We start from the raw sequence: 115,328 nt of genomic DNA on the forward strand, positions 1-115,328 counted from the left end.
AGTAAAATTCTCAGCTATAATTTTCTTCTGTTGCAAGGCTCCCTGGCGCACCAAGATCCATCATGCTTCCATTTCAAAAGCAGCCAGGTCTTGCCTAACCTGTAAGGCGTTTTCAGAAAATACAGCTCTAATGAAGCTCCCAGTTTCCAGAGCAAATGTATCTGTGCCCAGTTGACTCCCTTTTGCTCCTGGGTCTTTGCGCCTTTTTCACATTCTGGCCCAATTTAAGGGAATCTTCGATAGGAAGAGGAGGGGCTTGCTCATGTCATGAGCTTTCATCATGCAGCTTTAATGACTCTCCTACTCACCAACTCTTAGCCACACATTGGTCAGAAGAGAGGTGGAGGCAGGGAAGGTGATCTACTCTAATGGGAAAAGGCTAAGAAAATTGTCTTGTCCACGGTAAGCAAATGAAGGCTCAGAAGAAAACGAACTGTCAATACAGCAACGCTAGAGAGAGAGAAGCTGAAGATCAAAATTGACTTTTAAATGAGAAAGCAATGATTTCAGGATGAAGTGAGAGGACTGGATTCTGAAATGGGAGCAATTTCCACTGGAAACGGATGACAAAATAGCTCCACTGGAACAGACTGGAACAAGCTATCAAAGGCCAAAGGGTTGGGACTGCTCAGTGCCAAGGAGCACATCAGCCACCTTCAAAAGGAGACCAGTACTAAACTGAACTCATCTAGTGCATACAGTCACTACACAGTTCAACAGAGGCATTAACATTGATATTAAAAAATTCAGAGGGATTCCAGGGTAAATATATTAGAGACAGGTTATCAGGACTGAGGAAACTGCATTTATCATGCTCTGGCTGCAGCTCTATGATGAATCCCTGCATCGCTCAGTTTTACAAGGCACAGATTAGCTTTGGATACCTACTTATGAGCAAAGACATAGCTGGGCATTTTCATAATGATGGAAGAAGAAGAGTTTCTACAAGAAAACTTGTACTGACTCATGAAGATCTCTGTGGCGTCCAGACAGCCCTGACAGAAACGTAAAGTGACACCCTGGAATAGCTTGTGCTATAGGATTTACATACAGGGGGTAGTACAGACAGGTGAAACATGGGCTGGAAAATAAATCGGTTTATCACTTTAAATCACAGAAAAATCGAAGCGGGAAAGGAGCCTTGGAGGACTGCACTCCAACCAGTTACTCAGAACAGGGTTAACTCCAAAACCAGGTTAGCTGGGTCAGTTTGGAGAATCTCCAAGGATGGAGATCCCATTAGCTCTCTGGTCCCTGTGTCCACATTGCATCACTACCGTGGAGAATAGTGTTCTTTGTCTAATGGGAATTTCCCTTGTTGTAACCTTTGTCTATTACCTCTTATCCTTTTACCGTGTGACTTTGAGAAGCATCTGGCTTCACAGCTACTCATTAGGAGGTTGAAGACTGAAAAGAAATCACCTCCCTCTGCCTTTCTCTTCCTCAGACTGAGCAAATCCAGCTTGGTCAGCCTTTCATTGTACATCATGTGCTCCAGCCTACTGACCACCTCGGTAGACCTCCACTCCAGCGAGGTGTAGTCATCACTGGGAGAAGGTCCTGAGCAAGGCAGACTCAGGATGGACATCCACTCCCAGAGCTGAAAGAGCTGGGGAGGCTGCAGGTGGGAAAGAAAGTGAGCGAGAGGCCCCGACAGAGCTGGGAGGGAGAGCGGCGTTTCTGAAATCAGCAGCAGAGGCTGAACAGGGCAAACGATCCCATCCCAGCTCCTGCAGGACGCATTCACCATCTCGGTGGCTCCTTGGCCAGGGAAGGCGTGCTCGGGGCAGCCCTATTGCAACAGCCCCCGTCCTTCCATAAATGCATTTCATGGGTTTGATTAGGCAATCAAGCTGATAAACTAGATTACATTTTCCATATTTCAGCCTTTTCAGGTAAAATTGGAAAAATAGGTTCTCTGTGCTTAGTGCACACAGAAAGATTTGAGCCAGTCATTTCCTCCCCCTTAAGTTAATCGCTGAAGTCAAAAGATAATGAATGAGACCTCTTCTGCCCCCAGGGGCTGAACAGATTGCTGGAGGTGCAGATATTAGACAACTAATGCTAGAAAACTAAAGTTAGAGAGACTGAGACACGCATCCCCCATGTAGTCGGGCATCTCACACCCATCAAATCTGTTGACTAAGCCCTTGTATCTCTCAACACGAGGAACTCGCCCAAGAAACAGTGGGCTTCAACCCACTCCTAGGGCAATCTTGCACGCTTTCTGCCTTCAAAACGTGTCCAGGCTTATGTTTATCAGGTACACACCTGGGGCATCAACGCAGCCCCAACATCGCCCCTCCACCCTGGCCAAGTGCTGGCAGAAGTCAGTATCTACGCCTGTTCTTTTGCTCCAAGGATCTCATGTGGACTCTTACCATTTTGAGGGTGATAAAGAGGAAATTATTGTCAAATATTTGTTGGAAATAAATCCTGCGCCAGCCCCTTTCTCTGAAGAATATTTCATAGAGCCACACGACACAGGAGTATGAGTCAGAGATTCCAGCAAGAAATACCTTCTTTCATTAAAAATACACAGGTTCTTGAACCTGCTGTGTCCAATATGCCCATGCAAAACCTACCACCATCCTCCGCTCACCTGTGGTTACTGCGCCTTTTACAAAGCGCAAGGAACATTTTGGCCTCAGCTCCAAATTGCAATTTATTGATGGATAGGAGTAACACAGCCAACTACAGAGGAAGGAGAAGGCGCTTTTGATCCCTTTCGAGAAAAGATATTGAGGGGACAAAGTTGGCATAAGACTAGATTCACTTTAAATTTCTTGTGCTTTAAGATTGTTTTTATCTTTGCAGGACACATCCCACCACCTCCACAGCCCAGGGGCAGGTAAGTCACTCTGGCTCACGCCAGGCTGCAGGAATAACTTGTCACAGGTTTCCATCGCACTAGATGATGCCTTAGGCATTCCAGACTAGGGGCAAAAAAAAAGATGAGAGAGCATCCTGCTTCCATGTGAAGAATTTCTTCATTCCATATTCAAGCAAATCCTGAAATAGGGCATTTTAGACAAGTTTATTTGAGGTACATGACAGCTATTGCTGCTTCACTCACAGGCACTATGAAATTAGTAGATTTTCTCTGGAAAGAGAAGTATGTACTTCTTTTAAAAAAAAATATAAACCAAAACATGAATAAGCAGTCATTCCAATGCCCCCATATCTTTCTATGTAGGATGGAAACTTTGAAAGGAGGGTCCAAAACATGTTTTTGACAGTAAACCTTACTGAAACCCAGTGTAAGTGAAATTGCCTAAGCCAGCAGTCGGTTTGATTGGGAATCAGTCTCTGGATAACTCATTTTGCTTTGCTTTGTGATATTGAGTGATTTCCATAGATCTGTGACATCTTTTTCATGAAGCTCTTTTACCGCTGGACTCCATCTCACTGAAAAGGCTTCATGCAAATTAAATTCAGCAAATGACAGCAATTCACGAATCATGCCCAAACATTTCAGGCAATAAAAGCATACACATGGTAAAAAAAAAAAAATATATTAAAAAATCCATCTCGGTAGCTTCCCAAGTCCAGACTTCTGGGGACTTCTCGGTGTTCAGCATTAGAAGTCACCAGAGGCTTCTTCTACAGGACATAAAAAGCAATGTGTTAACAAAAGAGAAAAGGATATGCCATAGTTCCCTGTTATCTGGGGAACTATAACTCCGGCATTAGTCCTGATTGCTCTAAACACCTCCAGGGATCCCTCCTTGACTACAACATCCTACAGGTCTCACTTGTTCTGGCACCATGAAGGTGGCACCTAAAGATTGTACCCAGGCTCACTCTCAAACTGATAATCCCATAGCCCTCTGGAGAATATAATGAACCATCCTCACGGAAACTGGGAGCCGACAGCAGATGGAGTTGTTTGAGCTCCTAATGATTGCTGTTAGCTGCGGAGATTTGTTCCCTGTTCCTTCCCAAAGCCTGGACATGGTTTAAGAGCGTGGCAGGGCCTGACCGTCAGAGCAAAGGAAAATTGGTATTTTTTTCAGGAAAAGGCATGGCCCTGTGGCACTAAAGCAGCCCACCTTTCCCAAGGGAGAGCCACTCTTGCCTACAACTGCTTCCCAGGGGTTTCAGAGAGCTTTTTGGAAGAAAAGCATTAAACCTCAAGAACTTTACAAATCCTGAAGGCAGCTGAGGGAAATACTGTAAATATAGGCGAAAAAACTTTCCTAGCAGAAGTCAAATTCTCTTCCATAAAGTGGGAATCTGTATTCAAGTGCAGAGCTGCTTTTGGCCTGACGAGGATGTGCCGGTCTGCCTGCTCAGAGCTGTGCCAAGGACAGACCAGCCACCTGGACAGAAAGACTAGCCTGCCTGACCTAGGCATCACCTCCCGTGCAGAAAAGCATGGGCACAAACAGTGAAGAGCCAAACTGAAAAAAAGTCTGTTCATCGGAAAACTCCCAGAGCAATGCCCTTAGCTCGGTCTTGCAATGCCGACGCTGGAAAACCTGGGTGCTGGAAGAGCTGCTCACAGCGGACTTGATGAAATCGAGTACCTAAACACGTGTTAGACATGTCCCTGGCACCTATGTTCAGACCTGATTAGGCAGCCCTGGTTTAGAGCTTTGATCCACATAAATGGATATCCCACATGTCTGCTGTTCAAACCTTACACCTTGCTCTGTAACTTCCTCAGTCCTCTCCGACTTCCAGGCTATGAGGTCTCACTTTGGGACCTGGTTGCAGCTCACAAAGCCAAAAGGGTATTAGTTGGCCTTGCAGATGCATCTTGGTGCTTCGGAGACATGAGTGTTGTCACACATTATCTGTGACAAGGAGGTCTTGGCCAGTGAAGAGCGCTGCTGAGAAGAAGAAAACCCTGCTGTTCTCCCACCAAAACCTGCAGGAGAAAGAAGATGACACAACAGATTTTCCCTTCTGGCTTCTTCACGTTCAAGGCTCCTGCAACATTATTTCCCATTAACACCAATAACACATTTCTTTTGCCAAGAACAAATTTAAATTTCTGTTATTTAAATTGAGAGTCCTGAAGCACCAGCTGGATAATGTAAATTGCTTTTCTGCCGTGGGTATATAATGAAGTTGCAATTGAATTAAAGCCTTTCCCTGTGTTCCCTCAAACAAAGCACAAGCACCCTCTTTCAAATAGAAAAGTCAGCACATACTGAACGCCAACCGTGCTTACATCCCCAGGATTGCCGTGCTGGAACCAGCCCTATAATTATTGTCTTTAAAAAAAAAAAAGCGTTCTTGTCTCCTGCCATAAGGAGAGGATTTCTAGATGTGCTTCTAGATTTCTGTTTGCCTTTAAGCGCCCCATACTGGGTTTTGAGCTCATAGTAAGTCTTTCTAGGCAGAAAATCTTCCCAGAAATGCTGGCCTTGATCCCATTTTCAGGTGATGTTTATAGCCAGTACAGGGGCCTTGCTCCAGAAATGCAGCTTAAAATGGGGTATATAACTCACTTCTGCACCTGATGCCCCTGAGCAAGTTCAAGGAGGAGGAGGACTTCAGGTATGTTGAAAGCACAACGCTGCTCAAATGATTTTGCTTGGCAAGCAAACCCCCTACCCCCCCACCGCCCCCGTCTCCTGGTGCAGGCGAAGCCCAAACACGTCAGACCACAGGGTTCCAACTCACAACTGGGATGGAAAGGAGAAACAGGGACAAATCATCTCTAAGACCCCTGAGAAGTGCATAAGCCACTGCGATGGCGCAAAGCTGTGTATTGCAAACTCAGGAGATGGGAGGATGGACAGATGTTCGACTTTAGCAGGGCACGGCAGCCCAGAAGGAGAGGTCCCACAGAGAGGGGCCAGGGACACTGCCAGTGCCAGGGAAACAGCTTGGGCTGAGCTGGGACTGAGCCAAGGAAGAACAATTAATTTGTTTTACTCCCTGCAAAGCCCGAAAGTGCGCTGGTCTTTCAGAAACATCCCTTGGTCTGTAGGCAAATTATCAAAACTACCCCAACCATGAGCCACCGCATGAACGGATGCTGAGCATCTACTGCCAGTGCAAGCCATTTAGCCTGATTAAACCTGACCACTTTTTTTTGTAATTGGTGAAGTCACACCACCCTGGCTTTCCCACCTTTAGAGCCGTACCTGTTTTTCTTGTTAACATATTTATATGTTTCCCTTTGCTGGAGTGAGCTGCTATTTGAACACGCAGTAACACCGGCCTCCTTGAAACTACTTATCTGAAGAAGGGCAATCCAGTTTGGACAAGTAGGGAATGGGAAAGAACATTTGAAAGAGTAATATAAAAAAACAAAACAAAACAAAACAAAAAAAACACCCAAACTGGAACAATTTCCAAATCTGCGTAAAGAAATCTGCATAAACTCCAGTCTCCTTCCCTCCTTTGGGGTTTGTATACCCAGCTCCTCTCTTACTTGATGAACATTCCTGAACTGAGTGCCAATGAGACGAGCCATGAGAGGACCAACTCCGCCTCCATGCACAAAGAGCCCCAATCCAGATATCAATATTCTTTGGTGTCCCTTACAGCTGCATGAACTTCTCTGCCAGACCACGTTTCCTCAACGCTTGAGGGAGTATCTCCAATCCAGAGGGTTGTGCGAGCCCACAGAACTGTCTCCAGGAGTTATAACCTGCAAGGAATTGGGTATCAGAGCAGACAGATGTCAGTAATGTGTTTTCCCTTCCTGGAAAGATTTTTTCCTCTCTTTTCCCAAAGCTGGGGCACAGGTAGGTTCCCAATATGTTTAAAATAATTTTCTCAACTTTCCTGTTTCTGTTCATGCCATCGACTTTCCACTCCTCCAGAGCCAGTTCATCCTGCCTGGCATTTCAATGCTGTTTGTGGAAGAACCATGTTTTTGCAAGCGATCTCTGCTCGTGGGAGTTGCTCTATCACCCTCCAGTGCCGTTTTGCCGTTCCACTCAGCAGCAAAGCAGGTGCCTGTGCACAGGCTCCCGAGACACGGTGTGTCTGAAACATCCTCCTGGTGAAGTGACCAAGGAGCTACGGGAGACCCATGTCCTGCTGAAGCTGCAGAGGGGTGACCTCAGGGCATTTCAAATAGCAAAGGAGACCTACGTTCAGGCGCTTGCTCCTCCGTGTGCTGTGCCTAGCCCAGGCGAAGGGTCTGGGAACGCCTAATGGCTGCCTCATCGTCACTGTGACCCAGGAACCCTATGGGAGCTCAGGGAGCACACAGCCTCAGATACCTTCAGACAGAACCACTGGAGAGACGCCCTCACAAAACTTGTTGATCTAGCCTTCATTGATAGTGAATCAGGACAAGATGTGGATGTTAACTCTTTCCGTACAACAGGATAGCAACCAAGTACTTCCCCACAGCTGGTCTCACTTGTGTCCCTGTCCCACAGGGACAAGGCATCCCACATTGCAAAGAAAGCTCGACATAGCTTGAGTTACCTCACATGGGAGAGGACCGCCGGACTTTGCCAGCCAGACTCATTTTTCTGTACTGCAAACAGCTGAAAATCCACAGGACCACAACCGGTGCATAATTCTGCATCTCGGTGGACAGGGCACGTCCCCCGCTAAGGGCAATTTGCAACTCAGTGTCTTATCAAGTGACCGCTTCAGTAGAGGAAGAGTCTATGGAGCATTAATGCGTCCTCCTACCTGCCAACTCGGTGAACTGTTAGGGGCAGAGATGAGATGATGATGCAGCATTCATCTCTGCTGTGTGCGGGATGTCTGAAAACTGCGTAGAATTCCGCAGATTGAGAGATCTCCTTGGATTGTTTGATAGTGGCGTCATCCAGACACTATATGCTCTATCTTTTTCTCGTTTGATTATCAGAAAAAGAACCAGGAAGCTTTTTTGATCTTGCTATACCATCGTCACATTCATAGGCTGTTTAACATCCAGGAGTACGGTAGCGCTCGGGGGTGGGCTGAGGCCCAAAGGCTAGGGCATAAACACAAATTCACACTGGAAAGACACGTCAGTTCCACTGCAGCAGATCAGCAGGAAAACTATGAATTTAGGATTTGTGATTCAGATCAGGTCCTGCACAATAGTGTTCCTAAATAAAGCACGGAAAAATCACAGCCTTCTGATGCAGCAAAGGCAGAGCAGTCCTGTGACCTGACCGTGCCCCTGGGTGTATTGCGAAGCCCCTGTCTGGGCTTAAAGCCTGTGAATCCAGCACGCTTTTCATCACAGTTTCAAAGCGAGCCCTATTGCATCTCCCAGGACGTTACTGACACAGCAGCTCCAGGCACTTTCATCAGCCTAATGACACTTTGAGGCAACGACACACCCACGAGCCAGTTGTAAAGTCCTATCAACAATCTATTTCCCAAGACCATCTTGCAATGCCATTACACTGGTTTTGCATCTGGCAGGGCCCTGAGAGTGGTTCTGACTTGCTTTTGTCCTGGGACACAGTCTTTATAGAGAAATTATGACAAGATTTTCCTCACATATTGTGATCTGCTCTTCCAGTCACGCGTGGCTGGGCTGGACCACTACAGATGCTTGGAGAGAAGCCACGGGGCACTTCTGGCCCTAATTCTACCCCTGCAACCTTGTTGCGGAACTACTTTCCCAATTTTGCCTTTTGAACAGCAATACAAATGAGTCACCTACTGAACACTTGACTCCGGTCTGTGCCATGTCCCATGTTCTTCTGGCCGTGTGCCTCCAAGCGTCTCCTCCAGCTCCACCCAGGCTCTACTTCATCGCTCAACCTCCTATCCACTTACCTATGGCTGTACAGAAATGGTGAAAAGGCTTGGGAAAGAGTAATTTCAGCCAAGCACGGGCTGGAGATGTTTCTCAATGTTCTGTCACAAGAGTGCCTGATTCCTGCTTGTTTTTCTTTGGAATTTCTGCTCCCACAGCCAGCTTACCTGGGAGGCTGGGATCTCTGCCACACTGCATGTTAGGCACAGGAAAATCAAACCCAATCCCTTCAACCTGCTCAAACATCTGATCCCAGAGCTCATCCACGACCATTTGCTGCTGTGTCATCAGCTCGGCACAATTAGCCATCAGGCTCTGGAGAAAGGGGTCAATAACCACCTGCAACGGTTACGCGGGGACTCGTGAGCAGCGCGGGGTGGCAAGTGGGTGTGTAAGAGGCTCTGGAGAGCTGAGCGCAGCTCATGTTTAATTATAAGCTTCTACTATGAAAGAATCAATTTTCCTGCACTTAAAGACTTAAAAAGAAAATACCCTGAATAACGTTCTTAGAGTCAGCAATTAAGCAATCAGACTTCATAATAAGATGGGCTGCGCTTGACTGCAGAGAACAGCTATACTGGGAAAAAATCTGGCTGGTAGTAAAGGTCTTTTAATACATTTAATGCAAACTGCTTTTAAGTTTGACTGAAGCAGAAGCTCATCCCACAGAGGGCACAAAAGGCTGAATGAAATAAACTTACACTGCAAAGGTGCAAGAAAGGCCTTGTCTTCTTTAACCATCCTCTAGACAGCAAAGAAAGTGTTTCTGAGTAGAGGGAAGCCAAAGATTCAGGGAGACCCCTCTGTACTTGTTATTTCAGGTATTTCCAGGTGATTTTGTTTTGTCTTAAAGGGGCTGCTGAAAAGAATTTGGCCATTTGCATCCCAAAATATTGCACCCTTTGGACACCCTACTCTAATAAATTAATCAACCCGTTAATTCTGCAAGACTGCAAGACAAGGCAGCAGAGCCGGGACATACGACATGGTGGCTGGTACCTGGATCATGGCTCCCAGGATCTTTCGTGCCTCCTGGTAGAGCTTCTCTCCATTCCAGTGGGGATTTAGTGTCTTCGGCTCTCTAGCCAGGCGGTTGTGCTCCTGCACGAAGAGCGTGTGCGTGCACACCAGCTCCAGCATCTCATTTGCTGGAGAATCACCTGGGAGTATCACAGGTGAGCAGACTTGGTGCTTCCCATGGAAGGAGGTGAACGTCACATTGGGAACCACGCACAGAGAAATATTTAGGTGTCTCAATATCCGCCTCGTGAAGAAGACAGGTAAGAAACACGCAGGAGGAGAAGGAAACCAGGGTCTGGGCCCCAAGGTCTGGAGAGCACCAGTGAAAAGCCAAATTTCTCCCGAGGCGGCAAAAGCCAAGATGCCACCATGGTTGTGCTCAGCATCCCAGAGAGCCAGGGAAGGTTTTTTCTCAAATACGGGCTAGGAGCATTAACTTAAGAAGCTAAATACAAGAAGGTGTTCTCCATGTTTCCGTATCAGAGAGACAGTCTCACAGCCCAAGAGGAAAATGCAAATGTGCAGAGGGAAGTCAGGATGGCCAAGAGAGCTCTGTAAGTTCCAAGGCATCCTTCAAACCAGCTGAAACTACAGCCAAAGCAAGGTGAGAGTCACAATCAAGCTCTCTGGTGGGTAACAGTAAGAGCAAAATGAGTCACAACTTCAAGGAACAAATTACAAATGGCATCATTATGAAATATTCAATCCTTCTTCAAACATTTAGGGCAGGAAACCAAAGAGCAAGCAGGTGATGAGAGCATAAAGAGGCACTCATAGAAAAGTAAATATGTCGTATTTAGTCCCCTAGTCCCATAGTAAATAGAGAGATTTTCTCCTGCATTCAGCACAGAGCCCTTTTCATTTGCCGTCAAAGGCTGCCTGTAAGAGACTGCGGAAGAAGAAACAAAAGAAGCACTGTGAGGTTTCCTCGAGCAGAATGCATCTACCCAGGGCTTCCAACAGAGCTCCAGTAGGAAATCGCTGAACCCTGTTGGGCAACTGCACACATAAAATTCCCCCAGTTCTCAGGGACCGGAAAAGTGACAAATAAGACACTGGATTTTCAAAGGAGCTTCCGAGCCAGCCTGAACCGTTCACTATAAATTCATTGATGGCTGTGTACCCAGCATGGAACAGCAACTGCTCCAGCAGCCCTTAGTCCTGGGGGCTGGGAGGCCACCTCGGGAAGCATCCGATACGCCTGCCCATTCTGCTTCTCACTGGGCGCCAGCCTTTGGCCACAAGTCCCATGTGGTCCTCACCAAGGAGAGACCTGGGGAAGCAGCTGAAGACATAGAGCAATGGATGAGACAGATGGACAGATATGAGAGGCCAAGCTAAACATAAAACACCAAGAGATCTTTTAAGGTGCTGGAGGATGATACCGAGCAGAGGTCTCCCGCTGGTCCCACCACCAGGTCCTCGTCGTGTCCAATGACCATGGGGACGTTGTTCATAGGATTTCAGGCCAGATATGTAGGGGTCCAAGGGACCAGAACTCATCTCCACAGTAGATGAGATCTGTTGTGCCCTCAAGCTTTCTCTGGCAGTGCCATGAGCAGCCCAGTGTGACCAGAGCCAGCAGGAATTAGCCAGGAGGTCCTCCTAGCCAAAAAACCCAAACAACCAGGGAGTGAGAGACTAATTATAAGGTGTATCAGAAATATCCCTCTCTGGACTCCCGTGGGCTTGTGGCAACCTCCTGGTCCTCACTGGCAGAGGCCGGGGAGAAAGGAGCAACGCTCAAGGTTCCAGGAGGTCAGTTATTTTGTCTCTGTGTGCTGGGGACAGGAGAAGACAGGCAAACGGCAGCAGATGGGAAGGCTGTGGTGGCTGTGCAGTGTTTTGGCTGGAGGTGAGCATGGCCTTGGGAGGCTGTGTCCAGGACAAAAAGAGTTATTTTGGGTTGAAGAAGTGGTCAAGAAGATACCAAAAGGCCTGTGCTGATGCCCTGGCTGGTGTTCTGCCAGTGCACCCCCGGCCTTCTCAGTGGTGGGGACACATTTTAAAAGGTCACATTGGCCTTTAGCTGTCCTCGTTCTCAGACCAGCTGGGATCTAAGCTCCTCTCACAGTGCAGCAGCACAGGCAAACGTTTCATGGAGGTGACCCAGCCCAGCACTAACAGACCTGTGCCCATCCTGACGGAAGAGAGACAGCCACCAAATGACAAGTATGGACAAGCCATTGCCTTCAGGGCAGTCTGCTATTGCTGTGTTTGCTCGGCTCCATCATGGCACTGGTTCCCAGGTCATCTCCAGCAGCCCCGTGTGCCCTCTGGGCTCTACACCAGCACTGCCGAGCACAGATGGGATTGCTTCACTCCAGGCACATAGTCACAAAGAAGACTTGGAGGTGGTGAAGACCATTCTCCTACCTAGCACAGCCCATCTCAGTCTCTCATTGTGTTTTGCTATGCTCTATTTTCTACTTAAATAAGAAAAACAAACAATTAAAGAAATGAACCAGGGCTGGTGGAATTGTTCACTCTGGATTTCGGGGTTAGGGGTGCCAGCACCCAACTTACCTGCAAGAAAGCACGGGATTTTAGCTTTAAGGCGGGGGTCCTTCTGCATGCTGTAAAAGGGCATATATGCCTTCCCACTGTCAGTGAAATTCCAGTTAACAGCCAGCAAGCCCAGCTGGCTGGTCTGATCCCTCGGTTTGTTGGCCAAAGGCACTTCGCTGCCGTACACAACGCTGCCGTCAAGGAAGGAGAAGAGCATGTTGATCTGACCTCGAATTGCTCTGCCACTGGTACAAGGAGGAGCTGAGCGGAAGAAAGGAAGGCAATCTCTTGTGTTTTTCATTCATGGGTCATCAGGTGGGATCTGCAGAAAGATAAAAGAATAATTCATCACCAGTTCAGGGACAAGGAAACTGCACTGTGATACTACAGCCGTAAGAAAAGCCAGGCGGGAGCCATTTCAAATGCAGTCCCCATGCTAGACACTGTGGAGATCAGTCATAAACCCCAGATACGAAGGGTCCGATTGACAGCCCCCTATTTTAGGACTCCAAGTCCCAGATACGCATGAAAGCCTGGAGACGCCTAAATTTCCATAAAGTCCTATGGATACCTAAACTTTTCCCCCTGAATATATACATATCAGACTGAATCTTTAAAGCTCAGGTGTTCCTATCTCATGTTGGAGTCCATAACGACGTCGTGGACAGTTGTCATCCAGAACTTGTGACCCTGCCTGCATTCTCAAATACGCGCTGGGCAAATATTCAGTGATGCTCCATCCCTTCACGGTTTTCCCTGAAAGGAAATGTGGGTAGATGGGAGAGTCAGAGCTGCAGTACATCTTCAAAGGCAGAAGAGCAGGGCTGCGGGGTGGACATGTATGTCAGTAAGCATTTATTGGAGCAGAGACTGCAATGTGACTACCGTACTGATGCCTTAGCCACTATTGAGAGATGCTCATCACTTCTTTACCCCATGCACGACTAAACGGGCATGGATTTGCTGGGGTTGTGACACCCATACGCTCCTGCCTCTGCCACATTTACTATGATCCAGGCAACATTGTGCCTCCAGGCTCTGAGCACAACGTGGGTCCTGGAGATGGCGAGATCATTCCCCCGTATGGGTCTGGGTCAGGAAGCACTTTGAGGCCCTGCAAAGGGGCAGAGAGAGACAAAGTCCAGGGGAAAGCGGAAAGATGCAGCCTGATAACAGAGACCCTGGGCTCTCTGGGGGGGTGACTGGGGGGTTGCCCCCCCCCGCCCCCGGGGGCTCAGTCCCCAGCACAGAGCTATTCACGTTTTGGGCAAAGCGCTAGTTCAGGTACAACACCAAGAACCCTCGAAGCAAGACTGTAATTAAAATCCCCACACATCTAGGAAACAACAGTGTGGGATGTAAAACCCCAAAGAAGGCATCCTACATGGACCATCCCTGGGGATGTGGGTCTAGTTCTACTGATGGAGGACCCATCCATCCACCCCCCGGTTGACACAGCCCCCTCACCTGTTGTTGCACTCACCAGTGATCGTTCCGTGGAAGAGAGAAACGTCACAATCTATTTTCTTATCCTGCTGGTCACATCCGTTTGCCTTGAAAATCACCCCCAGCTGAGCTGGTGTCAGCAAGTCTGCCAGGTAACAACAGAGAACAAACACGCAGGAACACACCGGCCCTGCCGGGTCTGCGGTGCCTCCCAGGCTCGGGGAAAAGTTTTCCTTCTTGTACCCTTGAAATGGTTTCTTATCACAGTGTCATCTGGAAGGGCACAAGAGGCTGCCATTTAAGGTCTTCCTGCTCAAAGATGTGCTGAGGATGCTCTCTAGAGCTGCAGATTACTTTTTCTGGTTTGGAAAGCATTAAACCCAACAAAGTTGGAGTCAAATCTTATTTATAATTACATGTTGGGCCTCTGCAGGATGATTTTCTAGCTTAAGCGATCCTTTTTCTTTCCTCTCCCTTCCCTTTTTATCTCCACCATAAATTTCAAAAAGCTACAGTCATCCTGGTGGTGTGTTAACGGGTTTTTTTCCCCCTCTGAAGCAGCCAGCAGCGCGTACCACCACTGTTCCGAGCTGCCTGGAGAAGAAACCATCAGGTGGCTGGGCTGCACAAGGGGACGCTGGCTTTGCATTTCCACCGAGCACATGTCCCCAGGCACGGGAGATCAGTGGCTGAGTTCAACCAGAAAAACCTTCCCGGCTATTGCTGCTAGCGCAGCACTTCCTGAGTCCCTTGGAGGTTTCCTAGTCACTGCTGCCACCAACAGTTTGGGTCACAGCATGGTTCAAGAAGCCACTGTGGCCTCCTGGGCAAGCGGATGAGAGGTGGTAGCCGAGTGGTCTGGAAAATCTCTGGAGCATCGGTGTTGGAGTATCGCTCTTGGATGGAGAGGCTGGAGGCACGCACAGTCAGGCCTGTCTCCCTCTTCTTGCTCACTGCGTGCTGCAGTGATGCTGGACTGCCCCATGACGAGTGTCTTGGCCTGCCAGTGCTTTGCTGTAATGCTGGGGATCCCCATGAGTCCACCTTTACGCGGCAGGAGCCCTCCCTGTGCCGTTTCTCTTACTGCCTCTAATTTGCCTTCTGCTCTCAGCAAACTGGTCTAGGCGGGAGGCCAGGACTGCCACCTCATGGAGGACGTTGCTCCTTCAAGAGATGCTGGAATGTCCTTTCACATTGCTCTGTTCTCGTACCACCCTGTTCCCAGCGGGGGGCAATCTGACTTTGGCTATTGCTAGCTGAAGTCTGGCAGAAAAACTGCTTACCTTGGGGTTGGGCTATTGTGGGTCACATCCTCTGTGTTTGCTCATTCCCTACTCAAGCAAAAGAATATTATCTAGCAAAGCCTTACAAGCTTTGACCCATTAGCACATTAACCTCTGTATTGCAGAAAGGACCAGGCAAGTGAGCAAAGCACCCTCATTAACTGATAACCCCCCAAATTATTTTTTAAGATGGAAAGAGAACACAGGAAAATAACTCATCTCTGCCTCACTGCAGTCGCATGGGAGGGATTTGAGTCGTGGCCCATCATAACCCCTTTGGTTCCCTCCTCCCAAGCCCCAGTGACCAAGCCCTGCATCTTCCTCCTCTGCCTTCCTCCCAGCAAAGTGAGATCCCTACCCGTGACACTGATGTCCCCCCTCACAGCCCATCGCGGCTTCTCCTTGAGGAGGGCCAGGGTGGTTTCCATGTAATCTGCAGCTCGGACGGCAGCCCAGGTCCCTGCCACTGGCCGTTTGAAATATCCCAGAAGCTCTACTGGGGTCAAGGCATCATTCCGTAGGTGGTCCTTTATGCTGCAAGGGAGAATAAAACAAAATCTGTGGGACTGAAAAGGGGCAAAGCCAAGAGTCCCACAGGTCACACACCCGTGCGTCGGGCACCCCAGCTCTCCTGGCGTGTCATGAGTCTGAACTGCAGACAGAGGCAGAGTCATCCACCTCCCTGCACGGCAGCCGTAAGAGACCAGGGCTGCCCCGGCCACCTTCGGCAGAGGAGCAGAGTGAGCTGCAGGAAGGGAATCTCTTAAATTGCCCAGCTCCACCTGCCAGAGGACAAATCTTAGGTCTTTGCAACCTCAAGGCAACCAAACCTCACTCAACTGTTACCCAGCTCATCGGTGTCTGCAGATGCCAGTCTCCATCCAGAGGTCTCAGATGTCTCCAGCTCACCCCGCCTTAATGCTGCTGGAACCTCTTCTCAGGTGGAGGGGTGCCTAAGCCAGTAAGGGGTTTCAGAGGATGGCTACTGAAGGAGGATATGGATGGGCTGGTAGGAAGCCATGTGCTCCCGAACCACGGTGGCAAAAGCCGGGCTCTCCTGTCAGATCCCACAAAATGTCCTCACTGCAGCCTCCAGCGGTTTGCTCCCTCCGTAGGAGGGAACCACTAGAACTCAGCAGGAGCCTGCACTGGCTCCAGCCCTGTTTGGAGTATCCTTAAGGGGTGGAACAGAGCCAAGCCATACTAAGCCGCGGGCGTACATGTTCCCATACACACCTACGCCTGCGGCCGAGCCCGGCCCCGACTCTCACGGTCACGCGTGCCCCTGTAGGCTGTGTCCACCAGCCACTTGGTCTCCTCCACGCTGCTCAGGAGGGACACGTCTGACAGCTCCGCTGGCAGATCCTGGCAAGGGAAAGGGAAGAGCAGTGGTGAGAGCGCTGTCTCCCAGCTGGGAGCATCCCAGTGCTGCAGTGGGACTCTCTTCGTGCCTCCAGCACCCAGGGATATCGGCACAGCAGCACTGGAAGTAATTGCTGCTGCTCGCTCTCCAGAGAGGGAGACAGCTGTACATACAAATATTCCTCAGGGGAGTCCGAGAGAGTCACTCCTGGGCACGAGAAGGGTGGGTATCTCCATCAGTGGAGGCTTCAAATAGCCAGCATGAGAGATGTAGGCATCATCCCTCCTGCCATTTCACAGGCGAGCAGTTGCTATTTCTTCAAGATATTTTGCAACCCCAATTACTGTGATTCATCTTATTCTACGCCTCCAGCCATAGTTGCCTCCGGAGAGCCTGCGCAGCCACCGCTGGCTGCCATAAGAAGCCTTAAGAGCCCAGCACTAAGAGCTCTCATCCGCTGTTTTCTCATCCCTGTCTTTACTTCCCCCCACTTTTTACCCTAGGTTGGTTATAGCCACGTTGTCAACATGCCTACAGTGGGTTTGGGTCCTTCCCCATGGCACCAGCTGGCCAAGGACCATATATATCCCCCTGCCCCCCAAGGCAGAAGAACACACAGCCCCGTTTCCCCACTGCTTTCCCCAGTCTGTCCTGCAGCCTCCTGCCACCCTCACCGCTCCCCCTCTTGCTCAGAGGAGCTCCCAAAAATGAATTATGTCCCCTTCATCTGCTGGCCGAGGGTCACAGAACAGGAGGGGACAGCCCCTGGTGGGGCTTCCCTGAATGACAGCATTTTCCTACAGCCTCTAGCGGAGAAGAAAAGTTCAGAAATCAGCGCTAAGGGGATAAATATCTCCAAATTCTCCCAGATTCTTTAAAATATCTTCCCCGATCAACCCAGAGTTCATCTCTTCGACAATCTTGGTGAGAAAAATTGTTGCCTGGGCCACCATTTGAGACAAAGGAAAGGTCAGGCATCTGCTTTCCATAAGAATTTTACATTGTAAATTAACAGGCAGAGGTCTCTATATGTTTTGGAGCAGTGATTCAGGGCTGGAAGAGCGCGGAGCAGCTGCCCCATCCCCAAATTCCACAGGCCCTGGTAGCTCCGACTCACCAAACACGGCAGCAGCTGAAGCAAGTTCACTCAAGGGACAATAATTCATTTCTCACTTCGAGAGAAGAAACCAGCCCCCCCAGCCAAGAGGAGAGTTTGGTTTTCGGCCTCCGTCAAACACAGCATGAAGCGGGTCAAGGAGCTGCCAGCCGCCGGCACCGCAGTGCCGCGCTTGCCCCTTTGCCCAGTGTACCGGGAGGGAGGTCGGACCATGGGGATGGAACGGTTCTGAGAACGGATCTCTTCTTTAACACGATTTTAAGAAAACAGACAGGACGTTAACTGATAAAAATGTGAAACAGCCAGGACTGCTGCCGCAGTAGACACTCTCTATGCTCCTTCTGACACCTCTTCAAGACTTTGCTGCTTATGACAGAATAATTCAGGCTCTTCTAGACTTAACTTTAGCTTTCCTACTCAGAAAAGCCCCTGATCTGCAAAACCTGAGGAAAGGACAACACCGTAACAAGAAGATACAGATGCCTGGAACAGCCTGAGGATGATCAGCAACTCCAGGGAGATTTCTGCCTTCATCCCTGCAAAGAAGTGCAAGAAGTGAAGAAAACCAAGGCTCCGTGGATCTCGCCACCTGTTGGGAAGGCCAGTGCCCACGCTGCTGATGGCAGGTGTTGGGGGAGCTCATGAGGTGTCCCTTTCCCAATGCAACGCTCCCCAGGAGCAAGTGTCCTTGCGGTGGCACATGGAGAGGGAGCTGCCTCCTGCCCCAGGCACCTCAGGCACTGGTGGGAACACACTGATTTGGGACTGTGGGGGCAAAACGAAAGGGAGCAGGACGCGCTGCCAGCGCCGCGGGCAGGCAGCTTGGCAAGGGAACCCAGGCAGCAACACTGACTGTGCTCCTTCTGACACCTCTTCAGGGAGGGCGGGTATGTGGGGTTAGAAGAACTGGAGGAGAAAAGGGATCAGCCAGAGCAGCACGGGAGGTCCTCTACACATAGGCATTTGGGATGTTTTTGCCCAAAGCTGGCCCACTCACCTCCCAAGGCGGCTCCAAAGCAATCAGCTCTATAAGAATGAGCCAGATCTGTGGGCTGTGCCTACTGCACCTCACTTAGCGCCCACCATGGAGCTGCCAGCAAAGGTTGCCCAGAGTCCACCCTAAAACCCCGAGCAAAACCCATTCCCTGTGGAGGAGCCCCCGGTGACAGCAGCGATGTGGTCCAGCCACATCATCCTCGCTGTGCTCCAGCTGTTCTTGGTGCCCGGCAGACGGTGGCTCTGCCAGCCCTGGACCAAGGTGGGGGAAGCCGTCACGCAAGCGGAGGGAAGCTCAGACCTCAGCTGGGTGATCCAAACACGGCCCCAGTCCCTCACCTACGGTACAGAAACACGTGCTCCATGAAAGCAAAAGCAGGTGTGCAATGGGCCGGGCTCTCACCTGCGATCTTCTGCTGTCCTCACCACGCCGGCGGTTTTATCTGCAGCAGTGCACGTGTGGGGGGCTGACCCACAGGGCTTGGAAACTCCCCCACGGGGGCCAAGGCAGCCCATCAGCCAGCGCCCACCCCAGCTCCTGCACACCCACCTGGGAACACGGCCTGATGCTCAAGCAGAGCTCCCCCACTTGCGGGTTTGGGTTTTGTTTGTGGGGGAATATGTAAGGCAGCGCTTTGCCATGCTTTGAGAGTCTTGACTCCTTCTGGGGACGTCTTACAGGGACAGGGTTCCTTCCCCCATGGCGTTCCTTGTCCTTTGCTGCTCTTAAAGGTCGAAAAAGATGTCTTCGTATCCCCCTATGGAGGCACCAGCTCCAAAGGGTGTCTGCTCTGCTCAGCGCTCCCCATCTCTCCTCCCTAACCTGCCCTACCCCGTGGTCCATGTTGTGCTCTGGAAGGGTCCATGAATGCTGCTCCTTGTGCACTTCCCTGCGTAGACAGGAGCAGCAGGAGGAGGCACCTGGATGATGGTTTGGACAGGCTTCACCAACCTCCAGCTGCTGATCTAGAGCACGGGGCAGCTCACAGGGTCTCGCCCTGGCCCAAACCGCAGTTGTGCTGGGGGGCTCATCGGCAAAGCGCCGCCTCTGCCCCTGGCCAAAGCCCCTCTCCCTGTCTGAGCGCAAATCCAGCCAACAGACGAATCCTCGCCGTGTCACAGCTGTGCCGATGAGGCAGGGCAGCGGGACGCTGCTGGGTCAGGCAAAGGATGCGCTTGAACAGGCTGGCGGACAGAGTCCTCAGCTTGCTCCTAACTAATTGTGCTTTGCAATCGTGTTTTTCCTCCTGTAACAGAAACTCCTTGGTCTAGCAGTACAGACCGAGAGCACCCAAGTCTCTGCCGGGGTTCCCCCGGGGTGGGTTAAATGAATGTCTTGAGCTGAACTCTTCCCTGCGCGGGGCACTCAGAACCGCAGAGGTTGCCCAGTGCCTCCAGCAGCGGCTCTGAGGGCGTCCCCGTCCCCGAAGCTGGGCTACTCGCAGGTGGAGCCATACCTTTTGTCGCAGTCTTGGTCCTTCCGTGCTTTAAAGAAAATCCACAAAGCAAATTGCAAGCCTCGCAGTGACTCACAGGCGAGGCTGCACCTGGAGCACAGCTCCTCTTTGCAGAGCCCTGGTCCAAAACAGGTTTTGACAAACGGGAGGGAATCCACCTAGAGCTGGGTTTGGTCAGCCTGGAGGGGAGAAGGCTCAGGGAAACCTCACTCTTGGCTTCAAGGGTCTCCTGGGAGGTCTACAGAGCAGATAGAGCCAGAGTCTTTTCCAAAGCGCACAGGGAAAGGACAAGGACGTGGTGCTGCAAATAAAATCCCCGTTAGACCTAAGAAAAACACCCATGAGAGTGGTGAAGTGCTGGGATGGGGCCCAGAAAAGGGCTGGGATCTACTTCCTTGGAGATAGCCCTCACTCAGGGCAGTGACCATCCCCCTGTACTGGGCACTGGTGCGGCCCCACCTCGAGGGCTGTGTCCAGTTTTGGGCCCCTCACCACAAGAAGGACATTGAGGTGCTGGAGCATGTCCAGAGAAGAGCAACAGAGCTGGTGAGGGGTCTGGAGCACAAGTCTTGTGAGGAGCGGCTGAGGGAGCTGGGGGTGTTCAGCCTGGAGAAGAGGAGGCTGAGGGGAGACCTTCTCGTTCTCTGCAGCTCCCTGAAAGGAGCGGGTAGCCAGGGGGGGTCGGGCTCTTCTCCCAAGGAACAGGCGATGGGACGAGAGGAAACAGCCTCCAAGTTGCGCCAGGGGAGGTTTAGGATGGATCCTAGGAATAAATTATTCACCAAAGGGGTTATGAAGCATTGGAAGAGGCTTCCCAGGGAAGTGGTGGAAGCGCCATCCTTGGAGGGATTTAAAAGATGGGCAGACGTGGTGCTGAGGGACGTGGTTTAGTGGTGGTTTTAGCAGTGTGAGATTCATGGATGGACTCAATGATCTTAAAGGTCCCTTCCAACCTAGACCATTCTATGATTCTATGAACAAGACCCTGCGCAACATCCCCTGGCCTTTGAGGTAGCCCTGCTATGGGCAGTGGGGGAACAAAGATGCAGGAGATGCCCCCACCCTACACCTTTCCATGATCCTGGGAGCTCAGTGTGTCCCAGACAGCAGCAGTGTATCTGCCCGAGCTGCCACCACCACCAGCGTGGCCCTGCTCTTGAGCAAAGGGGCAGCGTCGGCAGATTTTCGAAGCCATTCCTGGCATGCTTCCTCTGCTGTATCACACAGCTCACGGTTAGAAGAGGGTAAGGATTTTTCAAAGGTTAGCGAGACAGTTAGTGCTTATCTGTGCTGATAACTGCATTTCACAATTAGGAACTTACTCAACTGCTCTCAAAACTGCTTCAGAAACCATGAAAGTGGGAGGTTTTGAGAGACGCTTTGTGTCTTGAATGTTCACTTTCCCCAGAGACCGTGCCCTGCTCCCAGATAACTCTGTATGGGCAAGGCCATGTCTCTGGTGAGCCTTCTGCCTTCAATGCAAGTGCCGAGCCCTCGTGCTCCCCACCTTCCACAGCAAAGGAGAGACGATATGCCACTCCTCCAGAGCAAGGGAACAAGAATATGTTGATGCAAGCAACAGTGCCTCAGAGCAGAGACAAACAGTGCCATCAACACCTGGGATGCAGCACAGCAATTAAAGTAGAGGGTGCAAGGCAGAACATAGAATCATAGAACGATTTGGGTTGGAAGGGACCCTAAAGCCCATCCAGTGCCACCCCCTGCCCTGGGCAGGGACACCTCCCACCAGCCCAGGTTGCTCCAAGCCCCGTCCAACCTGGCCTTGAACCCCTCCAGGGATGGGGCAGCCACAGCTTCTCTGGGCAACCTGGGCCAGGGGCTCACCACCCTCACAGCAAAGAAATTCTTCCTCACATCTCATCTAATCTCCTCTTTCAGTGTAAAACCTTTCCCCCATGTCCCATGGCTCCCCTCCCTGATCCAGAGTCCCTTCCCAGCTTTCCTGGAGTGCCTTTAGGGACTGGAAGGGGCTGGAAGGTCTCCCCGGAGCCTTCTCTTCTCCAGGCTGAACAACCCCAACTAGATGATTTTCTAGATTATATTTGCAATTTACCTCCTTTTTTTTTTTTGTTTCTTGTAGCCTTTTGTGTTTAGCTACCAAAGCCTGAAGGTGTTAAACCTTTTTCAAGAAGACTCCTCTCAGCTTTTCTGTAAAGCCTGCCTGCTGTTGGGGCACCAACTGAATCGGGGTGACTTCGCTAAACGATGAGTCCGTGTCTATCACAGCAAAACGTGCCGGGAGCAGCCAGGCACACGCCTGGGGAGCAGAGAGACAACAGGCACCTTCTGGTGGCAGGGGCTCAGCCGAGGAGGGAGGACGGGAGCACCAGGAGCCATGGAGCCGTCCTGCAGGGAAGGGCTGTAGACATGGCCTCCGGCTCTGGGCAGACCCCAAACATTGAAGTAGGGTTTGATATATTAAAGCTATAAACTAATTGAAGTAGGTGCTTAATATATTAGAACTGTAAATTAGAGTAGGAGCTTAATTTAAGAGACTGGGTGCCTTAAGGCTATACAAATTGCAGATGCAACAGTTGTAGTACTAAATGTCAGAACTTATCTCCTATTTTTTAAAGAAAGAATGCTTTAGGACAATATAACCTTGTAGTAGAAGCTTATCTCTCAAAACAAGGGGGCCGGGGTTACTGAGGAATGCAGAGACTAGTGAAAGCTAACACTTTTGATGTGCCAGCAAGAATAAAGAGGTAGAGCAGAGGCCTGCAGTTCCCCCAGAAGCGATGAAGAGGAGCGGAGGAAGCAAACGACCACCATATGCCTCTGAAGACCACCGAGAGACTCTAGTGCAGATGCGGGAGTGGGCAGTAACCTGGAACAATGAGTTAATGAATAGGTAATCATTTCTCGGAAAACTAGTGAATATGCATACAGAGCATGTATTTAAAGTGTACACCTGAATCAGTCGGCGCGCACATTAGGGGGAGCAATCCCCTGTGCGCCTGGCGCTGCAATAAAGAATACCTGCTGAAAAGTCACCAAGGCTATTGAGTCTTGACTTCGGCATTTCATGGCATTGACATTACAGCCAATGCTTTTCTTCCTAAGGGTTCTGTTCTTCCGTTCATCCCCTGATGAACTGATAAGAGCAACAACAGATGGTTTCTTTCAAACGACCTTAAACAACTTGCTTAGGAAACTCCAGCTGGTAAATTCGGTTAGAACGGCAACCAACTTCCTCCAGGGCAGGGCAAGCTGAAGATAAATTATTGGGTCACTGATGACTTTTGTCGCTTAAGTCTGCTTCAGAAGTCATGGAAATTCCTTCCAGCATTCATACCTGCCACGACTTTATAACTTCAAGACTTTCAGTCCATCCTTGCTCTGACTCCTGGAGGAGACAGTGGTCCACTGCGATAGCAAGATCCTCCTGGAACATTTCTCTCTAAGGCGCAGCAGCTTCCCAACCGAGCCCCTCCTGTCAGGGGAATCCTGCAAAATCCCTAAAAAAAGACCAGTGACTTTTGCCACCTTGGCTGAATTCCCAGAGGACCAAGGTGAAGGTCTGCCACTCCACACAACCGACCCAGCATTTAGGTGCAGAGGCGCACGTAACGCCGCAGATCCCGGTTTCAAGTGCCCACGTTTCCACGGGTGGGACTATGAGGCATCAAGTACTCAATGAGTCTAAGAGCAAGGTACCGAGCCAAGACCTGTGGTCTGACTTCAGAGCTTTTGTGGTTTCCTTATTTTTCCCTTCTTTTAGCATTAGTATATTGTGGCATGTAAAGAATATCACCCAGCTGAACCGTTCCACATGGATGAAGGGAGAAAACCACCTTTTTTCTTCTCCTTTCTTGGGGTCACATGCCACAGACAGCAGCTTTGCCCAGTTCCACATGTCTTCTAGGCAAACAGGCAGAAAAACTGCAACTCCTAGCAAGACTGGAGCAAAGCTCAGTCTGTCTCCAGCATCTCCACCCCTCCCCTGCCGGATCAGAGGGAGCACACAGGGTTGAGGCCCTGCAGAATGGAGCAGGCTAGAGCAGGTCCTCACAGGAGGACTGGACATCGAGTAGCCCAAGACTCGTGTGTCTGCTGTGGTGGCACTACAACAATCGACACCAGTAATAATGGCATTTTTGATAATACACATTTAGATGCTTGCACAGGGCAGCGCTCCCCAAAACAACCCCGAACTGGGAGACGCAGAGGCAGCAAAGCCTCTTCTCTAGGCGTAGCACTGACTGAGAGCTCCTAGCGGGAGGCTGTTAACCTCTTGGGTAAGAAACACGGGAGAAGACCCTTGCAACAACCTCTAAGCAGCTGCTGGTGGTGCTTGGACAGATCCTGCTGGCTGGACAGGACCAGTCACCACCGGCACAAGATGTGCCTGGACTCTCTGGAAGTTGCATTAGATGTTTAGGAAGCCTGTAAGCGGACTGTGGATTCCAACTACAAGATCGTCGTAGTGGGGCAGGTCTCTACTGGGGCCATTTGTTCTCACAGGTTATTGTCTCAGTCTGTCACTCGAGCACAGCAGTGGCTGTGTCAGAAGACACGGTAACTGCGGAGAGTTGGTCCATCCCAGCCAACCTGCCCTGCCAGCACAGCACGAAAAGCCAACTTCTGCAAGGGCTACACAGATCTTCTCCACAGGTATGTGCTCCCAGCCTGGCTCGAAGGTGGGTCGCTGTGCTGGAGCAAAAAATGGAACACACCAAAGCATCTGAAACTTAAAAAGTAAAAGCTGTATTTGTAACAAAACTCACCATTGACGCCTTATTTTTTGTTCTTTTCTAAAAATGAAATCATCAGAGAATGAAACACTGGTCTGGACATCATACCTGATGCTGCTTTCACTGCTCGGCCCCAGGGACACAAGAGGACAGTGTGAGTGCACCCATGTGGGCCAGGTGCTCCTGGCAGCCTCGGGCCCTGCAACGCCTCTGCAGAAGGCGTCAGCATCAGGACACCTGCTTCAACCCCCTGCCCTTCGCTTCATATCCAGGAGCAACCACACATGGGTAACACCAAAGAGCACAGAACAGGACTGCAGGAAGAAATCCGGCTGTGCGGGTCCCCCTGGGACTTGGTGGCACCTGCAGGGAAGGGGTCCAGCACCCAGATCCAGGGGCTCACGCTGCATGAAGCCACCCAGGCAGTGCCACAGGGCTACCTGTGTGTCCAGCTCAGGTCTGGATAGGGTATGACTGTGCTCAGGCACAGTATAACACCGCGTAATGACACCATGGTGCTTTCTCCTCCAGGATTAGGTCTCCGAAACAGGAAAGGCAAAGACTTGTCACGCCCAGAGAAGGCAGCTCGCCCCATGGTCACAGGAAAGGCGGGCTCCTATACGAAGTGCCGCACAGCATCCTCACGGTGCAAGTGATTGCTATCATGTTCCCGTTTGCCCCCCGAAGAAGCAGCACTGCATCTTTTGCTTTTTTAAGGAAAAATGTATTTTTGTGAAAATAGACTTTATTATAATAAAATTTGATATTAAATAAAAACATACCGTATCACCAACACTCGTGGACGCTGTGCTGGCATCATTCACATACCTCACGTAACTGTCCTTCTCAAAACAAGTACCCCACTGAAACATGCAAAGAAACAAACACTGAAAAGGATAGAAACCATGTAGTACAAAACTCTCCGTGGCTTAGAAAGGGATGTGTCTTAACTCAAGGAACACATCATCTCATATGAAAATAGCTGCAAACTCTCCATCCCCAGCTCTGCTCTCCAAACGCTCCCACTCAGGAGCGGCCCACTGAAACAGACAAATAAAACCGCAAAAGAGGCAGACGAAAAATAAATACATAAATAAATAGGTAGGTAAATAAATAAACAAACAAACAAACAAATAAATAAATAAATAAGGCGGAGTCCCCAGCCAGTGTGTGGTCAAGGTGAACCAGCCAAGAGCAGCTTACAGCAGCTCACCCCACAGGCAGAAGCATCGACCCCCTTCAGGGTATCGCTCCTTCCTCCCTGGGAATCCTCGTGCCGAAACATGACTGAGGCAGTGTGGGATGCTCCTAGGCACAGCTGCGTATTTACAGGTTTACAGTACAAATAACTCACTCGTCAGCCCAGAGACAGCAAAGGGGATTCATGGGAACAGAAAAGTGCAAATTTTCTTTGCAGGAAGTGAAGGAGTTGACACAACCTCCTGTGGACCAGAGAAATACCAGGGTGTGTAGTACAAGGGATATCTTCCTAAGGGGCCGGGGCTTTGCTGGGAAAAGCCATTTAGCTAACGTACAGCCAGAATATAATTTTTAAATTAAAATATTTACAGGGAACCGGTGCATTGAGGGCTGCATGGAGCAGGACACACTACTGTGGAGGTAGCTGTATCCTAGAGCTGAGGCCTCACACACCCCAGTACCGTGACACTGCGTTCAGAGCCACTGCCCACGCGGCGTGGGCACCCACAGCTGGGCTCTCAGCAGAGACCACCAGCGCACAGACCCACTGAAGAGTTTTCTCTATTCAACATACACTTTTTCCCTATGAAAATACTCTAATCGGCTTATTGCAGAGGGCTTCTGAATTTTCAGTCCCTGTGTGGACTACACAGGCAGTCCTCACAGAACAATAAATCCCTTGTTAATTTTTCTTACTGGACCCAAGTTTTTTGAAGAGCTTTTTTCCTTTGAAGAAGAAGCCTCTCTTCTTTTTACTCTGACCAGGTACATCGCTGCATTTGAGAAGGGCCAGCGATGCCTGCTCTGGACACTGCTCGCCCATGACAAGGCAGGAAGGTGGTAGAGTAGGAGGAGTTGGTGAGGAGTCGCTCTGATCAACGGACCCATCTGGAGTTAACTGAGGGGGAAAAAGAGAAAAGAAAAAAGCAGAAGTTAGAGCTGATGAAGGACATTACACCCACATAAACCTCAGAGAACCCTGCCTTCTCCCCGCTGGTCCATCCCTCACCCTGCAAGGCTCAGCTCCTCCACACAGTTGCAAATCCAGTTAGGAAATTTCCAGTGGACTTATAAACCTTTCTGTACCCACTACTCAGACCCTGCCTGAGCTCAGACATTCTGAAATTCCTTAACTTTGGGGTAAGAACAGGACAGCAGAAAAGCCCCACTGAGGACTTCGTGAAAGATGCTGCTTCCCAGCTGAAGACGCTGTAAGTGAAGCACCTCCTGAGGGCAGGGATGGACACATCCTGATCCATCCGCGTATGTCTGCTGGCTGCCTGGGCAGCCTGGTGGGCCCCCAGCACGCTCTGGGACAGAGGCGGGACATTCAGAAAAACCTGACATAATAAGAAGAAGGGCTGCGCAAGACCTTCAGAAGTTCAGGGACGCTGGCTAAGCTGGAAGGCTTCTGCAACCGTGGCCACGGTCTGTCACTGTAATAAGAGAAATATGGAGTCTTGCAAGGCTGCTCAGCACCCATCAGATCTAGTCGCAGGAGGGGCAGAAAGCAAAGTCTGATGCTCTGCAGTGGCACCAATAAGGGAGAAAAAAGTTCACAATGGAGCAGGACTTGGAGAAGAAGTCTTGTATCAAGTGGCACACAGCAACTGACACGTGTTCCTAAGTCACCTGAGCATTTGAGGGCGTTAACTGGGATCCTCAGTCCCAAATGATGCACTCTGTGCTGCTCCTTCTGGAAAGGACTATCGGAAATCAGAAAGTGCCCTGGTCCTGGGCTCAGTTTCCTCTTTGCAAATTACTAATGGCAGGTCAGTTCCCAGCAGCAGCCGTCTTGCCATGATCTCCTCTCGTTGGGTTTCGGTTTCCAGACAGTGACCATTTCTGATCTGGCAGGGCAAGCTTTCCCAAGAAGCTGCAAAGTTCACTAGGGAAGAGGCTCTGGATTTCTGGGGTACCAGAGAGCATTTGTCCCACTGCCTTCTCTTCCACACAGCTTTCAAAAACCAGCATCTTCCAAGCTCCCAGGCTGTACATCCGACCTTGGCATTCCCCAAAATACAACCTGACGGAGGCTGGAGCTGTGCCAAGGAAGAGCGCTCTTCCTTGGCACATCGAAACATCATGCCCTCATCACCTCCCTGCTTGCGTCCCCCTAAGAGAGTCGAGTGCATGTCCCCTAAGGGTCTGTAAGCAGCCACAGCTCCAACAGGGAAGATGAGTTACTGACACCAGCAGCAGGATGCTCTGCCTGGGGAGGAAGCATTACGGAAGAGCGAAGACATTAGCCTGGCACAGCAAACACGGGAGAATCCCAGCAGCTGCAGTTCGCTGTCAGGAGCGGACGTGCTCTGGTCCTGCTCCCACACTCCGCCTGGGGAAAGCTGCTGAGTCAAGCAGACGCACAGACGTAACGTTACTGCCATAGCTGGAGCACAATCATACTTTATGTGCTCTGGCTTAGTTTATTTAAACTTTCCTGGGGTCAGAAGCAAAAGCAGCACTGCTCTGTCACCCCACTGCTGTTTCAGGACCCCACCTCCTGTGTGACGAAACGCACAAAAAGTGGCTGTGACCTCTTCTCCCCTCACAGGTTGAAGATCTGCTGCCGTACTCCAGTTGCTTCACTCTGCTGCGGGAAGGAAGAAAGCACTTCTGGTACAAGATGAGCAGAAACCTCTTCTCGAGAGTCACGCTCAGTACGTGCAATACCTATAAAGTCAGCCCTGAGCAGACAGGAGCACAGGACTTTAGGGAGCTCTGTCTTGGTGTGAACATACGACCCTTCCCAACTCCAGAAAGCTGAGAGTCAACTACTGTCTTGCAGCAATCACTTCAAACTGTCTCAAGTGTCAGTGCCATCAGACTCCCTCTTACCTGAACTCAAGCTCTCTGGCTACCAGGGACAGAGATTTAACTCCTCGCCATCCCTCTTCGTTACAGTAAACAATAGTGGCTAATTTTTCCTGAAATCCCACTCTGTTTTCACCTGGAAATCTTGTTCCATACACTTTCGGAGGCACTTCTACGGCTCTCCAGATATGCAGCGTTGTGTTGAAAGGCCAGCTACTGCCGAGGCCATGCTTCAGAGGGCTTGAGGGCACAGCCTGGCCCTTGTGAAAGCTGCGCTCCGCCTGCAAGCTCCGCTCCTCCAACTAATGCTGCAGCATCAACCGCAATCTTCCTATCTCCTGGCAGCACGCATGTGCAAGGTGCACGCTTGGTGTTGATGGCCCAAGTGCCAGTCAGGTCTGAGCAGGCTGGAAATAAATCCGAACGAATCTAGGTGAACCATTTCCAGCCAGTAACACAAGATTTACAGAGGCAAAGAGAAAAAGGGAGCCAGATGAGGGTTCACTTGGCAGCGTACTGGATGGGCTGTGTGCAAAGTAAGAATCCCTTGGTTCTGCCCCAGAAACACGTACAACAAAAAAAATCCTTGGATAAAATGCACAAAAGCATTTGGCTACATCAGGAGGGGGTCTCACCAACGCGCAGTGAGTGATCTCCCCTATGAAGCTCAGGCCTTGTGCTGTCTGTCTCAGCAGCCCCAAAGGATGCAGAGCGATGTGAAAGGCCCCTGTGCAGCCACGGCGGCGGAGGCTCCCTGCCCGGGCACCACTGTGAACTGCTTTTCTGGCTAAGGTGGGACAGTTTTAGGGAGGTTCTGAAGTGGCCCAACAAACCTTATAGAATTTCTCCCATGGAGCTATGCATGAAAGACTGCATGCAAAGTGAGGGGCAGGTACCTAGGCCAACTCGCAAAGGTCACAAATTATTTACTGCAATAAGGATACCACAGCATCAACATCATTATCAACTATCCGACAGTTAAAAGGAAGTGACCAGCTGCTTCCTGTCTTTGTGGCCGAGAGTCCTGCCGATTCCCAGCTGTGGTATACGATGCCCAGGCAGATTTCCACACACAGAGGCACTCTCACACACAAGCATGTGGAGGTATTCTCAGAGGTCTCTATATGGCAGAAAAGCAACAGAACCAGTTCACAGATTCATCTGCTAATAGACAAAGGATACTAAAATTAGGGTTTCTTCCCCAAGAGAAACATGAAGGAAAAATGGCTCTGTCGAGATCCCGATAAAAGCTATTAGGGTTGATAAACAGAAGAGTCATGTTAGTTTTCAGGAGGTGGTTTTCAATGCGGTCTCGGGTATTACCGATTTGCACAATTTCAGGAAAACAATGCTTGAAATTAAGGAAAACACAGATCTCCTCCCGCTGCCCCCCAAAACAGGGGTCTCACCCCCCCAGCCCCAGAATTGTTTCTTTAAGTGCTATCAAACAGAACAATTATCCACATAAGGTTGGTTTTAGGGACTAAACGTTACCACTTTCTTAAGTTGATGGTGTGCAGGGGTTTTTCAGGACTATACTCAGGAAAGAGTAAAATCAAGAAGAAGAAAAACCCCACGGGCTGAATATGGGGTGTGCTCAGCCTGAGCAAGGTCCTGCTAAAACAAAGCTAAACAAAGCTTTGGTTGTTGACGTGCTGGAGCAGTGGCACAACAGCCAGGCCGAATTACCAAGCAGGTCTTTCCTAAACCTGAATATCCAGCACAGTCCCATCAGGTTCCCAAAACCACCAGATAATTGTTCCAAACGATTGCATTTTGTGTGCTGACCGGATCACGGCTTGTCTTTAATACCGAACCAAGCCGGCAGGTAAAGGTCTGCCACCAGAGGATTTGAAGCCGGACTTGCTAGCAGAGCCCCAAACCAGCCTGTCAAACTACAAGCAAGGAAAGGAGAAAACTGCAGGTGCAGGACCCTTTAATATGCTAGGCTGGGCGGGAGATTGAGGAGATCTTCTCATACAAACTTACATGGTTGCTCTCTCTCTCTATGTATCATTCATATCTATCACTGGACTCTTCTCTTCCTCATTCTCTGAAGAAAAGAACCATCAGGGGTGCATAATACAGGCAGAAATAAATACATGAAATTAGAATCAAACACTTTCTGTAGGCGCTTTACAATCAGTCTTTGACAGAAACTGCACGTTACTGATGCAAAAATATTCGACAGCCGCAGCATTAAAAACTGCTCTAAGTGGTGAGCGTGAGTGTTTCAGGGCCCTAGCTTGTGATCATAACTTCTTGGATACTCTTCTTTGTGCTGTAATTTTTTATTGCTTAGTTTAATCCCCAAATGTGGTCAGTTCGAAAGTTAAGCTGCTTCACCCTTTTCACTTGCCAGCATTTTAAGATTTACTCGGAAATAATTCGAAACGATCCACCTTCCCCAGTTCAATTTGGAAAGTAAATTGTCCTTATTCTCAGGCCTTTGGCATAGCAGCAGAGAAGGGAAGTGTGAAGAACAGATGGGTGAAAACATCAAATCCAAGAAGTTACAAATGATTTAAAAAAAAAAAATCACTCACGATCATGCTGAAGAAGCTTCTGTTAAGGTTGGAACTACCTTTAATACAAGTCCAAAGCTATGCCGTGATGCCGCGGTGCAGACGTGTGCCCCCTGATGTGTTAGGTCTCAGGCCGGGACGGGTAAATTTGATGGGAGTTTGTTTTGCATGTTTCAAACAACCCTTTAGAGGCTGCTGTGCATCTTTTGCCTTTGGTGATTTTTTTGCATACCCCCCTCTCCCCGCATCCCAAACAGCAGCTGCGAAGGTGTTCCTGTTTGTGTTGTATACGCCAACAACACGCTTCAACAAGCAAGTTCCTGAACTCTATGGAGTGAGTATGTCGCTGGAGTTTGGACAGCCCCAGGCACAGCTCTATCACTGGGAGAGTTCATTCCAGCTCAGGGACGGCCCTTAGAATATGGACTTTGTACAGGAGGAGGTCATCCTCCTGCCTTATCCGTCAGGTGTTCTGCCTGTAGGGTAGGGATGCTGTGATTGCTGTGACAGAGCCAAAAACTCAGTGGGTCAGGCTCTGTCTCTCCTTGCTAATCACTACACGTACACATAGGTATGGTATGTATGTATATAAATGTACGTATGCAACACAAGCCTGGTTACGAGCAGGATAAACGTACCGCTTGTAAAAGAGGGCAAACATGCCCTTCGTATTTGGAAGCCGTTTTAGATAGATCTGGATTTGCAAAGCACAAGCAGGAGGCAGGACTGCAGACAGTTAGAGTGCTAAGCCAGAACCACTCAGGGCAGGTATCGCGGTGAAGCGGGGAGGCAGCAGGACAGGAGGCCGCCTGTCACTGCACAGAAGCAGCCAACAAAAAGTCAGGCCTAGATAGTTAATGTGGATTCCCACCGAAATAAAATTGGCTTCATCATCATCAACTGAATTTTCCAAGTCACATCAATCCTGACCCTAAGGCAACAGCTTCTTGCTCTGCAGAGCCAAGGCAAGGGGAAGCTCTGCTGGATCTCTGACAGAGATCAAAACTGAAACTGAACTGCAGGGCAGCAAGCGGGAGCAGCTCGTGGCTCCTCAGCAGCAGGACAGACAGGACCTTGCTACCCTGTGAGGTCCATGACAAAGCCTGGGACATGGCAGGTCAAACTGGCGTCAGTTCCCTCGCCAGTAAAACAGAACAGTGGGATGCAAACAGGAATACTTGAAATAAGGGCAGACTTGTTGTATATATTACCCTGTTTACCAGCTGAGTTCCTCTCTCTTGCTCGCCCTTAATAAAACACCATTAGCTAAGCCAAACCTTTCACATCTGCAAGGGGCAGATCAGCTCTCCGAGCCCTGAAGGTTGCCTGAACTTCCCCACGGTTTTTGGAAGGACCCAAGCTGGGGCTGGAACAATAACCCCTGGCATCTGAAACAGGCCCTTGTTGCTGCTGGTTGATGCTGGAGAGAAGGATTAGATCCGTAATAAGCTATGCTATGAATTCAACCTGTATTAATTTTACTGGTTCAGGTCTCCTTTGGCACCCTCTGTTCCAATAGATGAGTAACTTGGGAAGAATAAGTCATTTTGAGGGAAACTGAAGAATGAAACCCACTCTGGATGCTTGTTTCCCCCTCCTCTTCCCCGGGAAAGTCAGACCTGTGTAACCTCAGGATAGGAACAGCTAATTAACCTGTGATTCCCCAGCATGGACCAGCACTTCTGGGAAGGGAGGAAAGGGACTGAGTATCCTAAACGGGTAAGCACAAGGGACCCAGGCAACTTCTGCGTTTAGAAGATGATCCAGCAAGCTACCCACAAACCTGACTTCCAACTCAGGCCTGCCACCCGCTCTGCGTAAGAAGGCACCAAGGCTCTGGTGCAGACCCTCTACCCACAAAGCCTGGAATGCCTGGAACCAAGAGAAGGGGCTGCAGGTGAAGCCTAAGGGAGATCAGGCAGCATTTGAAAACAGAAATGGGAGCTGGGTACAGAGAAAAGGGAAGAGCTGAGCATGAAAGATAGGACAAGGAACACTGCAGAGAGCAGGAAAGCTAGGGTGGCACCGGTGGAGAGTTCAGCAGAGGGGGATTCAGGGCCACATACTTCCTTAAGGGCTGGCCCAGAGCCAATCTGGGCCTGCTCTTACACACTTTTATGGGTCTGCCACCACTTGATGGTGCCAATACCTTCCCAAGAACCAAAGGTTGAGTACATGTGAGCTGGGACAAAGCTATGTTCCTCCCTGCCTCCCACTCTCTAGAATGACACAGCATATGAGGTCCAGGAGTGACCAGGGAGGTGCTACACTTTTGGCCTCACCCACGGAGGACTGACTGAATGTGGCAGATGACCCAAATCTTCCACTTAAGCATTTGTTTCAAGAGTATCAGCAACATAATGCTCAACCTTTGAATTCCCTGCATCGGTGGGATGCTTTCAAAGCCTTAGGATCCATCCCACAGATCTTTTGTGAAACTCCCCAACGTGTTTTGAATTCATCTGGAAGCACCTCGGACAGGACTAAGATACATCTAACTGAGGATGGGTGGAAGAGCATTGGTGTTTGGGTGTCGATAACTCCAGAACTCTTTAGTTCTGAGGTATGAGCACATCTGAGGGATTCCATGTGTCCAGGGAGCGGGCTGAACTGCTTTGCTTGCAGCAGGATTCCACCACTGACCCTTTTGTGGATCTAAAGAATTTGCTGGTGGGACCTGGGATGCTCTTTGCTCACCTGACCATAGTGAGACTGAGGCCCCAGTGGATGTTGTTGCTTTGTGCCTCTTTTTTGCATTATAGAAAGTCTTCAAGAAGAGCGGCTAGCACCCCCGTCTAAACTTTTGAGCATCTCCCGTGGGATGAACTGAAGCTGCATGCAATAATTTAATTTATTCCATCAGACGCTGCATGCTGTGCAAAGCCCAGTCTCCGGCCGCATCACAGTCCAGATGTCTGTACTATGCAGAGTCACACAATCTTACCTGGCTCTCAGCGCTCAGCGGAAAAGCTTCTTTATCTTTTGCATGAATTTCCTCAACCATGCCTCCATCCGAAGTCACAGCTTCCAAGAAGTTAGATGGGACAAGCCCTCTCTGCTGGTTCAGCTCTCCCTGCAAGATCAATATTCATTGCTCACGTCATGTTTCCTGGCTGATGGAGAAATAATAAACAGAGGAGCAGTCCCATGCAGAAGCGGCTAGGCTATGGTGTGAGAGAAGCCCAGGAACGCACTCAGGTTGGAAAGATCCTCAGCAAATTTCATGACTCACATTCTTGCTTAGTTGTGGAACAATTCGGAGTGCAAAAACACAGAGGAGAGTAAAGGAAGAAAAGGTGGCAGCGAGCCATGACAAATGTCTTCCAGCAACATGCTCACTTCTACAAACTCAAAAATTTCCATGCTGTCCCAGACGCAACTGGACAGTAGTGGCTGTGTCACGGGCTTTCTAAAGGCATTTGATTTGCTCTGGTATTTCTTTATTCTTTTAAAGAATGAGGTCCTACTGGTACAATGCCTGTAGGTATCGTCTCTGTGCTCACTAAGGCCCAGAGCTGCAAACCAAGCTTGGCTGTATTCCTAAAAAATTGCCTCCAGTTCAACAGCAAGTGTTTAGGCGAGAGAAAAACAACCCCAGCAATGTTGTTTGGCTGACACTTTAAGGAAGTCAAACAAAGCATTCACAATGATCCCCTCCAGACTTTACCTGGAGCTGAACCTCAACTTTAATGTGTGAAGATACACTGCTTTCTGTGCAGGAAAAGGTGGATGATCCAAGGGCCAAGGATCGTGTCTCGCACACAGCTCGTTGGCAGGCACAGTCCCCAGGTACACACCGTAAATTAAACGGATACCAGTGCTTATTGAAGTGTGGCCGGATGGCGGTCATCATACGTTTTTATTCTTATGGTATCAGTTTAGTCTCCTGCCCTGGATGAGATCATGTGTCTGAGCACTTGGTGACAGATCAGCTTATAGCTGACGTTGATTCAGCTTACATACGTACAGAAAAACGCATCCTAGCCTTCGGGAAATCTGCCGTCAAGTTATGCCAAGACAAACTGAGAACCATTTGGATATTGGGTTTACAGGAGGAGCACAGACTGCCAGAAACCACCGGCCCTGCACTAAGCAGATACGGGTGGGTGTTTATTTCCAAAAGCAGAATATTTTGTTCCCTGATTTATGCTTTCCTGCCACTAGATGGACTCCCACGATTTCAGATGTAGCCACAGGACCTTCCCAATGCCTGTACTTACATAATAGAATCCATCATCGTCCATGGACCCAAACACAGTGATAATGTCCCCGGCACTGAAAGTCAGTTCAGCCTGCAAAGAGCAAGAGAACAACGGTCACAGGAGAAGCACTGCTGGAATTTCTCACCAGAAACTCAAGGTCACCCAGCGCTTCTAGCACAATCTCACCATGAGGGAGGGAGGCCTCTGTGTTAAGACTTGCAGAACCAGGATGTGGGAGAGCAACCGAACTGGGTAAATGTGGAATCCAGGGCTAAGGAAGCATTTCATAAATTAAGACAAGAGCAAAACCTGTTTCTTAAACCAATTTGAAAAGGCTTCAAAATAGTATCTACCCCCTGTTCTGGAAAGGTGTGTTGAGAACAAGCTGAACAAGCACCAGAAATACCTTTCATTTCCTTAAATGTAATTACTAAATCCCGTTCCCGTGGATGAGCCTGTTCTGTATGCAGCGCTCGGGGATTAATCACCAGCAGGAATGCATACAAATGGGAAGATCTGACCTGGAAACAGAACATTACCGCACACCACACGTGACCCTTCACCATCAGATCCGTCTGTCCCGTCACCCGCCCCAGCATGCGCTCCATGGAGCACAAGACCGAAGACAAAGGCATAAGTAGTCTCCATTTTTCTAATGGAAAAAAAAGCTGCTCCACAATAGAAAACGTGGGACACAGGCTGTGTGAAGACACACTGATTTATATGCACTGCACAGAGCATTAGCTGGAAGGGACCTACCTCTAATATATTTACCTTATTATACCCTCAGTACTCAATCTAGCTCTGGAGGCTGCAGGTTCCTCCTGTTGGCTGTGAATTACTTTGTTCTAGCAGAAAGACACTTGTAGGGAACTTCACTCCCAGACACACAGAACGGCACAGCTGATGCTGCTGTGTCTTGGTGCGAGGTCACAAACAGCAGCTGCAGCCTTCTAGCCAAACAGATGACCAAATTTTCTGGGAGTGTGAATGGGGAGCACCTCCAACAATGCAACAGAACCGCACCAGCTTGTTTCAATAATTTGACCTCTGTTCATGGGGAAGGCTCTAGGAATACCAAAGCACTGCAAAAATACAGTTACCTTCTTGACAAGGGCTCAAAAGTGTTCTTTGGCCAGATGTATGAATACCTATACGGATGCTGGTTGATACCTGCTCTCACTGTATCTTTCCCAAGATAATCCACCATCCCTAAAACATTCTGTCCTCAGAGGCAGGCTGTCTTGCTCATGAGATACGCGGTTTGGGAGGCAAGCACTACCTGAACCGTGCCACCTGAACTGTGCCACCTCTTGGCCATACAATCCTTTCTGGATGCATGGAAAGAACCTGAATCCAAAGCTCATGTTTATGTTTGCTCAGAGTAGACTAATGCTGCTATGGAGGGGCAGAGAACAGAGATATTTAGAAGGGTTTTTTTGCAGAAAGGATTCTGCATTGCAATCTTTCCATCTGAAACAGACTTCTCCACTAAAATACTGCTTGGATTTTATGGAGGTAGTGCCTGAAAAGAGGACCGCTCCGTTAAATTAGAACTAAATCTTCTTGCACCAAGACCTATGCAGGCAGTTAACACAAAAGACGTGCTCCAAGACATGCTCACCTGAAGTACCAGAAGTTCATTCATGCTCTTAAGCAGGTGGGTGCTCTGGATCGGTTGCTAACAGCAGGGGCTGCTTCCTCCTGCCCCAGAACTGCTAAATCCTCTCTAAGCACTAGAGGATGCTACGAGGCCATGAGATGCTCACATAGTTTCACTGAGACACATACCGAAAATCATTAGGGGTATGTTGCTTCAGATTCTTCACAGATAACTGAACACTGTGAGAACGCAGGAGAGAATATATCGACAAACTCTACATTTACTCGACTCTGTACTTGGCACTGGTGAGGCCTCACCTCAAGTACTGTGTTCAGTTCTGGGCCCCTCTGTACAAGAGGGACACTGAAGTGCTGGAGCGTGTCCAGAGGAGAGCTACCGGGCTGGTGAGGGGTCTGGAGACCAGGTCATATGAGGAGAGGCTGAGGGAGCTGGGCATGTTTAGCCTGGGGAAGAGGAGGCTGAGGGGAGACCTCATTGCCCTCTACAACTACCTGAAAGGAGGTTGGAGAGAGGTGGGTGTTGGCCTCTTCTCCCAGGTGAATGACAGGACCAGAGGAAATGGTCCGAGGTTGCGGCAGGGGAGGTTTAGATTAGATATTAGGAAGAATGACTTTACTGAAAGAGTGGTCAGGCACTGGAACAGCCTGCCCAGGGAGGTGGTTGAGTCACCAACCCCAGAGGGATTCAAGAAACATCTAGATGTGGCACTTCAGGGCATGCTCTAGTGGCAGAGATTGTAGGGGGGGTTTTGTGTGTATGGTTGGACTCGATGATCTCAAAGGTCCCTTCCAACCGTGAAGATTCTATGATTTTATGACTTCAGCCGACCCCTTTTAGCAGTTCTATTGCCAAGCTATAATCATCTTGGTTTTGATCAAAGTGCTAAATATACAGGGATAGAAGCAAAAAGAGAGAGGAAAAAGAAGCCTGCGAAAGGAGTGAGCAGGGGGTTGTTACCTCTACATCTGCATTGGGAGAGCTCTCCTTAGGGTTATAGTCAAAAACAGCCACCATTCTTCGAGGAGTCAGCAGTTCAGCTTCAAAGTCCTGATGCTTCTGGCCTGCAGGACCAAAATAAAGCAAAATATCCTGAGCTAGAAGTTCTAAGACAACACCCCAAAGCACAGAAACCCCTTTCCTGTTCTTGGAATGGACTGAGCAAAAAGAATACTAAGGGGAAATTGACTGGGGAGAGATCTTAGAGGCCCCAGTAAAGCAGTTTTCTGATCTCCTGTACCACCTTCACAAGCACAGAACTGGCGACATCTCCCCATTCCAGCATCCTGGTGCCCTGTCTATAGATACAGGAATGTTTTGTTTTATTTTATGTTTCCTATTTATACACACACACACAGAGGACAGCAGTCTCTTTACAGTGTCTCAAATGGACATTTCAAATCATTCCACACAATGCTCTGCTAACGAGCTACAAAATTGATCCTCCGAGTGCCAGGGGAACAGCTAGAGACCTGGAGAGCATCAACAGCCCAGCCACAGCAGCCCAGAGCTCAGCACAAAGGCAAGGGCAGGCCTCGTCATCTGGGGAACACGCTGCATTTTCACAACCACCCGCCTGCTCAGCCCCATTACTTACGGACCTGCTCTGAGACTACAAACGCAAAGTCTGGTGTTACAGAAAACACACACTGTCCAGTCCTTCATCTTAGGAATTTAATCGCTGCCTCGGATCAGCACTAGATGGCCTGGCAAGGGGGTTTGCAGGCTCGGCCTCTCCAGACATCAACAGATGACTGTGCACCTAAGCAGCGTGAGCTTAGGTCCTTGGATTTTAGGGACCTTGGATTTCAAGGACTGCAGCACCAGACAAGTAAGAGATTTCCCTGCTTCTCCAAAGCACAACGAGGCATGCCCTCCACCTTCAAACACTCCCTGTTTAGTCAAAAACCACTGCACGCACTACTAAATAAAAGAACAAAAACTCGTCTTTCCTGAGAATGACCATGAAGGAGCACTACAGGGTCTTGCATTGGCTCTTGACCACAAAATGCAACTGTATTACGACCATGCAAATGTACCAAGCCTCTTCTCACAATAAAAAAAGAGCAATTCTCACCTGGATGAGACTTGTACTTCTCCTGTTTATCCAGCCCTGCTGAGGGAAGAAAACATCTCATCAGTGAGAGTTCATCTTTCAACAGCGACCACATGACACAACTGACAAACAACAATAAAAAGAACAAAGACCAAGGCAGCAAACAACAGAAGCAAACTGTTCATGCAACTCAAAGTCTATGCCAGTAACCATGACTCAGGGACGTAACAGGAAGCAGAGCTCAAGCTCCAAAACTATAGAAGACACCACTGTTGTTAAAAACTTAACACCAGCACAGGGATGGTCTCTCTTTCCACTTCCTAGCAGTCGCACAGAGACAAACATCTGAGGGTCCTGTAAGCAAGTAGTAAAAATTCAATGCAGTCTGTAATCCTATCGCAAAAATCAAAGAGGAAGCAGTGGGTGACACAGACCTTTCTTGGAGCGTCTGGGTTTTGGAGGAGGGACGGTTTGGCGGCGTGGAGGTGGAGAAAATGTGCCATTTCCTTAATAAAAAAATCCAAAAAAGCAAATAAATAGACAAGAGAAACAGACAGTGAACGGAAAGTGAAAAGCATCTTGAAGAGTGACCAAGCAACAGAGCAGCATGACATGCTTCCCCTGGGAAGCAGACATCATGACTTCTGTGGGCAAAGCCCAAACCTCCGTTTCTTGTATGTGGACTCAGATGAGGCATGATCCACATCCCAAATACACACAGAAATCCACATTGTATTTACGCCCGTTAGCCATACCACAGTGCACATCAGACAAACTTTGCGGCACTTCACGTTTCAAAAGCAGCATCGTAAGGATAAAACGAAACCTTGTACCATTAACACCTGAAAAATGCCGGGTGAGGAGCACCCCAGCAACTTCCTCAGGTGGGGAGGTCTCTAGCTAAAGCTTCTGCACTTTGCAGGGTCAGTACTGGACGAGTCCCCAGATGAGCCTGCGGAAGGAGTTCCCAGACTAAGGCATTTTCTTAGTTACGAGGCTGTAATATGGGCTCATGGCAGCAGGGAACAACAGAGGTACCTACAGCCCGGCTGCCTAAGGAAACAAGGTTCGCTCTCTGCACGCACACATAAGGTACATCTTTTTCACTACCACCACCCTCCTGAAAACTTTCAAATCCACTACCTTTCCTGAAGTCTTCAGAGCTATTAAGTTCCTTTATTCTTCCAACAGTAAGCAACGGGGCACGAAGGCCACCATGGGCATCTAGCAGTCTCTGGGCACCAGAGGATACATGCAGGAGAAACACTGTGAATGTTCCAAGTGAGGAAAAAAGCCTTACTCAAACCTCTCCTCTCCCTACACATGGGAGAAGCCAAAGGACACAAACCTACCAAAAAAAAATCACATAGCCACAAAGTGAAAGCAACAGCCTCCTTCAACTTGGGGAGGAATAACCCCCCGCACCAGCACAGGTTGGGGCTGACCTGCTGGAGAGCAGCTCAGCTGAAAGAGACCTGGGAGTCCTGGTGGACAACGGGATGACCATGAGCCAGTGATGTGCCTTTGTGGCCAAGAAGGCCAATGGCATCCTGGGAGGATGCATCAAGAAGAGTGTGGCCAGCAGGTGGAGGGAGGTCATCCTCCCCCTCTGCTCTGCCCGGGGGAGGCCGCACCTGGAGCACTGGGTCCAGTTCTGGGCTCCCTGGTTCAAGAGGGACAGGGAACTGCTGGAGAGGGGACAGCAAAGGGCTACCAAGGTGATGAGGGGACTGGAACACCTCTCTTATGGAGAAAGGCTGAGGGATTTGGGTCTCTTCAGTCTGGAAAAAAGATGGCTGAGGGGCGAATCTTATCAACACATAAATACTTAAAGGGTGGGTGTCAGGAGGATGAGGCCAGGCTCTTTTCAGTGGTGCCCAGTGACAGGACAAGGGGCAACGGGCACAAACTTGAACATAGGAAGTTCCACCTAAACATGAGGAGGAACTTCTTTACTTTGAGGGTGGCAGAGCACTGGCACAGACTGCCCAGAGAGGTGGTGGAGTCTCCCAACTCTGGAGACATTCCAAACCCACCTGGACACGTTCCTGTGCCACCTGCTCTGGGTGACCCTGCTCTGGCAGGGGGTTGGATGGGATGATCTCCAGAGGTCCCTTCCAACCCTATAATTCTGTGATTCTGTGACCCCTGCGCTCCTCAGGATCAACCTTCCGGAGAACCTACATTTAGGTGCTGGGCACTGGCAGCCCCTCAGCCTCTACGGCTGGATACTGGGTCTCACTGCAGAGAAATGGAAAGAAGTTTGATCCTTCTCTCTCTTCTTTTTCTTTTCTTTTTTTCTTTTATTGTTTTTCCTCCACTGCCTGTGAGAGGCAATGGAACAGCTTGGTCAGGGCTTACCTTCGCCTCTCTGAGCACCCATCAGACCCACGCCATGCTATTTTACCATGCTGAACTGGTGGGGAAAGAGCGGCCAGCCAAAACAAGAATTTCTTCTTGTTTCATCAAGTGGAGCAGATCAAACAATTGCCACTGGTAGCAGAGAGTACGCAGTGAGGCGCGAGATGAGAGATGGGAGGGATAAGGGTAGGCACTGGGACACCACTATGTTGACAGCCGTCTCGGGGCAGCTCACAGCCACTGAACTGCAGCCTAACTCAGCCCGAGCTGCGACGGCTGCACATCCCCGGGAAGGTTCCTCTCCTTTGAGTCCACAAGTGGGAAGAAACAGGAAAGTCTCTGCAGTGCATAAAGCACAAACCACGTACTTTAGGGAGTGAGTAAGGAGCAGCCCAAGGACCAGGTCTGCTCCCTGTACACTCCTGACTGCCTGCCTTGCTGCCTCACACCCTTCCTTCCCCTTCCTCATGAGTCTTCCCCTGTCATTCTCCATTCCCAAATCCCAGATTCTCTCACCCAAGAGCAGGATCACCCCTGTGGGTTCCAATTACAGAGTTGCAAAACAAAGGAGAGAACACAGAAGTGAAAACTCTTGTTCACATCCTTCAGCTGCTCCTCAAACTAGCGAGGACCAGCCTCACTGACACTCTGTGCTGAGTTCACAGACACGACACCTCAAGCACAGGAGCAGCTCCAGCAACCACAGCCTGGGGCAGCGCAGTGCTGCAGTAGAGTCAGGTATGAATCAAAACCTCAGAGCACCTGCCTCCATCATCCATCGGGACCTCCCTGCTTGCTACTGCAACGGCCTCTAAACAAGCCTTCAGAGCCCGGGGACGACCCCTAGGTGGGCTGCACTGGCCACACAGCTTGATAGCACGACTGAGCTTTCCACGTTTCAGCAAAGAAACACGCTGGCAATAGCCCAGCACACATGTAAAGGCGATACAGTACCTATGCTCTCCATCGGTGTGTCGGCAGGCAGGAACCCTTGCTTTAGCAGCTGCTTCTTGATTTCATTATTCTCCACCTGGACTTCTGACACCATGTTGCAGGGAATGTACCCCTCCCTTCCTCCACATTCACCCCTGTAAAAGCCATCAGCGTCCTTGTCTCCACATACCTGGCAAGGGAAAAAACAGGCCAGAGACTGTTTATGCTGCAGGGACTGAGATGCACAGAGAAAGCAGAAAGGGAAGCTCTGTCTCCCAAGGTTTATGCTGTCCCTAGAACACCAGATGGGTCCATACAGAGTAGGAGACATTCACTAAGGTGTGCTCTTACTTTCAGGATCTGTCCCTCCTTAAACGGGAGCTCCTCTTCTGCCGCATCAGGGTTAGGAGACATAGAAACGGGATCGTAGTCAAAGAGAGCCACAAATATTCTAATGCCATCATCTTTAGCAGAGGTTTCTGAAGCGGTGCTCCTTGGAGGACCTGTGCGCAGACAGGGGACACACCAGAGAGAACGTCAGCATCATTCCCCTGCCATAGCCCTGCACGGCTCAAATACTGCCTCCTGGCCTCTCCCCTGCCACTTCCAATAGCCTCCCTCTCCCCTGCTGCCCAGCTCTCCCCCCCTTGCCCACTCACCTGGGCTAGAGAGCAAAGGTTTCTGCATTTGGCTTCTTCTTACGCTCTTGTTCCCTCTTCTGCTGGGAGCCTGCCAGGCGGCAGTGCCAGGCAGCTCCTGGCCCCTAGGATCTTTATTACCGGCCGCCTGCAACAGGAACCACCAGAGAGTTAGTAGCAGCCTCTGCCTTCAGACTCGTGTGAACAGCGCTCAGCCCAAACAAAGAGCAGTGCATCCAAATGCAACATTCCTCTTCAGGGACACTAGAGCTGAAAATACCAAGGGAGTTGGAAAACAGAACTAAGTACAGGCAGGCACCCTGCCGGGCACCAGTGACAATCCCCTTGGTGAGCGTGAGGATGCAAGAAAGGGCATTTCGGGGGGAGGCAATGACATTACAGTCGTCATCTACACAAAGCTTTCACAAATCAGCTTATTTCACCAGGGATTTTCATTTGGGTCCCACAGCCTCCTGCCGTGGGGAGGAAGACCCAGTGTGAAAAGGAATACTGCATCGGTGACACTCGGTCAGTTAGCAGGAAAAGCAGAAGCAGCTAATACAAGAAAAGCCATGGAGCAGCACAGAACTACAGAATCTCTCAGATATTCTTCCAGACAATCCTAGAGAAGGGTCCTTTCTCCGGACAACACTGAACAAAGCAAGATACAGGCAGGCCAGGGAAGCAGAGGGAAGCTAACGCCACTGCAAGCTGCTTCAAAGCCAGAATAGGAAAAGTCACCCAACCCTTTTGTGCAAGGAGGTGCTACGTATCCCCTTCGAAGGATGTTCGAGCCTCCTTCTCCAGCCAGGTGACTTACAGTCCAGCTCCCAGCCCTGCTCCTCAGAACTGCTCTCACATCTCAGTGCTTCCTTCTCCTGGCAGAAGAATTGCAGGCGCCGGCTCGGAGACCCAGCCCACTCCATACTCTGTTCTTCCATCATCTCCAGTCTGGTCAGGTCCCTTCTGCCATCCACGTGGGCAACCTCAGATTGACTGGAGCAATCACTCCAGTCCCCCTGGCAGCTCTGGGACCTTTCTGGCCACAGCCTGCTCTCAGGAGGCGATGCACAGATCGAATCCTGATCATCTTCAGAGTCATATTCAATGTCTATTTCCAGGCTCCTGGGGCTGGAGCAGCGTGTAGTCATCACAGAAGGTTCTGCAAGCCCTGAAACAACTGCTTTCCTGTGGCTTTTTCGTAAGGTGCCTTGTCTGGCGCGACTGTACATATCAAACCCCTCCTTACCACCAGCACTGCTCACAACGTTCAGCTCCTCCCTGAGGCTAGGAGCTCTGTATAACCCACCTCCCATGGGGCTGCAGTTGCCCAGCAGTCGACTGCAGTGCTCTGTTAAATCATTCTGTCTCTTCCTACCCATCTCAGACCGACTCCGGATCTTCTCTCGACAATTATTTCCCTTCTTCTTGCTCCAAGCAGGACTTGCCCCAGTTCCAGACTTCGGGTCATTCTCCCAGTTCCAGTTTGCCTTCTTCTGACTCCAGGCCAGCTGGACAAAGGCGGGATTCGCATGGTCAGCATCCCCTCTGCTCTCCTTAACAACACGCTCCTCCTGCGGAGTCTGAGCGGACAGATCCGTGGAGGTATTACTCCCATCTGCCTTTAGAAATGGCTCCTTGATGTTAAGTGGCTTCTCTGACCTTCCTGAATGGTAGGTGAGTGTTTCCAAGGAGTCTTGAGGGTCTGCCTTTTCCACCGTAACACACTTCTCATCCTCATCTTCATCCTCATCCTCAGTCACTTCAGGGATGCTAAACAATTTCTTGCTGTGGTTTTTCTGAAGCGGGAGCTCTAGTATCCTCTCCAGAATCTCCTCATCGCTGTCAGTATCACAAAGATCCATCTGTACCCAGCCCCCGAGAAAAGCCACAGCCAGGACAAGCAAAGGGGAAAAAAAGAGGAAATAAACATTAAAAAGAGAGGCAAAGTTACAGCTGATTCCCTCCCAGCACAGCAGTATGGAGCGGCGACGGTGGTCTGCAGCAAAGCAAGGGTAGGAAGCAAAAGATAGCAATGGGTCTTCTGGCAAAAGACAATCAGATGAACTAGCAATGCAGCGGAAAGCGAGAAAGGCCAATGCATGGAAGAGCTCCCTCCCAGCCTCTGCCTCTACACACACAACTATCTGCAGCACCTTTCACCCTGTCCACTCGATTCCCCACAGCTTCAACATCCCCAGCCTGGGATGACAGGGCAGGAGAGACACAGCTCCTCCACGGCTGTTCACTGCAGTGTAGAGCCGATTGGGTTCCCCTCTCCGCAGGGACGAGTCTCACAGCCTTATGCTCACACAAGGACCCACAGTCCTCCCTTACCTCTCTGTCCTCGCACTGGAACAGAAGAAAGTGACTCCGTGCAGCAAGACACCCTTGGAGATGTTGCTGCTATGGGAGGACCTTCCCTAGGCCCTTCCCATCACCTGTCAAGGTCCAGCAGTTTCCTGTCTGCAAATCCAGGTGAACAGACTTGCCATAAACACACATGAAAACCCTCTACATCAAAGGGGTCGCACAGACTTGTATTTCACTTGCAGCTGGGTAAGAGCCTACCAGGTTACATAAAACTTTGGGGAAAATACTGCTGAATTTTAAAATTTGTCTTGGACCAACTGTAGAATTTACGTTTTGTCTCTTACTACATTTATACTAAAATAAAAAGGTAGAATCCCAGATGCACGGTGTAATTTACCGGAGGCCTCTTGTTCAACTTCTCTGACAATTTATATCATGACATGTTCTAAAAACATTTACAATAGTTTACAAAGCATACGTAGCTACTGATGTTTTAAGCTACAGGCATGAGCAGGCCTGTTCAGAGATAATTAAAAACCGAACCACAGTCGGGGGAAAATAAATAAATGCAGTTATAAGCTGCTTATTGATTATTCCAACATCCATAACTTTTTCCAAGTTGGTCTTGAATTATATTTAGAATTGGCTGAAGGGGCCTCCAGAGGTCCGCAGTTCAATCTCCTAACTGCAGCAGGACTGTTGCCAACAGTAAATCGGTGTCTTTGCTTAGCTGAGGCTTGAAAACACAACAAACTGGAGATCCTCACCTCTCTGGGGACCTGTCCCAAGGCTGCACCACCCTCCTGGGAAAGAAGTTTGTGCTCATCTCCAACATGAACCTCCTAAGCAGCAACTCACGACTGCTGCCTCTTTTTACGTCATCTGCCAAGAACAAGACGACTTCGGCGCTCTCGTCCTTTTAACCATCCTTCAGATGGTTGTAGGCAGCTGCAAGATCTCCCGCTAGCCTCCTCTTTGCCAGGCCAAATAAGCTCAGCTTCCTCAAACTCTCTTTAGAGGACACGCGCTCTAGGCTCCCACCTTGTTAGCACCAATTAGGGATACGCAGAGCTTACAAATGCAACCATAAAATAAGTCCAGTAAGACTTATTTCAGCTCTTTACAAAGTTGTGGGGCTTTCACTTTCGAGTTTTAATATAATAAATGGTTTCAGAAATTAAACAACTACTTTGAGGGTAAACATTTTAAAAGCAACACCCCTCCGTTCTTTCATCCCCCAAATCCTGACAGAGTTGGCTGAGGAGTTTTGAGGTAACGCAAAATGTTACCAAATATGCAGAATCCTAGAGAAGAGCCCTGCTGAGACCTGGCCTGCTTCGCTCACCGTCTTCCTTCACTCTGTAAGGCAGCGTTGGGAGCTCTGTGCCCTAAAGCTGCCTGCCCCGATGCCCTCTCCCCATTCAGCATCTTGTCACGCTCACGCTCTCAACTTGTCACTGCCAGAACGGAAAACAATCACTTTACCAGATCAAGAAGCCCCACTTTGCTCAATTCAACAGGATGTGCATGGGGTTTTGGCGTTTCTTTTTCAGAAAAAAAACAACAAACCAAACCCCCCAAAATGTCCAGGCCAATAAAACATACAGGAAAGAGAGACAAAGAACGGTGTTCTTTACTGTTCTTATTTCCGCTTTTCTCCTTCCAGGGAAACTGTTTTTCTTCCATTTTGTTCCGGTGCAATCCCAACAACTGGAAGCCCTTTCGACAACTCCTTCCCAGGCAGCGCCAGCATCTCCAGCCACCAGGCTCTCCTGGGGCTCCTGACACGCTGCACTTGCAGGTCCGACCTCCCCACCCAGGAAGCAGAACTCCCTTCAGAAGGAGAAAAGGAGCAGCGGCAAATGTCCTCCAGAAAAAGTTACGCTGCCTACTACCGAGCATTTAATGCTCACCAGACTCAACCCATCTTTGCTGCAGCCACACGGGTCAGCATCAACAAACCACAGATGTTCTTTGGTCACATGAAAAAAAAAAAACAAACAAAGGGGGTGCTATACAGGCATATTTCCTGCAAATCTTTCTAATTTCTCACTCAACCTCAGTACTTTCCCTCACGCACATGCATCTCAGCTGCTGTAATTTCTATGATTACATACTGCTTTCCAGACGTGCAGCTTTAAGCACACACACTAGCTAGCTTTAACTGCTTGAACGCGTAACACGAATTAACACGATCACTCACAGTTCAACTCAGCCAGTATTTTCTCACTTGTAACACCTGAGCTGCGAAGCCACAGCTCTGTGCCTACAAGCCATCCGTTCCTACACAGAGCACCAAGGTCTAAGGAAAATGATCCGCGCCAAGTTATTCACATCCAGGAGTGTTTGCAGGGCCGAGGCCAAAATATTCTGTGTCTGTTTTGCCTTAGGAGAGAAGGTGGGTTGACACAGGATCTACAGATGGGCGGACTTTACAGATTCCTGTGTGCTCACTGTTTATATCTGTATTAAGAACTTGATCAATAGGATTGATTTTTAACCCTGGGTTCTAAAGTTCGCATTACACTGTGTGTTTTTCCAACTAATTAAACCCTGGGTACATTCATTACATATAAACACCCTTCCCTCTCACAAAGAGCTTGCATTTTCACTAGCTTAAGACAGCACTGGGAGTAAAAGCGGAGCAGGCGGACACTTAGCCAAGCACTGGTGAGAGCGCTGGGCTCAGACCGGCACCTCCTCCTGTGAGCTGATGACATGGGATGGCTGCACTGGCGCTCCCCGCAAGCATTACTCCGCTACCAGTTACCTTTTCCCCATTCTCCCGGTAACATAGCTCTCTCTGGTCCCACTTCTTCTCTTCCAGAGCTTCTGAAGACAGTTCATCTTCTTCCTCCTCTTCCAAAATATCTGAAAGGTCGGAACTACGGTTGTGCTCAGCAAAAAGGGCCAGCTGTCGTCTTCCCATTTCAGACATTTTTTCTTCTTGCTATTGAAAAGCAAAACAGATTTCCTCAGTCCTCCCAGGCACTCTATTTCAGCAATAAAGTAACATTTTACCTTTCTCTCGTACTCAGCTAAGGTGTGGCAGAAAATAAACTGGGCAGCACCCAACGCGGCAATTGGCACGTGTGTACACAAACACACACGACACACAAAACCAGCAGACATGTTTTATAGCCTGCAGAAGAACAGTACTGCGTAAGACTAAAACCGAGGGGTGTCATATCCAAACCACGTCCCTCCATGGGCAGAGACATTCAACCACAGTTAAACAAACCTCTCTCTTCACTCTGGACATTTCTTTCATCACCTCCTTGCCATGGGACAACCTCAGGAACTCCTGGCAGCTGCTCCCACCCGCACTTGTGTCTTGGGAAGCGTCCTCTGTCCCCTCAGCCTGGCTGGGGGAGGGCAGAGGCTCTGGGCTCAAGTGCTTCTCCTTTTCCTCTTTCTCTCTTTCAGCATTGGGACCTTTCGGTAACTCTTCCTCAGAGCACGCATGGCAGGTCTCCATACATATCTTCAGACTACCGTTAGATGGGCTTTCCAGCTCTGGCGCTTTGGTTACAGATTGCTCCATCTGGGAAACAAACCAAAAACCGTCATCACAACGCTGAAATCTGAGAGAGATGTCATCCAATACTTGAGAACCAAAATGGGGACCTTCCCCCCAAAACTCTCCGAGAGAAACATGATGCATCCTCCGTCGTTGGCACACGAAGATGCTAGCAGGCATCTGGGAAGGTTGGCCAGCTCTGGAACAAACCCCTCCCTGCGGTTAGCTGCAAGTAGACACACGGTCTTTCTACTGCTGCGGCTCCGGCCACTGCACGTGGCTCACGCTAGTGACAGGAGCATATCAACAATAACTAGTTTTAGAACCACAAGAAGAGCCCAATCTATACAATGAGGCCAGTTCCCACGCTCATGTGCCTGAGGAATGTCCTACACACCAGCATGCAGATTAGCTTGAGCTGAGAACGCTAGCCCAGTACTTCTTCGAGCTGGTAAGGGCTGTGAAGAAAAGGGGAATTAATGAAGAGTGTACGCAGAGAGTACAACTGCACGGACTCACGGTTAGGTCACCTAGTTGGATTACAGAAATTTTAAATGTTTAGCCTGTTTTTCAGTCAGTTCAGTCTGGTGATTAAGAAAACCTCTGGGAGATGGAGGAGTGGAACCCCAGGAATGAGGAGGGTTAAGGCAGGTGGGCCTTCGACAACCACCCCTTTCCCTAAGCCTCGCTCTAATATAAGGCAGCCTCCGCTGTATTTGCAGTGGAGCACAACCTTGTCCTTACATACTAGGCACACTTTGAAAATATTTACAGGATCAGACCCCTGGGGAGATTTAGACACTGCGGTGCCTAGTTTCTAAATGTCCCCTGGCTCACGCAAAAGCCAGACTGGTCTAGATCTCCTGGTGATCCTGACAGCTAGGATCCTTCTGCCCTGTGTCTCTTCGTTGACAGCCAAGTGAAGACACACATCTCGAGCGAGAAGGATGATCTGCACCCTGGAAGCACCCATTTCACTCCACTGACTACAAAGGAGACAAAGAGACCCACCCCCTTGTAGCCATCTACACTAGACATCCAAACGTAGGCAAATGAACCACAACAATTGACCTGAGGTACTGTGAGTAACAAGTGACCAGAGGTTGAAGAATGACAACTGCTATTTTGGACTCAACATGTCGATTCTTCTGTGTATTTACCTGGCCTTTGGTCTTGGGCCCACGCAGCTGCCGATGCTCCAGCAATTACCAGAAGTCTTCCCTGCTTTTGTCTACCCCTGAGCCTTTGCAAGCTCATGCTGCCATGATTAATAAGAACATGCTGAATTTGACAGTTTGAAGCACTCCCTCAAATCTCCAATGTCAAAGGTCAGAATGGGAAAAAGATCCTTTTTCCTGATATAAGACATCACACACAAACAAGATCCACTTCCCACCTGTCACAGAGCGAGCACCTTCTAGATTATTTACCTTTTTCTTCTTGGGCTCTCTGGCATCATAGAATTACAGAACAGTTTGGGTTGGAAGGGACCTCCAAAGATCATCTAGTCCAATATCCTCACCACTGTCCTAAAAGAGCCCTGAAAGCACTCACCCACCTACAGGATTCCAAATACCCAACGTCAGGACAGCTTGCCAGTTCTTCTTCAGACATGTCTACCTTGCTGTGCTGTCCACTAAGGTGCCCCGTCATGCCAGAGTGCCTACTCTGCTTTGTGCTAGCCCACTAGACTGGAGAAGACCCTGTCACCTCACAGAGCACAGCAAAGGCAGACTAACACTGACATCATTGTCAGCAGGAACATCCTTTTCACCTTCAATCTCTGATGAATTCTTGCTTTCCTGACTCTACTCCTGCTCTGCTTCCACACAGGCAATCAAGCAATGAGGTTCACCTGCTCTTCCTGGTACACAAGAGCAGCCAACGCTCCCCACTGGTTTGCCAACTACATGGCCCAAAGGCAACAGTGTGTCACAGAAAGATGTTCCGTAGCATTTTGTTCCATTCACCAAAATGATCCATCCTCCTTCCCAGCACACGTGGAACTGGGCAGGAGATGTAAGGGCTTACCTGCACCTCCGTCCCTTCACCCAGACCTTGCAATTCTGCTTCTCTCAAAGGGACAGGCTCCATACCCTCACTGGGGAGCACGGTGCTGCCAGCTTGCTGAGGAGGCACAGTCAGGCATTTCTTGTCTCGTGCAGCGTCCGATCCCTGTGGGGAAGTGCCCGGAACCTGCACCAAGGAAGCACTGGGAGAGGAGAGGTGAGGCGGCAAAGAGGCTTTCTCTGGCAGCGATCGCGCTGAGCCATCGTGGCTGGAGGAGAGATCAGTCAATTTGGCATCTGAGCTATCAGCGGGAGCTTTCTGTCGAAGCAGGAGTGCAGCCGTCTGGTGCGTGAGTGGGCTGCGTGCAGGCAGGGAGCCTCTGGGCTCTCCACGGGACAGTCTAGAGGTAAAAGTGGTAGAAACAGCAGAATCGGAAGGTGAAGAGCGGTGAGAGGCTCGCAGCAAGACTGAGGAAATCTGGGCTGGAACGGAATCCACCGACTCTCCATACAGAGACATCGTTCTCACAGAAACTTCCCGGCACACCTGGAACATCTGAAGTTGGGACAAGTCCACCAGAACACTCCCAGCTGTTGGAGAAGTAACTTCTATCGCCTGCAAGCAAAGAAAGAGGGAACAATTATTGATTGCACAGCTCAGCCCTTCTAAGAACAATAATTCCTGAATCCAAAGTCAACGACTGTCCACAAAGCTCTTGATAGTGGGCAGGATTCCCACCCTTCTGCACAATATCAGGGAAGAGGGAATAGTAAAAAGAAATTTTTACTATAACCATTTGAGAAACTGGACATTCCATAAAATAAGGCTATATTCCCTCCTACTCCAGGTTTTAAAACTCTCCTTGCTCCCTACGCTTTAAAAGGCCATCCCTTTTTTTAGCCTCCCTTTCGCCTACCTTCCCAGACTCCTCCTTTTTTGACCTGTGTAGAGGAAAAAGCATTTCCGTGATAAAAGAGCAATTATCCAAGGAAGCACGCACCTGCTCTGTTTTGCATTGTGCTCCTTCAAACAGCTGTGCTTTGCCTCTCCCATGGCCAACGGCCCAACATCATGCACGCAGAAAACCGCAGGTCACTTTTAATACAGAATATCCTTGGAGGTTCTTTACCAGCATTTGTCCTGGCCCCTGGGGTGTTTGTACACCTCTCCCTTTGCCTGTTCCTAATTTGAGAAAGGGACGGAGAACTACACCTCAACTCCTCACAGTCCAGAGACAAGCCACAAGAGGTGGCAAGGTTGTGTACTTCTCTCTGTCCGTGTCCTGAGGACTCTTTGCTCACTGAGATCATGGCTTCCCCAAGGATCAAGCCAGTGCCCAGGGTGAGACAGAGGAGGCTGACGCTAATTGTCCTGTTTTCCTAGTGAAGGCTCCTGCCACAGAAACTCTCCCAGCTTAGTTATATCAAGAACACATCAAAAATCTGGACAGATGTCTTTTTTGGTGTGCGTGAGTCAAAACAAACGGCCCAAACATTGTCCCTTCTCTGATATTATTCCTTTCCAGGCCAAGGACTGTCGTTACCTCCTCATGGCATGCTTACTTTTTGAAGCCTTTTCCATATTTCTCCATATTTTCACATATTTTTGACTTTTCCATATTTTCTACCTTCTCCATTTTTTGTCACTATCCATGTCCTACATGGAGAGCACAGGAAGATTGTTTTTAAAAAGTGACTTTTTTTTATTGCTCTTCATTTTAACCAAACCACCACTTTTGGGTATAACACCACTGACAAGAGATTAACTTATTGGGTAGCTTTCTGATTGACCCCACTGCGGTGAGGTAGTGTCACCAGGCCTCTTCCCACCCATGTTTCAGGTGGACACGCAAAAAACACGGCAGATGGAAGACACTCTAATATCAGCTTTAAAAACATACAGGAAAGATAAGTCAACGGCCAGGGAGAGCTTAGGAGCAAATTACAAACTAAGCACTCTAACGAGGAACATAGAATCTCCCTACTGAAAGAGCGTGAAACACTGTTCAACCATCGTGGTTGCGTTCTGCTGTCACTGTGTCTCCTACTCAGGATCCCACGAGTCTGGATCAGCCATGCATTACCAAGTTACTGCAGCCGAGTTGGTCCCCATGCACCACGCTAATGACATATTAATTAGAAAAGTCCTCTCCCGGTTAAAAAAAAAAAAAGTTTCCTTGCTTTTGAGAGTATGGCCTTGTCTTCCTTTTTCTTTACCTCTCACAAATACACAAAGTACGCCCAGTCCTGGCTAGGTGACAGGAGCACCTCAGTGACATTAATATTCATCACGTCGGCGCTGACCAGTACCGTCACCAGCTGCTTTCCAGGTCTTGAGGCTCTGCGACTGCCCGCTACCCCTGCACCAGCCACCCCTGCACAACCACCAGCCTCGCCCAGCGTGCACAATACCTTCTGCCCATCTGCATACACAGCGTAACCGGTGACTCGAACTCCATTGGAAGATCCTTCAGCGTCAATGGTGACAGGTAACCAGCTGATAACGAGGATACCTGGTGAGGGACCAGCTTCTACCTGGACATCTAAAGGAGCATCAGGTGTCCCTGTGAGAGACCAAACAGATTTTGCTCAGGCTTTCCTCATTAGAGCCTAAAGCTAAACTAAACCCTGGCTTGAATCAAAGAGAAAACTCACACTGGACCTGCCACTGCAGAACCACACAGACTAGCCAGGTTACTCTTGGGAAATGATAGACAGGACCAGAGAAGATAAGGCACTCTTGTTCTGTGAAAGCTTTAATGAACAGAAAACAGAACTTTGCAAAAGTAGCTGAGGCCAAGATGCAGCAAACCCTTAGAGCAAGGTCATGGCAAACCACATCTTCCATGCCCCGAGAGGCATGCTGTTCAAATCAGCAAAGGGGATGTCTCCCCAGAGCAAATGAAAAAAAAAACAGATAATTTTTTAAAATAAAAGAAGAAAAAGACTAAGACAAAACAGGACAGCATCTCAGGCTTTGGGACCTAATAAACCTTACTTCCCTTCGCCCCAAGGCTTCATAGCAAAGCAATGGCAGAGCGCACTGCTCCAAGCACTCCATGCACAGTGGGCACGACTGCTCTGATACCTGCTAGTGGGGTAGTGAAGTGTATCACAGCTGAGTTCTGCTCCTGCCCCTCTGGCACCTCTTCCCAAGGTGTTTTCAAGGGCCGGGCCTCCAGCTTGGCAACATATGGAGTGCTCGGCTGCAGGTTGCGGAAGGTGTACCAGTAGACCCCAGGTTTTGTTATGTCACATTCCTCCCCATTGAGATAGACTGCGTGGTTGTAATTGCTGTTGCAGGGAAGCCACGTCACCTCTGCTGATGTGGCAGTGACGCTTCTGACTTTCAGCATAGTCGGTGCCACACAAAAATCTTGCCCCACAAAGAAAGTACATCGCAGTTTATCAGAACTGCCTTGCTCTGTCACAGTCTGCACAGATACACGGTAAGCCTTTGTCTTCAAATCCAGCTTTTCAATCACTGCTTTGGTCTGAAAGCCACTCTTCACATTTTGACGTAGCTCTTCATCCACATAGATGTTGTAGCTTTGTATGTCTGGGCAGCCAGCTGGCAAAAGTGGTGGTTCCCAGCCTACAACTATGCTTCTGGCAAGCTGCTTGATCAAAGTCAATTTTCTTGGGTAAGGCACTGCTGTATGACTAACAGGTTCCTCCTGGTCTCCTTCTGCTCTACTGGCCAAGGGACTGATGCTACTCTCTTCAATGGAGAAATCACTCTTATCTCCACTGCTGGCGCTTGCACTGACAAAACTTTTCTCCTGGTATGAACTATGGGTGAGATCATTCAGCTCCGAAGGCAGAAACATCATGAGGTCATCATCTGAAACTCGCTCAACAAAATTGGAGGGGACCAGCCCTCGCCGGCCATCCATCAGCTCCCCTAAACAAAAAACAGGAAACCTGTTACCACTGCACCTACCGTTCAGCTTTCCAACCCATCCGTGAAGACAACGCAACAATGTCTACGCTAGTTCATAACTGCGCTGCAGTCAGGAATGAAGAAAATCCTCTGGGAGGTTATTCCTGGCAAAGTTTCCTGCATTTCCTAAGGCTGCCCTAGTTAGATCCTAATGGCCACAGTAAGAAGACACACTGCTCCGCACATTCCAGAGCCAACTAACTAGAAAGTTGGTTTGTGCAATTAGCTTAAGGGTTTTTCCTTCTTCATTATCCTATTGTTCCTCATCACAGCTCTTTCACTAACTTAAGTGTCTTTTTCTAGCCTTCCCAAACTATGCAGATTGATGATTTTACGTCTTCTCCCAGCCATACAGATTTGGCTTTTGTAGTACTTCCTCAAGAAAGTCCATCTTTCCAGCTCTGTATTAAGCTCTCACCTTCTTTTTAGTTTGTTTACTTTGTTACACTAGCTTCTGTAATAAAGATGTCCTAAAAGAACCCACCCGGATGACTGACACTACAGCACTCTTGGTACGTGCAAGGACCAACAGATCACAACTGAGCAGTACGTAGGGATTGTGCTTACTTTCCTCTTTCAAACTCTACCTATAGCAAATCAACTGAAAGCAGGGAAAGCAGAAAATATTAGTAAAGAATAACTTTTTTTTATTCTTTAAACAATAAACAAACAAATAAATACATGAGAAGCTTGGAAATAGAAAGAAATAAAGAGCCAGAACAGTCAAAGAGCAAGCAGTGCAACATGGCATGCATTTGCCTCAGCTCTTGCAAAGCGCCTCAGTAAAATGAGGATCCTTCAGACCATTAAGAATGCCAGCTCCACAAAGAAACTTCATTACAAATGAAGTCCACAATTCTTGGTTTTGATTCCACCTGCCTGTTAGCCAAGCAGCACCACGTTTTCAAAGATGCCAAAAGAGAAATGCATTGTACGACACCAAATAGGATAAGGACTGTAGTTTGGGCTGCTTAGCTCATACCCTACTCTGCCAAAAGAGCAAAAGGTAATCGAGGCCGTCAGCTGCCTACAGCTCACGACACAGTCACTGGGAAGAGGGAAACAGACCATCTGCAGAAGGTGCCCAGGGCTGAACATGTTTCTCTCCATGGCTGGGGAGGAACCATATGGGGATGAAACCTGGAGCTCTGCTGAAAGCAGTGGTAAAATTCCCACTGAAACCACTAGACCACGATTTCATGTTTTAAACTTAATTTAATCTTGACATAAATAAACCCTTTTCCAACAGAATCTGTTCTTCTCTCTAACAAACTGACTTTGGGCAGAAAAACTTTACCTTGAGGTTTCAAGCTTCGCTAAATTCCTCTCTCGTTTTTTTTTTTTTTTAAAAGAGATCACCTCTCCACAGCAGTTCGGTCACATTTCGTTCTACTAAAACACACCTTCAAAGAAGCCATCTTCATCCATGTCTCCATAGATGTAAATATATTCGCCAGCAGTCAGCGGAAGCTCTGCCTCTGGATTTTCGTTAGGTCCATCAAAAGGATTGTAGCTGAAATATTTACAATATGAAGGCTTACTTTGAATAGGAACTTTCACAGCAATACATTCAAGCTGTGATGTTACATCAGCGTACAATTCACATCGGGTTTTTGCAAGCGGCAAGTTCCACAGGCAAAGGCCAAGACTCGAGCTTACGGTTTTATATATAACTAATAATATATTGCTCCGTGTTCAAATAGCAGGGAGGAATAATTTTCTGAGTAGCAGAACAGATGTCTTGTGACGTCTGAAGGAACAGATCAGAGTGACTCAAGAAAGTGCTTAAAAAGAGAGATGTGAATTACCTGAGTGCCTGCTGTGTTTCTGAGCGTACCAAGTAGGAAAGTTGTAGGGCTCTGCCATTTCTAAAATAGGCATCCTTAAATTCACCTGCACTCTTAACTATTTTATGTCAATAGCTCTCTACATTTCATGTACTTAATAGTTTTGAAAAAAACAAAAACAAAACCAAAAAAACACCAAACCAAACCCAAAGCATGGAAAATGCCCCACACATTTAAGGTACGCTTTACCAGCCACAGAACTGTCATGGACAAGCACAGCAGAGAATCTCAAAATTCTTATGTTTAAGACCCTAAGAATGAGCTGATTTATGCAAGAAGAAAGTTAACATGAGTGAAGAAAAGGTTTCTAGCCTTTTTCTTCGTAATTATCCAACCCTCGGGATCCAAGTTATACAACTCTCAGTGCTGTAACTCTGCATGTTAAACTGAGGTCCAAAAGCTCCACTAGCGTGAAAATGAGAAATACACTGGTGACAGGATTTGGACTGCTGGTAGTTTTAACCTGCCTACCTCATCAGGGGGCCTCTCACCTAATACCCATCCCTAACAGTGGTTAACACTAGAGAAGAGGGTAAACTGTGAGATAACCTGTCTAACCTCATAGACCACAAGAAATGACTCAGTACCTGTATCGAGCTAAGAACACCTGGAGCTTTGCGGGGCCTTGGCTGCCTGGTTCTGGCATTAGAGAGATGCTGTCAACATCCAGTTCTTCCATTTCACTTGCAGTGTCCACCTAAAAACATTAAAGATGAAGGATATGATATGGCCCAAATCAGAGTAAAGGAATACTCAAAGCATTCGAACATCAGTGAACAAATACTCTAAGCTCATGGTGCCAGCCTGGCCACTGGGCTAAGAACTACCTGGAAGAATGACTTTTAAGGTGAAGAGGTAGAAATAAGACGCAATAGCTCCAAGCTGCAGCTTTAGGGGTTCCAGTCAGACATTAGGAAAAACTCCTTGCCCAGGTCGGTGATGGAACCGCGGGACAGGTTCCCACTGAGGTAGGGGATCTCCATTCTTGAAAAACTTCGAGCCTCAGCTAGGCAAAGCCGTGGTCACACTGATCTAGTGTTGGTGATAATGCCACCTGAGGAGACTGGACTACAGACTCTGGAGGGCCCTTCTGCCCTACATATCCATAATTCAGTATATTAATTTCTCGGTATCGCTAAATTGAACAAAGGACACCTTATAGCCCTATTAGATATGTAAGTCTCTAAGAGCTTTTGTTCAGGCAGTTCCTCTCCAGCACTTGTAAATACTTTGATATAATATTTTTGTGCTTTCAGAACATTAGAAAGCTCTATGACTTCCAACCAAAGCTCTATCTAGTCCAAACAGCTGGCTCTGGTAGCTGCCAGTAGCACATGCTGAAGAAAAGCGTACAAGAGACAGGGCAAGCATGAAATTCTCTTCTTCCTGGTACAGCCTGTTGGCTTCTAGCAATCGGCTACTTATGGACTTCCTAAGCTGGAGGCTGCACCCTGAATGCATTTGGTGGCTACTGGCAGAAGCATCTTTGAGAAATTTGTCTCAGTCTTTTTGATCCCATTGACATACTGGAATTTTACATCCCGTGGCAATGAGCTGTGTAATGCAATCACACTTTTTGAGGAAACGCACTTCCCTTGTCTTTGTTTGCAATGGTGCCAACTCAAGCTGCCTTTTTAAAGCAGATCTCAAAACAAATGTATTATTGTCGAAGACCCAGAATACAAGGTAGGTATTTTTTCTAGTATCTGAACTGCCAAAGTTAATTTTTCAAAGAGTTCAGAGCACCTTTTCAACGTAGCGTACTGCTCGTAACACAATCTTGCATCACGTGCGAGAGTAACAGACACCTGTGCCCTGTAACACCCAAAGGTAGACCCAAATGGAGTAGCTTTTAGCAGCCTGGCTAAACTCTGGAGTGTTCCCACGACCATGCGTTGCTGAAGCCAAATGCTCTAAACGCTGCCTGTTTTCCAAGGTTCCCATGCTGACCTTTGTAGGCACTACTGGCCTTGGAGACATGGTGGCTTCCAAGCTTTCTCTTACACTAAAAAAAATAGTAATTTTTCCCACTACAGAAATTACAGTAGTCACATACCTGTTCCTCCACAGGTGTGACTTTCACTTTGTCTCTAAATGTGGCAGCTTCTCAGAGCTGTGGTGGACACTGCCTGCCACAGCAGGATCCCTTCATTAGTGCCCTGGCCTCAGTAGCTCAAGACTTCAGTGTGCTCCACACGTACAATGAGGCACTCCACAGGGCCTCGAAGATTTTAGCACTCGGGAAATAGCCGTGGACCAAAAGAGCAAAAGCTGCTTCCCACGCCATCACGCCTAGCCCTGCTCACAGCACCACTTTACCCTAAATTGTCACACCAAGCGACATACAGCGGAGAGTATGAAAGACTGTTTACATGAACCCTACAATAGTCTGTAGGAGCTCCTGGGGAGGAGAAGCAACAACCGTCTATGAGATCTTGGTGACACAAACAAGCAAAGCCTATTAATTTCATCCCTCTGCTAGCACAAACTTAGCATCTTTTCATGGTTTCTTTCACCAAGAAAGATTTCTTACTTCACCAAGTAAGATTTTTAATACTTAAAAGCACCAGCAAAAAAGTCTGAGCCCCTTATCCACAGCTCAAGGCCAAAAATAGTCTGGGCAGCTCCTCAGCATGTCAAAAACAATAGTTTGGAGTCTTTGGGTGTTTTAACAGTAGCTGAGATGTCACAAGGAAGCTTAGCAAGAGCTTTCCCACACTTCCCACCCATCAACCTCCCCATCCCGCTCCTTCTCCAAGCGCCCAGCACTCTGTTTAGCCAGTTGTTTCCTTCCTGGAGCACAGCAATACGTTCAAATGAGCATTACAGACACAGGCATCCAAGGCCATTTCAACTTTTTCCTGCAGCTTTTCTCTTGTTTTTCCCCCCATTTTCTTCAGGCAGCCAGGAGGGAATAAATGCAACATTATTGGGGCTCTCAGCACTGCATTTATTCCCTTGTGTCTAGAAAGCACGGGCCGCAGAGGGGACTCCCATACTGACCTCTGGAGTTGGGCAGGATTTTGGACTGTTCTGCATGGATTCTGACTTCGAAGAGTTTGACTGAGATTCCACTTTCTTGGCTTGTTTCTGAGAACTGGTAGCAGCAACTGGGGAGCCACCAGTGGCATCAGGTGCCCGCTGTGACGACTCCAACTCATCAGTCTCTTCATTGTGAACCTTCTTTGCACCCTGGTGAGTGAGCAACCCAGGAACAGTCGATTCTGCAATAAAATAATCCGTCCATTACTTTTAGCCATAGGCAGAATACAAGATCAGCAGTGAGCATCACAGTGACCCTTTAGAGCAGCTCAACCCTCTGAAAATGTGACTCATTTAACGGTGCAACAAACTGGACACCCTGGGCTCTCTTTGGTGAGAGAAATGCCAAATTCTCTTTATGACTACAAAATGAACCAAAGGTATTTATGAGAGAGAGATAGAGACAGAGATCCCAAAAGTTAACTAAACATTTGCATTATTTCCTTTACACCTTTCCCAACAACTCATTTGTCAAAACACTCATAGTGTAATTACCCTTCTCCCAGTGGGGCTGTGGGGTAGAGCTGCACAGAGCAAGAGGAAGCTCAGAAGTCACCAGCGTAGAGGTGAGAAGGTCGATTTTTCCTGTTTGAAGCCGGAATTGTTTGAGTTCCTGAGACAGGAGGCTGAACTGCTCTGTTTGACTGCGACACTGGTCTTCCAGATCTTTCACCCGGGCCTGGCAGGAGAGACACAAGATGAGGCACAAACCCATACCAAAACCACTAGTGAAGGCTCCAAACACCATTTGCCTTTGCCACAGCTTTTCAGTGAGTCTCAGACTCCAAGAACCTAAAGGTGTGCCCTGCCCAGGAATGGTCAACAGGAACTGGCAAATCCATACCTACAGGATCTTTGAAAGCCCGAGACTCACCATCTTTGAGGAGACTGACTGCAAGCTCAATTAGGAATTATCCCTGAAATGCTGGGTTTGAACTTCAATATCCTATCCAAGCCCCGCATAAGACAAGACGAGATAAGTCAAAGATAAATAAGCCTTGAAAAGAAAAAGACTTTGCGTGTTTATGGTAGCATTAAAATCACGTTTCCAAAAGGAACTGCTCTTCCGATGCTCTATTTCATCCACCACTCCAGAGGCTCCAGCAAGCTCCCAAAACCTTACCCTGGCCTCCCCATATTCTGGGCAGGACTCCTGATTGTCCCTCCAGATCTTGGCTCCTTCATGCACTAGGAAGGGCAGAGAGCATCAGCACCCTGTCCCGTGCTGCAGAACATTTCTTTGATGTGGGCAGCTCAGATGCTTTGCCACCAGGTCCTCTGGGGATGACTTGCTCCAGGAAAATGCATGCTGAGTACAAGAAACCTACATCTCAGCAAGATGAGAGGCAGGGGAGCCTTGGAGAAATACTATGGAGAGAGAAGGAGACGTTCCTACTAGAGAACCATTTGTATTTTCTAGTATTCTCTTTCTACCACCTCTACATCTTCCCCTTCCAAAATATTGCTGAGTCCTGGCTGTCCTTACGTGTCCCCACATAGTCTGTCATTGCAGGCATATCAATTCCCAGAAAAATGCAACTCCTTCCCCTCCTCTCACTCTTCTACTGTGCAACAGCTTACTCTGGCTTCCTAGACAGATATCCTGTGTGGACCCTGCTCATGCACTTCAGGTAATAAGTAAACAAAAAGCATTAGTGCTGGATGAGAATACATTAGCTAATCAGCACTTCTTCAATTGACTTAATGCAGAAAATATTTAATTTGGCATTAGCGCACCTGGCTGAGGTGCAGGCTCTGCCTTGCAAGAGATGACATTTGTTCTTTTTTCTCTTAGGGCTGAGATCACACCAGGCTCTGTAGTCACTCTTCTCATCATTTTGCATCGGTAAGATGCATCAAAACAGATGACGGCATTGTGCTCTTCGAAATTTTCCATTCTACAAAATGTTTCTGAAGAGCCTTTTTCTCCTTACAACTCCAAGAAAAATTATGCCTTGAAATATTCTGTGAGACAGAAAGCCTGTTTTTTAGGCATCTCTAAAAATAATATCTGACCTGGAAAAAGCTTTCTTTCTGGTCTCAGAGTACTGGTAGTTCACTCCCTACCAATTTCTGAGCGTGCATGCATTTTTATTTTATCAGTGCAATATCTGTTTTAAACATGTCAGTTTATCCCTTGTTTCCTTCACAAGAAGCTAGGAGCGCTCAGTCTTTAAGGGAAGCCTGGTGAAGTCTCTGAAGGCTGGCAAGAAGAAACTGTTTCTGAAGTGAAAAAGAGTATCAGATGCCATGAGCAACATCCAGAAGCATCTGCATTTTCCACTTGCTCACTGAACTCCCTGTTAACCGAGTCACGTTGTACGGGATTCCACTGCAGTCACAAGGGCTCAAGTTTACCTACAGTTAAGATTTTTCACATAAATGCTTCTCCCCTATGCATTGCATCTTAATAGAGAAAAGAAACCATAAACAGTAAAAACAGTTGCGCTGGATCAAAGCAGGGCTTCCTCTAGACCAACACGGATCCCTGATCCCACGTTGGGATGTAGCCGATGACAAGAGGCAGGTACAGAACGACTGCAGGACCAAAGAGGGTTTGCCCATCTTGTCTGGAGACCTGAGCCAGCAGATGCATCTGGATATTGTGTTTAAAAGCATCATAATAGTGCCTTGGTTCTGTAAATTTATTAATCACCGTTTAATCCATTTATGCTGGTGTTCAAGTCAATAGCCTGGATAATCCACAGCTTAATTCTGAGATACCCAATTACTCAGGTACCTTTTAGATCTTGTGTTGTTCAAAACAATGGACGAACATCCCTTAAGTATTACTGCCACATCATACACAATGGGTACTTGTAGCAAACTACTTGCGGAGGTTCACACACAGCTGGGCAAGCAGCAAGTTTCCAGGGCAGTGCTAGGAGGCAGGGGGATAAGGAAGAGGAGCCTCAGGACATGGCCAGGAGCTTCAGGGAACCAGCAGGAATCAAGCTCCAGACACAGAAGAGAGAGGAGACTTCTGTGTCTAAACCCAACCCAAAAGTGGGGAAAGAAGAGCCACACACCAAGTGAGACTGAGTACCATGACTACCAGAAGAGGCTGCAAGAGCAGGGAGCAGAGCTTGGCGGGGCAGGGGGATCACTTTAACCACCAATTCAGGTGGTTCAGGTACTCCGATTTTCCACACCAAGCTAGACCCAAGCACCACCAGCTCAGCCCTGTCCTCTTAGACACTCTCTGTCTTGGCTGCTCTATTACACTTCTCCTACAATTGATGTTCCCCTTCCAGATGTCCCTTGTTACCTCTATCCGTATCTTCTGCTACATGTTTCTGAGATCAGAGAATTACGATTTTGCTAGAAGGGAACTCAACAGGTCTGCAGTCCAAACTCCTGCTCAAAGCAGGGCTAAAACCAAAGGGATTAACAGAACACCCATAACTCCACACAGATGTGGGTGCTACTTCTACTGCACGTGGGCATATCCTAGTAATATCCTTGGGAACTTTTAGGAAGGGAATTGGGAATGGCCCAACACTGCACTGGCCTGTTTGACCAGACTTGTGAATTAGGCTGACATTTTTAAAAAATTACCCTCTCTCAAACATTGCATTTCCTGCCACAACAGGTTATTCAGAGCCCACCACTATGCACGGCAGTCACAGCTGCTTCTCCTCTGTGTGCACGCCTTTGCACAGTCAGCGTTACCTGTCACTTCATCTCCCCATTACTCAGGAGATCTTCTCACAACTCTCTGCAGACAGATCTGAAGGTGACTGTTGAAAGCAGTTTCCTATCAGCTACAAACCCCATCGCTTCCATATTAGCCTTCTTTCCAAATCATTTGTGAACAGGCCAGCTAGCACAGCTCCCAGACTATAACTTCATTAGTTACTACCTCTTCTGTGAAACTATTAATTCACAATCTCTGCTTCCCGTCTTCCAACTAATTACAAAGGCAGCAGGACGTGCCCTTTTGTCCATGACATTTTCACTTGCAGCGAGATCGCCATTGCTTTTGGGTTTTGAAGGAAACACTTCACCCTTGGAATGCAGGTATTTCCCAAAAGACCTTCAAATGTACGTGACACATGGAGAAGGTGCACAGTTGGACAATTCTAAAAATCTGGAAATGCCAAAAAAATAAAGCTCCTAATTCTAATTGGCTGAGAAAGCAAAGCATTTGAACAGAAAAGCAGCTGCTCCATTAAGCTCATAGTGGTAGCTCCTTCAATTACATGTATTTCTTGGAAGTGACACTCTTGCAATCTTTTCCAGAGTATAGTTAAAACAAGAATATCAAGCAACTGTCAAAGTCAGGACAGAGGAGAAAAACATCCTGTTTGACAGGGTTATAGCAGTACCTGCATGCAATCCAAAGTACTCTGATGGCAAGAAGAAAAGCAAAAAGAGATATAAAACCACATCAGCAGTTACACTAGCCAAAAATCAACAATCTGCCAAAGACAACCCAACCCTCAGTTTGAAAGAAATTGTTTTCTCAACAACTTACAGCGTCTGCCTTGTTCCATGCTGAGATTCCCACCTCATTCCCAGAAGCATCTGCTTGCTAAACAAAAGCCAAGTCCCACATACCGAATGCACGAATAAGAAAACCACGCACTTTCTGAGGGTCTCCAAATCACAACATGCTTTGAGCCAAATCGCAATATGCTTTGAGCGTCGGTGCTAAATTTCAAGCCCTCTTTTCCCAGCACACTGCAACCACCCATAAAATCAAGGGAACGGACACTTTGCGTCCCGACCTTTCCCCAGGTCTGAAACCAAGGAGTGCTGGGAAGTCAAGTCACAGCTCAGAACCTGGCTTTGACGTGATTTCAAGCACCTAACAGCCTGCTCAGTCATGCACCCTGCTCCTCGGTCAGGGAAAACCAGCAAAGTTAAGAAGCTCTATTCACCGTATTTCCTAATAAAATTTGGCACTGGATTGCTGAAATCAGACTGCTGCCATTTGCACCTAGGCAGTGCAAAAGGCAGTTGAGATCCTTGTCTCATGTACTTTGGAACCACTCCAGAAGGCCTTCATTCCCGTGACCTCAAGGTTTTCTTTCTAAGCTGAGAGAGTCCTTGTATCCATGGCCCTTCTGCACACCGAAACCATCCCGTACCTCTCCTCACCCCCATCGCTGCCTTGTCACAGAACTACAGAACAGCTGAGGCTGGAAGGCAGCTCTGGAGACCCCCTCGTCCAGCTCCCTCAGACCAAAGCAGGGTCAGCTCGAGCAGGCTGCCAAGAGCTTGGTCTAGTTAAGTTTTGAACATTTCCAAGGAGGAAGACTCCTCTTATGACAATTATGCGACTGAATTCTTCCAAAGGGAAACAGACCCATCAACAGACCCATCATTCTTCATCAGTATTACATCAGAAAACAATCCAAACACACGTAAAAATGACAGTACGCAGTGCAGGCACCCTAGACCCCCTAACATTGCCCTACGCTGATGTTTTGGAATTACTATGGTTATAGTTGTCATCTAAATGACCACTGCTCCACATTAAACTAGTTTTTAATGCTAACTTCTCTTTCTTTGGTCCATCTAGTGTCACTGACTTATAAAGCACCTCTGTACCAGTAACATGCAAGCAAGAATATTTAACTGATAAGACCCTTGCAGAAGAACACAACCAGCCTCTCAAACACAGAACAAAATGACCATCCCTTTCTTCCTTTGCAGAGGTAAATGTCTAGTTTAAACCTAAGTAGCTTCTCCAGTCCTTCAATTAATTAGTTCATAAAACATTTGGCAAGTATCAAACCTCCTTTCCCTTAAAGGCTGCCAAGAAGCCAGATAAATACAACTGATGTAAGAGCAGCACCAGTATCAGCTCTGATCCTGTCTCTGCAGCTGAAAGCATATGTCTCAGAAAGGACGTGGCAATGGGGCAATACATAACATCACGTCCCCACAATATTCACCCTGCCTGCAACAATTTCAACCCCATCCAGTAGAAGCCCAGCACTCTCAGGCTCTACAGTTCAGATACAGGTCAGGCGCCCTCCAAAGTGGACGCTCCTTGCAGCCATGGAGCAACCTCCCCCATCAAGGACACTTACCATCTTGCTCAACTCTCCTGGGCTCCTAATGGCCACTGAGCTGCTGCACAGCAGCGGACACGGGCAATTCAGCCTGTCATCTCTGACCACGTGTCACCACTACAGACAGGGCCATGGCCTCATTAGCATGAGACCTCACTCTCTGCCACTAAATCACCACGTCAAGTTCCAGGGTTTGGAACTTTGCCTTTGCAGCTCCAGGACTTCACGGCCAAGGTTTTCTCCAAAGTCATCCTGATAAATGCTGAGATAACGCAAATCATCACATCTGCCAGGCTGCACCGTTGAGCTGTCTGCTGCCACGACTAAGCCCGTCCTGTGTGGATGGCAGAGCACCCGCACAGCTGGTCCCAACCTAGCAGATGGGACAACAGAGCTGCCTCAAACTTCATCACTCATTATGTTCAGGCAAAGGTCACATTTCTCCCTTTTTCCCCCCTAATAAAAGGGCATAGAGCACATATACACAAAAGAAATTTCAAATCACGTGGACACAAGCATTCCTCCTCCCTGCACACGATCCTGGAAAATGGAGCAGCAGATCTGAGGTTGGTTACTTAACACATCCCGGAAAGGGTTGTTGAGCACAATCTGAATGAAGTAACCCATCTGAGGGCCGAGCAGGCCAGGATTTAATCCCTGAAAACTTTGACCCCAGAAACTACTCTACCAGCACAACCGATACTTGTTGCATCCGATCAAGATATGAAAGCATTTTGCTCAAGAGCCAACAAAACCCAGGGCATCAAGAAAGCTGACATTAAGAACAAAAGATACCAAATCCATCTTGTTTTCTTCTGTCTTACCTCTAGAAGCTGTACTGCTCCTTCATGTTCTCTTTTTGCCTCTGCCTGTGCCTAAGAAGAAATAAGAAATGGAGTAAATAAGAAAGCAGCCTACCTAAGTTCACTCTGTCATCATCACTCTGATAGACCACTATCGATTTAAACGCTGTACAGACTGAAAGCGTCTTTGGACAAACAGCAGTGAGAGATCAGAACTGCCATTTGGGAGAAAAGCCCTTCAACTTTGCTCAGGTACCAGAGTTTGCCTAAATGCAGACAGCCTTCCCTGGTTTACTTTATCCTGTAAGCTCACATATACCTCCTCCATACACTGCACTTCCCAGGAAAACAAGGTGCAGGAGTCCCATCACTTTCCAGGGAATCAGGGAGTAAAAGGTCCATTCTCTCCCACGCTGCATACCTGCTGCAGCCGTCTGACTTCCTCTTGCTTCTCCTGCAGGACTAGCAGCGCTTCCTTGTGCTCGACTTCCAGCTGCTGCCTTCGCTCAGCCACATTTCTCATGTGCTGCAGAACAATTCACAGAGAGCTGAAGGGTGACATTACTGAAACACTGTCCTGTGTCCTACCATGGGCCATGAAATCAAAACATGGCCTGTATTTCATGTCACCATTAAAGAGAGGAGAAAGTAAGAAACTCTTACCACAAGGCAGAGCAACAAGTCAAAGAAAATCCTTGAATTAGTGATGGCCACCTTTTTTTCCCCTCCCACCCAAATCCCTGCAGCAGCCTTTCCAAAGCACCGATGCCCACTTTGAAAGGCCATTTTCCAGGATCCCGCAGAAGCAGAATTCCCAACAGCAGCACAGAGACAAAAGAATGGACAAAAAAAGCAAAGAGACAACATGTGCCATCCAAAAGCAGCACTAATGGACAGTCCTTCCAGCCATGTGGATCCTACTGACCTTCAGCACCTGCTCTAGATTCTCCAGCTTGCTTTGGAGTCCTTGATTCGTCTGAATTACTGAATCCCGTTCCTTAGTAACCAAAACAACCTGCAATTTCAGGTCAGCATTCTCAGATTCAACCTGAAGAGAAAGGATTTTCAATTAGCACAAGTAGCCATAGGTATTTGTTGTATAAATAATGGAAGATAATTTGTTTCTGTATCTCAATAGGTTGTTTTGCAGACCTGCTTTCTACTTGTAATGATACCAAAATCATGAACCTCCTCTCCTTCTAGCTTTCACTCAAAACAAATACATGTGCATTTATATCAGTCCTTAATGTGATAAGCACTTGATTTGCACATACTGCTTCTCCCCCCGTCTTCCCTCCCTGTTTGCAAGGAATAGGCTACATACTGAAGAGACAGGAAAAGGGAATAAAGGTCTACAAGCCTTTTTAACCCCAGACAGTAGGATTAAACACAGAGAACAGTACAGAAAGACATGACAGCCTGCTGAAATCATGTTCACCTGATGACCATTAGCAACGCAGGTTAACAAGCAAAGACAAACACTTCCACTTAGAACAAACAACTACTAAATATGTAGGAAGCCTTATGCATGGTGGCAGCACTGACACACGGGACAGACAAGTAACTTTCTAACTCTTGTGCATTACTTTTGGCCAGAGAAGCTGGAAACAGAAACCCCCAGTGGATCTGTAACTGTATCTCTGGCTTGTATCAGGAATAACGTGGCCAGCAGGAGTAGGGAAGTGATGGTGCCTCTGTACTCGGCACTGGTGAGGCCTCACCTCCAGTGCTGTGTTCAGTTCTGGGCCCCTCTGTACAAGAGGGACACTGAAGTGCTGGAGCGTGTCCAGAGGAGAGCTACCAGGCTGGTGAGGGGTCTGGAGACCAGGTCATATGAGGAGAGGCTGAGGGAGCTGGGCATGTTTAGCTTGGGGAAGAGGAGGCTGAGGGGAGACCTCATTGCCCTCTACAACTACCTGAAAGGAGGTTGGAGAGAGGTGGGTGTTGGCCTCTTCTCCCAGGTGAATAATGACAGGACCAGAGGAAATGGTCTGAAGTTGCAGCAGGGGAGGTTTAGATTAGATATTAGGAAGAACTACCTTACTGAAAGAGTGGCCAGGCACTGGAACAGCCTGCCCAGGGAGGTGGTTGAGTCACCATCCCTAGAGGTGATTAAGAAACATCTAGATTTGGCACTTCAGGGCATGCTCTAGTGGCAGAGATTGTAGGTTGTTTGGTTGGACTCGATGATCTCAAAGGTCCTTTCGAACCATGAAGATTCTATGATTCTATGATCTTCCTTGGAGTACCAACTCTTCCACCATTCTCACACACAACATGTTTGTAGAACACAACCCTCTGAGGTGCAGCCACCCTCCCCTGAAATCCGCTCTGCAAACTGAACAATGCAAGTATCCTGCCTTTATCCCAAGATCTGAAAGCTTTGGGTTTTCCATCTGGCAAGGGCAGCTCTGAATTGCAGGGGTGGCTTTCTTCCCTGTCCCATCATCAGCCACCAAATCCCCTCTTTAAGGATGACAAAAGAATGTCAGAGGTGACCGAGGACTTTCGAACACACCATATGCTTGCATAGCTTGCCATGATGGGTTCTGCTCTACCACCACTCTGACCAGCACACACTGCTCCCCCACCAACCACTGTCCGTCTTTGGTTATGAACTCATTGACAAGTTACCATGGGTAAACCAAGAATGAACTGAAGTAAGGACAAAGCATCTCACTCAAGTCTTGGGAAACTCTGTAATAAAAAGACAGCAGTTAACTGCTCTGCTCACAGTTACCATGGGGTATGCAGGACAGAGAGGCACACAGACGGGCACACGACCATTACTCAGTTGGCAACCTGAAAACATAGCATGCTAGCACGTGCTTCTCAGCAAAATTTTAGAGATGCTAATGCTCCGTCTGACAAAGATACTGCTCTTTACCTGTCCGGCCCATCCAGCCTTCTCATTCAGCTGCAAGTTCTCTTCAGCCAGTCGTGCATTTTCACTTTGTACCTCCTGCAGCTGGATCTCCTGTCCAGAAACAGCAGGCATTACTACACCGAGGCCCTCAGACTAAATCCCCCAAATCATTCTGCAGAGCAGCTCCGCCACTCCTGTTGACTGATGATGCAGGATGCTGATGGGATGCTGCTTGAGGGGTGGAGGGCAACAGCGTGCAGCACTGCTCAAGCAGGTACCAACCCTGTGCCAGACAAGTTTCTTTCCCATTTACACAGCCTCAAAGCTTCACAGCTCCAGTGTCACATTATTTATATACTGCTATTCAGAACTCAACCTCCACCTACAACGATTCATCAAGTTTCACTGTTGGTTCAAGTTCAGAGCCTTCTTGACAAATTTCAGTTAAGGAAGAAAAATTATTTGGAAGAATGAGGCTAGAGAGAGTTTTAGAGTGCAAACTCAAAAGTTTTAAACAGCTGACTCTAGTCTGAATCCAGGATTCAGCCTGGAGTTAAGAAAGCAACATGAGCCAGCTATCACCCTGCCTTAGAGAATATTGCCTCTGAGCAGGCAGGAGACCATGGACATATGGAGAGACGCTGACTGAATTTGTCAGGTCCAGTTCGTCTGCAGCAACTTCATACGGCAGTAGAGCACTTTAATAGTTCCATAATCCCACGCAGCTCCACATATACACATGCGCATTTCCCTGTCCCAATGCTTTATGGATCATTAAATATTCTCTGGCTGTCCCAAGAGCTAATTCCCTGTGCATGTAGAGTCTCAGTCCCAGTACTTCAAGGTGAGTTAGTCCCTTCTTGACCTTGAAAAGCTGCTGTCTAACAACACACAATGACCAACTTATTCCTTAAACATTCCATTCTAACCCAGACAATGAGGCACTATGAACTGCATATGAGTCTGAGCTACGCGTTAGAACTGACCTGAACTGAGATTTGAGCAAGACATAAAACATCTATTCAGAAGGCAAGCACCCTTGGCTGAAACTATGCGTTGTCATAGTCACTAATGCCACCAGTGCTGCTCAGCAAAGTAGAAACAGAAGGGAGAAATACAGATGCTGTGGTATGACCTGCTAAGCCTCCATGAAATTAAACAAATGCAAGATTTCATCCAACAAATAAGGAGCACAAGAAAATGAAGGTGGGTTTGTGTAACTACCATCTCAAGATGCAGAAATCTTTCAATACTTGTCTGGAGTACGTGTAAAAACGGTACGTCTCCTCAAACTAGCAAAGGCCATGGAGTTTCACCCAGTGATTTATGTGGCTATATTCAACCCACGGCTAGCTGAAAGACTAAATAAGCAATTGCAGCCTCGAGGGCTGGAGCCCAAAGTTTGTGACGCTGCTCAAATTAAGAGAAAGACTGGTGATTCATTATTAAGATAAACTCAAGAGAATCCAAGAGAGGCGCACATCAACCTAGATCCTCTTCTACCATTATGCTTACAACAGTAGGCAACAAGAACACTTACCAATTCTTTGCATCTTTTATGCTTTTTCCTCACTTCATGCTCAAGGTTTTCACATTTTTTGCGCTTTTTCTTGAGTTCAAATTCCTGCATGAAACAAGCATAAGTAGATCAGCAAATCCACATTCTTACAATGCATAAGAAATTCAAGCCCAGCTTCTAAGAACCCAATGCTGTATTAGCTACTTTTATTTTCTTAACCAAATCTCTTTGTGACAAACAAACAATGTAGAAACGAAGTGAAACAGCTATTCCTCTCTTCCCCAAGCCTTTCATCTTCTGGAAACAGTTCTCCATTTCCCATTTGCACAGACTTCCCATTTGTATAGAATAGGACGGAGGACAGGATGCGGGAGACAAAAAGACAGAGCTGTGCAAAATAATCAGCTTGAAATCTTAGCTGTGCTAGCTTAGTTCCTATTCCAATCCAAATGACATCTAGCAGAGTGCAGACATCCTCTGGTTATGTACCTTTATCTGCAGTTACTCACTACCACTCTTGGTTCCCCAGATTGGTAAGAACTGCTAAACCTCATTGTGAACTGTCCTTATTTGCTGCAGTAATTCACAGCAGACGTATTCCTCACAGAACAGCTGTCCCAGGTCAGTCATATCTGTTCAGGCTTTAAATAAGACTAAACCAAACACAGCACAGAATCTATTGATGTGTTTCCCTCTCATTTTAGCGTGACATGTTCCCCCACAAGCCTGGAACTGTCACCCAGCAACACTCTCCACGCAGACAGCCTGTGTTTTTCCACTGACACCCCATCCAATGCCAAGCTCCCCACTTTTGCATGGCAGTTGTACATAAAAGACTTCAGTTCCCAAAATCTCAGCCTGGATTCCAGGGGTGAAAACCCCAAGAAAAAAAATATAGCACTCCCTTACCCAAAACCAGAGGTACGACTCACCAGCTGCTGTATCTGTTGGCTGCTCTCTTGGTCTGTTATTGCATTTTTGGGAGGGAAATTTTCATGTCCTTCAGAGGCAGGTCCCAGTGGTTGCACACCCGGTTCCACCTGGAAAGCAAGTGAGATGTCAGAGAGCCGAGGGACAGCCAGCACCACAAAGCACACCATGCACACCAAAGGAGAAGGGGCTCTCCTGGCAGTACTGCCTGGGACAGCAACATTCCACGTGAAAACCCCTGACCTCTGAACTTCACAACTGGACATGGAGAAAGGTGGACACCATGCCAGGGATCTCTCAGAGATCACCAGAGACCTGTGCTGGGAGTCTTCTGGAGCCCAGGCAGGACCAATCAAGCCAGCTTGACTAAACAACCCCCACGCAACAGCGGGCTCCAGAAAGCTCTCAAATCTGAGTGCCTTCATGCCTCATCAAAGGTTTCAATGAGAAGCACCAGCGACACCTTTCTTGGCCCTCTCCAAAGCAATAAAAAGAAGACGGAAGATAGTCAGAAGGGAGGACACAACCCTCATAAACAGCAGAAAGTACAAATCAGTGAAGATGTCAGAATCTAAAGGCAGGGAAGAGCAGACAGAAAATGCCAAGAAATGGAGCATCCCACCTCAGCTGGGAGCTGAGGAGGACTGAAATGGCTGCAGATGTGCTATGGCTTATGTGCCACCATCAAACCAGATGAAAGGAGACACTTTTCTGTACATGTTTGCATCCAAATTTCTAACAAAATGACTTTTAATTAGGACTACAGACAAACACACCTTTAATCCTCTGAATTTCCGCTCTCAACTGACATTTGACTCGACATTGTCTGCCTAGAGTAATCCCTGACAGCAGGGCAAGGCCTGAGGTAAAGAGAGGAAAGCGGCTCTGCTAATATTTCAAACATTGAATTTAAAGTTATTTTTGATAAATAGATTTTAGGGACAGGAGATCTTTAGGATCATCAAAGCCAGGAAACAAACAGCAGGATTTTGTGACTCCATCTCAGCCTCTAACCTTCGTTAGAAGTGGAATTTCTCATTTCACGCTGAACACCCACTGTACTGAGGGGTCTACGGTACTAACTCTGCGCTCCCTTTACAGTCGGCCATTAGGACGGTGTCTTAGCACTACACCTAAACCAACATTTCTTTTACCTACTTTACGCTTGAAACCCTGGTTTTAACTACGTCTATATTAGTGGCTCCACTGCTGAAAGCCAGAAAACCCTAAGAGCCTACACCCAAGCCCCGGCTACCAAAGTTTTCATATTTTCTGCTACAAGGAAAATCCTGAAGCCACCATCCTGCGGTGCGGCTGAGGGGTCCCCTACTACCCATGAAATACGGTTCACATGGGAATCTGGCAGTCCAAGAACCATCTGGCAGCTGGAAATCTTGAGATCCTCCACCCAAGCCACAGTACCTTGTGAGCCACAGCCCCTGGGAGCTTTCAGACACGTTGTGAAACAAGGATTTAACTCTGGAATATCCACATATAAATGTTTCTGAGGCTTTTTTTTTTTTAAACCACCTGGCACATACTAAGTTTCAAATCTATATTTCACACCTCCCCTCTAAAATTATGCTTCCTCACAAGCTGAAACTGTTGCATTTTAGTCAAGTTTAATGAAATTAGGAATGCTAGTGGATACCGGCTAAGGTTAGATACCCGCTGCACAAGTACCATGCACTGTGCTTCGCAAGTCATGCTCTCTGGCAAATAGATACGCAAGACAAATTTGCTGGTTTGTGATTACTTCCCAACAAAAAGCTAAACAAAATGATGACATTCCTAATTAAAGGCAACTTACAAAAAATTACAAAATCATAATTTTGCCCACGTGGACCTAATTTTCCCCCAAGAACAAAGACATGCCCCCCAGCCACATGCTCATATACTGTTATTTTTCCACAGAGCCCAGACTCAACACCGTATTAAACAACCGATAAACGAGACTGGCACACATCACAGAGAGAGCTGTGACCTGGAGCTGTGCCACCTCCTTCACAGCAGGGACTGGAAGATGCTTGATGAATGAGCCAGGTGCGTGGAATTTGTTCAACCACGCAGCGAAAAATCAGTGTACGACAGCTGCTTTCCACCCCCAGTGCTGCCCGTGGGGGGCACCAAAGTGGGCAGAGCCCCTGCAGAGAGCGCAGGCTGGGGCTGCACAACTGATGAGCACGGCCAGGCTATACCAGCTACAGTCCAACAGACAGCAGGCGCAGAAGTACCTGTACTTTGGCAAATGACCAGGAGCATAAAGCACGCAACAGAGCGAATTAAAAATGTCATAGACTTTCTAGAAAGCTCTGCCCTTGGCACCCAGGAAGGATCTGAAAAGCAACCTGAAAGGAGGGTGTAGCGAAGGGGGAGGTCGGTCTCTTCTCCCAGGTAACAAGTGATAGGAAATGGCCTCAAGTTGCACCAGGAGATGTTTAGATCAGATCTTAGGAAAAATTTTTACACCGAGAGGATTATCAAGCATTGGAACAGGCTGCCCAAGGATGTGGTGGAATCACCATCCCTGGAGTTATTTAAAAGATGGGTAGACATGGTGCTGAGGGACGTGGTTTAGTGGTGGCTTTTGTTACGTTGGTGGTTGGACTCGATGATCTGAAAGGTCCCTTCCAACCGAGGCAATTCTACGATTCTATGATCATCGCAAAAGTCCTGCCCCAAATGAATTGCTACAGCATTTTCCACCTAACCGTGGCCTATTCCTTCAGCTGTGCAAGGTCAGGCAGAGCCAGACCAGAAAACCGATGCAGGTTTCAGGACAAGGGGGGAGGAAGGCTGGGTTTGCTAGGTTGTTTTTAATTCAGATCAATCACATCCCACTGCTCAACATGAGTTGCACCAACACAACTGAAGGGGCAGTGGGAACAAGCAGCGGTGAGCAAGAGGCTGTTTCAAGCCAGCACCGCCACTGAAAGAAATCCCTGCTAAATTATGATTTGTCATTAGAGATAAGCATCACCTCAAAACCCTACATAAAGCAGTAAAGAAATCAGAAAGAGAAAAGAGAAATGGGATTTTCCAAGGACGCTTAGAGGAGAAGCTCGCTCTTTATACTCTGAGGAAGTTCTTTGAAAGCCAGGGAATACTGCACTGACACACTGTGCTGGGGAACAGGATAGAAGGGCAACGTAATTCCTTTTAATTGCAATAACTGTGGTTACTGCCCCAAGAGCTGACTTCATCCTCAGCACGGCACCACTGCGCCCGCAGGAATACAGCCTGTTGAGCCTGGGGTGTTCCCAGCTACGGGCTTCAGCCAAGAGACTGGCAACAGCCTCCTTGCTCCCCCTTCGCTACTGCTGTCGGGCTTGGTCTTGTCGCTATTTATCAGCCAGAAAATCTTTTGACAACAAGGACAGACTCTCCCGAATCAGAGAAATAAAAAATATCCATGAGAAAGACCGTAATACATGTTCCTGTCTGACAGAATCCACAGGGTCAATGGAAAACCAAGGTATGGAAGGGTCATTCGAGGAAGACATCCCTCCACATCATGGAGGAATTGGGGGCTGAGGGGCCACCAGGGCAGAAACTTCAAACTACAAAGAACCGAGATGAGGCTCTCTCTCAAACTGAACTGTCTGTAAGAACAACTGCGGAAGACAACAAAATAAACAGTAACAAATCACCAAGATCAGATAATATTCACCCAAGGGTTCAAAACCCCCCTTCGACATGAACTGAATCTCTCACGTCAGCAGTAACTGCATCAAGACATGCAGCGTGTCACTTCTCCAACATCGCCTTAATACGAAATAACTGGAAGCTGGCAAATGTCAAGTTTTAAAGAGTATTCTGGTAGAGATCTGGGGAGACAGAGACAAGTACATTTGACACCTGTTCTGGGCAAACTGATAAACACTAGAACAAAGATTAGGCAGATACTTAAAAAAACCCCAAACGCACATTGGGAGAAAAAAAAAAAACAAACACACAAATCTATAAAGAGTTTTTCTAAGGTGTCAGCAAGCAAACGGTACAATCTGCTTGGGTGCTCTGAACACATTCAGCTACAGTACTTTGAAAGGCTTCTGCAGACACTGAGCCACCACGGGATGAGGACGAAGGTTTTCTCTCGGGTAAATATCTAGTAAAAACGAGAGGACTAAAAGAGAGGCAACAAGAACTGTGCTCTCCACGTAGCCAAGAGACAAATGGTGAAAGGGCCTCATGACACTGAGAGATTACAGAGGGCCATCAGACAAATGATGTTTTAATAGAACCCAGTGCTTAGACAAAAAGGCACAGAGATCTATTGAGAAAGGGAGTGAAAACTTCATTATGCCACCATATAAATCAATGACACAGCGTCTGGGATACTGCGGGCAGTGCTGCTTCCCCCAACACAAAAACGAGAGAGAAAATGTACAAAGGAAGGAGACAAAGATGATTAACACTGAATAATGGAAGAGGCTATAAAGAAATTAAAAAATGAAAAAAATAAAAAATGGCTGAAGGAGAGGGGCCTATAAACTCACAAGTGAATTGGAAAAGACCAACAAGGAATGAATGAATATTCAATACGTCTTCTGTGAGAGCCGGGGAGCAATACAGGAGAGCAGCTGGTGGGAATTCAGAAGACAAGCAGCCCATCCTCACACCGCCTACAGACGTGAAACTCTGCCCCGGGCCAACGCAGGTACCGAAAACTCTGATAATAAACCGGGTGAACACACACCAGGCCACCCCACGCCGGGCAGCCCCACCAGGAGCCCGCACCCCGCGCTGCCGCCCCCGCCTCGGACACCCCCAGACCGCCGGAGCCGGGGGGCACCGGGAACAGCCCAGCCCCGGCCCCACGCACACCCCGCGGGCAGCCGGGAGGCCTCCGCCGGCCCCTCGCCCCCGGCCCTGGCCCAGAGCCACCCACCAGGACCGGCCCAGGCCTCGGCCCCCAGGGCGGGCTGAGCCCCTCGGCCTGTCCCGGCCCTCCCGCCGCCGCTTTCGGCCCCAAGCGCGGAGGGGCAGCCCGGCTACCCGACCCCGCAGGCAGCGGAGGCCCCGGCGGGCCTGGCCCGGCGGCCCGGGAGCGGCCCGGCCCCGCGGGCGGGAGAGGCGCTTGCCCGGCGGTGCCTCAGGCCCGCCCGCCCCAGCCCCCGGCGCAGGCGGCGCCGCAGCCGCCCCCGGCCCAGGCCTGTGAGGGACCCCGCGGGAGGCCCGGCCCGGCCCTTACCTGCCCGCTGCGCGGCCGCCAGCGGGGAGGCGGCGCCCGGCGGCGGCCGGTACGTGCCGGGCCGTACCACTGCGGCCGCGGAGGGGCGACCGGGACCGGGGGCGGCCAGGCCGCGGGCCTGCTCCTCAGCGCGGCCGCGGGGCTCGCCACGGCGGGGGCCGTGCGGGGACGGGCCTGTCCCTGGCAGGGAATGGGGACGGAGACAGTCATGGAGCCGCGGCCGTGGGTGCCCATCCCTCACCCACTGGGAACCAACGTCTGAACCACTGCCAACACCGAAAACGTGTGTTTTCAGCAAACGGGGGCAAAAAGAGATGTTGCCTGGTTTCCTAGGCTGGAAGACACAGCGCAAAGACCCGTGCCGGGGAAGACGAGCAGGACTTGACCCCCTCGCGTCCGTGTCCCCGGTGAGACCTGGTGCTTGAATGCGGCATTCGAGACACCAGCACAGCACCTGCTCGCAGCGGCGGCGAGCCACAGTGCTCACACGCTCTAAGAAGCTTCCGAAGAACAGCAATTAATGGAGTAATTAAGTAGCAAAACTTTCAGATGGCTGGCCCACCTGTCTCACCTGCCTGTGTGCTTCCCCTGCTAGCGCCGGCTCTCCCGGGCAAGCCTCCTGTGGCAGCGGTGAGCCGGTGATGCAGGTGTTTGGCGTTGGTACGGGTGGTCCCGGGCGCGTGGCAGCGCTCGGCAAAGCATTGCCGGAACGGGTCTGAGAGGACCGTAGACAATCCTTGAAATTCTTCAGCGCGATCTGTCTCTGCAGCCGTAACACCTCTCGCTGGGACTCCCGCAGCAGGCGATCAAACTCGATGATGTTCAGGCAGCGAGGGTCATCCTGCAGGAAACGCAAACGCAACACCCTGTCGCTGACAAACTCTAAAAGGTGGAACAGGACGGGGTGGTGATTTAACATGCAAACTCCAAAAGCCTTACTGAAGAGACACATTAGCAAAAAGTGGCAGACAAAGATTTCTGTTTCCTGGGTCTCCAAAGCCTCAAAAGCAGTCACTTTGCATCCGTTATGCGAGTATGTTATTTCTCCCGCAGATAAAAACTAGCCTGTAATGCTTCTGCAGGTACCCCAGCACAAAGCAAAAGGGCTTTTCTGAGTGTGTGCTTTCTCGGTGCTTGCCAGCAGAGAGCGTGTCAGGATAATATAATTTCATTTCCCAGCCAAATGAGAGCCTTAGCTGGTTTACCTCCTTGGTGTGGGTGCTGGCATCCTCTGCAGCCCTACGCATGCATGGTGGTTAGGGCTGTAAATGCTGGAAAGAATGAAGAACATCTGGGAATTGTTCAGTTCTTGCTGAGGATAATGTTTGTTTTTCAAACGTTCTTGATGTCTAACCTCTTTGGAGAGAGTATGTGTGGATGGGCTGCTATCTTTAGCAAAAGTGGTCACTCGTGTCCACTCTGGACCCAAAACCAGCTCTTTTGAAGGAATCCAAGTGCAATCTTACTCTCACGATATGTCACCAGCTTGTTAGTTTTTCAAAGGTTTTTAGATTTCAGGCAGCTGAAGAAACACATACCTGCATGTCCATACATACGTACAAAAGCTGGTTATGACAACCTGTCTTTACGAATATGCTGCTGGAGGAGACATTGCTCATTCCTCTGGGAAGCTCCTAAGCCAGTGAATTCAACAGATAGTTGGTATCCAGGACAAATTTAATCTGCTGCCCCGTTCACTTCTTACTCGTCCTAAAAATAGCGCCTGCCTCATAAATGCAATTTATGTAGAAAATCATGGTTACTCTCATGCTACAAGGGGGAAACTGAGGCAGCATTAATGGGAACTGACGACAGATTCAAGAAGTGAGCAGCTGGGCCTCCTCTGTGCCAGACCCATGTTCAGGTTATCAGGGTAGTAGTTCTTTAAACAAAATTGGCTGTGGCTGGCTGTATAAAATCTCCCTTCCCCCACCAAAAAAAGGCAGCTATTCCCAACAGACAGCCTCTGAAGCCTGAGAGAACAAGGGAGTAGAAAAAAACCTCAGTCCTCCACTCACAGTTTCTATTATATGCATCCCCTGCAGCTGCCTTGCTGTTCCCCGCAATCCCCCACTTCCAAGAATCTCTGCTGCAAGAAATTGCAGCCTGGTTTGAGCTGGAGCTGGGGTTTGTTTGGAAGTCCATCACCAGAGCATGATCACAGGAAATCATTTTATCTTAAGAGCCCCGACTTTGCAAAACAAAGCCGTTACTGGGTGCAGGGTGTCTGTCCTGCCACTGGGTAGGAACCGAGTAGATTAATTTCATAGCTGCTGAAAAATTTGTGCCGATTTAAATAGCCTAGATTAAAATTGATTTGGTTACAAACTCTTGACTGTGCACATAATATCTCTGCATATAAACCCCTTCATTGGCATAATGCATTTTGCATGGTGCAGACAGATTAGGTGAATTTTGAATTTTAACTAGCTGAAAATTAAAATTTAATGAGCAGCTTGCTTGGAAGAGAAATGGGAAAACCAAGATCAGACAGAATGATTTCCTCTCTTGCTATCTCTTCTCTGTGGATTCCCTGCCCATCTATCGATGCCCCTGTCACTGGTGCCTCGGCAGTTACACAGACAGACGGTGTCACCTCCTGAGCCACGGGGGTCACCCAGGCCCTCGCAAGGCAGCAGCTGAGCTCATCAACCCTGAGGATTGCACCCATGTGTATCTCCTTGGCCAGCAATGAGTCTTGCTCACCCGCTTTTGTCACATTCCTCCACAATTTGTCACTCTCCTGTCCCTGGCAGATTCAGGTTGCCCAGCATGCTCTGCTATGAAAAACAGAGTGCTTTGGAGAGGGTCTGTTCCCCGTTCTGTGGGGGCCTGCAGTGAGAAATCAAGGGGACGGGAAGGAAATTTCTTCTTGCTGACACCGCAGTGCTCGGTCAGACCTGGGTCGCTTTCTGCTGTGGTTTAATGCCAGACAGGATCAGCAGCGCGGCTCTGTACAAACAGCAGATGACACCCGCTCATTCTTGTCCTGACTAAATCTACCTTAAGGAAAGACTGAGAATCCACCTTCAAACCTATATTTAAAATGAACACATGGGGAGCTCAGGGACAGAAACAAAGCTGCTTTCAGGGAGGAAGTATTTGTCACCTAAATATCTTGTAAGTAGGGTAGATAGAAATGTAAGTACTCATTCAGCTCAGCTGGGTGCAGGAACGTAGGGTTGCACTTGACCACATCTGCATTAGCAAAACAGGGAGAACCCAGTGCGAGCGTTACTGAGCTGCTCGTGCGTTTATTAACTGACCCAAACTGAAAACGTCCAGCTCGTGAACAAAAGACGTATCTGATATGCCCAGAACAGGTTGCTTTAGTCATCGTGAGTGGGAACCATTTCACCTAGCTTCAGATGTCTGCAGAGACTCCTTTCAGAGTCATTGCAGAGAAACGCTTTGAGGGAGCGACACGTCTGACCAGTTTTAGATATCTGTCTCAGGATGAGCTGAATTATCCCTTTTATCCCACCATTTGTATCAGCAAGTCCTGTGCTGGTGCTAAGGGGAATGTAGGTCACCAGCCCTGGTGCAGGCATCAGCGCTGTAGATGCTTTCATGAACGCCCACCCTTGTCTAATGATTTGTACCCTTAGTCGTAGTCGTACAAGGATGCACCTAGTTATAGCCAGTCTCGTGGTGGCTGTGAGCGCTGAGAAAGCTGCAGCTCAAGACATGAGATTTAGACTGTTTCTTGGGAATGTGCTCAGCTGGTTTACTTCCCAGAGAAACACTTTAACAGGAGGTCCTGCTTCTACAGCTTGCTTGACTTCAGCACTGTGAAAAATCGTCCTGTGTCTGTGGCTTCTTGGGGCTTACCAGGGAGGGAGTTTTAGTCCCTGCTGAAAATGGCAGCTCAGACCCATGAATTCATGGAGGGACAACAGGGGTGTCCCCTGGCAAACTGTTCTGGAGGGGTCAGAACCACCTCTGCCACACACTCACACAATGTCCCCCATCCAGCTCATGCACCAAATGCCCTCTGTTTTCAGCCTGCGCTTGGGACTAATTGCCCTCACACCGCTTCCTGGAGCCTGGTTCCCATCACTGTTGTTGCCCTGCTTGTCCCTAGCCACTGAGTGATGTCCCAGAAAGTGTCTCACCTTCCCTGCGAAAAGTTTCGCCTGCAGCTCTCGGCACTCCTGCTGCAGAGCTTCAATCTGCTTGTCTTTTGCCAGGAGAGCACTGGCTTGCTCTGTCAGGTCCTTGGCACGCTGGCGGGCAAACACTTTTTTGCACAGCTCCAGGCTGGAGCCCTTCAGAGGCACCGGAGCAGTTACCTACACCAGAGAGAGAGCAGCAAGGGAGAAAGCCACATGTGCTGGTGTTCGTTAACAACCACCCCATCACCCCAACAGCCGTCGGGCAGGGAGCACTGTCAAGAAACCCAGCCTAGCCCCAAAGGACAGACGAGCAGACAGAGGAGCAGGACAGACCTATGGAAAAGTGGCAGGAAAAAGGAAAGGCTGGATGAAGAATTGGGTCAGAGAAGAGGTGGGAAGGAGAAGGTGCTCAGCAGATGAGGCCAGTGGGTATGGTCAGCACGGGGGGCTGCAGGCAGGGCAAGAGTTGGGGGGGAAGACAGAATAAACAGGATGAAGTTGGAGGCGGAAAGACAGGAAAAGGCAGCAGAGAAGAGGAGGGGAGGATGGCAGGAAAGATGAGCATGGGAGCAAGGATGGAGGTGGCCAAACCAGGAAGAGAAGTGGAGCTTCTCTGGGTTTCTAAGCAGCAGAAAAGAGGGCTTCGGGGCAGGCAGGCAAAAGGAGAGGCAAGAGAGAGCCCAGCGAGGGCCAACGCCGGCAGGGGAGGACTGGGATGTGTTCAGCAGGAGAAGCAGTTCAGCTCCACATGCTCCCTGCAAGGGAGGGAAGAGCAAGGGTGGGGATGGACAGCAGTGTGCATCAGGGGAAGGAGGGCAAACAGGGACAGGCAGCTGGCTGGGCACAGCCTCTGGCAGAGACTCCCTGGAATGCCCGCACTCAGCAGGCGCCCCATCCCTGTGTCCAGCTCTCCCACTGGGTACCAGCTCCGCCGAGCTGGAGAAGGGGCAGCTCATGCCCCTGGCTCATCCCAACCCTCTGGGCAGTGAGGCCACATCCAGTCCCTGGGTTTACCAAACCCTGCCTCTCCCTCTCCAGCCATTTTCACCTACACAAAGCCTGACAATTTGGCGAGGGGGGACTCTCTCCCTTGCCTGATCAGGAACGTGGCATCCTCTGTGCAAACTTCCTCCCCAGGTCTTCCCAAGCATCTCGCCAACATGCAGAAGCTGCGTGCCAGGCCCTGGATCCGCAGGACCTGAGTACCAGGCATCAAAGGCAATCGCTGCCAGATTAACCCCAGCTCCTCAGGGCCCCTTCTCTGGGCAGGCAGCTGCCTGGTCCTGCCTCCAGCCCACCCTCCACGCGCCTCAGCCGTCCAAGCGCTTTCTGCAGTTGGGAGACCCGGACCAGCCCAGGAGCCCAGCAAGTTGGTTCTCCCAGGGCTCGCACAGGTCTTAAACTGTCACCACCCCAAAGTTTCACTTGTGAAAAAAAAAACAACCCAGTATATGAATAGTTGCTGGAGGGTCTGCGTAGCTGTTGGATGTATATCAAATGATTTCTCTTAACATAGTATCTGACAAGTCCATCTGGCAGCAACTGTTGCCCTGCAAGTACCAAAACCCTGGTGCCTGGGGACAGAGAGGGCAGGCAGTGCCAGGAAAACCCCCTACCTTCTCTTCAGCAACGCTTTCACTTCCTCCTTTCTGTCCTAAAGGCCTTGAACTCCCCATCACCATCCCTGGTTTCCTTCTAATGGAAGAAAGGTTTTGCCTTACTCCACTGTAATCCACCTTTAGGAAGCTCAGGCAAGGCTTGTGCCCAGCATCCCACATCCTACGGCCATCTCCCCCCACTCCTGCACCGTGACAGGTGCTACAGGGTTTGCAACAAGCTGCTGTTGGGCTGGAGAAAGCAAAAAACCATGCGGCTTGCACAGCAACACAAGCGAGGTGTGGATGGGGCAGAGCAGAGTCTCTCACCCCTTCCTGTTTTGCTTTACCGCACTCCTTTTCTTATTCAAATACTTCCTGTTTCTTTTCGGTGAAGTCAGATGAATTATTTTCATGACTTGCCAAGGGAAAGCTGAGCTAATTACCTTAAACTAACACCTTACGGTAGGGCAGTGCGTTTACAGCAAGAAACCGAGTGGGAAGAAATAGCTCAAAGCCAGCTCCCCCAGCAGGAGCAGAAGAAGCGATGAAGCAAAAGGAACCCAGTGATGGCTGGGTTTCGGGATTCTTGCCCTGCTGCTGACCATGCACACCATGTTTGCTGTAAGTTTAAGAAAAACGGAAAGAAAAGGCCTTTCTAGCTCAATGGAAGTAGCAAGCGAGAAGTCCTGGTGATGAGGTGCTGTCCTAGCTCAGCTTTCATGCAGCAGCAAGCCCCGGCACTCACGACTTTGAGGTTTGCCTCCTGGAGTTTCCGGGCTCTCTCCTCCAGGCGTTTGGCAATCACTGCCAGCTCCGCGTTCTTCCTCTTGAGGTGCTTCACCTTCTCCTCCGTCTGGGGGAAGCAGCTCCTGCGCTAGATAACAGAAGGAGAGGTTGGAGATGAAGCCCCCGCTAGCCTGAAGCTGCACGCCGGGCGTGTTAGGGGAAGCCAAGTCCCTGGCCCTGCCTGACCTGCTCTGTGCCCCCAGGGCTTTTCCCAGCCTGTTCTCCTATGACTGTCCCAACCACTGAACACTGACCTCTGCTCTTGTTGCCTCTCCAGTCACCGAAACCTGTGGTTTTCCTGGTATTTTTGTTAATGTGACCTCTTGGTCCCCATGAGATGCTCCTCGTCCCACCCCAGGCCACCCCACATGGTCCCTCTCCAGCCACAACTCTCTCGTTGCAGGCTCTGCCTTTGCCAGCTGGGACTTGGCACATCTCCAGCATCACTCCATCCTGGCCACCCACCCTTTGGGCTTTCTCTTCCAAAGTCTTCCCAGTTTATTTCCCTGGGGTTACAGGACTCATCACACTGCTGCGGATTTGTGCTGCGCACTGCAAGCTTCGCCGCTGTCCTTTTTATCATGACACCAAAGCATGAGTTGGGGGGAACAGGAAGAAAGCAGCAAAGGACTTCATGATGTTTGCAAAGCAAATTTCCTTTTTCTTCCTATTGATTCTGTTCATGCTTAATCCCCTTTTATTTGTTATCTGTCCATTTCGATAAGCTGCCGCTTGCCGACGGCTCATTCTCTCAAGGTCATACCCAGATGTGTTGCGCTGTCTTTTCACATCAGCAAAAGTGTCAGGTCAGCCAATCCTTCCAATTATGTCCCTCCCCACCCCTGCGAGATCCCACCACGGGCGCTTGCTGCTTTCACTGCTTTTCTTTAGCCAGAAGACCAAGGCTGGTTTTTGAGAGTAAGATTTGGTGAGAGCTTACACGATGACTGATAAGGGCTAACCCCAGAACATGCAGGCCATACTGGATTTATGCTTTTCGTGTCAGAAAATTATCTAAAATATGCATTTTGAATTTGGTGATATACATCTGAAATGCTGAGCGATGAAGTTTTCAGGGGCCTGGTGTGGCCGCATCCCCACGCCACAGGGCTGCACAAGGGCTGATGCTCACCAGAGAGGATGCGGGAGGGGAACATCCCTTCTTTGTATGTCCCGAGATCCTGGCTGCCCCCTGTAGGCCTGGGGAGCCGGGGATGGTGGAGCGGTGCAGAACGGGTGGCCCAGGCTGTGGCCGCCTGGCGAGGCTCTGGGTGCCGGGGGTGCAGCTGGGGAGGAGGCGGGTGCTGAGCTCCTGTGGGAGCAGGGGGCAGTGCTGCACTGTCACCCGCAGCCGAGGCCGAGTGAATCAGTGTTTCTGCTTTTCCAATTAAAAGAGGAAACAAGAGCGACTTCCCCCTCCCCTGCCGTCAGCTCGCCGCTGCCCTGCTCTCTGCCTGCTCTCATGGGCGGCTGCGTTAAAGCCTCTTGTGGTGTCCAGCAGGCAAATAGCACCAGGCAAAGATGGCAGAGAGGGCAGCCGAGGGTCCTGGTTCCACTCTGCATCACGAGGAAGGGGTCCTGCTTGGGCGAATGATGGGTGCAGTGCGAAGGCACCCAGGGGACCCAAAAACATGCAGGCCCTCTCTCCCCCCTGGCTCTGCCCAGCCGATCCCGTGTGCCAGCTTCTCTTGGAGTTGGCAGCAGATGGCAGCTCACTCCACCGGCACCCCCAACATCAGAAGGACATGGAGCTGTTGGAGAGGGGCCAGAGGAGGCCCCGGAGATGCTGGGGGGGCTGGAGCCCCTCTGCTGTGAGGACAGGCTGAGAGAGCTGGGGGGGGTTCAGCCTGGAGAAGAGAAGGCTCCGGGGAGACCTTCCAGCCCCTTCCAGTCCCTAAAGGGGCTCCAGGAAAGCTGGGGAGGGACTCTGGATCAGGGAGGGGTGCCATGGGACGAGGGGGAATGGTTTTAAACTGGAAGGGGGGAGATTTAGATGAGATGTGAGGAAGAAACTCTTTGCTGTGAGGGTGGTGAGCCCCTGGCCCAGGTTGCCCAGAGAAGCTGTGGCTGCCCCATCCCTGGAGGGGTTCAAGGCCAGGTTGGACGGGGCTTGGAGCAACCTGGGCTGGTGGGAGGTGTCCCTGCCCAGGGCAGGGGGGCTGGAGCTAAATGATCTTTAAGGTCCCTTCCAACCCAAACCATTCTGTGATTTTATGATTCTGTGACTCCCTCCCCACGGAGCATCCCATGCCAGCAGCCGACCCAGCACCCGGCCAGGGCCATCCTCTGCTCACCAACAAGCTGTTCTCCTCGGCCAGGCTGGAGCAGCGGTGCCGCAGGTCCTCCAGCGCGCTCAGGAGCTTCGTGTTCTGGCTCATGAGGAAGCCGTAGTCAGCCCCGCTCTGCAAAACAGTGCGGGAGAGGCAAGGCAGGGCTTCGCCCGCCCAGGGAGAGGGACCGACCGCAGCTCCTGCCCGCCCCGGCCCTGCAGCGAGCCCAGCCTGGCCGCGGGGAGGCTGGCAGGGCAGGGAAGGGGCAGGGTGGAATGTGGAGGCTGATTTCAGGAGGTGGCGAGGGGCCGCCTGTCCTTTGGAGGACAAGTGGCATTCAGGGCTGGGCTCCATCACAGCTCAAGAGCCAGCAAGAGCCAGGTGGGCAGAGCACAAGCTGCGACACCCCAGACACGTGCTCCCCACGGCTCAGGGACACAGTGGCCTCCGGCACAGTGCAGCTTTGGGAGGCGACGAGAGCTCCTCGCCTGCTTCCCCACGCCAGCGCCCACGGTTTGGCCCAGGAGCCCTCCCTGGAGCCAGGCCCCGGGCTCTGCCCTCTCTCTGTCAGCCTCAGCGGCGGAAGAAGGCGACATGCCGGAGTTCTTTGCAAAACACCACCTTAATTTTGTCACATCAAAAGCGGCAGCAGCTCTGCCGGGAGCTGTATATATAGCTTTGTGGTTACTGCTTCCTGCTCAGAGCTGCTCGCCACAGGCTCGCTGCCGAAGCAGGCTCCCAGAAAGTATTTTTGTGCATTAGCAAAGCTTGTGGCCAAGCTATTGCCTCACAGCTGCCATATGGCAGCAGCACGCCACGCACCTCGGGAAGACCCAGCCAGATGTTTTCCCAGCAGCCTGGCAGGTCTCGCAGGACCCACTCCCAGCGCCCACGACATCTTTGCTTGTGCCGCTGAGCGGCTGCGACCTTCCCGGGGCGCAGCTCTGCTTCTGCAGTTTGCAAGCCAAGGCTACGAGCGAAACATCCCTTGGCTACCAAAGAAATGCTGCCCAAGCTTTCTCGTAGCAAGAAGTCAGACAGGCAGCTCACAGTGCTCAGGTGCTGCTACGCCCTAGGAGGTCTGAGACTGGCTAAAACTCACTACGCTGTTGACCAATACTATATTTTTGCTTCTCAGTCATGGCCATTGGAAAGAAAGGGCAAGAGACCGGTGCCACAAAGTCCACCCCGTCAAATCCCCTAGCATGGCTGCCATGCTCATGCCACAGCTCTCCCAGCCTCTCATGCCTGTATGGAAATGACTTGACAGAGCAGGGAAAGAAAACACAGTTGAAAGATATTGAAATCCAAAAAAAAAAATCACCCTCAAAAGATAACACCCAGCCCCCCCTCCACTCACGCAGTGTCCCCAGGTCCAGCCAGCCCTCAGCCACCAGGAGGGGACGGCAGGTGCCACAAGCTGACCGGCCTTGGGCAGAGCGGTTTGTAGTTGTCCACCCTGCAGAAATCCCAGGGTTTCAGAAAGCTGGATGAAATGCCCCATGGGAAGAGATTGTACTGCTTTCCACTTGTGGGAAAGCAAAAATATATTTATTTTCCTCTAGGTTTTTTTTTTTTTTTCCTCCCCTAGGCACAAAGGCACAGTTACTGCCCCAGCCCCCAGGCGTCTGGGTGCCCCCTCCTGCTCTCCAACCCCTTGGGGATGCTCCCAAGGGTGGAAGGGGCAGGCCCAGGGACCAAGGAGCTCCCCAAACTCAGCGGCCTGGGGGAGCCAAGAAGCTCCCCTGGGAGCCAGGCACCCTGCGCAGTGCAGTGCTCTTGGGCCCAGAGACCCAGTACCGGATCCTGCGGCATTGGTCCCATCCCTGCAGCTTTCCACGGGACGGCGAGGACTCCCAGAGAGTATTCCCCCCATCGCCAGCTCCAGGAACAAAGAAGCAATTCCTCGGGCTGGGCAGCCATGCAGGGGATGCTGCGGGTGCTGACGGGGGACAGAGCAGGGGCTGCACGGGCGGGGGTCTTACCAGCATCTCCTGTGCCCTGCATGGCAGCGCCTTGGGCTGGTTCACCCATCCCCAGAGCCAAGCAGGCAGCCCCTGGGATGAAGTCAAAATGCATTATTTCCATCTTCTTGACGCTGCCGAGAGGCCTCAAGCTTCTTGTCTGTGCTTGCTTGCACTGAGACAGGCTGAGCAACCTCAGGCAGCAACCTCTGCGCCTGGGGTAGGAGCTGGAGAGCTTTTGCGGAGTAGCTGAGGTGCTCCTGCTCTCCCTGTCAGGCAGCCAGGACTTCTGACATCGTCAGCACTGGGTTTCTGCAGGGAACAATTAGCACTTCCAGCATGGCAGGGGGATCTTTTGGGGACATACATCTGAATTTCTGTATCAGAAACCCCTTTTTTGTAGCTGTAAAACAACATCTTCATTGGGACAGGGTGCGAAGACTTACAACCGCTCACCCTCACCCTACTGGGCTGTCCCCAGCTCAGCCCAGGTTTCTTGCCATCACTCCAGAGCCTGTGATGTGGCAAAGGCTGGGATGCCCTAGACCATGCAGAGACTTTTCCAGTTCCCTGGATGTTGCAGGACACCCAGCCATGGAGCAGGAGAGCGTGACTGTGTGCTCCAGGCTGGGGCCAGGCACGCAGCCAAGCCTCCCCCCAGCACGTCCCACTGCGGCCGCGGCTCCTTGGGGCTTTGCCCAGAGAGGCACAAGGGGCATCTGCGGCAAGAAGACGCGGAGGCAGGAGATCCTTGCTGTGCCAGAACATCTGTCCCGCGCAGGCACCTCACGGCCCTGGAAAGCTTTGCCAAACCTTCCCCCCGGCGCCGTCTGCATCGGCTGAACCCTCCTCCAAGACCGCATAGAGCCTGGAACTGAAGGACTGTCTAGACGTCATCCCATGCTCATTAAACATTCATTTCCTATAATGAAATAGCTTTTAATTTATCAACCACTCCGCTGTTCCTTAAGGTTCCCGCACTGTGCGCTGCAGCCACACTCGTGGCCCCCATGGACGGTGCTTTTTGAAGGGAGCTGAGGAAATCGTTAGGGAGAAGAGGCACCGAGGCTGCCCCTGAAGTGACTCTTCTTGATAAAGGCAAGCAGAAATGCCGGCAGGAGCCGAAATCCAAAAGCATCCCTCAGTCAGGGAGGTTTTCAGTGAGCTGGAGTTGGCAGGAGCCGAGGCAGAGCAGCCACCGCGGGGTGGCAGGGAGGGTCCAGGCAGACATGTCCCCAAGATCCAGTGCATCCTTGGCCACTAAAAAAATTAAGCCGAGTGACATGTTCTTTGGCCATGGGGGAAAAGTTCTAAAACCAGAGCAAGGCAGGAGAAGAGCAGCAGGGAGGCTGGGGGCGGAGAGCAGACCGCAGCTCCCCTCTGCAGCAGACAAACAGCTTTGAAGCCTCCGTCACAGGGAAATCATCGTCATCTGTCGCCTCTTTTGGCAGGTAGAGCCCAAAATACAGTTTCTTCAGGACGCATTGAGAACGAGCAAACAAAGAAAAGCCTCAGCGTGGCAGCTGCAAGCAAGCTGCTGCTTTTTCACCCGAAAACTTCAAAAAGCAACAGAGAGCTGCACCATCTTTTGCAGGGAGAGGTGCCCAGCCAGGCTGCTAAGTGGGTCACGCAGTCAAAAATCCCCCCTGGAGCACCCAGCATTCAGCGCAGTCTTTAAAGTCCTGCGGAAAACTTGCAGGAAGCCATTTGGGGGACAGTAAATCAAACTGCGGTGAGGACGACAGACGCTGCAGCGGCTGCTCTGCAATGCGGCTTGGGCTGCCGGTGCCTCGCCGCACGGCCTGGCACCGACCGGCCAAGAGGGCTTCCCCCACGCCAGCCCTGGGGAAGGTGCCAAAGTCTAAGCTCAGCCTTGGTTTATAATCCCTGCGGAGAGCCAGACGGGGAGGAGGAATTTACCAGGTGGCCCCGTGAGCAGGAGGTCTCAGGTGGCCTTTGGAAACAGGCGGTCTCATGACCAATTTTGAAACATACACAATTCCAAGATGTATAAAACGCATACAATTTCAAGACGTCCCTGCAGTGACTGCCCCATCTGCAGCAGATATGGGTCCCGCTGCTGGGTTTGCTTCACAAAAGCCATCTCTGAAAACCACCCCCTTCCTTTGCAGACACCTATTTCCGAGGTGAAACTACTTCAGCTCTCCTGCTATCTTGGATATATTAACCCCCCCGCTCCTCCTTCATTTGAAATCGTTGTCACCAAGCCTCCACCATGTCAAAGCACTTTAGCTGTTCGTTCCAGCTGACTTCGGTAATTAGTTTCCTTAACTTCTCAATCCGCACCACTTGGAAATGAAGCCTGTCATTGCCAATCCATTTTCTCCTCTGCCATCCGCTTTCAAGGGAATCGGCTCCCTCACAGAAAAGAGTTATTTTCCATAGGCTGCTCTTCCGCAGTGCCCTCACTGCGTGTCAAAAGCAAGACAGAAATAGCATCGCCTCCCGCTCGGTCAGTGAGCAAGAGAAGAACCCCCCGCTGCCGGCACAGCCAGCATGCCTCGCGCCGCGGCGAGCAGCATCCCGGCATGGGGAAAAGGGCTATTTTTTGTAAGGGCATGGGCCTTTTGTAAGAGATACGCCTGGGATGCAGTCGTGGTTATTCTGCCACTCCATGTCCTTGTTCTGCTTCCTTCCTTTGGCGCCGGGTTCCTGGTTTTGGACACAAACATCGCTGTTCTTCCGTTGACTCCTTTGGCACTTCCCCACCAGCTCCTCGCCCTGCGCGTTGCCAACTCCCGTTTCCATGAGTCAGCATTTTCTCCCGCTGCCCGTCCCTCTTCCAGCCTACCACTGGCCCCTATTTGTGCGATCTCCTCATTTATCTGATTTTTATCACCCCACGTAACAAATTCACGGAAGAAAAAATCCATCCAAGGCTATTAACTTCAAAGCTACTGCCTCCGGCATGGGGAGTGCTGGAGCCACAGATTGCAAGATATTAAGAGAATATTCAAGGGAACGCTCACTGTATATTTGCTGTTTCTTACGCTTCCCCAGGCATCCTCTCCCGCACACCCTCTGACCACTGCCAACTCTTCATGTATTCCTCACAGTGTGTTTAAAATGAGATATGCAGCTAAAATGGGAGTCCCACAAATTCAGGTCCTCTCTGTCTTTAAAGCCTCTTATGAAAGCACTGTCGTTGATCCCAGGAAAACAAGCCCAGTTATTCCAGGAGGAGAAAAATCAGCTCAGTAGCCCTGACCACCCTGGCTTGGCTGTCCTTTGATGAGCTCAGCTTCTCCAGCCTCCCCAACCAGGAGAAATTAATGTTCCTGCAAAACTGAGACAAGGAGGAATGTGAGCGGAAAATAAACTCCCAGGGCAGAGGCAGAGCGTCAGCGTTCCAAAATCCAAGGCTGCAGCCGGGTCCAGCGTGCAATGCGGCACGATTTCTCATCTTTAGAGGTTTTGCAAGCAGACAAGAGAAAATGACACCGAAATACCGCATGGCTGTTGGAAACGCAGCTCTGAACTGCTCCTGACGGACTGCGCACGTGTTTCTCCATCTTTCACAATCAGACACAAAACCGGGCAGTCAGCTGAGAGGGACAGAGGATTTGGAGAAGCCCTTTCCTTTCCCCACGCCACAGAGCCCAGCACAGACCCACAGCAGGCAGGCCTCCTGGAGATGCTTAAAGGGTGCTTAAAGGGTGGGTGTCGGGAGGACGGGGCCAGGCTCTTCTCATTGGTGCCCAGTGACAGGACAAGAGGTAACAGGCACAAACCTGAACATAGGAAGTTCCACCTAACCATGAGGAGGAACTTCTTTGCTGTGAGGGTGTCAGAGCCCTGGCACAGGCTGCCCAGAGAGGTGGTGGAGTCTCCGTCTCTGGAGACATTCCAGCCCCGCCTGGAGGCGTTCCTGTGCCACCTGCTCTGGGTGACCCTGCTCTGGCAGGGGATTGGACCAGATGATCTCCAGAGGTCCCTTCCCACCCCAACCATTCTGTGATTCTGTGGATGGAGCCAGCGGGGACTCTCGCAGGGGAAATGTCCCACTCAGGGTGCAGGTGCTCACCTGGCCGAACAACTGCTGGTGTCATCAGTCCTCGATTTGCACCTCGCCCTGCTCTCCGGTGTGGTAGAGACCTGTAACTCATTCTCCTTCCAGCTGGCCGTTACCTGCCTAACGCAGAAGCACGACAAGGCCCATGTGGCCCCGGACAGGCTTTCCCCAGCTGCGACCCAGCCTCTCTCCATGTTAAACACAAATCTGGGATGTGCGCAGCCAGAAACTGCAGCCGATGCTTGCTGGGATATGATCCACCTTGGTTACCAGATAACCCGCAGCACGGGGTTGAGCCAAGCAAGCTCCTCAAGTACCACACCAACATCATCACCTTCCTGCCTTGGGTCGCTCTGTCACCCCCGGGCACCCCTCTGTCCCTTGTAGGGTCTTCTCCCACCTTGTGAGAAAGATGTCTGCATTCTGTAGGATGAGAGGCAAGGACAAAGCCTGTTCTACCAACTACCATTTTAGCACCGATGTACAAGCTTCTCCCTTGTCTCTTATCAGCTTTCAGACAGATTTGGCCTAGCCCCACGCTGGTAAAGCAGGACTGTGCTCCATCCCCGCCACAGTCAGGGGACGCTAACAGCCTCTCTGTTTCAGTGCGCAGCTTGGAAATGTATGAAAGCCAGGATATATCCCATAAAACCCGGTTTGGTTGTAAAATTCAGGTGCCCGATCAGGAGCCAAGACAGCCAAGCTACCTTTTTCCCCCCACTGGAGATTTTTCTGGGTACTGCTGAGCGAGTCCTTGACTCTGCAGAGAAGTAGGCACAAGCAACAGTATTTCCACTAGAAAAATGCAAAACGTAGAAGAAGTGGGAAGTAAGCATGTTAACATCTTCCGTGCAAACACAGAAAAGACTTCGCAACCTCTGCTTCTTGCATGCCTATGCGTGTTGCCAATCATTTGAACCAAGACGTGGATATTGGCTTCGTATAGAAATTGTTGGGGCGGTTTTGTTGCTCAGGTCTGAACAAAGGTCAGCCTGCAGCTCCCAGCACTGCAGGCTCAGGCCCAGGCAGCCCCGAGGTCTTTATGGAGCATCTGGACTCTCTTTTCAGATGCCACGTGTCAGATAATTCTAAGTTTGTAAGCATGAAAAAAAAAAACCAACCACCCCAAACCCTGGGGAAGAATGATAAAATTTAACTTGATAAAAATTTAGCCTGATAAAATTCCAGGTTTGGTATTTTGATGGCTAGAACAGGGATGACTGTTCTCTTATCTCTCATCTCTCTTGTAACAGAAACTCTAATCCAGAGAAACGCTCCCTGGAAAGGCGTGAGACTTTGGTACTGATGGATGCGCTTGGGAACAAAGCGCCTGTCCGGAGTGAGCGGCCCCGGGCTGTGTCAGGCTTCACCTGGGAATGCCACCGAGCTGCAGGTCAGTAAATCCCCTGCGCGTACAGCAGTGCCACTGCCCTCCAACACGATCACAGCTTGAAAAGTCAATGCTAGGTCTCCTTCCCAGGCCGGGGCCTCGGCAGCAGTATTCATGGTCTCACAAGTTTGGTTTTATTGAGTGGAGAAACTGGATTACCTACCACGTTCAGCTCTGAAGAGAGAGATGTGCCCTTCCACCTTGGAAGACACATCAGGGAGCTAGAGTGGCAGATTTCGTAGGCACACTTCAGTTTTTACCCAAATATCTGCTCCACAGTTCACCCCAGCCTCTACCCATTTTCCAAGTTACTTGGAGTTTCCCAGGGGCCAAGAGCACCTTTTCTGCTTGGGTCACATTGGCCTAAAACCTCTTCTAGTTGCCCAGACGTTGGGAACAACGTTCCTTGCACCTCTTAGTGAAGCAAGAACTCATTTGGAGCAACTGCAGGATTTTGTCCTGGAATGAGAAGCCCCAAATCTCCAACGGCTTTAACAAGTAGCCAAGAGGTGGAGGGAAAAAGTCATCCCCTTGCACCACTCACAAGAGCCAGAGGTGCTGTTAGTGGTCAATATGGAAATGTGAACGGCAAGAGCAGCAAAAAACTGATGCCCAAAAGGGTATTTTCCCAGAACTATTAAGCAGATGGCTGGGATGCGGAAAGCCTGCACTCACAGCAGGAGGAGGGCAACAAGGCTGCCAGCATTGCACGTGCCGGTTCTGTTCAGGTTATTCCGGCAGGAAGAAGACTACGGCTATAGGAAACTCAAACCAAGGAAGCAAAGATATTGGCAAGTCCCCTCGCCACAAATTTAGAGGGTAAAATGAGAAAGATGCGGAGGCGAAAGATCATGGCGCAGCAATGGCCAACACCCAGATGGTGTGACAGCTCTGTCCTAAAACTGGTTTGTCATCACCAGTCCAGAGGAGCCAAGGACACAGCAAGGAGGCAATGGCTGGTGTCCCTTGTCCTCCATGTCCCACGCAAGTGACCTGGCCAAGCCATTTGGACATGTCTTTGTACGGAGAGCATGAGCTTACTTAAAAAGATAGTAAAAATGAAAATTACCTTCCCCTTCAATACAGTCTCGCTTTGTGTTTTCTTGTTTTCATTCCTACAAACGAAGTCGCACTGGCTCGTCGTGGCAGGCAGCTCTCTCAGGTTGGCCGTACAGGCTCAGTGCTTGCAGAAATCAGCACTAAGTCATTTGCATGAGGCTGAGCGTTGCCAAGATAAGAAAAATTAATTTGCTCAGATTTTGAGCAAGATGGAGTAGGATCTTTTGCTAATTGGGATTGTAGGAAATGGTGTCTGTAGCAGCAAGAACCGGCTTCATTGCCCAGGAACACCTTCTTGCCTTAGTGCCACCTTTTATTCTGCTGACCTACCCTTTCTAGTCAAGGGTACAGCTCTGTGCACCCTCAGACATTAAATTAATAGTTTTCCAGCTTTGCCAGCGGAAAATTTGAAGCTGTTGAAGTGCCACAGATTCCTCCAAAAGGCACGGATCTTGTTGTTAAACACAGCTTGGCCTGAACACTTGACATGGAGGATCTCTACCAGCATTTTATAATTCTTACTGCATCTGTGCTTTGGGTTATCAAGCGCCACTGGGAGCAACAGGTTCTTTTGTGGATACTTAAATTCCTACTGGCTGGGGGGTGGCTCCTTGTTTTAAGCATTTTCATTTGGGTTTTACAGAGTTATTGAATATCCTCAGCTCCCTCTGACCTCAGGGCAAGCTGAGGCTTGGCTTTTAAGAAACTTGGATCCAAAGCAACCTCTTGAGATTAAGAAGTAGTCACGATAGCCAACTCCGAGCCCCCTCGCTGTGCTCCTTGCCTGTGTGGCTCATGGGATGCCAGCACAGGGACGTGGTCAGCCACCGAGCTCATCCCTTCTGCAGGGGCAGCTGAGGAGGTTGGGGGGCGAGTAATCCTGAGAGTGAAGGGCAGGGAATACGCCAAAATTGAATGACTTTGCTCCTCTCTCCCCTATCAATTTGGGGCATCAGGAGAGAGCCTTCACTACAGCAACCCACTGCCAAACCATCCCCGGTTTCCAGGGCCAAAGCAGATCCCATTGGAGCAGCATCCCATAAGAGATGCAGACAACTGAGCCCTTGTGGGAAGTGCTCTAAAATCTGTCTGACAGCATTATGGGAACTTTCCAATTTCCAGCCAGACTGTATCTGTGCCACTTTAACCCCATTCTTCCTACACAGACAACGTTTTTCTCCTCCTCTGATTTTCATTATTCTGATTGGGAGCCTACACCTGCAGTGCCTGGAGATTCTCAGCAGGAAAGTAATTTTTTGCCTTCTGTGTCCGCACAGGAATTTTGGAAAGCAAGATCAGAGCAATTTCAATGGCCCGGGACCAAGAATACGTCTGTGACAGCAGGCCCCCAGGTAGCATCAGTCAGTGGTAACACGGTGGGACACCTTCCCCTGCAGAGGAGCTAGGAAACCCTGCAGCGCATTGCAGGATGCAGAGGCACACCGCAAATGGGTGGGAAGACATGGGCGCAAGTCGCAACAAGGGAAATTCCCACCAGACTTCTGGAGAACGTTCCTCTCCATGAGAGTGCTGCAGCTTCAGGACAGGGTGGTGGGATCCCAGCCCTTGGAGATATTCAATGCTTGCCTGGTCAGACCCTGAGCAACCTCTTCCAGCTCTGGAGCCAGCCTTGCTCGGGGCAGGGGCTCCAGGTGTGTCCCCCAAACCTACCTCTCTAACTCCAGAGACCCCTCCCAGCTCCCAGATGGGAGAAAGGCAACAGCTCTCCACCCTCTGCACCCATCAAGAAAGCTGAGATTAACTTGACCTACAGTCTCAACATCTGCCCATAGACTGTCCCTGCGGGAATGGCAGAGCAAGAGTGGCGGAGGCTGGGACACACGGCAAGAGCTTCGTCATAAAATCAACATCTTTAATCAACTCTGTCAGCGACGAGCCCTCAGGAGGCTCTTCCCCACACTAGGAGATCACTCCCTGGAGGCAGCTGTCCTGTTTGCATAATGCAGCGCAGACATCCCAAGGACAGATGTCTTAAAGGAAGCCCAGCTCCGGCAGCAGGACACACGGTGTTGGCAGTGCTTGTCCCAGCCTGGCCAGGAAGAGCTGTGCTTTCAGAGGGGAGCTATGTAGGCGTCCCCTCCTCCCCAGCTGTAACACAGCACCTTGCTCCCGAGGAAGTGGGTTTGAGGATGTGGCTTCCACAGCCCAGCAGCACCAGCGCTTGCTCTGCCAGGGACAGCAGCGCTGAGCTCCCTCCTGGGTCTGAACTGGAAGCCTTTCGGGTCACTAAAGCCACTTGACTTCAGGAGAAAATGATGGATTTTTTTTTCCCCAGGAAAAGACAAGTTAGCCTTTCTGCGGATCGACATCAATGTTAAGGATGGTACTGCCATGGTACCACCAGTACAGCCACAGTAACATGACAGCACCACTATGGCACTGCCCCAGTACAGCACAGTACCACCAGGTACCACAGTACCACCATGGCACCATCAGTATCACCAAGTACCACCATGGTACTTGCTCCGCTACTCTGGTACATGATGACACTGCCATGGTGCTGCCACAGGCCCATGGGAGCAGGAAGGGGAAAAACTAGTCACCCACCGAGCCAGTAGCCTCCAGCATCACAGGGAAACACCCGAAGAAGCCCGAGGGAAGCAGAATGGCAGGTGTTCAGCAATGACCGCCATAGAAACCAAGCCGGGTCTTCACCCCCTCCACCACCTCCCATGTGCACAGCTGGTGCATGGGGGACCCACTGCAGGGATCAGCTAGAGCTGGGTGCACAGTTCCCCACCCCACAAGATGCCATTCGGTGCTGGAGCATCCACAAACACCCATTTGCTTCAGCCACCTGCCCCCCTGCCGCTCCCAGCCTTTCCCACCAAGGCAAAGCACCCACCCCCCCCTTGCCAGCCAGCTCTCCCAAAGGGAGGGAGGGCAGGAAGTTGGCACAACCGATTTGACTCTCGGGATGGATGGAAAAGGTGTGTGGGAGCATAAATGCTTCCCACTCTGCTGCCCCATTTTTTGGTTGGGGGGGCTTCTGGAACGGCCAGGGGCTGTGGTCAGAGGCAGACCAAGCACTGCATGGTTAAACGTGGTGTTTCCCTAAGCATCACAATCAACAGCCCTTCCAAAAAGATACGTAAGAAACTGTGCTTGAGTGAAACCGTTTTCCCTTAGTGGGATTCCAGCAGCTCTGTTTCTCCCGTGGGCTTGTACAGGCTCCTCTCCAGCCAGGCTCAGGAGCCCAGGCTTGGCTCAAAAACCTCCTGCTAAACACCGATCAGCACTGCTCAGTTCTTCTCCCCCATCCACAAGAACAGGCCGAGAGCTTATTCCTACCCTATTTTAAAAGCACCGCAGAGCTACCCCAGACCCCAGGGGATCCCTGGAAAATGACTGATTTTACCCATGGGAAAGGAGGGCAAGCTGTCCTAAGCAGGATAAGCTGATGAACTTTTGTGGCCTGGACTGAGGAGGTGAGGGTCTGAGGCAGTCTTTTGGTCTGTTTTTAGAGCTGTGCAAGGGACTGGGCATTGCGTTACCTCGAGGTGCTCCGGTGCTGTCTGCAGGGCCAGGTTCTCCCTGCAGTGCAGGTGCCCCAAGCCCTCCCGGGCTACCCTGAGCGAAGAGGGGATGCTCTGGAAGGGGGTGGCAGTGAATCATGTCCCCGCCACTACCTGCAGAGCCACTGATGCTGCCGGAGTGCGGAGACGCCGCAGGGGTGGCTGAGCCTTTGCTGGTGCAGGGGCTGTGTCTGCCCCAGGTGGGCTCTGCCCAGCGCTGGCCCCGTCAGGGCTCCAGTGAGACCCCGCACCAGCTCCAGCACCAGCCAGGGGAGAGGCAGCTGGAAATCCCTGCGGAAGGGCAGCGAAGGCAGCGGTTCCTTCTCGCGTGCCGGTGTGTGGCAGCGGCTCTGGCAGCTCCCAGCCCCACGGGGAAGGTATCGTGGGTGGCTCAGCCACAGCCAAGTGCAGCTATTTCCCATGCCCGTCTCGTACCAAGGTGACATCTCCCCGATGCCCCGACGCCTCTCCCCCCTAAAACACACCCCGCCGCACCCCGCCTGCCAGCAAACACACACCCCGGCAGCCACCTTACCTGGGGGGGTCTGTCTGTCCGGTCACGTCCGAGCCCATCCATCGCTCGCAGTGGCCTAACAAGCTCCGGTGCAGAGCGAACCCGCTGGGGGTCCGGAGGGGGGCCACGGAGGATCCCTGGGGACTCTTCCTGGTCCTGGGGCGCTCCGGCCCCCTCCGGCCCTGGGGACAGCTGGCAGCTCGCCCTGTCACCCTCACCCCCCACGCCTTCACGCGTGTCCAGGTCCGGGCAGGCGGAGGCCGCGGGTACGGCACCGCGCGCTGCCGGGGCACCGCTCTGTCCCGCTGCCCGCTGCGGCGGGTCGGCGCTGGGCACCCCCCGCTCCGGCTCCTGCATGGCTGAGGCAGGGCGTTGGGTTCACCCGGTAGCGGCGAGGGCTCCCCGTGGCTCCGGGAGCCGGCTCGGGAATCCCGAAGGCATCAGAGCCGCGGCGGCGGGAGCAGCCCGGGCCGCGCTCCCTCCCGGCGGGGACGGAGGCGGCGGCAGCAGCAGCATCCCTGCGCCGGGGGAGGCTCCATCCCCGCCTGGATCCGCCGGATCGGCGGGCGGGCGGCTGCCGCGCCCCCCCCGCTACACACCATACAAAGGCAGCTCTGCCCGCTGCCCTCAGCCCCCCGCCGCCCCCGGCCCCATGCCCGCCTCCCGCCCGCCCGGACCAGGATGCCGTAGCGGAGGGGCCGGGGGAGCTGCCAGCCCCTCACCGTGGCTTCGGGCAGCCCCCGGCGCAGACGCTGCCGAGTCATCAATATTAGGCCGGGCCGTGCACCCCGGGGGGGGGGGGCCGCGCCGCGCCCCGGGCCGCCAATAGCGGCGGCTCCGCCGGTTTCCATGGCAACGGTGCGGGAACGGGGTTTGCTGCCTATTGATGAGGCAGCGGGGGTGATGCGGCAGCGGGGGGGGAAGTGGGGAGTGGTGGGGTGGTGAGGGAGCGGGCTGCCCCCCGGCATCGCATCACCCCTCCGCACTCCGGCGCCGGGGTCCCTCGGAGCCCCGCACCCCGCCGGGATGCGGGGGGGGGCCGGGGGGGGGGGCTGGGAACAGCACCCGGCGCAGGGCGAGCAAGGCTGCTCCCGGGAAAGCCCGCGGGATTCGTCCCCTTTCCCTCCTGCTCGGGTGACCGCTGGGCACAAGAAGGGGCAGCTCGGCCCTGCCCCAGGGCTGCTCCCACACCTTCCCTCCGGGCCAGCAACACCTCAGCCCCCCACCGACACAGAACCATAGGACCGTCTAGGTTGGAAGGGACCTTTACGATCACCGAGACACGGCCCGCTGGAAACAACCCGCCACTGAAAACGCAGGCTGGGCCCTGCCCTCAGTGTGCCCAGGCCAGGGGCTGCAGGGGCAAGAGACAGCGGATGGTGGTGGTGGGGGTTGATATAGACTCATAGAATGGTTTGGGTTGGAAGGGACCTTGAAGATCGTCTAGTTCCACCCCCCTTCCATGGGCAAGGACACCTCCCACTAGACCAGGTTGCTCAAAATGCAATCCGGGGAGACAGGAGCAGGCAGCAGATCACTATAGCAAATGGGGCACTGCCATCTCCGAGCACACACACACATGCGCACGCAGAGCAGGCAGACACGTGCTGTCTCTCTCTGCCCACTCCCTGCGTCTTTGATGAAGATCATCTCATTCATCAGGCTGCACAGTGCTCAGGGGGGGAAAGCCACGGGGCCACCCTGGGGGACAGCTGTTGGTCCTTGCTCCCCAGCCCTGTTCGAAGCTCGCCCCGCTGCAGAGTGAGGTTTGATGATCCCAAAACCAAGAGGGGTGGCACAGGCCTCATACCGTCGCCGAGCAGTGGGGCCAGGTCCTGCCTCCCCGCCTCCTCGTGTGGGGCAACAACTCGCAGTTCACTGCTGGTGCCTCCCCGCTGCGGGGTGGGGACAGCATTTGGCTTTTCACAGTGCGTGGCTGCCTTTGGGGTCCTGGCTCCTGCTCCAGGGGAGCCTGCTCTGGGGCTCCTGCTCCAGGGGAGGTATCGTGCAGGGGGTCCGCGGTGCCCCTTTCAGGCACCACGTTGCAAGCACCTCCTTTGAGACCTTCGTCAGCACATCCAGATGTGTACGCTGCAGATGTGTCAGCTCTTGAAGCGGATGCCTTCGGCTATGTGTCATCGCTGCCTGAGTGGAGGCAGCGCAGGCAAATCACCCCTAAGACAGTTATTTCTCACCGCTGACTGCAAAGGGTGCAGATGACCCACTTAGATGGAGCCCTGCGCCGCAGGGAGTTACCACCAGGTCGGACGGTCTCGCAGCATGCAGGAGCCTGCCTTCCCACCCAAATCCCGGTATCCCCGAGCTGACCGTTTTTAAGGAGTGCGTGTGCATGGTGGGGGGAGCACCAAGCTGGTGGTGAGCAGTGAACGCAGCCAACAGGCCAGAGGGAAGATTCCAAACAACTGATCCCACCTTCCTGCGCTTCCCGGTACTTGTGTACCTCCAAAACACCAGCTTAAGTGAGCCCTACCCTTCCAGGAACAGCTCAGGATGAGTCCCACCACCTCCCACTGCTGGGATCCCCCTGGTCCCTGCCCATGACTGTTGACTCTGTGTTTCCACCCCCGTCGGGGAGACACCAGGCAGAATCTCCGGGTGCTGTGCAGCTCGCTGACAGGACAGAACAGGCAGGTTTAATTAGCAGGAGGCGAGAGCCAGCAATGGGAAGGGAAATGCACCACTGATAAGATCGTGCGGTTGCGAGCGGCACGCACGTCGCTCACAGCACGGCCTCCTTGGAAACCCTGCTCCGACAAGTCTTGTTTTGCACTTCCACCGCCATGCGCTGCTCACGGTCTCTGCTCATCTCATCTGGGATGTGCTGCCACCACCACGGCCCCCTGGGCAGCTTTCTGCTTCTCCCACGCACCGGTGCCAGACCCACGTGGCTCCATGGCACTCCCAAGACCTGCTGCCCTGGAGAAAGAGGGGGACAGGGACAACCCAGGCTCAGTTTTGAATCTCCCACAGCCTTCACTGAAGACTCGGGATGGGATGTCCACACGCCTCCCACCCATTCTCTCCTGGGGCCCTGAGCCTGAGAAGCTGGAGATGATCTTTCACATCTTGGGCAGCCTACAGCTATTTAGCCAGCTGGATAAGTCATGGCTGCAGACCTTCCTGAGAAAGGTGAGAAGATAATTTCATGTGGGCTATTAAACAAAGACTCAGTGGCTCAGGAGCTCTCTGAGCTGCAAGTCAATTAAGTCTTCCTGAGAGCTACGGGGATGGGGTGCTACAGGCACCCCTGGTCCTCCAGGTCACCCAGGGACCTGCTGTGATGCTGTGCTCCCTGCGGAGGACAGGGGCCAAAGCGCTTCCTAGAGAGATCCTTGAAGCTCTCCCAGACCAAGGGAAACCACAGGCTCAGAGAAAAGAGGTGATGATATACAGCAACAGATGAAAAACGGGTGATAAAGGAGAGCTCACCATCAACAGCTCAAGTCTGGGGAGATGAAAACGGATCCCCACAGAGCCCTCCAGCAACACCCACTGCTCACCAAAGGCCTGTGCCTGGACAGTGCACAGTCCCCCAGGGCCTCCTGCTCTCCTCTGTCAGGGAAGGGCAAGGGCAGACTTCTCCACAGCTGGCAACAAATAAGAAGCCAAGCATGACCCCAGCACACACAGGGTCCTCAAAAGCCAGAGAACCATCCCACAGCTTTTGAGCAGGACACTGATTAAGAGGGTCCCTTGACAGCCCCAGGCAAGATAAGATGAAGCAGGACCAGGAGGAAGAGGAGACAGAGCCAGCACTACAGACAAGGCTGCAGCACAGATGGCAGGGGGGGCAGTCCATGCAGGGTGCAGAGCCAGAGGCAAGCTACCTGCAACATGGATCTAGGGTCCATCCAGAAGACATGGCTGGACACAAGCGTCTTACAGTACAGATCCAGGGACCACTGAGGAGACAAGATGACGTAGAAGGTCACCTCCATCAATGCTCAAACAAGAGCTAAAGCCCCAGGGCTGAGCTTAAATAACACCCCGGCCCAGGGGCAGCAGGTCCACAGGGTGGGGCCCCAGGTGAGGCTGCTCAGGGCAATTAAGACCAATTAGTGCCTGCTGTGTCCTGTTGAGCTCCTCCTCTGGCTCTGGGGATGGCATTTGGCAGGGACCAGGTTCATAGGAGCTCCACCGTGGTCTCAGCTAGGGGAGGAAGAGTGAGGATGAGCACCCAGGGCCATGCCAGCCCTGCGGGACCTGCATATGGTGCGAGGACGATGACACGTATGAGCACTCAGGGGCACCTCCAGATTGAGGTGACCAGTGGGTGCCAACACGTTTCCACCTTCTTTCCGGCAGATCCCTGGGTATGGCATCAGTGAGACGGCCCCTCCTGCCTCCATGCACAAGGGTGACTGCAGGAACACGCAGTGACACACGTGGGTGCCTGCTCTCCCGGGGCGAGGGTTGTCCCTGTCCCACTTCCCCACCAGCTTCCCACTTCCCAGCTCCCGCTTCCCACCTCCCTGCACCCACCCTGTGGCCGGGGTTTGCTCTGGCGTGCCCTGGCGCAGCTCCAAGCAGGAGGCGTGAGCAGACCCGTCGCCCACACTTGCTTCTTCCCCCTCATCCTGCCACCCCCAGCAGCACACGGCCGCTGGTGGGACCATGCCGTGGAGCAGCGCAGGGACCGAACCCCCAGCAGAAAAGGGGCTTTGACAGGCTGGCCGTGCTGGGGTCACGGTGCAGCCCCGGACATGGTGGGGCGGAAGCACCATTAGATGCACCGGGGATGGCGCAGGAGACTGATTCTTACCCCAGATGTCGGCAGAGCCTGGACGGGTGGCTGCAGGTGCCCATAACCCTCCCCAGAGCCACCCCGACAGCACCGGGACGGGCACCCACACCCTCCATGGCACCCGGAGGGGTCTCTGCCCCAGCCCCTGCCCCACCTGGGGCATTTCTGGGTCTGCAGGGACAGGGACCGTGCTGCCTGCCCCCCCCTCAGCTGCATCCAGCAGGGGCAAGGATGAACCAGCCGAGGTCCTTCGGAGAGCAGGAGCTCACCCCAGTATGGAGAGGACACGTTTCCTTGCGGGAACCTGCCAAAACACAGGCACTATGGAGGGAGGGCACTAAAAAATGGAGTGGTGGTTTATTTTTTTTTTTAAAAAAGGAAAAAGTAGCAGATTCTGTTTTGCTGCTCTCAGCAAGAAATGTCTTTCCAGGCGCCTCTCCCCGCAGTGAACGCTGAGGGGCTGTAATATTCGTAACCACAATGATCCCCGACCAAAAACGTTTGGTATTTATCATTCCCAACACTTGAATATTCATTATTAGGGGGTGAACTTTCAAAACTTTTGCATGTTAAAAAATTGGACTTGCTTTTCCCTTCCAGCACGCAGCAAAACGAAAGCCGCTCAGGGCGGTTCGCACTGGCTGCTTGGGGTTTTTTTTTTTTTAGCCCTTTTTCGTTTTTACTGTTTAAAAACTTGCCTCCTTGTGACCATGACGACAGTTTTGATTTGATTTTTTTTTTTTTTCCCCCCTTCCTTCCACATCCCCTTTGAACAATCACAAAGCCAGGGAACGTGGGAAAGCCAGGACAGAGAAGAGAAGCAAAACACCCCAGTCCTTTCTGGGCAGCCCGGGGAGGAGTCAAAGTGAAAGAAAAATACCCCAAAGTAAATAAAAACACCCACAAACGCTCCCGAGACCGGCACAAGAAGTTTTACAAAATGAGGAAACTTTCCATTAACATGTGGGCTCAAAAAAGGAAAAAAAAAGTGTATTTTTAATATGTTTTTTTCTACTATTTTTAGATGCTCTCTCCCATGGGCAGGGAATGGGGAGTCAAAGCCAAGGGTGAAGATGCCTGGGGGCGGTTTCAGGAGCTGATGTTTGGGGAACAGGGACCCTCCTTCTGCATCCCTGGAAGTGGGGTCGGTTTTAGCCCCCTCCAGGAAGGACGGGCCGGGGGTGCGTGGCTGGCAGTAGACAGGGACAATAGGAGGGTCTCTTTGCCCCACGTGGCCGCGTCACCATGGCCGGGGCTGCCACAGGACACGGCAGCTTTGGCAGTGAGCTTTGGGGGACTGACGGTGAGATCTGCCGGCTCCTCTGGAGCTATTCCCATCACCCCCACCCGTGGTCCCCCCAAGGCTCCCCCAGGGCTTTGAACATGGTCTCCAGCAGCGTGCAACCTCGTGGTGCCACTGCGGGACAACCCTGCTGCCCGTGGCCCTGGGCACTGCAAGTGTCTCTTCCCTGGAATAGAATAAGTTTCCCAGGAACAGAATAAAACAATCCATGAGTCAATGCCGAAAGAGTTTTATTTAGCAGCCCCTCGTCCCGCTGCACCCAGCCATCATGTGGCAGCACGGAGCCCCCGTCCACCTCCCATGCCTCTCCCCATCGCACGTGGCTGCCACCACCCAGGTCTTCCCGGGGCTTCGCCACGTGGAAAATGAAGATAGGGGGGAAAAAAATGGGAATTGGAGGCTTTGCTACCTACCTGGCCTCCCAGCGTGGTGCTTGCTCCAACCCGACGGGCCCCTCCGCCACGCACGTGGGGCACCGGGCCATGCAGCCCCTCTTCCCCACGTGGCCGGTCCCCAGGTGCCAGCGGGACAGCGGGGACAGAGCGTCCACAGCCTGGGGAGGGTGACGGTGCCCATGGGGGAGGCGGCCGAGCGCAGGCACCCTCCCGCGAGCCGGGCACCCTCCGCTCTCGGACCGCGCGCAACTCGTGACGGACACGTGGGTCGCGGCGGTGCTCTCTTCTCCGTAGCCCACAGTACACTCATCCATAAAGTAGGAAACACTACACCCTGCAGTGCTGTTTAGTAGTGCTTTCTACTTTATGGGTGACTGCACTGTCTCTCAGTCGGTGTCCGGCGATTGCTCTCCTCCGGCGAAGTGCTCGCTTCCGCCCACGCAGGGCCACCTCCCACACCCCACATGGCCCAGCTATGGGGCCACCTTCGGCATCAGCGTGGCCAGGGATGCAAATTGCAGGGCTGGCCATGCCCTGGGAACAGAGAGCCTCTGCCAGCATCACCTGCCGCCTTGGGGAGCCATGCCAGGCATGGGGGATGTCCTCATCACCATGGGGGAGATCCTGCCTCGTGCTCCCTCATCTCCCCTAAAACCCCATCCTGGGCACAGGGGACATCCTCACCTTGTCCCTGTGGGCGAGACCCTACCTCATACCCCATCGTGCCACCTCGATCCCTATCCTGGGCAAAAAGGGACATCCTCACTTTGTCCCCAAAGCGGGGAAGCCACCTAATACCCCATCCTGGTCATAGGGGACAGCTTTGACTTGTCCCCAAAGGAAGGACCCCACCTCAGACCCCATCATGGTCATAGGAGTAAGTTTTCACTTGTCCCCCAAGGAGGGACTCCACCTAGTACTCCATCCTAGTCATAGGAGACCACTTTGACTTCTCTCCAAAGCAGGGGACCCCAACTCAGACGCCATCGTGGTCACAGAAAACCCAATTGCCTTGTCCCTGCTGGTGAGGATCCCACCTCAAACCCCATCATCCCCTCTTAGACCTCATCCTGGGCACAGAGGGTATGTTTCCCTTGCCTCCCATGGGGAGACCTCCACATCATACCCCATCTCACTGACAGAGGACCCCCTTGCCTTGTCCCCATCAAGGACATCCCACCATTGAACTCCATCGTTGCCCTTCAAACTCCATCCCGGTCTCAGAGGACCCCCTCGCCTGGATCCCAAAGGTGAGATCCCACCTCAAACTCCATCGCTGTCCCTCAAATCCCATCTGCGTCACAGAGTCCCCCCCTTGCCATGTTCCCATGAGGGGACACCACCTAAACGGCACTGTGGTCACAGAGGACTCTTTCCCTTGTCCCCATGGTGAGGACCCCATGGCGAACTCCATCTGCATGACAGGGACCCCTTGAATTGCCTTGTCGCCACGGTGGAAACCTCACCTAAATGCCACTCTGGTCACAGAGGACTCTTTCCCTTGTCCCCATGGTGGGGATCCCATGGCAAGCCCCATCCCCATCACCCTTGAAATGTTCCCATTGCGGAACCCCACCTCATCCCCCCTTCCTTTACCAAAGACCCCCTTGCCCCATCCCCCTGCCCAAGGCCACAGGAGCTCCATGGCATGGGACCCCACCTCACCCCATCTGCCAGCCACATGGAGACCCTTTCCATGCCCCCATGGCCCGTTGGGCCACATGGTAGGTGTCACCTGGAGGTCCCCATGCTGAAGACTCCAGCCCCGACAGCCTCACCTCACCTGCCCCGCCAGCCTCCATGTCCACCCAGTCTCGTCCCCGCTGCCACTGAAAACCCCGTGTGGCACTTCTGCTTCAGGCACTTCCCGCCTCCGCCCACCCGCCCGCCAGCACGGCGCCTCCTCCCCCCCGCGCCGCCCCGGGATGGGGGGGCACCCCCTTACCTGCCATCGGCCCCTGGCACCCACTGCCCCCCTCGCATCAGGATTGGGGCCGCGGCCGCCAGCACCCCAGGAGACCCCATGCTGCTCCTCAAGAGCCATTTGGGCACCTTGAATGGGTCCCCCCATTACCGGGTCGGGGCGCGGGTGGCCCTTGCTGGGTGCTGATGGCCTGTGCCAGGCAATGGTGACCCACGCTGGGTGCTGGTGACCCACGCCAGGTGCTGGTAGTGCCTGCCAGATGCCGGTGGCCCATGCCGGGTGCTGATGGCGCATGCCGGGTGCTGGGAGCTTCATGGGGTGATGGTGGTGGCCGGGGAGCAATGGGCCCCTGTGGGGAGCGGGGCTGCTTTTAACCCCATCCTGCCCACGTGGCCCGACCACAGGAAGAGCCGTAGCTCTGAGGAGATAACGGTGCAGGTCCCACCCAGCGCCACCCCGCAGCCCGACCGCAGCCGGCCCAGCCGTGGGGCGAGGGGCGGCCGCTGCCGAGCGCCGGAAGCACCGGGGGCCGTTGCAGAGCAGCCGGTTACGCTCTCCTGGGCTTCGCTGCCGAGAGCGACAAACATGTTTGTGCAAAAAAAAAAAAAAAAAGAAAGAAAGAAAAAAAAAAAAGGCTGTTTGCACAGGGTGACAGTAACCGAATCCACACCACCACCACCCTCCCCGGGCTGTGTGGGGAACAAGAATGGCCGCGCAGCTCCACTCTGTCCCCTTGCCCCATCCTGGTGGTGGGACCTGTGCAGGAGCGAGATGTTCCTGACCATGGAGAGAGCTTATGGAGGGGCCGGCAGGCCATGGCGGGCGTCTGCAGGATTCAGGGTGCTGCCCGGTGGTAGGGGCGAAGCAGGCGGGGACACGGGTGCCAGCGGACCGCAAGCCCTGGACCTGCTCTTTAGGAAACATGTTGCCCAAGAGACCTCCTGGAGCCTCCCACCCCCTCCGTGCTCTGCAACACCAGACTTCCCCTGGCCCCGGGCAGCTGTAACGGCTGAGGGGGGACGTGAGGCCCCTGGGAAGAAACCCAAAAGCCGGGTTTGGCTGCCCGACACCGGCACCGGGGCTGGAGCAGCCGCGGGACTCGGAGCAGGGGCTGTTTGCACGGCCGGCACCGCGCTGCATGCCTGAAACACACCCCGTCCCAGCACCGGGTGAAGCTGCCCATTAAACTGGGTTAAAAACTAGGAGCTGAATCCCCGAAAGTGACTGTAAACGGGACCGCATCGCCCTGTGCAATGGTTTTCAGGCAGCTCTGCAAAAGGCTCTTTTTTAGGCCAAGGCGATTCACTCTTTACAACGATAATCTGGACGGAAATGTAAAAAAAAAAAAAACCTAACCTACTGGTGAGGTTTGCAGAAGGCAGGGGAAGAGCAAAGTCAAAAATAACTGAGCAGCAACACAGTGAGAAGTGATTTGCCTTGGGCAGCACGTGCACTGGTGACAGGGGGTAGAAGGGGCTTCGGTGGAGAAGGAGTTGGTCAGGAAACTCTTTCCAAACTGAGGTCGAACTGCTTAGAGACTTTCACCAGGAAAAACAAAACAAAACAGGCTGGAGCAAGTCCCTCCACACTGCCCAGCCAGGCCCATCCCTGTGCCTCCGGCCCCCAGAGGGCTGCCCTGGCTCCCACTCTCCGCTGCCCATCTCCATCCCTTGTGGTCACCAGGCTGGGGACATGGCGCATAAGCAGCCATGGGTGATGTCTCCACAGGGTCCGTTTGGCAGCCAACGCAGCTCCAACCCAGGAGAGCATCTCTCTGCATCGCCAGAGCCTGTGGTGAGCAGCTCCTCGCCGGCAGCGGAGGTCACCACGTGCACAGCTGGTCCCACGTGGAGTTGGGCTGGGTCAGGTGCCTCCTGGGCTCCCCGAATTAGCCCTCCTGGGGACAACTGAAATGTGGCGAGCCGGTTGTTCCTGACCCAAAGAGCCCCCCTGGAGGCAGCACCCAGCACTGTTGGCCACCTCAGTGCCATGGGACTGAGTGGTGGTGGGCGCCATCACGGAGGGTCAGAGTTGCACAGGGCAACCGTGCTCTTACTGCAAAGCTGAGGAGCCTTTTTCGGTGCTGCTGGAGGGAGCTTTGGTCCCAGAGGTGCTGCCAAGGGGCTTTTCCTCCTGCTCTGGGGTCAAGGCCGCATTTCTTGCAGTGTGCTTTGCTCTGACGACAAGCCAGTCCCTGCTAAATACAAAGTGAGGGAGGCAGAGGGGGGATGGTAAGAAGCCAGGCCCTAGCTGGCCATTTACAGGCTACCCTAAGTTTTGGATAAAAGATCCGTTGAACTCTAACCACGTTGCAAAGCAAGATGAAGACGTGTTTCCTAAAGGAGGCACTGAGCGAGACGGCCCCTGGGGCTGGTGGAGGGAAAGGTGTCAGCGGGAGAGCGAAGCATGTGGCGGGTGCCGGGGGGCGCAGCAGGGAAGGAGCTGTGCCCTCCCGAAACAGGGTCTGCAGCAGAGCGCTGCTGTGCCGCGCCGAGGAGCCCTGCGGGAGGGACACGGGTGCCTTCCCAGCAGGGAAGTGGGGGAGGCGATGCTTCCTCTTTCCCCAGCCAAGCACGGACGGGGGACATGACATTTTGGGTGTCCCAAGTCGGCTTCCTTCTGCCATCGGCGGCCACCCACCGCCTTGTGCTGCCTCTCAGAAAGGAGGAAATCAGCAGATCTGGTTCCTTGGCTCAGACGAGGAGGTCTGAAAGTCTCCAACTGATGATGAACTTACCACATCCCCTGGCCATTGGTTAATTTTACCGGCCGGCAAACGAGGCTGCGGGAATTTCTACCCCAGCCCTTGCCCCCCGATCGCTGGTCCTGCTCCGCTCGGCACACCCGGCCAAAATAGCTCCCACGGGCCTGAGAGGACAGAGGCTTTTTGGGGTTGGGGGAGGCTGAAATATCTGCGTTTCCTCCTGCAGGGACCTCATGAGAGTGTCTGGTCCCCAGCGCCACAGAGGCCCCTCTCCGCTCCCTGCCCACCACCTCGGCACCACCTGGGGAGGTGCCAATGGGCCCCCAGGGTGCAGCTCCCCGACCCGAAGCATCTCCCACCGTGGCACCGCTGCCCCGGCTCTGCCCTTGCCTCCCCTCAGGGCACCCAGGCGCGGGTCAGACACCCGCAGCGTCCCCCTGCGCCCAGCGGTGTCACCCAGTTTTTGCTCTGCATTGAGCACCGGGGGTGCATTGCCATGGCCACCCCCTCGGGACCCGGGCTCCCCGCCGCCCTGTGGGACACGGGCTGTTGCTTTTCCAGTAACTCCCAGTATCGGTGAGCGCAGGGGAGCAGGAGCCGGGGGCTCGGGGGGCAGCAGCGCCGCCGGCCCAGGGGCAGGGGGAAGGGCCTTGTCGGGCGGCGCAGCCCAGGCGCTGCGAAAGCGCTGATATTTCTTATCGCGCCTTGCAGCAACTTCCCCTCCTCGCCTGCGGTCGCAGTGCTCGCTGCACACAGGGGAAGTGGCGGCCGGGCCGGCTGCCTTCGGCCTGCGCCGTGTTTAAAGGAGACGAACTCTTGCCGGCGGCCGGGCCGGTGGACCCAGCTCCGTGCCAGGGCAGGCAGTGCCTGCTGCCCAGCCATGCCCACGTGGCTCCATCCATCCATCCATCCATCCATCCATCCATCCATCCATGCAGGCCTGAGAGCTGTGCTGGGGGAGGAGGAGGAAGAGGAAGGGGGTGGTCTCACCCAAAGTCTCCCTGAATGCCCTCCACTGCCCTGGGGCCAGTGGGAAAGGGGGTCTGCTAGCCACTGGGTCCGGAGCCCTGGGGGCACAGCCAGCCGGTAGCATCTCTCAGACACCATTATGCCAGACCCCAACAGACCTGCGGCGCCCAAGTTATGTCAGTGTTAACACTGAAGCCTAATGACTGCATTCCCAACACAAGCCACCTCTGAGACCAGGGGACAGAGGCGCAGGGGTTGGCCTCAAAAGAGACCCTTGGGACAGAAGGTCCGACCTGGCGCTGCTCCTGGAGAGCACAGGGAGGGCTGCTGCTGCACCAAAAAAATCAAAAGGTGCCAAAACCAGCTAAACCAGCTCTCCGAGAGCTTTTGGGATGGGCAGACCATCGATCACCAACATTCTGCCAGGCACAACGGGGCACAAGGGAGAACCGCAGCACCTGTGGCATGGCCGAGCGCCCACCTCCGCGCCCAAAAGAGAGGGGCTGGGCTCAGGGTGAGACCCATCGGGCTCAGCCCCATGGCTTAGCCCCTGTTCACCACGGGGCAGCAGGATGCTGGCACCAGGTGGGATGCTGGGGATGCTGGGGGGGGGGGCTCCCCACTTGCTCCCAGCCTGACCCCGCTGCCTGCACCCTGCCTGCTCCCCGGGGAAGCGCCGCTGCCGGCGGGGCCGGGGTTGGAGTGAGGCCGTTAAAAGTGAGTCAACTAGAAACTGCCGGGTGAAACAGGCGGCGAGCGGGAGGCAAATGAGAGCGTGAAGGGAAACCTCAAAAAGCCGAAGTGACGCGCTGGGGCGGGCGCGGGGGGACACACGGGTTAACGCGGGCGCCTCGCTTTGCCCATATATAGACAAATCGTGGCCCATCTGCGCCAATGACGGGCGCGGGACCGTTGGGCTGGTGCCGGCGGGGGCACAAAGTGCCCTGTCATTTTCCATGTCACCTGCTGCAACCGGTCTCGCAGGTGGGGGAAGGGGAGGCCACGGGTCTGGGGCCCCAGTGCCCCCAGAGAGGCCCCCCCCCCACAGCACCCGGCGCTGCGCTGTGGCAACACAGATGGATGACTCCTGTTTTCTCCCTTCCTTGCCTTAATCCAAGGGTTGCGCAACTTCCCGGGGTGCTCAGCGCCAGGGTGGGCCCCTTTTGGAAGGAGCGTGCTCTGGGATGGAACCCGGCAGTGATACAGGGAAAGAGGGATGAGATTCCCCCCACCCGCTCCAGGCTGTGGATCTCCCAGGGCAGGACGGGCTCAGAAGATAGGGGCTGAGCTCTCTGGTGACAGACCCTCCTTCGCCAGCAGTCTCTGTCGTCCCCCCTGCCAGCACAAGGCGTGGGAAGAGCTGAGCCCCTTCGAGGTCCGGAGACCCCGAGGAGGGGGGACAGGCACCCAGGGCTGCCAGGGCTCCCAGGAAGCATCTCCCCAAACCTGGCATTGGTGGCACGTTTCCAGAGCAGGCTGGGACAGGCGATGCTGGGACAGCAGTATCAGAGCCCCCAGCCTGGCTGAGGGGACAGATCCTGCGGCCACCGGGGCGTGCTGACACCCTGCCCTGCACCACAAGCCTGGGCTGTTTGGGGACCCACCAGAGGAGGTGTGATGTCCTCGGCCAGTGCATGCCCCAGGGCTCAGCAGCTCCTCTGTGACTGCCCGTGCGGGAGGACCATTCCCATGGCAGGGACAAAGTCCCTTCCAGCCCAGCAGGTGCTTTGGGCAGAGCCTGGGTGATGCACATCTGGCCAGGAGGAGGAAGGACAAGTGCCATGCAGGATGCAGCAGGAGGTCCAGGAGAGCTCGGGATGGGGTAGATACTGTCAGGTTCCCAAATCCCTCCTGTGACTTCAGCTGTGGTCTTGCTTTGCCATTTGCCTTAAGGAAACGTGCCCTCAGAGACCTCCACCATCAGGGTGAGACCCCACGCTGCCCCACCAACCCTTGATGTCACCCCTTCCTGTGATGCAGAGCTGCAGGAGCAGACCAGGGAGGTGAGAGGTCTCAACCCAGAGAAGGTTTGGGACCCTCCACCAGCTTCTTGTGTCCCTCCATGCACCAAAACCCCAACTCTGTCGGCAGACCAATGGCTTTAGAGGGGTCCACCATGAAACAGCCATTGGCCTCTTTGCAGACAGCACCAGGCGTGCGACGGGTGGCAGTACCTTCTTTTGCAGGCCCTTCTTCAGGAACTGATGGCCCACCAGCCTGCCACTCCTCCACAAGGCAGAGCCTCCTCCTTCCACTTCAATTCCTGAGAGGCAGACACGCAGGGGAACCGTCATACATCAGAGCTCCCCATTTTTCCTGCGGATGCCCTCAGCAGGGAACACGTCCCAGCTCCTTGCCCACCCATCTCCATCACCAGCACACCAGGAACCTCCTGGGACGGCGCACGTGGCAGCTGTGCCTCCTTTCTGCCACGCTTTGTAGCTGCCTGCACCTCCAAAACCTGCACCCATCCCCTCTGCAGCCTGTCCGAACAGCTGCTGCCGAAAGCTGTCCATGGCGCCCCCTCCTCTCCCCACCACATCAGACCCACTTGGGCACCTCGGTGGCTCTTCTGCCCGCAGGCCCTGACGCAGAGGTGACGGGCAGGATGAGCCACCCATTAACGACGGGCACTGTGGCTTTGCCATCCTCGCTCCAGCAGGGTTTCACCCCAGCCCTGGGCGGGCAGCACGGGTACCAGGAGGACAACGTGGATCATCTTCCCCTGCACCTCCACCCTGCCAAGGTCTCCTTGGCCAGTTGCCAAGGAAAAGAGCTTTAAGCTGGGGTTTGTTTTGAGGTTCCCCCCCCAGCCCCAGCACCTACCACCAAGGGTCTCTGCACCCCGGCGGTAGGTAACCAGCCCCCCCAGACACACAGGGATGGCTGAGAGGCACCTGGGGAAGTCCAAGTCCACGTGCTGGAAGGTGGCGAGGCAACAAGTGAAAGCAGATTTTGGGTGAAGCAGGCCTGATGTCGCTGCCGCCGGCCCCAGGCAGCCCTTCTGCCCGCTGCCCTTCCCACCAGCACAGAGGTGACGGCGGCGGAGGATGCCACAGTGTCCCCAGAGCACACACAGGAGCTAAACTGGGGGGGAGTCACCCTGCCTCACCCACAGCCCCTCTTAGCCAGAGCCCAGCACGCTCTAACACCCGTCCCCCTTCACCTCACGCCGAGTTGCCCAAGATACAAGACAATGGCCACCGTGAGCCGCTTTCGTCCCCGGGCGGTGGGGAACGGCATGCGTGGGTAGGTCCCCGTCCCCGGGGCGGCAGGTCTGGGGGGCCCCCCCCCGAGCCGGTGGGGACAACTCGGCCGGGCATTTCCCAGCGCCCGCCAGCAGCCGCTTCACATAGAAACACCGTGTGCTCTGCGGTTTTGGAAAGTCACTTTTCTGGCCCGGAGGGAGAGCTGGGGTATCGGTTCTCAAAACCCGCACGAAGAAATCCACTGGCTCGTGGTTCCTGCCCTGGCCCCCCTCCCCCCGGCCCCGCTACCCCAGCACTGCCAGCCTGCTTCGGATGCCAAACCTGCAGGATTTTCAGGCCTGGATGAAGTATTTTAGCGTCATTTGGTGCAGGGGGAGGAGCCATCTTAAATTGACTCAGACCTACAGCTCCCGGCCCGGTTGACGCTTTCTCTCCCGATTACAGCCCGGGCTGCTGCCGCCGCCGCACATTTTTCCTCCAATTTTTTCAACGTGAGAGCTCCCTGACCTACTTTTCTCAGCAAATAAAGCTCCGCATCCGTTTGCTTTTTGCCGCTGCAAAACCCTGGCAGCTCCAGGGCTGGAGTCTAACCGAAATGCTCATTTCAGGTGCTTTGCAGAGGTCCAACGCTCAGCTCCTGGCAGCCCGGGAGCAATGAATCACTTGGGCAGCGTGGGCTGGGAGATGCGGTGTGTGTGTGTGTGGGCGAGCGAGCTGGCAGGGAAGAGGTTGCCGAGCCAGCCCGAGCGGAGGCAGCAGGTTCCTGCGAGCGCCACGAGCTGCTGCAGGCAGAGGAGGTGCAGCTCTGAGAGACCACCGGCATTCAGCCCATTGGCCTCGCCGTCCTGGCTCTAATGCACTCGCACGGCGGCTTCCACCGGTCGTTAGCTCCGTACAACCCAGAGTGGCTGCACGTCATGGCAAAGGGTGAGGTCCCTGGGGTTTTACAAGCCCCCTCACTTTCCCTGAGAGGCGCAGTGACAACACACGCTGCTCCCTGGGGACAATGTCCTAAACTGAGCTCCCAGTGCTGGGCAGCGACCGCGTTACTGCAGGACTGTGGCTTCTCGGGGGAGAGACAGAACCATCGTGCCCACGGACCCACAGCCAGAGCTGTCTGAACAAGCCAGCCCTGCCCAGGGCCCTCGTCACTTCCTCTGCACTTTGGGGCCAGGGGACAAGGTGGCCTGGGAGTGGGGAAGGGATCCTGACGTGCCTCCAGCTTTGGAGCAGCTCCAGCATGGCCATCCCCATCCAGGGAGCCAGGGAAGGTGGGGACACAAGCCGGGAAACAGATAGGGAGCGAAACGTGCCGTGAAATGCAGCGGAAAATGGAGATGTGCCTCGGGTCCCCCTCCAGCAGCTTCACCCCAAGGCTGTCACCGGGCTCTGGCCGCGCTCCACAAAGCCGTGCTGCCACCCCGTGGCACCCGGAGGGTGAGGCTGTGAGGGCTGGGCATGGCCAGGGTGTCTGTCCCCTGTCATCCCCGCCATCCTTCCAACCCGGCGGCAGCCAAAACCTCATTCCCCCAGAGCCATCTCCCTCCAGCCGGAGGAAGAGCTGCCCAGCTCATCCTCCCTGACCCTTTTCAACCTGAACCTCGTCAGGTCTTTGCCAGCCTCACGCGGCTGCCCAAGCTGCAGCTTTCCAGGACTGTTCCCCAGGGGACAAAGGTATCCCAGGGAAACCCCAGCTCAGCCAGGAGGAAACCAGCCTTCAGGGCCTGCAGGTCCGTACCCAAGATGTCCAAATGTGAGCACCCTGGAGAGTCACGCCACGGGCTGCTGGGACAGTCACACCGTTTACCCGCAGACCTGACCTGCCAGGCATTTCCGAGGCACATCTC

The 115,328-nt window shown here is 51.6% G+C and overlaps 1 protein-coding gene and 1 pseudogene across 9 annotated transcripts; both read right to left on the bottom strand.

Moving 5' to 3' along the window:
* Positions 1 to 506: 506 nt before the first annotated feature.
* On the bottom strand, positions 507 to 19,260 carry LOC134518399 (eosinophil peroxidase-like; annotated as a pseudogene).
* Positions 19,261 to 24,692: 5,432 nt separating this feature from the next.
* Positions 24,693 to 98,982, bottom strand: TSPOAP1 (TSPO associated protein 1). Of its 9 annotated transcripts, XM_063341803.1 has the most exons (31): positions 98,234 to 98,980; positions 85,741 to 85,848; positions 83,406 to 83,534; positions 81,063 to 81,239; positions 77,510 to 77,788; positions 71,756 to 71,863; positions 70,845 to 70,928; positions 69,326 to 69,415; positions 67,364 to 67,486; positions 66,860 to 66,964; positions 66,460 to 66,510; positions 60,108 to 60,291; positions 59,574 to 59,794; positions 57,158 to 57,267; positions 56,127 to 56,236; positions 53,869 to 54,684; positions 53,193 to 53,344; positions 50,803 to 51,396; positions 48,493 to 48,795; positions 48,022 to 48,201; positions 43,685 to 44,803; positions 42,960 to 43,086; positions 42,652 to 42,803; positions 42,322 to 42,490; positions 39,441 to 39,512; positions 39,028 to 39,066; positions 37,911 to 38,014; positions 35,348 to 35,419; positions 34,072 to 34,200; positions 30,592 to 30,655; positions 26,546 to 26,686 (listed from the first exon to the last, which is right to left on the bottom strand). In XM_063341803.1, exons 1-30 carry the CDS (start codon positions 98,567 to 98,569, stop codon positions 30,629 to 30,631), a joined length of 6,270 nt encoding a protein of 2,089 aa, XP_063197873.1. In that variant the 5' UTR covers positions 98,570 to 98,980; the 3' UTR covers positions 26,546 to 26,686; positions 30,592 to 30,628. The 9 variants fall into 9 exon arrangements, with proteins under 9 accessions (XP_063197875.1, XP_063197871.1, XP_063197874.1 ...); XM_063341797.1 differs by lacking the exon at positions 30,592 to 30,655 and having other exon boundaries at positions 24,697 to 26,686; positions 98,234 to 98,981; XM_063341800.1 differs by lacking the exon at positions 30,592 to 30,655 and having other exon boundaries at positions 24,697 to 26,686; positions 39,028 to 39,063; positions 77,519 to 77,788.
* Positions 98,983 to 115,328: the final 16,346 nt, after the last annotated feature.

Source organism: Chroicocephalus ridibundus, chromosome 7, assembly GCF_963924245.1.
Source record: "Chroicocephalus ridibundus chromosome 7, bChrRid1.1, whole genome shotgun sequence".
NCBI classification, from domain to species: Eukaryota; Metazoa; Chordata; class Aves; order Charadriiformes; family Laridae; genus Chroicocephalus; species Chroicocephalus ridibundus.

Bases quoted from the DNA above. Each gene is read 5' to 3' on its own strand.
- TSPOAP1 (XM_063341797.1), bottom strand. From the start codon at position 98,569: ATGCAGGAGCCGGAGCGGGGGGTGCCCAGCGCCGACCCGCCGCAGCGG. The intron at 56,237-57,157 runs GTACTGAGTCAT...TAAATATTTCAG, and splicing joins GTGTTCTTAGCTCGATACAG to CTACAATCCTTTTGATGGAC. The intron at 39,513-42,321 runs GTACTGTATCGC...TTTTTTATTAAG, and splicing joins CACACCGATGGAGAGCATAG to GAAATGGCACATTTTCTCCA.